At 36.4% G+C, this 144179-nt stretch overlaps 11 protein-coding genes and 1 long non-coding RNA gene across 16 annotated transcripts in view; 8 read left to right on the top strand and 4 right to left on the bottom strand.

Moving 5' to 3' along the window:
• LOC135078912 (polypeptide N-acetylgalactosaminyltransferase 5) overlaps positions 1-11329 on the bottom strand; it is a 22767-nt gene extending 11438 nt beyond the window's left edge. For 2 of the 4 annotated variants that reach the window (XM_063973487.1, XM_063973490.1), the window contains exons 1-7: positions 11182-11329; positions 10698-10917; positions 8974-9184; positions 7855-7984; positions 4079-4245; positions 2187-2351; positions 64-217 (exon numbers count right to left, since the gene is read on the bottom strand). In XM_063973487.1, coding sequence (XP_063829557.1) covers positions 64-217; positions 2187-2351; positions 4079-4245; positions 7855-7984; positions 8974-9184; positions 10698-10847 — 977 coding nt within the window. In that variant the 5' untranslated portion in view covers positions 10848-10917; positions 11182-11329. Of the gene's footprint in view, positions 1-63; positions 218-2186; positions 2352-4078; positions 4246-7854; positions 7985-8973; positions 9185-10697; positions 10918-11002; positions 11157-11181 lie in introns of those variants that run through there. The other 2 variants (XM_063973488.1, XM_063973489.1) reach the window with 2 other exon arrangements.
• A 1157-nt stretch (positions 11330-12486) lies between these two features.
• LOC135078924 (solute carrier family 41 member 1-like) lies at positions 12487-14359 on the top strand. Its single transcript, XM_063973522.1, has 2 exons — positions 12487-12604; positions 12696-14359. The coding sequence occupies exon 2, from the start codon at positions 12724-12726 to the stop codon at positions 14008-14010; it is 1287 nt and encodes a 428-aa protein (XP_063829592.1). The 5' UTR covers positions 12487-12604; positions 12696-12723; the 3' UTR covers positions 14011-14359.
• A 723-nt stretch (positions 14360-15082) lies between these two features.
• Positions 15083-16465, bottom strand: LOC135078930 (large ribosomal subunit protein eL43). The gene is made up of 3 exons (XM_063973530.1): positions 16354-16465; positions 16029-16157; positions 15083-15258 (listed from the first exon to the last, which is right to left on the bottom strand). Exons 1-3 carry the CDS (start codon positions 16354-16356, stop codon positions 15118-15120), a joined length of 273 nt encoding a protein of 90 aa, XP_063829600.1. The 5' UTR covers positions 16357-16465; the 3' UTR covers positions 15083-15117.
• Positions 16466-17039: 574 nt separating this feature from the next.
• On the top strand, positions 17040-26741 carry LOC135078910 (dihydrolipoyllysine-residue acetyltransferase component of pyruvate dehydrogenase complex). 2 transcript variants are annotated; one of them, XM_063973485.1, is made up of 10 exons: positions 17041-17287; positions 17614-17789; positions 18344-18526; positions 19056-19094; positions 20363-20536; positions 21864-22138; positions 22591-22685; positions 23074-23273; positions 24584-24686; positions 25260-26741. In XM_063973485.1, the coding sequence occupies exons 1-10, from the start codon at positions 17169-17171 to the stop codon at positions 25387-25389; spliced, it is 1494 nt and encodes a 497-aa protein (XP_063829555.1). In that variant the 5' UTR covers positions 17041-17168; the 3' UTR covers positions 25390-26741. The 2 variants fall into 2 exon arrangements, with proteins under 2 accessions (XP_063829554.1, XP_063829555.1); XM_063973484.1 differs by lacking the exons at positions 19056-19094; positions 24584-24686; positions 25260-26741 and having other exon boundaries at positions 17040-17287; positions 23074-23858.
• A 445-nt stretch (positions 26742-27186) lies between these two features.
• Positions 27187-29466, top strand: LOC135078499 (MORN repeat-containing protein 4-like). Its single transcript, XM_063973041.1, has 4 exons — positions 27187-27280; positions 27614-27796; positions 28658-28811; positions 29116-29466. Exons 2-4 carry the CDS (start codon positions 27631-27633, stop codon positions 29384-29386), a joined length of 591 nt encoding a protein of 196 aa, XP_063829111.1. The 5' UTR covers positions 27187-27280; positions 27614-27630; the 3' UTR covers positions 29387-29466.
• A 2652-nt stretch (positions 29467-32118) lies between these two features.
• On the top strand, positions 32119-53870 carry LOC135078909 (integrin beta-nu). The gene is made up of 13 exons (XM_063973483.1): positions 32119-32346; positions 35982-36120; positions 39353-39510; positions 40529-40694; positions 40929-41073; positions 42725-42914; positions 43398-43519; positions 43627-43956; positions 44298-44470; positions 45070-45261; positions 45661-45830; positions 52204-52404; positions 53185-53870. The coding sequence occupies exons 1-13, from the start codon at positions 32280-32282 to the stop codon at positions 53568-53570; spliced, it is 2439 nt and encodes an 812-aa protein (XP_063829553.1). The 5' UTR covers positions 32119-32279; the 3' UTR covers positions 53571-53870.
• Positions 53871-61430: 7560 nt separating this feature from the next.
• Positions 61431-110130, bottom strand: LOC135078908 (epidermal retinol dehydrogenase 2-like). Its single transcript, XM_063973482.1, has 7 exons — positions 109900-110130; positions 96320-96726; positions 67580-67704; positions 64696-64806; positions 64015-64262; positions 63600-63716; positions 61431-62676 (listed from the first exon to the last, which is right to left on the bottom strand). The coding sequence occupies exons 2-7, from the start codon at positions 96624-96626 to the stop codon at positions 62499-62501; spliced, it is 1086 nt and encodes a 361-aa protein (XP_063829552.1). The 5' UTR covers positions 96627-96726; positions 109900-110130; the 3' UTR covers positions 61431-62498.
• Positions 110131-111007: 877 nt separating this feature from the next.
• LOC135078498 (putative nuclease HARBI1) lies at positions 111008-112749 on the top strand. Its single transcript, XM_063973040.1, has 5 exons — positions 111008-111531; positions 111602-111883; positions 112038-112425; positions 112506-112639; positions 112729-112749. The coding sequence occupies exons 1-4, from the start codon at positions 111277-111279 to the stop codon at positions 112634-112636; spliced, it is 1056 nt and encodes a 351-aa protein (XP_063829110.1). The 5' UTR covers positions 111008-111276; the 3' UTR covers positions 112637-112639; positions 112729-112749.
• A 10305-nt stretch (positions 112750-123054) lies between these two features.
• LOC135078906 (short-chain dehydrogenase/reductase family 16C member 6) lies at positions 123055-130567 on the top strand. Its single transcript, XM_063973481.1, has 7 exons — positions 123055-123169; positions 125236-125522; positions 126146-126261; positions 126831-126950; positions 128209-128370; positions 128833-129032; positions 130138-130567. The coding sequence occupies exons 2-7, from the start codon at positions 125249-125251 to the stop codon at positions 130238-130240; spliced, it is 975 nt and encodes a 324-aa protein (XP_063829551.1). The 5' UTR covers positions 123055-123169; positions 125236-125248; the 3' UTR covers positions 130241-130567.
• Positions 130556-133542, bottom strand: LOC135078905 (chitinase domain-containing protein 1). Its single transcript, XM_063973480.1, has 6 exons — positions 133195-133542; positions 132698-132878; positions 132241-132447; positions 131848-132009; positions 131111-131348; positions 130556-130795 (listed from the first exon to the last, which is right to left on the bottom strand). The coding sequence occupies exons 1-6, from the start codon at positions 133447-133449 to the stop codon at positions 130654-130656; spliced, it is 1185 nt and encodes a 394-aa protein (XP_063829550.1). The 5' UTR covers positions 133450-133542; the 3' UTR covers positions 130556-130653.
• A 3812-nt stretch (positions 133543-137354) lies between these two features.
• LOC135078904 (uncharacterized) lies at positions 137355-138044 on the top strand. The gene is made up of 2 exons (XR_010258692.1): positions 137355-137525; positions 137734-138044. It is a non-coding gene; the product is annotated as an uncharacterized LOC135078904 (long non-coding RNA).
• A 529-nt stretch (positions 138045-138573) lies between these two features.
• On the top strand, positions 138574-141781 carry LOC135078496 (THAP domain-containing protein 5-like). Its single transcript, XM_063973039.1, has 6 exons — positions 138574-139327; positions 139562-139806; positions 140028-140081; positions 140491-140643; positions 141115-141201; positions 141320-141781. The coding sequence occupies exons 1-6, from the start codon at positions 139227-139229 to the stop codon at positions 141583-141585; spliced, it is 906 nt and encodes a 301-aa protein (XP_063829109.1). The 5' UTR covers positions 138574-139226; the 3' UTR covers positions 141586-141781.
• Positions 141782-144179: the final 2398 nt, after the last annotated feature.

The raw sequence follows: 144179 nt of genomic DNA, 5'->3' as shown, positions 1-144179 counted from the left end.
ACCTAAAGTATATAAATGTTGCAAAAATTCACGACAAAAAGGATAATAAACTTTTTATCTTACCATCTAAAGTTCAATTTCCAGTTGAACCCGCCCCATGTCATGTCCGAAGCCTGAATGTACTCGAAGGTGGTATCCGATATGACGTCGATGATCGGACACACGACCGTGCTTCTGTCCTCCACGATACGGGCAAGGAGCGGTTCGAGCCAGCCCTCTGAAAATTGTACACAAATACAAATAACACGTTTAATAATAAAAAGCATCAACTCAAAAAAAAATTTTCGATTTTGTATCTTAGGTCGTGTTATGAAAAGAAGTAAAAAAAATAGTTTTTTTGAGTTATAGTTCTTGCAACTCACGAAGGCAAGTGAGCTTTACTTGTGTGTGCACGTGTGTGTACATGCACATAACGATAGTGTACGTCTATAAAAACTTGAAAAACGAACAGTAGCGAACCACCACACATGTAAAGCTCACTCGCCTTCGTGAATTGCAACAACTATAATACGTTATTATAAGTGTGAAATCCTAAATTCAAAAACAGACATAAGACGTACATAGTTAGGGTCACTAACCACAAGAATAAACATTTAAGATATTCATAAAATCAATATATCAATAAAATTGACATTATCTTTACAATACAAAGTATTGACATTGATGAGCAATAAAAGACAGTTTAATTCATAAACAAATTAAATTCGAAATGTTTGTTGTACGAATCGCTGATAAATGTAAATCATTCGTATTTGAATAATATCTGTTCATTTATTGATTACCGAGTGCAAAAACAAATGAACTAAAAGAAACAAAATGTGTAATTACTATATTTATTCACATTAGTCATGCCATAAAAGTAAGTTTAAGGTATAGCATGCCTGTTTGTATGTAATTACATATTTACGACACGCTATGACGTTAACGGTAAGTCACGCAAAGTTATAAAGAATTTAAACTTTTTAGCAGTTCCTACGATGTAGTCGTCATAGTAGGCAATAACGTAAACACTGTTTGCTTGACGTACGAGTACTTGGACATGCAATATAGTACCAAACATCCAAATACAATAGGAAGGTTTTTTGCTGTCTAATTAATGTTTACAATGCACAAGTAACGTCAATCGTTGATTTTTATAGAAAGGGTTACCAACACTACGATGTTCTGCAATAATATTAGTGGACGGAGCCCTAATATATTAATAAGCAGTCTAACTCTAAACATTGTTAGGTGTTGTCATTCAGGAGAAAATATTGTATTAATTTGTCCATCCTTGACAAGTGGGAAATTATTTTCCCCGTATTTGATTCGTTCGTTCTCTGTTTTCCGTAATATATCTACATTTACGTCACTTTATTGCTTAGTGCTTTCAAAATGAACTAACCGATTCGTTATACATTTCAAATAAAATAAATAAACAAGGATTTCACACAAAACTTGTTACTGTTTTATTGAACTAGATTAAAGAGTTACTTGAAAAAGTAAGGCTATATTGGCTTTGTTTCGGTGGTTCATAGTCGTGCAATACATTATTTAACGTCAATCGTCAGTTTCCTTTCGTAATTCATTGACTAATTAATTGGTTTTAATGAGATTAAAAACTTGTTTTAAAGCGGATATCATTAATTTGTTCAATGTTTTTTAAATTAGCTAGCAACCCTTACATTATCAGGCAAGACCCCATATCATGTGACATATACAAAAAACAGCACATTCAATTATGTTTTAAAATTGGTATAAGTTTAGCAACTTAAATGCAAAATAAGTAAAGAATAGTTAAGAAGTATACTGAAACATTTAAAACTTGCGTGGATTTTTATCACACTATTTGTGCTATTTTTGACATTTGACAAATTCTATCAGCATTTCTATTTCGACTAACGCGACTAATCCCACCTCTCATTTCCAAAGCTGCAACTCCTGAATGGCCAAGATCTACAGCTTGACCGCCAATAAAGACACAACCAATGAAGGACAAGTTTGTCCCGAAGGAAAATTGAACTGTCAACGAAATCACTTAGAAGAACATAGGGTAGAGACCCCGGTTGTGGCCACCGCCGGCTCAAAAATACTGTAATACATATTTTTTTTAAATTAGTAAAAATTTTCAGTCACGAAAATCGGTGCAATGATGACCAAAACCGGTACTTCTACCCTAGGAAGAGTTCAAACTATTCCGACTATACCTGTACATTCACAATGCGCATCGAGGAACGTGATGACATCTCCTTTGACGTGTTTAGCGCCCAGTAGTCGCGCCCGGATAAGCCCGGACCGGTTCTCCGTACGGAATAACCGGGTCGGCACCGGCAGTGTCTTTATGTAGTCCTCCAACTTCTTGCCCAGGTGTTCTGCAAAAAAGACTAGGTTTAGGGAACAACAAAGCAATTGGTTCAATCAGATGCCGTTCACTGCTGGACAAAGGATTTCCACAAAGATCGCTCGAATCCAGGTGCTTCCTGCGACCTTTACTAGATCGTAGAGCAATGCAATATCTTCAAAATAAATAGGAATTTAATCTAATCTAATCATGCCATTTAGTATACGCTAATTTAACTTTGACTAGAGAGTCAAATCGAAAATAGCTTTGTGGCCAAGTGAAAGTAATGAACCGATATCAAATAGAAATAGTCGATGTCACATTTTGACCTTTTCAAGTGACATTGACGAGGTCATGAACCCAAACACATGGGTTTTTGGCGGTAAAAAAGAAAAAAGTATTAATAAAGTAATAAATCCATTTCAGCAATTCTCGAAGGGTTAAAAGTAGTTTAAAAGATAAGTTGTACAATTTACAATATTAATTAAAAACCAAACAAAATTATTATCGATCCCAGCCGGTAAAGTGATTCAATTTTAAACCATTTTCTTTACATATTTAATGAATAAACATGTCTATTTTTAGTCTTAATAATTGTGTTATTGTTATTGTAAAATGTTGCATTTATCATTTACACAGTAGGTGCAAAACAAATACTTATTTACACTGAATATTATTGATTATGGAAACTACTTTCCAAATATTTACGACTGGAAGTTTCAAATAGTACACAGGTTAATTCTTAGCAATTTTGTAATTTTCAATTGGTACAATTTGCATTCAGCTAGTCAAGACGGTAATCTACGCCTCGACCTTATGACATATGACTAATTCTGCTATCACAGTGAGTGCGTGCAGTTAAGGACATGAGATACGGCATGAGAATAACCCAGTGAGTTCAATACCGATTTCAAGTTATTGAAACGCGTAATGTTTAAACGAGCCGCACAAATCGGTTTACAGTTAGTTTTCCAGCTTCTAATAAAACAGCGCACGTGCGTAGTGTAAGTAGATTAACATTGTTAACACGTTTGTATATGTATTGGAACGTAACAACCATTTTGAATGTTTATTTTTAGAACTTGTAACTAGTAGCTCTCAATGATGGATGTGTTGACATCCGACATTCTAAATTTGTTCCAGTCTAATCGCAGTAGAGAACCATTGTGCATTTATACAAATGCTATACACTTTATATTAATTGTATTCATTAAAAAAATATAAAAAAGATCAACACGTTTTTAATAAACATTACATTAATTTTAAAAGCCTTGACACGAGCGACGCAAGCGTGAATAATTGATTTTTGTCTTGATACGCGAATGGTTGGTTAATAAATTATGAAGTTACATAAATCATTACCATAAACTAGTGTCGATAAATCGGACATAAGGATAGTATGTAGTTAAGGGAATTAACTTTTAAATTATCATAAAAAAGGGAGACTAAAGAAGTTGAGATGGGATTCTAAAGTACAAATAAAAATACAATAATATAGTCTAAACTCTAAGCAAACCGGGACACATTTTAGGACATTGGAAAGTTCCACTGCGGCATCTTATGTGTGTTTCTTATGTGCATGACTCCTGTGAGTCTAGACAAAGTGCACATTACAATCGCAACCTAGTCGGAAAATGGTCGAAAGGCCTACTTTTGTTTGGAGTTATGACGGATTCGTTTTTCGATTCGATCAAAACGTGCAACTTGTCTAGGGGGGCTGAACTGCTGAACTGAACAAATGCTTAAATATTAAGTTACCTTTTTCACTAGCGTCGTCCACAAGGATGATTTCCTTCAGCAAGGGTCGGGGCGACCGGTTAATTGTGCTCCAAATGGTTCGGATCAGCGTCGTCCACGCTTCGTTGTGGAACACGATCACAACACTCGTACTCGGCAGCAACTCTGGATAATGTTTGTCTTTACACCTGGGAAAAATTGTTTATGGTCAGTGCCGGATTAACTCGCACATTAAGCAATTGCTTAGGGTATCATGTCTTAGGGGGCACCAATAAGAGCACTAAAAAAATTGCTAGCACATAAAAACTATTTACGGCGAATTCAAAACCCGTAGTCGCAAGTCGCATTTGAAAGAAAGAAAAAGTTTTATTCGTAGGTTACGAGGCGGGGGCACACAGGCAATGATTGCTTATTAGTATCAAAGTCTTAATCCGGCACTGTTTGTTAAGCCCTTCTCGTGGGAAAATAGGAAGATGTCAGTCCCTATTTGCAGCCTAATCGCTCCCATAGATTAATTGAAGTCCGAGTAGTATTAAAAAAAACTTTTTGTAAGCAATTACGTACATGCTTGACCTCAAACCACGCTTGTTTACAATCAGGCAGGAGGTCACTTCTGAGGAATAGAGGGGGAATGCATTAGCTGAGAGATGAGTCAACTTTTTTTCCACTATTTATTACCTACGTATGTCATGCACGATGGGTATCTAAGCGGGAAATTTATATTAAAGAGGTGGTCAGTCCGCGTTTCGTTGTCCAATGGAGAAATGGGGTAGGTAGGTGAACTTCTAACTGGATCTATTCAGAAGTCAAAGTCAAAAATTCTTTATTCGTATTATACGGACTATTAATTAGTGCTTACAAATTGTCAAATATTAAAAAAAAGGAATAAATAAGAATCATCAGAATATTTATAATTAGGTCACACCACATGCAATAACACAATCTCTTATAAACAGTCACTATCGACTGTTTATTATTTAATCTTGTTCACAAATCGTGAAACATTTATCAGTAGGTATTGGTCATTTATAATTTTTCGGTTTTCATCGAGCGAAAAATTAATGATGTTAAAGACAATCATTATAATTCGTTCGTTCGTTTCAGCCGAAAGACGTCCACTGCTGGACAAAGGCCTCTCCCAAGGATTTCCACAAAGACCAATTGAGAATGTTACTAGGTATGCAAAATCACTTGAAACCTATGTTACAGTTAAGCTTTTACATTTACAAATACATTAGTTTTTATTTCATTCAAAAATACCCAGTAGTTATGATTTTATAGGCATTCAAAGTTCGCTTAAATATTTAATCCCGCCAACGGTCACGTGACCCCGTGTGACGTACATTCACAGCGTCCGCTCACTAGAAAACGGATATAAACATACTTAAATATATTTTTTTTTGTAAATACAAACTTATTATACATATTAACACCCAGACCCATCACAGAAATTAAAATTGAACCAAACCCAAACTTGATGCGATTGTGTCGTTTTATTGCGAATTACCTTCCAGCTCCATCATTAGACCCCGATTACTATATAGAATTAAAATACTCATCAATACAAAACGAACGAGCCCAAACTCGATGCATTTAAGTCGTTTTATTATAGAGTTCCTATGGCCACCTTCCAGCTCCATCATCAGATCAGCTCCATGTCATCATAATATTGCATGGTCATCCAAATCACATGTGTTTGCGAAATTTCAGCTTAATCGGTTGCCTGGAAGTGGGTCTTAATTCAGTTTGCAAGATTCCACCCATACAAATATGAGCCAGTCGTTGTAATATGACGTCACGCGCATAAAATGGCGGGCCGGCCGCCGCCCGCACTTTTAAAATTCAATATCTTGGAAACTAATTAACGTATCGAAATAATTATTTCACGTGTATTTTTTATTTTTAACAGAGAATACAGAAAGCTAAAAAACAAAATTAGTGAACATTCTTCATTATAATTCATACGAACATAAGTCTTCTTTTAGGAATTTTCAGTAGTTATTTGACGAGTAATAATGTAAGTGTGTCGCGTTTGCCGCTTGACTTCCTGGCGCGCAGTTACGAAAAACTATTTCGTTTTGCTCGACTAGCCACCACTAGCAAGGTTACATACATATTCATGTATTTTATTATCTTTATAATTTCATTGGGATGTGTGCATGGAAATCTCAAGTTTTTGTTGGTAGTGAGTATAAAAGTCTACTACAGTAATGTATGGAAATAGTGCACTGGTTTGGCCTTCTCATCTTTTTCACTTTGTCTCAGCTGGCTATAAAATGCTACTCCGACAAACGTTACTTCAACATTTCGTTACTCCGACACTTCTGAATATCGACATGACTTTACTTCGACACTACACTACTTACACAAAGGCGAATATCCTTTGTCGGAGTAGTGTAGTGTCGAAGTAACGTTTGTTGGAGTAGCATTTTATAGCCGTCTCAGCTACCTTGTGATGCTAAAAGCACATAATCATCTTTCAGAAAATGTTACTCTTGAGTCTGATACACTGGGTTCTATTCTCAGAAGGGACATAGAGTGAAACGTATGTTTTGAATGTGATTGTTCGAAAGGAAAGATGAAAAATACGCATAATAGAAGAAATATTACTGTTTTGGTAATATATTACGGTAATGGTAACAATAACGAAGGTAATAAAACATAATCAAATTACGATTTATATGAACAAACGGTTGGCAGCGGTGAATAATGAAGGTTCATAAAGAGTATAAAAGACTGAATCAATTTATTTAGGAAATAAATTTCATCGATTGGCTCGTTTCTCGCAGCAATCGCTCGGATAGTCGTTATGTTTTACAAACACTCGAATTGACCATGAAACTGCATATAATGGCGAGCCTATAATAGTTCGTACTGTATAACTAACCACGGCAGAACTAACGTTCATAACCGGTTTTATGGCACTTTCTAAATGATTTATGTACGCTATTAATGCTAACTTTATTGGAAATAACTCTAATAATGCGTAATGTACGAGATGTTGTAGTTGTAGACAAATTAAGATAAATGTAAATAGTAAATCTATTCATGTATTATGAATAAAAATACTTATATACTTGCATTGTATACGTTTAGTTACTAATATGTGTGTCTCTAATTTTTATCTGTAATATACTCGTAGTTAGTTTTAGTATCTGGATAATGTTAGTGATTGAGCTTAGAATTTTCTTTCAATATAAATTAAACCCAATATTCGTACTGCAACTCAGGATAAAGTTTGGTGTTTGTAAAAATATCGAATCACAAAGTTACCGGCCGCAAACAAAAGATGCACGCTTTTATAATCTAAAAACTGGGCTGAAACAAGATAAATATCCTTTCTAATGAAATTTTCTACGAGTTGACCTCGGTATTCTAATAAAGAGCAGCGGTTTATGCCTTAATAGCTCAGGCGTGGGATGACGGAATCGATCCGCATACATATTAAACGTTTCCGAATTCATAAACCGCACCAAAACCATTACCATCGTACAAAGCAAATGAACAGTTTAATAGTCTATCTGACTCTACACGTATGCATAATTTATCTCATACAACTTCATTACCAGTGTGATTATTTATAAGGCAGATGTTGCCCCATTTGGTGCAGGCAATTTTGACTCTTAGTGGCATGAAATTAGGGATAAAACACAAATAGCTTTATGACTGGACCTGAAATTAATATAGATTGTTGCCCATGTTTGAGACTGGTTTATTAATAATGTAGTGATTTGTTGTCCAGTAAGGTGGATTAAATAAATAAATTAGATTGAATAAAATCATAATTTTTCACTTACTTTTCAAATCTTACATCAGTCAGGGATCGGTTGAGCGAGATCATGTCACTCGCCAACAAATTGAACTGGTTTTCTTGGAACTTATCTAACATAAGTTTTTCTTGCTCTATTGGAATGTTTACAGCTTTGCCTGGAATACAAGAGTGCTGTTAAAATCTAGAATTAAAACAATAAACAAATTATAATGGTGTGCAAGAATAGAATTAAGTTTCATTATTCTAAAGCTTATTTAAAAAGAAAGTATAGTTGTGCAAATGGCAGAACTCAAGTAAATAAATGCAAATGAAAGTGTCCTACATTCATAGCTGCAGCTATGTAAAATATTTTACTATTAAAATGATGAATGAGCATTGTTTTTCTATGAACTCATTGAACGAACATAGTTTTATAGACCATATAGACCATCCTTAGTAAGGTAATAAATAGTTTACGATGGCGTTAACGTAAAATTGTTTAGTTTAGCATACGATACTACACAATGGCGATTACACTGCCTGCACTCATTGTTATTGTTGGCACCTACACAAATACAACAATGAATTCTCATTAGACACAGTCATGACACTTAGCTAATACGAAAAGCAGGTGAACTAATAAACTAGTAACTGGATTTAAATAGCTAATTTGATTTTTGATTTGATTTGAATCCCATAAGAAGGTGCAATAGTATGGAAGATTTTAACTGTTTGAGAGGTATTCAGGCGAGATATGGAGGGACACGTTGAGGAATATGACGCTAAAAAAATACGTAAAAGTTTGAAATAAATAATAAATAAACAATATCGCAAGTTCGTTGCTCTGGGAGTCCCCTGTTCCGTTATCAAGATCTATAAAGTATATTGTGTCGTAAAATATAACAAGCATTTTGCGAAACAACCACACTAAGTAATACACTTCAATTTTAGGCATAGATTTAAGCCTTTAATTTTAATATTTCGACTACATAAAGGGCATAATCTATGCTCGATTTAAAAGCAATTTTAGCTAATTTCAATTTGAACTATTTAGCCGTTTTGTAAAGCGGCCTTAGACGTTGCAGCGTCACGTAGATTAAGCGCTGCGCGTCACTTTTGTGGTCATATTAGTGCTGTATAAAAGAGTTATAAGATTATCTCATACCCATCTCTCCAGGGGACGATCCTTGCGGTTGAATTGGCGGCACAGGCTGCCACCTATTGAGCCGGGACTTGGGATAAGGTGGCAACAACAGCCCGTCTTCCCCGACATCTTGCTCGAGTTCGTTTTCCTCTAAATTCGTGTCGTCGTCATCTATTTCACGCTGCAGTGCAGCTGCTATTGCCGCTTTTTTACCTCTGTACTCTTCATGTGTCTGATAAGAGAATTTACTTGTTTTGAAAGTGCTTTTTGAAAGTATAATTGCAATATTTGCAATAAATAAATTACTTATGAATCTTATTTATTAATTTATAGCTTTTTAAGTAAAGGTAATTCTATACAGGCTTAGATTATTAATCTATGTATATGTTACAGTCAAAACTCATAATCGGTCAAAAACACTTTTGACTGCAAAAATCAGTCAAAAGTGGTTTTGACTAATGCCCTTGGTCAATATCACTTTTGACTGATTTTTCCAGTCAAAAGTGGTTTTTTATTATTTTTGACTGTAACATATACAGGTGTTTACTTCACAGTCAATTTATTAATGTTTCAAGTGTATGAACTCTTTGCAGTAAACAACTTAAGAATTTAGCATTACATGTAGTTACATAAAATTTAAATAATTTACTGTTAATTAATTAGAGTTACCAAAGTTAATAATGTATGCTATTGTGAATATAATTGATTTATTAAGAAAGTATTTTTCATTATAATAATATTATTGATAGGGAAATTAGTGACCAATATCTATTATTATTCATTTTGTCATACAGACACATGCTAGAATATCTAATTTGGTTTCAAAACAATGTGCATAATGATTGGGTTATTCAACTCTTACAAAATTAATTTAATTCCTCAGCATTTTTTGCATACAATATGACTAAGCAAAGCTGTCAATTTGAATCACAAACTTGTTAGAAATACCAAACTTTCACTTTTCATGCTTTGGTAACACTAAATAGATTTCAAAGAGGACTCTATGACTAAATTAGATGTTATTTGATAATAAAAATGTGTATACCATCATTTACAGATAATAATGTGGCTTTATCACAGAAACATTAATCTAATAATGATAAAATACATTATTATAAAATGTTTCATAGGAATATCAACCTTGATCAGAAATCACTAAAATTATCTAGCTTGGTCATTAGCAGATATTAATAAAATATATTGTACATTTCTCTGTTATTATTTATTTTATGTGATCACTGTTTTCTACTAAATATGTATTGTGCTGCATGGATAAAATACTTATTAAAATACCTATTTTTCATAATGTAATATAATGTTGGGCCCACAAAAAACTTAGGTACTATTAGAAAAAGTTTCTAAGTAATTAACTACATAATTTTGTAAGTTTTCAGGAAAAAATACTCCAAAATTAAATGATATTAGGATCCAATGTTTGGTTTCTACTTCCTGTTATATAAATCAGCAATACAAACACCAGCCTTACCAATTAGGTAAGAAGCATACACAAATTAAACCAAAACAGAATCAAAAATATACTATCAATATTTTAAAAATATACAAGTAAAACTTAGGATAGTAGGACAAAGTTACAGATTATAATATTGAGTTTATTGTTTTTTTTAGCTTTATGATTATAGAATTGTAGGAATAGAGATAGTGGTAAGTTCTAAGATTTTGTATGATAAACATTTTCATCACATTAAGAATTTAGTAATTCTGATATATTAATGATTTCTGGGTACCTTGACGATGATTTCGCTGGATTTTTTGTTGCACCCGTCGCCGAAGCAGTCGGAGTACATCGCCAAGAGCGCGACATCCACCAACAGCCACACCAGTGACGTGAGTAAGATTATGCGGCATGTGTGTATCCTTATCTTACTTCTGAACATTTTAACAGCCTCCGTCAGGCTTCACTGCCACATGACAACCTAAGAAACAAATTACAACCACCCCGATCACCTGCAAATAGGTGAATGGTTAGCATCTACAGATGTAGGTAGACAACAAGTTTGAAGTAAGTCCACGCTAAGTAAACTGAACTAACAACAACAGTTGGCACTCGACAAACACGACGATATATTATTCCAAGCACACTCCAACAAGACACTTTTAAGTAGGTTTCCGGATCTTGTGGATATTATAGAACGTTTAAAATAGCACTAAGAAGCTAATAGCTTGTCAAACATCTCGTAAAAAATACATTACAATCGGTATGGAACTTACGCACAACTTAAAGTATTTTCTACAGTGGCTTTTAGTTTCTTTAAATAATTACAAATGTGTTCTGGGCTTATACTTTATAATAAATTAATAACTTCGGTCGACGACATCGACATTGTACGACACTCGCCAAATGTCGAAAAACGTATACGTCAAATGTCAAACGCCAACTTTCAATAAGTACGGTCCAACAAAAGATTTAGCTTATTAACACAATCATAATGATCATTATAATATTTTTTTCTATAGTCCGATTTTTAATTCGACGGAATTCTGACAGCTGTCATTTTTTGACAATTCAGATGTAATAAGCCTTTTTTGCTTTGAATTATTAATAAATAATATGAAATGAAATTTCATCAAGTACAACTTACAAGAATGAACTATTGTTTGTTTTGTCAATTCAATGTACACTAATTATTATGTACATTTTAGAGTTTAAATAGAAAAAAACGTGTTTTTAACACAGTAAAACAACATATTTTCTTAAACGAAAATATGTATTGATCATCAATCATCATTATCGTCGTCATAATCAACTTGGATTATAAAATTGGCATCTTGTTAAATTGGTTATTTTATGAACCTAAGATTTTATTAACAAAAGGATTTTCATAAAAAAGGTTTGTAACCCATGGATTATTGGCCAGGGAGTCCAGTAATAGAAAAATAATTTCCCAATTTTTTTTGTAACTTCAAAAATATGATAATAAAAATTCAAATAACCATTTTGAAATGATCAGTACATTTTTAAGCCTTAGTTTTTCAAGTGAAACCTTGAATTCAAGAAAGGATTATTTTTAAATTTGTGAAAATGCTCTCCATTCATAATGGGAATGTTTCAATGTTGACAACACTTCTGAAATGTCAAAATTCCGTCGAATTAAAAATCAGAGTTTAGTTTGTTTTTACATATTAAAAAAAATGTGCATGTAGAAAATCAATTTCACATGATGCTGTTAATGCACACAAAAATATATTCGTTGATATTCACACCGTTTAGTAATTTACAAATGTCTTCCAATGTTCCAGTGAAACGTGTCTGACATTTTTTTACCTTTCATAATTATGAAAGGGCAATGAACTCTCTTTTCTTAGGAAAACATGAGGAAAACACTTTAAGGTGGTGGAGAGAGACACATTAAATGGTTACTCGTCTCAACTTTCGTTGAGCGCTATAAGCTCACAGAATCGGACTCCAATAATTTGTCTAGTCTATGGCCTATGCCGGTGTCAATGTCATTTGATTGTCAACACTGTCAATCTCACAGACAGATTGATGTGTCGTCAATCTAATCTGTGCGTCAATCAGCTGTTTGTTGCTGAGCTGTCTGCTCGCTGCTATTTATTGTTTCTTTCGTATTGTTATCTTTATTTTCACTGCATTACATGTTAACGCCAGTGCCAAGCAAACGGATTTTTCATAGTATGTGATCCATTTTGATAAGCTTTTTACTACGTTCTTATTTATTGTGTATTAAACAAAATAATTTAAATGAATTTGTGATCATGAACAGAATCAAGAGCAATACTAATTCTAGAACAATGAAGGGTTCGAAGGGCTCCAGCGATATCAAGTCGGATGATTATCGTCTCGTCGCCAACGGCACGAAGCCTCCAGACATTAAGTATGAAAAAGAAAATTCATGGGTGGCTGGTGTGCAAATGTTTTTGTCGTTTTTACTCGCCGGTTTCGGGATGGTGGCAGCAAGTCTGCTACTCGACTATGTGCAACACTGGACCGTGTTCAAGAAAGTATCGGAAGTGTATATTTTAGTGCCTGCACTCCTCGGGTTGAAGGGTAACTTAGAAATGACACTAGCATCGAGACTCTCCACGCACGCACATCTCGGACACTTAGAAACCAGTTTGGGCTCATTGGTGATGGGAAATTTGTGTTTAATACAGTGTCAAGCAGTTCTTGTTGGATTCTTAGCAGCCTCTGCGGCTGTTGCTATGGGCTGGATACCCAAAGGCCAGTTTGATATCCACCATGCACTGTTATTGTGTGCATCAAGTGTTCTCACGGCATCATTCGCTAGTTTCGTACTTGGATTAATCATGATAGGTGTTGTTGTTGTGTCTAGGAAGATAAATATAAATCCAGACAACATTGCCACACCTATAGCCGCTAGCCTGGGTGATTTAACAACCTTGGCACTGTTGTCTTGGATAGCTTCTCATTTGTATTTGTCTATTGGCACAAGCGTAATACTGCCATCTATTATTATCATCGCTGGTGCAGTTGTCGTGCCTCTTTGTGGTTATATTGCTTGGAAAAACAACTTCACTAGGCAGGCTCTAGATGAAGGATGGGTTCCTGTTGTGTCTGCCATGGTCATAAGCAGTGCAGGTGGACTAATATTGGACTACACAGTGTCCAAATATGACGGGATAGCAGTGTATCAACTAGTCATAAATGGTATAGGAGGCAACATGGTAGCAGTGCATGCGTCAAGGATGTCAACATCACTGCATACTGGGGAGAAGGAAGGGTCAGCTATCAGTAATACTACTAAATTGCTCCTTTTAATGGTAATACCAGGACAGTTAATATTCATTTATACCATAGGCTACCTGAGGGCTGGCCACACTTCCATGACCCCTACATTTATATTCTTCTACATGTCTGCTGCTATGTTGCAAGTGTTCTTGTTGTTACTTATTAGTCATTACATGGTGTTGTTTATGTGGAAGCTAGGTATGGACCCTGATAACTCAGCCATACCTTATCTGACTGCATTGGGAGATTTACTAGGTACTGCATTATTAGGTGTAGCTTTCAGGGTCTTGGATATGATTGATGATGATGATGCAGACTTAGGAGAATGATCTATTCATTCTCCTAACTCTGCATTATCATCACTAATCATTATCTATACTTATTTGCAGAAAAAGTTATATTTTTGCTGTATTGTTAATAAATAGTAAGAATTTTGTATCATATCAACTACTATGTATTCTAATGTGATTGTTAGTATTTGGAATTTTGTTATCTTTAGTAACTTAGGTTTCAGTTCAAAATTATGTGGCATTATCCATGCTCAATTGGTTAGTCACATTTTATTGCAACAACCTTGTGATAGGCATGTGCACACAATTATATTACTTTAAGGTAATTTAAATGCTTAAATAAAATGATAATAAAACATTTTCCTCAAGTTTGGGATTATATTTTAAAGTGTCTTCATTAAAATTCAAGTAGGACAACTAAATAAATGTAATTTAAAATGTAACTGAACAGTTTCAAAATTCTAGGTTCTTATGAATTTTGATATCTAGATAACCCCTTTTATTTTATGTAATTATTTGTTATTCCAATATGTATAGAAGACATGGTTTATGTAATACAATGTAAATCTAACTTCTTCATAACATACTAGTTTGTAAGTCTCACAAAAGTCTATAATTTGTGCCATGGAACTTTGTGTACCTACTTCAGAGCTTAGATTAATTAATCTAAGCTTCAGAGATTTTTACACTCTAGGACCAAAAATTCGGAATTGACTTTATTTATAAAAGACATGCTGTAAAAATAGCACCTTCAGTATTCTAATTTTGCTTGTAAAGTTAAATTATTACTTTTTGTAATATAATAATTTATTTTTAAAGATGACTAATAAATAATAGTAAATATTGGTGCTATTCTCTGTAAGTACTTATTTTTTTAAGTAAAATAAGATGCAATATTAAGACAGTCTAAAATATGTACTTTTTAAACAGAGGCTTTTATGATAAACGCTTTGAAGTGTTTTTGTGGAACGTGCATAGATAAGCACTAAAATAAATTTTTATCTTATGTATTTGTGTATTTAATGTTTACCTGCTTATGTAAGTTGAAAATCTTAAAATCTACGAATCTTTATCTGTTAACGAATAGGTGATAAAAATGAAACAAATAACATTTTGATTTTGTGTTTATTGTCTTATACTAGTCATTTACTTGACTTCACGTAACCTCCTCACAGCGGACCTGCATGATGACGCAGCTGTGGTTGAGAACACCCAGGCGCCACCGGCTACTGTCCTTTTGCAGCGCTTGCATGACCAGATGCCAACGCAAGAACGCTTCATGGCATCCTGAAATGAAATTTACAGTTAGTAATCTTATATTGACAATAACAAACACATTTTTAAACACAGGAATTTAATTGTTTTTTTTTTTTATGTGACAGGAGGCAAACGATTTAATTGGTTTATCAATATCTTAACCACCCTGTTCATAAACAGGAAAATGCACTGAATGCATTATAAATTACCTAATTATTGAAAACAAAATAATTATAAAATTAGTGATGTTGTCTCTGTGTACCAAATGTTAATTTGATCATAAAGAAGAGAAAAAACATTTGAGGTTATAACCAGTGTTATAATAGCCATAATCCAGTTAGTTTTCTTGAGTAGATGAAGGTATTTACCAAAAACATGTTAATTGTAATGACTTATTACATTAGAAAGATGATATGATTTGTATTTATTGGAACCAGATTAATAAATTAATTACAGTAAACATTATTGTGCAATAATTAGAAAGACTAGTAAAGTTAAATACTATTTTAGAGTACATTAGGCTACATAATGGTGTTTATTTATGAAGATTGGTAAGTGGGTAAAATATTTGGGGAAGAAAACTTAGCCATCGTGTAGCAAGCGTAAAAGGTGCAGGTAGTAATTTATAAAATAAAAAAATATCACTTTTGTTTAAACTAACCTCAAAATGTAAACAAAGACAATTCCACGAAATTGTACACAAAAATTACGGTTCTAAGAGGGGAATTGGGAAAGCTAACACAAAATGTAATGTTTAATAGAGTTGTAAACGGAATAAGACGATAATTATGTACACTAACCTTTCCACAGAAGGAGCAAGTGTATTTGGCGTGTTGGGTCACTTCCATCTTCTTGACCATTTTACGCAGGGAAGCACCGTAACGGGTTCCATATTTGCCAGTGATTCCGACCTTCTTTGTACGCTTGGCCTGTAATAATTCACAACATTGAGTGTAAAACACTTGCACTTCATTTCGAAAACTTGTCACCAAATTGCAAAATTTCGTGACTTATTACGAAAATATTAACCACGTAGAAATATTTTAACTATGCACATTTAAATAAACACTATTATTTTTATAATTTACAAGTGATTGGTGCAATTTTTATGAATTTAATTCTCACCATTTTTGCTAAACCTGCCTAACACTTGACAGACAACAGAAAGAAAGAGCGGCTTTGACGTTGTCAAAAACGTCAATAGTGAAACTGACAGCTACAGCTAAACTGAGACCTTGTGGCCCACGGATTTTTAAGAAAATTAAAAAGAAATTATAATCCGTAAATGACTGTTACACGTAATATGACATAAAACTCACACAAGTGTTTTACATTATGTTCAGCCCCCCTAGACAAAACGCACTTTTTGATCGAATCGAATCCGTCAAAACTCCGTACAAAAAAGGGGCTTTTCGACCACTTTTCGACTGGTTTGCGAATATAATTTGCACTTTGTCTAGACCCACTGTTAGGTTCTGATAGTTTTCATGTGACGTTAAAATAACGTTAAACAAACATCAACGAAATATTTTTTCAAAAATCCGCAGGCCTCAAAACTTGGGCCAACAATTTTTTTCTTTCGATTATGTGTAGAGATTTTTTAACGAAAAATTTTTGGATTAGATTGAATTTCCATTATATTTGTATGTTTAATGTGAAATTAATTATGTATTTCATCCATCAGTGAAGAATCATTGATGAACTTACAGTAAAAAAATGTTCTATGAATTAGTCACAAAACCGATTTTTATTTTTGTTACGACCCTACCGTAAAATCCGTAAAAAAAATCAATGATTGACATTTGATGTCATTTTCGACGTTTCGTTGACGATTTTGATTTTATTCAACGACCTACAAGTTGGAGAAGGTCGATCTCACGGATAATAAACCGTCCTGATCACCTGGACGGCTTAGATTTAGTGCAATTCTAAACAGAAAAATGTTGCGAACGATTGTTTTACGAAACCAGGCGCTGAGCAGTGGCTTAAAAAAGGCTGTACGATCCAATGTGACGAGATGTATGAGTACAGAGTTAGCCAGAAGGAAACATTCTAACAAGTAAGTGCCCTTTAGATACTGGTTACAGTCATCCAAAACACTATTTATAAATATTTACTACGTGGGTAAGTCATCATTATTGAAACACAGGTTAAACTAGATATTTTTCCCGTACCAAGTTTGCGGTGTCAGTTGCATAACCAAAACGTCAATGTTCTTCACCTTGTAATTGACATTTAGCGGAAGCAAGAATGCCGGCAATTCCACGTGAACATATCATCAAATGAGATTACTATACCTAAACAAACAACTAGAACAGAAATAGATTCTTATAACGTACTAACAATATAAATGCTTGTAGTCTTATACTTGTCTGTTACATTCAGGTTATTGACTCCATCACAGTCAAACAAAGTCATAGACCAGCAATGGACGCTGCAGCTAAGACAGTACTCGAGCTTGCCGTCACACACAAAAGTCAACCTGCCTGCCCTTTCACCCACCATGGAGAATGGTTCCATTGTCAGCTGGGAAAAGAAGGAGGGTGACAAACTCAGTGAAGGTATGCACAGATTATGATTTAATTTGCCCTACCACAAGGCAAAAGCAAGCACACATAGTGCCTTGTAACAGGATTATTGTTATGTTATTTATCTAATCAAAAGTATTGTGCTGTCTGTCTCAAAAAGATAAATGTGTGATAAACTTGCTATTTATAAGTGCAAATATTAGATGAGAAACAATTAGCATTTATTCTAATTCACATGTTTTACTTCTGCCCAAAGATTTGCTTTTGTGAAAAATATATATCCTTATGTGTAAATGAAGGTCATCTGATAAAGTCACATTCAGCACTGATGTATCAATCATGATAGTGATAGTGATATTTATGATGATTATGTAAATGTTATTGGATACTAAATGCAGGGCTAGACTGCTTGATATCCTTCAAAGAACCAGTGATGTAGAAAATGTTTTTTTTTTATTTAGAAGTTTCTTAATAATTAGGAGCAAACTTTCCTAGTCTCCTTCTTTTGGTAAATAAATACTCTTATCATGTTCTAAATGAATTTAAATTCTACCTACATCTACAGGATCTACATGCTTATGTTTTAGGTGATCTACTTTGTGAGATTGAAACCGACAAGGCCACCATGGGCTTTGAAACTCCTGAAGAAGGTTTTCTGGCCAAGATTCTGATCCCTGCTGGCACCAAGGGAGTCCCAGTGGGCCAGTTGCTCTGCATCATTGTGGAGAACCAGGCTGATGTCGCTGCTTTCGCTGACTTCAAGGATGATGGTATGATGATGATGGTACTTGATTTGTACCTATTTTGAACACATCATTTTGTGGTTGTGTGACTTGGGTTTATTAACTGAGAATGTTGAATGAAATGAAATCCCTGGGTCCATTCATTTGTACCTATTTTGAGCACATTTTGTAGTTGTGTGACTTGGGTTTATTAACTGAGAATGTTGAATAAAATGAAATCCCTGGGTCCATTTCAATTCCATCAGATATTAATTTATAACAAATAATGGTTACATAAAGTTTACATTGCACATTGTTACATTACAGGGATATTTACATTACAGATTTCATTTTTGCCTTTATATAAATTTTCTAATTCATATTAATGATGTGTGATCCAAGTGATGTTTTTGTATCCCAGTTTTTTTTTTTTTCATTTTAATTAATACATTAAAGTTTTATACAAAAAAAAGGCATGAATTCCATTAGGTAATTAAGAAAACCCAATTGAATTTGGTAACTATTAATATCATTTACATAATAATCATCTGCATGAATAACCTTCCCTTTTATTCAGGTTCAGGAGCTCCATCAAAGCCTACTCCAGCCAAAAAAGGTTTATATTAAACTTTTTTATTTTGTATTTACTGTTAACTGTGTAAAAGCATGGTATTTAAAAAAAAGTACAACAGGCAAGTGTAAATTAGCAGTAAATTGACATAAAATGTGAATGCATTCAGCTTGCTACAATACTTAGATGCACTTTCATATTAGACTAGCAGTGCGATACTCTCAGTTCTTGTCGCTTTTTTGATGCAGACACAATGATAACACAACACTTGCCACAATCTATCAATCAATCAATACCGGCCGATATTTCTGTCGCTGTCTCATATTATTTGTGTGTTCTACACATGCTTTTTTATTAGATACAGTAGCTCCATACCGGACGTTTCACTGCCCTCCGATCGTGCGAGGATTATGGGTGCACGATCCAATATGGACGTGCGTGACCATGCGCGTATACAGGGTGTTAGGTAAATGGGTATATGAGCCGACACTAGCCCATGTTGACATGGCCATATAAATGGTATGGTGAAGTCAGAAAATTGATATCTTCATTTTAATTATTTTAATTTTCATACAAATCGGATTTTATAAAATTTATTTTATATGAAAATTAAAATGATGATATCAAATTTCTGACTTCACCATACCATTTATATGCCCATGTTAACATGGGCTAGTGTCAGCTCATATACCCATTTACCTAACACCCTGTATAGCGGGGAGGCTGCGTGCCCTACACACCAGAAAATCATAGAATTACTAATTTATTATCATTTACATACCAATCCCAACCCACGCGCTCCTTCATGTGAGTTTTCAGCCTCCCTGGAAAATAACCCTAGATACGCTAATGGACGTGAGACGCACGCAATCAGATGATCTGATTCAGATCGCGGTAGATCGTCCGGTATGTGACCCGGCTTATTGAATTGCTGAAAATCGTTACTTCAATAATAATTATGTATAAGCTGTCTGCTATAATAGTCTGTGATGTGTAAAGTGACATAGGTAATATGTTTTAATTATACTACCCGTTCGCGCTAAGTTTGCCGGTCCGTGGAATGTGCGTCCCCTTCCCCAACCGCGATTAAACGCAATTAGTTACTGATAAAACGCAATTAACTTATTTTACGCAAATACACATTTTTTATCAATAATAATAAATAAAAAATATTTTAAATATAGTTTGATAAAGTTATAGACGCTTTCCTTCGAGTGACGTCATAATAATATCGCCAGCGGTAAACTTAAAGCGAACGGATAGTAGCTGCCTGCCTAAACAAACTGAGGTTATAAAACTTTGTGTACCTTCAGCCGTAGCCGCTCCCGCGCCGGCTGCAGCGGCCCCGGCTGCCCCTGCCGCGCCCGTTGCCCCCGCGCCCGCGGCCCCCGCCGCCCCCGCTGCGCCAGCTCACGACCCGTCCAGCAGGATCTACGCCAGCCCCATGGCTAGACGGCTGGCTGAGATCAAGAACATCCGACTTGGTGGTGAGTGGAACAATTTATCTTAAAGCCCGGTCTGTAAGCACGTAGAATTTTGTCCAATGACCCCAAGCTACCCATCCTTATCGCTCGCCCGTAATTATGTTGCTGTCGCGCTCGCACCCTCACTGCGGGCGCCCGTCGCACAGTCGCGACAGCAATATAATTACGCGCGAGGGATAAGGATGGGTAGCTTGGGGTCATTGGACAAAATTCTACGTGCTCACAGACCAGACTATAGTAACTGTGGTCCCATCCCAGACACCATACGTCGGCTTAAGAAGTGGCGGTATATTTTATTTCGACAATTAGTCTGAAAACAAACCCGAAATTATGAAAAAGAAAGGCCTGTCTCCGCTGGAAGAATTGCACTAAATGATGAAAAGAATTCACCTCATCTGCTTATAGTTGTTAATGACTGATCGCATGATACAACCACAAAACAAAAAAAACTGCCTGACTATTGACGACATTTTTTTCTTAAAAACTAGAAACTACAGTTTGTAGGTTGAGATTGGCCATTATTGGTTGAGAACTGAACTTCGCTGAACTACGAGTAATTCACATATCTCTTGTCTACTGCAGTGGAGCGAAGATTCTAAGTAATCCTAATAGTTGATATTGGCGCAGTTTCGCCCTGCTTCTCTCTTCTAATCGACATTCACCTAAGCATTTTGTCTCTATTTATCTAAGTGATTGTTTGTTTCGTCTCTAGTAAAATTGATTTCCAATGGGATACATGTTTGACCTTTTGCAAGTACGAATTAAATGATGTCGCTTAATGTTTAGAAATATCTTATCATTCGAATTCTTATGAATTACATTAAGTTTACATTTAGATCTTATCATTCAAGACATTCATGAATCACATGTCTAGCACTAGCCGAAAATGTTATCTTGTATTGTTTTATCATGAATGTGATCACGCAAAATAAAGAAGCTAAAAGAGAGCTAAGAATGTGATACCAGTTTTGTAACTAAAATAAATAAAAAAATGATCAAACCAGAACAGAATGATATGATGAGTTTACAAATTCAAATACATTTTTTTATTTAAATGATATTTCTCTAGCTAAGTAAGCTTATATGATTGTGTTATGAGTGGGTTCATCACAAAACAATCTTCCACTATCAATAACGAAAAATATATAGTATGAGCAGCGTATGCGTGTGACGCTTTTCCACCCGCCCGGCTTTATGCACCCGCGTAAATTTTAGCTTAGACCTTAAATATACCTTTCAAGACTAAGCAGACTCGTAACAATGCAATCAATCAACCCCCACACATATTAGACTCAAAATTGTAGCCTACAAAATTCCATGACATCGACAGGGCAAGGCTCAGGCTTGTACGGCTCTCTGAAGAGTGGCGACCTCGCAGGAGCGGCTGCGGCGCCGTCGCTCCCACCGCCACCGGCGCCCGCTCCCGGCGCCACATTCGTGGACCTACCCCTGTCTGGCATGAGGGAGACCATCGCTAAACGCCTGTCTGCCGCCAAGCAGACCATCCCGCATTACCAGCTGTGCGCCACGGTTAATGTGGAGAAGACGCTAGCTATGAGGAAGGCGGTCAACGAACGGCTGGCCGCTGAGAAGGTCGATGTCAAGGTAAGTTGGTGATGATAAATGATTATTTATTTGCATTTGAAAAAGGGCACACTTACATTTGGAATGTAGCAGAAATAACAGGGTTTTAGAATAGAATAGAATTACTTTATTCAGCATGTAATATTCACATGTATTTTCTTCACTTATGTGTAATATTATTGACCCAAGGGAAGTTAGGCTGAGTTGCACCATCTTACTTTTACTTTAATAAACGTCAAAAAACTGTCAAACTCCATATAAAAAACACCGGTTATGGTTATGTAGTTACGGTTACAGTAAGTTGATGAAACTCAGCTTTAATGTCAAAACATTTGTGACGAAAAATGGCGTCAGCAGTAATAGCAGTTGGAATTTGATTATGGTCACTTGTAGAGATTGGACATAAGCAAGTCTTGGAAACATTGTTAATTAATTTTTCCAACGATATAATGTATGATCTAATTATTTTTCAGGTGTCCGTCAACGACTTCATTGTGAAGGCCGTAGCAGCGGCTTGCAAGCGGATACCCACTGTCAACTCTCACTGGATGGAATCTTACATTAGACAGTCAGTATTTTATATTCTTTTTGTGCCATTTGAATGTGACTCTCGTGTCTTTATGATGTTTAAAATAGGGTTTTTGTTTAGTTTTTTTATCGACTTCGTCATCACTTACCATTAGGTGACATTGAGAACAAAATAAAGGAATTTATATGTTACAGAGCATAATGGCTCTCTCTTTGTTCAGACGACAGTATTTCAGAACCCATTTTTGTTGCAAATTATCTTCTATTACAACTACAAAAGTATCTGAAGTATTTAGTATGAAGCACTATTTTCTGTATATAAACTTGCCTGCCTTTGTGCCTTTGATCAAAGAGTTTGTTTCCCATATTAATATTGTGACTTTAACCCACACACTGTCTGTGTACCAATAAATAAAATATATTTCCAGATTCTCAAACGTAGACGTGAGCGTAGCAGTAGCCACGCCTACCGGCTTGATCACGCCCATCGTATTCAACGCGGATTCGCGCGGAATCATCGACATCTCCAAGGCCGTCAAGGAGCTGGCCCAGAAGGCTAAGGAGGGCAGACTAGCGCCGCAGGAGTACCAGGGCGGCACCGTCACTGTCTCCAACCTGGGGATGTATGGTGAGTGTTGGGATGTTACATTAGTGTTCAACGCGGAGTCGCGGGATCATCGACATCTCCAAGGCCGTCAAGGAGCTGGCCCAGAAGGCTAAGGAGGGCAGACTAGCGCCGCAGGAGTACCAGGGCGGCACCGTCACTGTCTCCAACCTGGGGATGTATGGTGAGTGTTGGGATGTTACATTAGTGTTCAACGCGGAGTCGCGGGATCATCGACATCTCCAAGGCCGTCAAGGAGCTGGCCCAGAAGGCTAAGGAGGGCAGACTAGCGCCGCAGGAGTACCAGGGCGGCACCGTCACTGTCTCCAACCTGGGGATGTATGGTGAGTGTTGGGATGTTACATTAGTGTTCAACGCGGAGTCGCGGGATCATCGACATCTCCAAGGCCGTCAAGGAGCTGGCCCAGAAGGCTAAGGAGGGCAGACTAGCGCCGCAGGAGTACCAGGGCGGCACCGTCACTGTCTCCAACCTGGGGATGTATGGTGAGTGTTGGGATGTTACATTAGTGTTCAACGCGGAGTCGCGGGATCATCGACATCTCCAAGGCCGTCAAGGAGCTGGCCCAGAAGGCTAAGGAGGGCAGACTAGCGCCGCAAGAGTACCAGGGCGGCACCGTCACTGTCTCCAACCTGGGGATGTATGGTGAGTGTTGGGATGTTACATTAGTGTTCAACGCGGAGTCGCGGGATCATCGACATCTCCAAGGCCGTCAAGGAGCTGGCCCAGAAGGCTAAGGAGGGCAGACTAGCGCCGCAGGAGTACCAGGGCGGCACCGTCACTGTCTCCAACCTGGGGATGTATGGTGAGTGTTGGGATGTTACATTAGTGTTCAACGCAGAGTCGCGCGATCATCATCTCCAAGGCCGTCAAGGAGCTGGCCCAGAAGGCTAAGGAGGGCAGACTAGCGCCGCAGGAGTACCAGGGCGGCACCGTCACTGTCTCCAACCTGGGGATGTATGGTGAGTGTTGGGATGTTACATTAGTGTTCAACGTTGAGTCGCGCGATCATCGACATCTCCAAGGCTGTCACGGAGAAAAGGTTACTCCGTTACCAACTCTAATAATTGATCTTGATATATCATATGTTTTGGTGCCTCTTTGCGCTATTTCGGAGCCCCTTGGCCTCAAGAACGAATTACCTTTTCTCCTCACCTACAAATTAGTGCCTTTCTTCAGTTCACAAAATAAATATCCATTTTATTTTTGATACCAAATAAATAAACCGTTTAAGTCTTTCAAATGCCGTTTTCGCTAAGTAAAACAAATGTCAGTTACTCGACCAACTGGAAACTTACGGATCATTTTATTCCAGGAATCACCATGTTCAACGCGATCATCAACCCGCCCCAGTCGTTAATATTGGCCTGCGGCGGCCTACAGGAGCTCGTCATTCCTGACAAAAACGAACCCCAAGGGTAAGTCAAACTAAAATTAGGCAAAACTGTTTGCCATATCCGGTTACTATCCCCTGCGAAGTTTCATAAGTATAAGTATTCCTTTTTAAAAAACAGACATTCAATTCTATCCGAAATTATTACTTGAAATATGTGAAGATTCAGGCCTGCCTACGCTCACCGTGTAGGCTAAATCTTTCACTTGCCTCTGATAAAATCGTGCTCTTGTAATAGTGATCTACAATGACCTTATGATGAAGAATACGACGACGATGATGATTGTAATGATGATGATGATGTTTCTTGTTAGTCGGCCGTTTGGTGTAGTCAGTGTAGTGGTTCGAAACGGACTACTATTCCGGAGGTAGCGGGTTCGATCCCCGCACAGTACAAACATTTGTGTGCATGAACATATTTGTTTGTATTGGACTGGGTATTTTCTATGTATAATAAGTATGTATTTACAAAAAAAAGCATTTAAGTATGTTTATATCCGTTGTCTAGTACCCATAGTACAAGCTTTGCTTAGTTTGGGACTAGAAGCGCAGTGTAAAATGCCCAAGGATATTTATGTATTCATTTATTATTCTCCAGATTCCGGACCGCAAAGTTCGTGACGTTCACCGCGTCGGCCGACCACCGGGTGATCGACGGCGCGGTGGGAGCGCAATGGATGAAGGTCTTCAAGGACTGCCTCGAGGACCCCGCTAACATCATCCTGTAGGTCCGCACCAGGGTTCCAAAGCATAGTATAGTTTCATAATTATCAAGATAATCTTAAAAACTGATATTTGTACAGGCGACAGCACATCAAACTGTACGGTTTTGTTGCAAAGTCAGCTTATTACAACTACTTAAAATGACGCAGAGTTTAGCGTGCTGTCGTTTGTACCCTTTGTACGTTGCGACACATTTTTACATTTCTGACATGTCAACTTGGCGACAATGATGCAAAAAAGACATCACAAAAAAAACTCGGCAAAAAAACCTGTATTTGATCATTATCTTGGTAATTAATCCTGAAGAACCCTGCCACCAGCCGGTTACTGAGTGGAGTAGCTCACATCTCTGGTAAAAAAGCACGAATATTTTTATGTCACATCAATTTTGTAACATTTTTTAAACGTAATGTGTAAAAGTAACATTTTTATATCGATAACAATCAGTGAATAAGAATATTAACTTTTTTTTATGTATTTTTAAGGCGATCATGTAATATTTTATTTCGTTTTACTTTTTAAATATTTTTTCAATTATTTTTATTGTAAATAACTACAAATAAGCTATCTGTGTAATTATAAGTGTTAATTTTTTCTATTTTTTATCTCCCAGAGATGTCTGCTAATCCGATTAGGTAATTTTAATCAGAGTGTAATATTTTGTTACATTGTAATTTAATGTTACATTACACTGTGTTGTCCTTCGATTGATGTAAATATTATTCGTTCCACTTTATTATTTTGTTAATAATTGAGAATTAAATGAATGAAAGTTCCTTATTTTAAGGAGTGATGTATTTTGTTAGGTATAGCGAATCTTAGTGTAACTTTTGCATCACTTGAAGGGCAGGCGGCTGTTAAGACGATTAAGTGATTATTTATTTAGTGAAATAAGGAATGACCGTACAATGAATATTATGTATTCGGTACCCAGATGTTCCAAGTCGAAGGTAATCAGATGAATTTATACAAAATACCTGTCCTGGGATTGAAATCCACTTGTGTCGCGGTGTGCTTTGCTTATTCTTCTAAGGGACGCACAGCTGCATAGTTTTTGGTAAAGATAAACTAGTTCAACATGGGAACTCGAGCATTTTTACGCAAATTTTAATTATGTAGTTATTTTGGAGAATAGATCTACTTTTATTAGTAAACCTATTTATTTTATTATACAGTAATTCATAGGTATATATCGAGAGACACAACTAACTGGGTAGTTGAAATAGACGTGTAAATACGAAATTATAAACGAGTCATAATTCCATAAGGTCTTTTGTTAACACCATAATTTATAATGTTTTGATGCTGCCAGATGATTTTATGAACGTTAGTGGAATATATTTTATTTATAAATAAATACGTTGTTTTATTTCAAATTGATGTCACCGCCGAAAGAACAATACAGAAGTCTACATGCATTTAATTAACAAGTTCATCGACTTTAACGGCAGGTGGATAGCTCGCATTTATTACACGTTGTATTCATTTCCTGCAATAAAAATGTTAAATGTTACCGTTGTTCCGAAGTAGTGATAAGGCAAGTTATTTTTGGGACTATTTGTACAACCAATGCCCTGAAACCAATTGAATGACACTTTTCTCACCTGCTTAGTGTATGCCTGCTTGTTAAAATGACTATACTCGTAATATAAAACAAGTATATAATTAATTAACGACCCAACCTTATTATTAGGTCATGGCCATGCGTGTGGAAGCAAAGATAAATGTATGCGGATGGTATGCGGATTGTATGGAGAAATTAAATTAGCGCAATGGCGCTAGCTGTCTTGTCAGGGGCAAACTGTCACGCGGGACACGTCGCTGACATCAAATTAATACCTGACAACAGACATTAAATTACATTTTGCATACTTTTAACACCGAGCATAAAAGTTGGTAAGCTACTTACTCGTATGTAGTGTAGAGAGTAGTCATCTTCCAATATTTACTTACCCAAAATCGAGTCGATTTTCAGTATGTACCTAGGAGTCGTAGGAGTTCATTACTTATTTTGGTTAAGAGACTACTTTGGACTACTTGGTGCGTCTCTACTACTCACTTTAACATACACAGGGCTGATAAATCATTAAAATTCGCGATCTCATTATAAAGCATGATAGATAACAATTCTCTTCCTCTTTTATATTGTACCAAAAGTACTTACCAGTCCATCATCTGAAAGCTTAGTCTGAAAGATGCTATTTAAGCCATTTGTGTTGTTACAATCAGCTAATACTGGCTTGAACATGACTGACACCACGACAGAAGTAGACTCAGAGAACACTGAGGCCAAGAAGCCCGTGAAAGAGATCCCCGTGGTGCAAGACCAAGGATTCTTCCAGCACGACACCGGCGACACTTATGACGGCTTCTTCGAGGCTAAGAAGAAAGATAGAGTCGCCAAAATGCATGGTATCGTGCCCTATCTATATACCAGTCTATTTCTCAGTCAGTACTTAATTAAGGTCTATAGTGTCCATAGCAAAATTAGGATAAGCTTTACGATTAACCATTTGAACACAAAGAAAAGAACATGTTTGTTATCTAAAACTTCCCACAAGCTACCAAAATGCTAGTGATCCATCCAGTAGCGTGTGACTACGGCTGTAAAAGCCCTCCAAATCTTTATTGAATGTTTTGGTCTTTATCTATAGTTACTGGAGCGTAACGTAGTTCAATCCATCCCGTACGGAGACGTCACGGTCTATATGTTCAAATGGTTATTGCTTGCTTGCATTCGGTAATAACATTGTAAGTTTGTAATAGCGCTATCGCTTTTTGTTTTACTAGCTTGTAGTAGCGTAGCAGTTGCTGATAAATATTTTTTACGCTATTTGGGTAAGCCTATCTTTCAACGAAGTGTAGGCAGGCTCTAGGATGGACTGACGATCTGGTGAAGTTCGCGGAAAGCATCTGCGGGCAGCGCAAGACCGGTCGTTGTGGAAATCCTTATCCTTATCCTACCTCTCGTCATCCATTTTATATAAATTATATGTGTGTATTTATGTGTATATTTTGTATAAATATATATTATAATATTTTATGTATTATATTGTGTTTTTTGTAGCTTTTTAGCACCGCCTACTCAATATCTCTGTTTTGCTCAAGGTCAGCTGGTAGAGAATGACTTATGGCTTTAAGCTCGCCTTTTTGTACGTTACATTCTTATGTGTGTGCAAAAAGTCTTTAAATAAATAAATAAATCCTTGGGGGAGGCCTTTGTCCAATGGTGGACCTTATTTGGCTGAAACGAACGAACCTGTCTCTCTATAGGTCCAGGGCTGTATACCACGGTGGAAGGAGACACTTACATGGGCACGTGGGACGCGGACAAGCTAGGCGGGAACGACGAGGTGACTGTGGCCTTCACAGACGGCTCCCGTTACGAGGGGTTCTTCAAGGACTGGAGCTACTCTGGACGCGGAAGGCAGGTTTTATTGGTTCAAACTTACTAGTAGGTACTTATCCCCAGATACTTTTTAGATTGTATAGCTGTTTAGCATGAGATACTTACTTACGTAGAGGAAGTTTATAGAATTTGTGAATTTTTAACCCATCTGACTTTATGAGTGTAGCCAATACTTATGGCTTGGAGCAAGCTGCCCAATTAAACATAGAGTTTATTTTTCGAACTATTAATCAATGAAATGATCGTGCATGGTTCATCAGGACTTTCAGATTACTTCAGCTATTTGATTGCTTTCTTCATAACAATAATGTTTTCTCCTAAGGTACTACTACCCCGATGGCAGCATCCTAAGATGTGACTTCAGCGAAAATTCGCCTGTTGGTTTCTTAACTCTCTCAGACCCGAACGATCACATTTGGTTGGGCAAAGCCGAGCAAGGCTACGGCTGGTTCGAACCAGTGAACCACTTCTACGATATGCTGGAGAAGACCAAAGATTCCGGGAAGTCCAGACGTCGGCTGAAGAGCAGTGCACCAGACTCCAAGTCGTCTCCGTCGAAGTCTATTAAATCTATATCCAAAGTTAAATCTTAGGTCTAACTCAAACGTTAAAGACGAGAAAGAAGTGTTGTATTATTATTTATACTTACTTACTTACTTCTGAAAGTCATTAGGTATGCTTATCTTTATTTCTTTATAAATTAGTTACATAAATAAATTAGTTCTTACAAAACATACGTTTACGTCATTCGTAGTTATTCATCCCACCACACCTAAAACAGTACATAATGTCTTAACGATATCGCGTTAAGACCAGCAGTTGGTGTGCTTTTTGTTTCACACTTCGGTATAAACGTTAATTTCGTCACAGGCCCTTTACTTATTTAGCGGAAAGTGCGAGCAAGCTACAATCATTAAAGTAAACAGGACGGAGTGTGAACAGGGAAATGTTACCGGATTCAGTAATGGGTTACACTCTAAGTACTGTTACTTGCTCCTCCAGTTAAAATACACACTCCATGCGACACTTCACCATTTGAACCCACTTATCTTACGGTGTAGCAAGCGCATACAATCGGAAACAATTTATAAACTTATTAGTAGGATATTTTTATTGCGCTTTATCTGGTAAAACTTTCCACGAGTAATTCGGCGGAGTGAGGAATAATTAATTAACAGTATGCTCATTCTGATCACACACTATCATTGTTAATTTTATTGACCCAAAGATTAAGTAGGTAGTCGTTTCATTAACATACTGTGCCAAGAATACGCCATATAACCGCTTGATATGGTCACCACAATTTTCGCACGGCAACATAAGGAATGATGGCAATTTGCACGGTCAAAAACAGAAGTCAGACGGCCTGCCGCCTACATGTGACTGTGACACGAAACATTAGAAATAAAATGTTTGCTTTGTGTTTTGGCCTCGAATGTACGCCCACAAGTTGCACTTGAGCGTCCAGCGTATCGAGACCTATAAGTTTAGGAGGAGTACTTTAAGCTTAGTCACTTTCGAATTCACGCGAGGAGAGGGGTAGGTCTTATTAAGGTGGTAGAAGCTAGTTGTAGGAGCGGCTGACTGCGTGACTCGGTGCCGTGTATCTTGTGAAGCAACGCCGCTTGCCGTAATTAGTAATTAGGCAGAATATCGCCTTGACGAACATTGATTTAGGCTGGAGTCATTAATATTGTGGTGCGCTATTACGCGTGTGCTGCGGTAGGTCTTTGCGGCAATGGTTTTATAAAGGCCAACAATCCAGTTCACTGTCTTTATAGTCCTATTAAAATTATTGTTTAGTAATAATATGATGGACTTTGTTTCAAGTCATGCGCAACAAACATCAAACAGAGAAATTGATTTCATTCAATCTCGTTATGAATAGGTAGAGTCACCCTTACCTATTTCTCTATTTACAGCAAGCAATTGATTCAAAAAGAAGAAAACTGCGTTTTCTTTTAATTTTATTAATTTCCACTAAGCTGTTTTTATTTACGGGAATGAGCAGCAGTTCTTAGACGAATCATCAATAAATGGAAAAAATACTTTTAGAAGGCTATAACCACCCCATGTTCATCCCCTGATGCAACGGAAACTACATACAGCGTCTTTCTGGGCACAAAATTGCACCTTATGGATTTGTAGTAGAAGCGAATTTACAACAAAAATGGTTAGTCTGACATATTGGAATGGAATGGAAAATAATGTAAGCAGAATAAAGTTTATGCAGCCTACTTCTCTACGCATGCAATATGAGATGCCTGAAATAACCGACCGCACAGAAATGGAAAATGGCACAAGATGTGGACGTAGAAGGCTCTATTTTGTAGTCACATACCTACACATAGGCTTATACATATACAGTATATTTAATTAATCACCGTAATTAGTAAATGGAAAACTCTAGTATGGAGAAAGGACTACGTATAGATAAACCTACATAGGAAATTTTCCAACGATACTTATGTCCCTACTAGCTTTTGCCCGCGGCTTCACCCGCGTGAAATTTAGTTTGTCACAGATCGTAATAAATTATAGCCTATATGTTATTCTGGATTATAAACGATAATACTGCAAAGTTTCATCAAAATCCGTTCAGTAGGTTTTGCGTGAAAGAGTAACAAACATGTTAACATCCAGACATCCAGACATCCATACAAACTTTCGCATTTATAATATTAGTAGGATTAGTAGGATTGTAAGATGGCAGGAGTCAGGACAGTAGGCCAATAAAGCAAAAAGTCGTGGGTTCAAAAAGTCTTCCAAGAAATTATTTGGTATGTTTCCGTCCGCAGTAATAATTATAATAGAGACAGACAACCAAATAAACCCCTTATCATCATGACTGTGTTACGTGATGTGTATAACCTAAAGTTAGTATTAATTCATCTCTAAACAAACACAATCCGATAATGTAATTGCTCATATCCTGATAACGTTTCAGTTTTTTGTAAACGCCCATTAAATTTGTATAGAGTCACACTTTTCTTCCATGTTCATCAGTCTACTTGTAAATGTATAAATGAGAAAAATATAGAGATACTTATGAGAATTAACTAGTTTTTTTAACAACTTTGGCTGAACAGGTTAACTTTCAAGAATACATAATTACAATACATAGAGCACTTCCACTTACGTACTTAGGTAGTACAATTACTTAGTGAGAGACAATAACATAACATTCCGACATGTAGTTATAAAATATGGTTTGTATTGTCTCTACAAACGTTTATTTAGTTACACATCACTTTCAGTTTTTCATCTAAACCTAGAGCTATCGCTCGCGCCTTCGGCAATCGCAAACGCAGAGGTGTTTCCGATGCGGCCGCGGCGAGACGTCGGCGCGCGGGCCGCGTCGCGAGCCCTTACTCCTTATCACTGTTATCAGCCCTTATCAGCGCATCGCGAAACCGATCGCGCAAACACTCGATACACCGTGCAAATACTCGTATACTCGTAACTCGCCAACGGACGCCGTTGATCATGTTCCCGAATTATGTGTTGTGTTTTGTGTCGTTTGTTCTTGTGTTTGAATACGCGAACGGTCAAGGTGAGATGTTGATTTGTTTATCTGATAGCGACCTGATAATGATAGATGCCCTGAAAACCTAGTTGTATTGTGTGTAACGTGATTGTTATTTCATATTTATTCAGCCTGAAGACTTGACCAACGTGTAGCTGTTTGTTGTTACATATTTATTTGTAATAGCTCTACATAATTTATAGGACGTATTTATAAATGTAAATAAGTAAATTATTAGTTTATTTATGTTATTCACAAAACCTTTGCGTGAATTCACAATTTTAGAATGTTTCGTCACCGAGATTAACTGGTAAAGATTACTTTAAGTAGGTACTTACTCATATAATTTATTTATGTGAAACCTTGTACTCAAAGTCAAATGCTATGCGTCATCAAAGTACCCACCTATTTCTTCTTACAATAACTAACGTAAGGCGAGATAATGTGGAAAACGTGGTGACTAAAACCAAAATAAAACACCTTCCATACTCTACCAAATTTGAAAACCCGACGAAAGTAAAATAAACAGATGTTTTAAATGGGGTGTTCGCCGTCAGTTAGTTGTAATTAAAAGTAAGGTAACTATCTTATCTAAAACATAAATGCCAACGGTCTACTTCAAAAGGAAATTTATTTTATGTCCGTGCATTACTAAAATAGCTGAGCGAGCGCGTGCCGGAACCCACCTGCTTCCAATTCCTGCTACGAGCATTAGTGGATAGAAAATATCCCGCCAAGAATTGACAGTTTTATTTTTAAATGGGAGAAATAGTGACCGAATCGAGGTGTTTTCAGTTCGTAGCGTCACGCCGCGCGATAAGTTGCAGCTGAAAAAACACTACATAATAATATGAGATCGCGGTATAAAGAATTACTTTATAAATGTACCTAGTAACTATGTACTATACCTAAGATTTCGTAGCAGGTATAAATTTTAAGTTAAACTGAACTTCTAATAGATTTTAGAAGTAATGAAACTTAGAAAAAGCTTGTAAGTTTATAATCATCTTAATTTCTACGATTCCTCCTTTTGGAAAGTATACTTATTAAAATATCTAAGGATTATGTGATGGTAGAGCACGTATTCGTAGTTTAAAAAGCAATAAATTTATATCCGAAGATTCTCTTGGGAAAAGTTCTCAACAATGAAGACAGGGCTTTGTCTTGCGATGCAGTCGCATTGACTTGCACTAAGTAGGTTGAATAGAAGGGCAGGGCATCAATCCTCAAAAACAATGCAACGGGTTTTATCGCATGGATTGAATATAAAACGATAATTTAATGAATAGGCAACAATTTATCCGCTTTGACCGGCGGTGCCGAAGTTGAGGTTGATTAATATTCATTTGTTTTAGTGACATACTTGCAGTTGCCATAATAAAGTACACAGTTTACTTGTAGCTTTTTTAAATACGTACTACTTATAGCGTAAGAAGTTTCGTAACATAACTGGACTTCATTCAGCCTAAAACAAATACCTTTCATTACTTTTCTTTTTGACTTGGCGTAATTTTGCAAACTTGATAGGTAAGCTAAGAAAGAAAGAAAAAAAAATGTTTATTCAGTATCATCGACAATACACTAAAGAAGTAAATTTAATTTTCATGAAAGTTTATTATCTATTCAGAAAATAATAATAATGTTTAATTTATAAAAACATTGATCAAGTCATGTCGCTCGCTTAATTTCATAACGATAATAACACGAATTACGTAAGTAATTTCGGTAAGCTGTAATTTAGTTTTATATAGGGAGTTATTCTATGTTACCAGTCGCTAATATTAAAGACGACTCAAATCTGACGAAATAAAGTAAGACGTCTTTACAAAAAGGCATAATTCACATGCCAGTCCGGCCCTTTGACACATAATTACCGCCTTCGCTGGTTAACGTTAAATGCACGTTAATTGCGGTAATCGGCGGGTGGCCACGACTATCTCCGATCAGTTGGGTAACACTCGATTAGCCCTCATAATCACAATATTGACGCGAGCGTGTGTTCGGCTTATATTTATAATCCAATCTTGAAAATAATATTCATCTCTGGTATGTTTTGTTATTCATTTCCTCGCCAACGCATTTTGAAAAGTGTATTTTTCTATATTTTATAAGTTTAGCCTTCAAATGCCTTTAATGATTTTTCATTCTGAAACAACAACGGATTTTCACTCTGGAATTTTTTCGAAAATATATTTGTAATAAGTACAACTTTACCATTATTCACTCAAAGAAGTGTTCAGATAAGTTAATTGTTATACAAGTAACAGGTTTAAGAGATTAACAATTGTTATTGCAGTAACCGCAATGGTAAAGTTGATAAAGTTGCTGCAACTTTCAGTAGAACTAAACTAAGTAATAAGAAAATAGAGTCGTCATTTTATTACATAATCTCAGAATAAATTGTCAGTTGTTCGACATTTTGACATATTATTTCCCCATACTGAAACTGTAATGTATAGGTAGGTACCAGGAGTTATTCTCAGATAAAAGTTTGGTCGAATCGGGCCTTAATATTACAACTAAGTTTGATTAGGACTTGATTACAGATACGTCCCATAATACGCGTCCTCACAATCTCGCGTAACGCCCACTCGAAGTGTGTCAACACCGACGTCACACTGAGGACTATTTGGTGGCCCATTTATGGCATTTGTTGTGGGGCAGTAATTGGATAAAGGTTACCCAAAATTAACGCAAGAATAGACTTGCTATACTTAGTCGTATACTGCTTTTGGGTACTTCATGATCATTTCAGCTAATGGTAATTCAAAGCCACCAAGCACGATTGCCTGCTTTTTTCAACTAGCCATTGCCAGCTATCCTGTTATGGTCGGTCTTTAGTAGATAGGTACGTTTGCCGATCCTGAAAACCCTTACTTCACTTTTCATGGTACTCTGATAGATATGGCCAGCCCACTACCACTTCAGCTTGCTAACATTTTTGGTCTTCTGTTGGAAGATCTTGTTCTGTTTTTTTTTTCTATAACGAGATCCGAGGCGTCGAACTTTTCTTCCTTCCGGCCTTTGAGTCGTCATTAAATCATACTTTGTGATCGTGATTAATAAAGGTGCGAATAGTTCACTAACATTAAACATTTTGCATATTATAAATACATTCATGTCTTATTATAACGCTCGCTTCGATGCATATTGCAGAGGCGGTACTTTGCAAAATGCGTTTTGATATAATCGACTCCATCGGCTTATCGTTCAAATTTGATCTCGTAATTGCAATCTTAGCGCAGCTAGATTAAAACGTTCCTAAATGAAGAGCTTACTTACTGTAACTAGTGAAGTAGGTAATACATCGAACAGATGTTGCCAAGTAATTGTTTATGTCATAACAACGCAACAGATGCACTGCTGTTTATCGACATAATGCTATAGTACCTATTGCACGTTATATTACAGTGATTTAAGCTTTTTATAGTTGCAGTTTTCTTTCTAGTATAATGAGGGTGTGACGGTCTAGAGAAGTCACTTTTCATCCGCTACTTGGCGGTCCTTACCAATGGTTTCGGACTTCGGATCTATAGATCATTAAATATTTTATGAACCGGACGTTCGGAACTCAACTCTAGCATAGCTTCAAAGCTATGAAGCTTTCGAAGAGATTGATCTCTTGAGTGAAGATTTTTTTAATGAAATTAATGTTTTTCCAGCCGAACAACAGCTGCTCAAAAAGCTAGCGTGCATCGAGCACGAGGAATGCGGCGCGTGCCTCTCCGCCGCGCCGCACTGCCGCTGGTGCGCGGACCCCTACTACAGCTCCGCGGTGCCGAGGTGCAATGATGATGAGAGGTTAGTGAAGATCTTTAAGCGACAATAGCCCAATGATGTCGGTGTCGGACTGGCCCAATCGAGGAACGAAGAACGCGTGTTCGAAACCCCGCCGCCGTTGGACTATTGTGGTTAACCTAATCTTAATAAAAAGTTAGCATGCATCAAGCAAAAGAATTCGCTGGTGCCCGGACCCCTACTACAGCTCCGCGGTGCCGAGGTGCAACGATGATGAGAGGTTAGTGAAGGACTTTATGCGACAATAGCCATAGACTATACATAGACAGAGATGACCATGATTTAATTTATTTTTGTTACCAGCTAATTTATTTTTGTTACCAGCTTTTTCTTGCGGCACTGCCCGCGTATTATTAGTATTATATATTTAATAATTAGTATTAGAGCATATTACATTAAGCTGTTCTGTTATCTTTATAATAATACTGTCAAGTAACAACAAATTCGTCCTATGGCTTTTCGAATAGATGTGTAAAGTAACAGGCAAACATCAATTTGTTTTCGCAAACTATCGCACTTAAGGGTCTTACCGCTATACTACCATATAATATTCCACGGGTGGGGGCCTGGTGACCTGTAGAACAGGTTTTAAACAAAACCTATTTCAGGCACCAGTCCCACACAAACTTAGTATTAAGTACCTATAGCGTAATGTATATTTTTTTTACCAAATGTAATTTAACCTAAGTTTGTGAGGGGAAATAAATGATTTATTTATTTATTTATTATTTATTTATTTAGAGAAGAGGTGTCGGTGTCAGACTAAACAAATCTACTCATATAAAGCTAGCGTCCATCGAGCACAAGGACCGTGGTGGTGCGTGGACTTGGACCCTTACTCCGCGGTTGCCCTCCGTGGTCACAGGAATATCCTCTAGTTCCCTTTGGAACTCCTGTGTAGCCTGGATCTACAGCTTTACCTTCAATAAAACCCAAACAATGAAGATCAAGTTTGTCCTGAGGAAAAATTAAACTCTCTATGGTCAGTACTAAGGTCAACTCCCTCACCTCCGAGGTACCGGGTTCGATTCCCAGTCTCACTTGTGTGTTGAATCTACAATTCATTATCAAATCGTGGGTGTATGTGTTATGAGTAGTAACAATAACGTAGGTCAACAAAAGTATAAAAACAATTAATTTGTATTGAAGCTTTCTAATTTCTTTATTTACGATTATTTCTTCTAAGAGAAAGTCAGGTACCTACTCTGAAAACAGGTCATCTAAGCAATATAATAGATGTTTTATACCGCGATATTTTACGACGCGCCTAAGTGTTATTAGTAGGAAATGCATTGGCACGAAAATAGATCTATCTAATCCTAAAATTAAAACATCGCCCGAAGAAGGCGCCAAGTTAATTTAGTTCCGTATTACAAACATGTGATACATTTTTCTTTTCACACTCTCGTTCTGTTTATGAACTAAAATAAACTTGTCTATGAGCGTGGCCGTTCTATGGTGTGTTTTCTTTTTCTATTCCTATATTGGTTTGATTGAAACATGTTCGGAGAGAGTTCAGAGAGCGCCGAAATGCGCAGTGCGCACGGGCCGATCTTTTAAAGCACCGACGCGGATTGGCCGTTCCCACGTCCGCTCGCCGCTCGATCCCGGCTAATCAAGAGATCGTCGTGTGATTGATTATTGACTGTAACTCCATCGTAGCATCGACTAGAACCACCAGTTCATATTTTAGTTCTTACTTTTATATAAATTCTTGCACCCAAAGAGGCTCTATCGTCGCATTGGTTAGTAAAGCGTTCAAATCTCATAGAGGCACATAAAGTGAACTCTTTTGCTGTAAACAACAGTTGTTAAGAATATCAGACGATACCATGCTTGCATTTTGTGCTTGTATATAGAGATCTCAAGCAGGTAAGGGGCCATCCATAAAGTACGTCACACGAATTTCATGATTTTTTGACCCCCCCTCCGTCCTTGTCACAGGTGGTCACATTTCTGAGACCCCCCCTCCCTAGTGTGACGTCACATGTTTTGCAATTTCACATCGAAAAATTATTAAATTAACGGCAGTTCCGAAATTAGTTTTGTTTCCATTTAAATTAAGTACTTTTTTTATGAAATCAACATTATATCAAATATTTGAAACAATTGAAATGTGATGTCACGAAACTTAGGATCCCTCCCACCCCCTTGTCACACCATGTCACACTTTGTCAACCCCCTCCCCCCCTCTTTACGTGTGACGTACTTTATGGATGACCCCTAAGCAGACTGCAAACCCCTCAACTGCAATAAATTAAATTAAATTTGGTTTTTGGTTTGCATCCGGCTTTCATCATCATCATCATTTCAGCCATAGGACGGTCCACTACTGAACATAGATGATGATCCCCCAATGATTTCCACAATGGAAGGTTGGCTTGCGGCTTTAGTCGCGACGAAAAAAGACATGCATGAACTCTTATCAATTGTCACCATTTAGGAAAATTTTTTTCTGGCTGATTTCCCTGGTATGTGCGCCTATGGCCACACCAAGCCCGCTGGGATGAATGCTTTTCAATGGCCGATTCAACGCACGCTGCGCAGCTAATTCCGAGCTAGGCAACGCTCGTATCTTACAAAAGTATTCGATGGAATTGTGTTCCGATGACTAGATTATACGGTTGACCACACAGGTTAATATTTCGTCATATTCGTTTGTGTAGAAATAATATTTCGGTTCATATTTGTCTTAGATGCTGGTACCTAGAGCTGAATTTGAACTTTTTATGGTAGGAACGATTCAAATGATTTCAGAATATGTAAATAATGCCTGTGACCCCCTAACAAACTCGTTGATATTATCAATTTAACGAATTAATCTGTATAGAAGGTATGCAATTTATAAGTACCATAACTGTTATCTTAATAGGCGCAACTTTCGGTAAGTAACCAAAAATAAATACATAGGTTTATGGTGAGTCAGGTTACAAAGTTACGTGCGAGATGTATTGTTTTCATATCGACTTATCTAAACGAACTTTAACTATCTACACTGAAACTAATTAAGTACTCACTCTACACTATTATGTTGTGGGAAAACACATTAGTCATCTCGAGTAACAATATAATCCGTATCAAGATATAAAGAACCAACTATGTAGTTGGCACGGAACAATTTTGGCGCGGGAGATACCGTTCATTAAAAAGAGAAAGATTTAATCCAGAGTAATTAGAAAGTAGGATTAAAGCAAGTGGCACGCGTGGATTGTAATTGGTATTATGTTTTCTCCAGCTTAGTGCAAAGTGGCTGCAGCCAAGGTCTGATCCAAAGGCCTGCACCGCCGGTGTGGGAGGTGGTGTCAAACAGCTCGCTACAAGACGTGCTCCCGGACTCTCTTGAGAATGTGGTGCAGATTCAGCCCCAGAAGATGAGGATCTCTTTAAAACCACGTAAGTTAGATCTCAGTTTGGGAAAGGCCTATGTTCAAAGTGAAGGTCCTGTAGCTGAAATTATCATGATGATGAGGTAGTTACTACAATAAGAATACAGGGCAGGACGAATTTATATTCCATATGCAATCCACATGAAGATTCGATTTTTTTTACTCGGTAGTTGAAAATATACATTTTTCAGCGGTCCTCGTTGGCATATTAGTTAAACTCAGTTTTGGAATTTTTGTGGATTGGATCCTTTGACCTTTCTGGGTAAGTGCGTCCTTTATCACTCTCCAAATCTATCTTGCAATCGTTACGAATCTCTATCACCGAGAAGCTATCAAAGGTAGATTAACAGAATTAAATTGATTGTTTTATAGTTTGTAATTCACTAGTGAATTTCCCATAAAGCACGTAGGGGTCAAGCGTGTGTTTAGGGTTAAGCAAAGGTGCAGTGTTTAACTTGAGGTTTGGCTCGTCTGTCTGGCAGCACACGTGACAGCCGCCGGGGGCAGGGGTCATAATTACACGCAGGAATCCCTTTAAATTCTTTACCGTAACGTTACTTTTAACTTCCTACTAGAATAACGGGACTAAGCTGTTTACGTAAGGCGTCATGTACATCTTGACTTTTGGTTGGGTTAAGTGGGAAGTAAGAATTACGCATGCGTCTGAGACAAAGAACTTTTTGGGTCATAGGTCATACCACTACTAAGTTTACTACTTAGCTCTTTACAAATTGACAAGGAAATTTAAATTAATTCATTACATGTTTTGTAACATGTTTGGCTAATGAGGAAGAATGTATTTTTAATATTTATTTGTTAAGTAAGTACTAAGTACTTACGTTGAGGAAAAAAGAGCGTGTATAGGTTTTACCTTCAAAATTGCTTGGAAAATACGAAAATTTTTCTGATAGAGCTTATCAAATTAGTAAAATAATAATCATAAATTGTGTAATTAATTTTGTAAGAAACTCACATTAAGTGTCAGTATTTAACGTAACAAGCTAAGATCTAGTTTTGTATTGCAGGTGAGACGACAAAGTTGTCGTTTTCGTTTCGTCCAGCAAAGAACTACCCCCTGGACTTGTACTACCTGATGGACCTGACGTGGTCCATGAAGGACGACAAAGAGACTCTGTTGACCCTAGGCGATGCCCTCTCTGTTACGCTGAAAAATCTGACTGATAACTTTAGGTATGAAAACAATAATTTTCTTAAAGATTTCGTTGTTAGTATGAAACTTTCCGATAATAATTATATTCGTTGTGTCACGATGAGTAACTTATAAATATGAAAGGTAAGGACTGTTATTATAATTTGCTCATTATAAAACCTTGTCATTAGTATTAACTATCTATAATGAGTTAGTTTTGGCAAATTTATATTGCGTTCTTAGGTATTTTTCCTCAACGATTAATTGCTTTAAAGGTTAGGCTTCGGCAGCTTCGCGGACAAGCCCCTGATGCCATTCATCAGCATGGATGCCAAGAGGCGCGCCAACCCGTGCGCCATGGAAGAGCACCAGTGCGAGGCCACCTACAACTACAGGCACCATCTGTCGCTCACAGACCAGGTATTTGTCTCTATTAAGTAACCTTGGGGACTTGAATCTTGTGATAACTGGACTGGCTCAATGACTGCCGATCATCACCATTGATGCCAAGAGGCGCGCCAACCCGTGCGCCATGGAAGAGCACCAGTGCGAGGCTACCTACAATTACAGGCACCATCTGTCGCTCACAGACCAGGTATTTGTAATCTTGGGGACTTGAATCTTGTGATGACTGGTCTGGCTCAATGACTGCCGATCATCACCATTGATGCCAAGAGGCGCGCCAACCCGTGAGCCATGGAAGAGCACCAGTGCGAGGCTACCTACAACTACAGGCACCATCTGTCGCTCACAGACCAGGTATTTGTAATCTTGGGGACTTGAATCTTGTGACAATTGGACTGGCTCAATGACTGCCGATCATCACCATTGATGCCAAGAGGCGCGCCAACCCGTGCGCCATGGAGGAACACTAGTGCGAGGCCACCTACAACTACAGGCACCATCTGTCGCTCACTGACCAGGTAAGTTAGGCTCTATTTTAGTACCTTTGGGACGTTCGTGGAAAAGTCTCTTTTAGGTCATGTTATTATTATTATTTTAAACTTATATACACATAGAACAGTGTACATAAGGCGGACTTAATGCCTTTCATGTCTGGTTCACAGAAAAACGCCTTCTTCTCAGACTAAATAAAAATCATATTACGCTGTAAAAAATAGATTTAAGTATTATGCACTTAATAATTTATTACTTAGTAAGTATTGATATTTATTCATTAGTCACTTCTTTTTCCTTTAAGTTGCAATCATGACGTAAAATTGGGGCAGCTATTAATTGGATATCACATCTAAATGATCTTTTTCCGACCACATTTTTCCGTAGCTACGTTTCCTGCGAGATTTTATAGAAAATACGTTTTTATAATTGGACTGTGTAACCTGTATGATTCATAGATTTTGTCTTTCAGATTATCTCTTTTTAAAGTTAACTTATTTGCTATAGCTAACCAACTGCATTAATTCGCGGCAAGCTCTAAGCCACCCACACTTTAATATTTACTAGGTTCTATGATCTCAACTGTAATATATCATGTAAGTAGATAATCTTATTTGGCTTATCCGTATCCATAAAGATAGCCGAGCTAAAGGAAACGCTTAAATAATCGTGCCTACTTCATGATGGTGCTGTTCAAAATAACTTATAGGTAGGTTAGGTTACGGGACTATTCCCACCTCTCGTTCCCACCACTGCAACTCCTGTGTAGCTAGGATCTACAGCTCGACCGCCATAAAAACCCAACCAATGAAGGTCAAGTTTGGCCCGTCATTGGACCCGCAACGAAATTAATCAGAAGAACATACCTAGGAGGAGTTCGAAATTAAGGTTCGACTTCCCCCCATTGCAAAGCGGATGACAGGTGACAAACAAAGGTTTAGGTTAGGTTAGGTTACCTTAATATTTGTGAAGGTACAACAGATACAGGATATGTGGTCTTTCCTTGTAAACAAAATGGAGTCATCTTTTGAAATCCTGAAATCTACAACCGAACAAAGACTCATTCCTGCAATCAATGGCTCTATCAATTTCTCGCAATAATTCGAATTTGTGGCTTAAATCTCGAAAGAGACCGATATCAGAATATCTTGTTTATAAAGATCTTTTCCCACAGGTCCAAGAATTCATCAAGAAAGTGAACACCAGTGCAGTGACGGCCAACCTGGACAACGCTGAAGGTCAGCTAGATGCGTTGGTGCAGGCCATCGCTTGCGGAGACAGGATTGGCTGGTCCACACGCAGTAGGAAGATCGTGATACTGCTGACCGATGGCTCGATACACACAGCTGGCGATGGGAAACTTGGTACGGATGATGTTTTTCATCTAATAGTACAGTCATTTGTTATATCTATTGTTGAACTTTAAAACGACACCTACATAATGCCTCCAATTTTAGCGGATGCGGTCACCTAGTCAAAAATATTTTTTAACATCTATTCCTGACATAAATTGAATGAATACCTAGATAACATGTTACATCAGATGATAGAGATCCATGTATTAATTTTGTAGTACCAGAGGAATCCCTATCTCTTTGCTAACGGTATACCTAGCATTAATTTCGTATTGAATATTTGTACACAAAACATTCCACCTACATCGAGAATCGAGATGTACAATAGTCTCATTATACTTTATCATTCTTATAACAATAGATAAACATTTGCACAACTCAATTACAATACCGTAGCCTTAACCGCTTATTAACAACAATAGAATAGAAATTCAGAAAAAAAACAGTTTTCAATATGATTTCTAGCCACTTTATTTTTTTTTATTGTTTTAGCTGGTGCAGCGAGGAAAAACGATGGAGAATGTCATTTAGATGACGATGGTTACTACGCAGACTCTGTTATATACGACTATCCTTCTATAGAACAAGTCTACAGACTTTTAGATAAGCACAAGGTAAGGCGTGTTTGCAGAGATTTAAACAGCAAATGCTGCGGTTAATATAAACACATTCTTGCTATATTTGCTCGCGAATTTGCGACTAATCGTCTAAATATTTTTAGGTCAACGTTATTTTTGCGGTAACCGACAGCGTTAAGTCATACTACGATAATCTACATCAACTTTTGGAGGACTTCACTTACGTCGCCAAATTGGAAAGCGACAGTTCGAATATACTGAAGCTGGTGAAAATGGGTTACGAAGATATCGTCAGTGTGGTAGACTTTGAAGATGACTCTAGTTCAGGACCTGTGAAGGTACATTACTTCACGGATTGTGGAGTGATTGGCGGCTCAATGATGGAAACCACTCGGTGTACTGGAGTCGAGTATGGAATGACGTTAAATTATGAAGCTCACTTAAGCTTGGATTCCTGTCCGGAATATAAGAAGGTAAAAATATGACTGCGAAGCTTTAAATGACGGTATTTATAAATTAAAACCTGTATGATTACCACATGCCCTTGATGAGTCAGTTAATTAACTCTAATCACGAATATTTCTACCTTTTTGCATTATTTCATTAGTGCGGTGAAACGTTTCCCAAATCTGAAAGTGGAAAAAGTTTTTCAGATAATGAATTTTTATTCATTAAATAACATCAATAACTTCGCATAAAGTGGATATCTGAATTCTTAACATAATCTTGCCACTTTCCACTTATCTTGGCCTTTTCAGTTACTGAAATGAAGCAAATGTAGAGTCACCTCAAAAAAAGTAGTACAATGTTTCAGATGACCCAAACAATCCGCATAGCAGAAAGCCAGCTAGGCCAGGACGCCCTCACGATAGAGGTGGAACTGCAGTGCGGCTGTGACTGCGAGGGTGACCTCGTCAAAGACATGGGCCTGAACTGTCCCATCAACTCGCATCTGGTTTGCGGGGTGTGCCAGTGCAATAAGGGATGGTGGGTAGAAGAATCAAAGCATTTTTAATTTATACATAGTGGGGAGCCAGCTAGGCTAAAACCCCTTCACGCTAGAGGTAGTGTTTGGCTATGACTCCGACGGTGACCTCGTCAAGGACATGTCCCTGAACTGTCTTGCCAACTCGTACCTGCTGTGCTGAATGTGCCAGTGAAATAAGGGATCACAGTTGTCATCTCGGGGACAGCCATGAATGGAACTGCTGGGAATAATCGATAAAGGTTATTCCAAAGTACGTTAAAGTAGTAGGCAATCAACCTAATCGGCGTTTTTGCTAAGAGTAAATTGTTCGATGTTCTTGATTTATGTATGAGTTAACTTAATGCTAAAATGATTGGATCATTATTGCAATATGTCATTTATGATCTAAGTAATTGTAATAAATTATGCCTATTACCTAGGTATAATCAAAACAACTAACTATCCAGACATTTGGTACAACATTTGTCATGTATCTACTTAATAATTTAAATCAAGCTCTTTAATCAGAACTATAGCTAATATTAGATAATCTCTTGCTTCATTAAAATAAATCTAAGTATTGGTTATTATTATGAATCTCTTAATTTATTTATTTCAGGTCAGGTCCACAATGTGACTGTTCCATCGAAGACGAAGAGGCATCGGCAGCGTTAGTGGCGCAGTGCCGCGAGCCGAACGCAACTCGCTCGCTCGTGTGCTCAGGCGCAGGAGAATGCTTGTGCGGCAAGTGCGACTGCGATCCTGGGTTCAACGGCCGCTTCTGTCACTGTAAGGCGTGCGAGAGGAGCAAGTAAGTGTTGCTACAGAACGTAGGCTGCTCTACTCCTTCTTTGAGTCAGGTTTAGTAGATCATGGCGTGAGCGTCCTAAAGGCAACTTGCGCGGGCAAATACTAACGTGTGAACTTCAACAAAATTAGGTCTTCCCAATCCATTTGGCAATAATGGGAAGTGTAGACCTAATTCTCCATTTGCCTCTGGTAAACTAGAAATAGTCGTGTTCCTGCAGTAAAGGGGATTATTCCCACTCTTCGTTCCCACCTCTGAAACTCTAATAAAAACCCAGCCAATGAAGGTCAAGTTTGTCCCAGAGGAAAGTGAAATTATCGTTGGATCCGCAACGAAATTAATCAGAAGAATATACGGTCATGCAGAGAGGCTATAAAGACTAAATGACCTGATGACTTCCAGAGAGAATGGCGTCGAGTGCGGAGGCGTAGGGCGCGGCACGTGCATCTGCGGGCAATGCGCTTGCGCCGAGGGCTGGGGCGGCGCCGCGTGCGACTGCCCCGACCGCACTGACTCCTGTGTCTCGCCTGCTAGCGACCTCATCTGCTCGGGGCACGGGGAGTGCGTCTGTGGTGAGTAAAATATTCTTTTTACGTTTAGATGGCATTTTGTTATCCTTTTTAAATAACCAAAAACATTGTTAGATTGTAGATTTAACTGTAAAGTACTCTCCCTCTTTTACATGGAGCCATATTTAACTATCATCTTGATTTCGTCGGTCTATGTACGACTAGGTATCAGGTAGGTAGGTACATTTTCCGACGTGGTCTCCAATTGAGAACGTTTTCTCCATCCTGAATAGGTTCTGGGACAGACATAGCAAGGCCACTACAATTTTGCCCCTATGAGATCTTAGGCATTAATTTATTTTATAGTAGAACGACGTCGAATCAGTGTTCCAATCTTTATTGTTGTATTCCTTATTTCAAACAAAGCTCCCATATATATAGCACTTTCCTTATTTCCCTGATCCCCAAGAAAAGTGTCGAAAATTACAAACGTTTAGTCGTGGTTTCACAATATTCATTTATTGGAACATAAGCTTACGACTAAACAAACTTTTCATGGCAAACAATTATTAGGAATTTACATATTTCCACATATAAAATAGGCTAGCTCAAAATCGACCGTTCACGTTGGCGTCGCGCACCGGGAAGAAGGAAACTTCTAGAACTTCCGCGTGAGTCGCGAGACGCGCGGGGGGACTGCCTCGCGCCGATTGGCCGAGGGAAGGGCGCGGCACCATACTTCCGCGTGATTCGCTATTAGACGAGATGGCGTGATAACACTAACGTTGCGTTGTTCGCGCGCGATAACGTTATAAACGTTATGAAATAGCGTTGCCGCGTTACAACCTCCCCCTCTAGTTCAGACGACGCAACGCGGTCTGGACTAGCTTAAGACTTACGCGGCCTACCTCGCCTACGCTTTTCCCTAACAGGCGGCTGGATGTGACCAACAAACGGAGTAAGTTGTGAGGCATGGTATTTCCCTAACTTCGCTCCAGACTCTCCCTCCAGGAGGTAAGTAGTGTCACTCAAGACCCTCGATATCTTATACGGGCCGTCACGCCTAGGGTTAAACTTAGGGGTTTGACCTCGATCAGTGTCGTTCAAACCCTGGGTCTTCAGCAAGACCAAATCGCCTACCTTATAGTCGGGCGGCGGCCGACGACCTTCGTCGGCGTATTTCTTCCGGATCGCCTGGGCTTTCTCATGAGCATCTCTAGCGTCGAGGAGTGCGGAGGACAGCTTCCTAAGGTAAGTGGTAATATTAGCAACGAACTTATCATTCTCCACAATCTCCCTCATGTCAGTGAGTGCGTCGGCAGGCGCGCGCAGCTCCCGCCCGAAGGTAAGGAACGCAGGTGAGTACCCAGTACTAGTGCACAATGCCGAGTTCATCGCAAACCTCACGGAAGCTATGTGCTCGTCCCACGACGAATGATCTCTGCCCACCAGGATTGCCAGCTGAGGTTTCAGGTCTCTGTTCTTTCTCTCCACAGGATTGGCCTCAGGATGGTAGAATGGCGTCAGGCACTGATCGATCCCGAACGTGTTACAGACCTGCTGCATGATCTCGCTAACAAACTGCACGCCATTATCGCTTACCATCCTCCTCGGCACACCGAACCTCAGGAAAACCTCCTCAATAAGGGTCTTGGCACATTCTACGCTGGTGGCATTCTTCAATGCGAAGAGTTGGATCCATCTACTGCAAACATCCTCGACAATCAAAATCCATCGGTTCCCCGCGGGTGTCTCCGGCAAGGGACCGAAAAGGTCGACAGACATTACTTCAAAACGGCGGGCTCCGGCAGGGGACTGAAGAAGGCCGGCTGGCTTGCGGTTATCAGCTTTATACCGCTGACAAGGCACACAATTCTTCACATACTCAGCCACAGTCGCTCTCATACCAGGCCAATAAAATCGTGAACTGATCCGGTGCAGCGTGCGCTCGACTCCCATGTGACCAGCCGTCGGTGCGTCATGGTAATCAGCGAGGACCTTTGCTCTCTCGCTCGTCGGTACAACTAAGCACGCGTCGTCATTCTCGTCGGATTCAGGACCACATCTGTATAAAATTCCATCTGACATCACGTAGCCGCGGTTTGACCACTGTCTCCCCCTAAAGGGTTCGTCTTCCGTCTCCAAGTCGTCTATAATCCTCTTGATCTCAGGGTCCTGAAGCTGCTTCTCGCGCAGGTCGGATGCGCTCTGAGTTGGGAGATCGACCACGGTAAGACACAGGTCACAGCTGGTCTCTTCACTGCACGCGGGTCGCGATAGGGTGTCCGCTACAACGTTGGACTTACCTGGCACATAATCGATGCGCATGTTGTACTCTTGCAGTGTCAGCGCCCACCTTGCGAGTCTTCCGCTGGGCGACTTGACACTCATCAGCCATCTCAAGGGCTGGTGGTCTGAAACGACAACTACTTCGGAACCCTCGATGTATCCCCGAAACTTCGTGACAGCCCACACAACTGCTAAGGCTTCACGCTCTGTTGTCGTGTAGTTCCTCTCGGCGGCAGTCAGGAGGCGGCTAGCGTACTCAATGGGGCGCTCGTCGGGCCCCTCCCCCTGCATCAAAACTGCCCCGAGGCAATAGCCGCTGCTGTCGGTTCGTAGCTTGTACGGCTGGGTCTCATCGGCTTGCCGCAATATCGGCGCCGTCACGAGTAGCTGTCTCAGCTGTTCAAAGGCAGACTGCTGCTCCGGCGCCCACTTCCAGCTGGCGTCCTTCTTTAGCAGCGTCGTCAAAGGCCGGGCAATCTCTGCATAGTTGGGGATGAACCGCCGGAACCAGCTCGTCGTCTGAATAAAACATTTCAGGTGCTTCAGGTTGCTCGGCGGCGGCAGGGACGTAATGGCCTCGGTCTTGGCTGGGTCCACCTGTATTCCTCCTGGAACTATCAGGTGACCTAAAAACTTCACCGAATCTCTGGCGAAAAAACTCTTCTCGCGGTTGATGCGCAAACCAAATAATGCGAGTCTATCAAACACCGCTTCCAGGTCCTCCAGGTGTCGAGAGTACGTGTCAGACAAGACAATCAGGTCGTCGAGGTAGCATAGCATGGAGACGTCGCCCCGGATGTTTGACTTGAACCTGTCCATAAGCCTTTGGAAAGTAGCGCCAGAGTTGCGCAAACGCATGGGCATCCGCTTAAATCGGTACGTACCGACGGGTGTGATAAAGGCGGTCTTGTCGCGGTCCTCTTCTGCGACACTCACTTGGAAGTAGCCAGATCTTAAATCTAGCGTGCTCATGAAGTTGCTGGTCTTCGCGGCGTGCAGGACATCATCCATCCTCGGCAGAGGGTACCGGTCCGGCTCCGTCACGGCATTGAGTTTGCGATAGTCCACGCAGAGGCGTACGCCGCCATCCTTCTTCGTGACAAGTACGACGTTTGCTGCCCAAGGTGACTCGCACTCCTCAATGATGTCGTCTCTCAGCAACTTATCCAGCTCCTGCTCCAGAAGCTGCCTCTTACCCTGTGACAGTCGGTAAGGTGGAGAAGCGATAGGCTCCTGCTTCTCGTCAGTCTTAATGTGGTGCGTCGCGAAATCCGTAGGCTTGCCATCGGGAGCGAAGCGATCAGCGTGCTCCACCAACAGCTCATTAAGCCTGTCGCGCTGCTCATCACTCAGGTGAACACCTTCATCATCCCTCAGCTTCAGCTTGGTGGCCTCGACACGCATCAGCTCTGCATCGGCGGAAGGGGTAGGTACATGGTCCTTTACAAAGGCATACCGCCGGCCTGGTGTGTCGGCAAAACTCCACGTTGCCTGCTGGATATTGATGAGAATACCTGCATCTCGGATGAAATCGCGTCCTAGAAGCGTCCTCGTATCAGCTCCAGGGATCACCATGAATGTGGTAAATATTTTTCGACCCTGCAGGACGACAGTCACGTCACCTATAAGGACATCGTGTACCTGTCGTGTTCCGTCTGCTAACCCGATCGATCGCTGCGTCTCCATGAAGCGTACGCCGCCGTCCACCAACGTCCGGTACAGCATCGGACTGGCAAGGCAGTTCGTAGCCCCTGTGTCCATGACAGCAACACCGCTATGACCCAAGATCTTGATACGGATCGTCGGTTTGAACTGGTCGAAGTCAACTCCCGCTGTATAAAAAGTAAGATTAGGGAGGAAACAAAAATCGTGAGGCTCACCCTTCACCTGGGCGGAATTAAGCTCACTACCACCTGAAAAACTGGCTTTCGCCTCAAAATCGGCAATTTCTCGAAAATTGCGTAAAACATCGGGTGAGATAGGCATTTCACATCTATCTTGCACACAATTACCACTGTGACACATTTCGGATGCGTTACCCTGCATCCCAGAAAAGTCGCATTTGCCACTCTGTAATATGCCCGAAAAGTTCCGGTTGCCACCCTGTGTGTCCGAAAAATTCCGGTTGCCACCCTGTGTTACAGGTGAACTACGGTTACCACCCTGTGTTACAGGTGAACTACGGTTACCACCCCGTGCTGAATTAATATTCCCGGGTTTACAATTTTTAGTGAACAAATTCCCGGTTTCACCCTGTATTGTCAAAACATTCCCGTTTTCACCCTGTATGACGGGATTTTTACGTGATGAGTTACGACGAGTTTTCGTCTTGTTACGTGATGATAATAATGTTACGGGGGGTTTACGATTATTGTAAAAAGTACGACGGGACCCTAAAGTGTGAAGTTCCGATTGAGACTTCGGACTACACGTCTCACACTTCGATTTGATTACGCCTTGCTGGCCACATCCATAACACCGTATTGTACTACTATTACGCGAACTATTATTATTAAAATTACGTTCGGAGTTGTCTTTGCTCGTGGAAGTTTTGTTATTTCGCTCACGGTTACGACAATTATCTATTTGATGACCAAATACTTTACAAAAAGAACAACGTAAACGATTACGTCCCTGTGTTTTTGCGTCATTTGAACTAGAGGGCGAGTGTGTAGGTGTGTTATCAGTTAGCGGAGAACTACTTACGGTTTTCTGGATGGAATAGGTACTAGTGGTGCCGCGCGGACCTTTACCTGAGTCCCCTTGCGTTACCTCGGCGATAGACTCTTCGATATCGCGGGCCCTATCCACCAACACGTCTAACGACACAACACTTTCGCGGGTTACGCGTTTACGCACTCGTCGGTCAAGTAGACCGTAAACAATGTCAATCTGCAGACACTCGTTCAGTTCATATGGAAGTTTAGCTATCAGCGCTCTCGTCTTCGAGATAAACACGTCGCATCGTTGCTGTCCTTGCTCTTGCGCGAATATTTCGCGAAGGATTTTGTAGGCCGGTCGTGCGGCGCCGTACATGCCTCGTAGGCGCGCGACCGCGTCGTCCCAGGTGTAGACGGAGTTCTTGACCCCTCGCCACCACACAGCTGCATCATCCACCAGCAGGATGGGGAGGCCGCGCAGCGCGTGCTCGTCGCTCACGCTCAGGCACTCCTTGTATGTAGTGACGGCGTCCAGAAATGCTTCCAAGTTGTCGGCGTCGTCCGCTCGCCCATCGAAGCGTGCCGTGCATTTTGCGAACGACCCGCCTCGGAACTGCGACTCGGATGTCGACATCGGTGGCGACTGGGGCGGTACTGCCGGCCCCGTGCTCGTCGTGCTCGTGGTGCTCAGCGTCGTCAGTAGGTTCTCGAAGAGGATGCGGTTGGCCTCCTGTTGGGACCGCGCGAAGGCCGACAGGAGGGAGGACACCTGCGACTCGGTCATGAACGGGCCCGCGGCGCTGCCGCCGGGCGCGGTCGGAGCCGCTGTCGCTTGCCGGTCGGCGCCGTGCTGAGCGACCCCCTGGTCGCCCGCGGCTGCCGATGCCGTTGCCGCTGAGTGGTCGTCGTGGTCGTCGCGGTTGCCTGCGACCCCACACTTGGATCGCGTCGCGGAAGCCATCGTCACTCGTAAAGTTCGAGATTGCACTGTTTTTCACGCCGGTAAAAACAGGTTTCGACACGCTGCACTCACGGTAGGTACTTTGCCGGTACTGTTCGTAGGTTAAGGCCTCGAGTTGGGCGTCATTTTAGTCGTGGTTTCACAATATTCATTTATTGGAACATAAGCTTACGACTAAACAAACTTTTCATGGCAAACAATTATTAGGAATTTACATATTTCCACATATAAAATAGGCTAGCTCAAAATCGACCGTTCACGTTGGCGTCGCGCACCGGGAAGAAGGAAACTTCTAGAACTTCCGCGTGAGTCGCGAGACGCGCGGGGGGACTGCCTCGCGCCGATTGGCCGAGGGAAGGGCGCGGCACCATACTTCCGCGTGATTCGCTATTAGACGAGATGGCGTGATAACACTAACGTTGCGTTGTTCGCGCGCGATAACGTTATAAACGTTATGAAATAGCGTTGCCGCGTTACAAACGTTATTTTATTTAATCTTTTCTCGTTATTTAATGTTATTTTACAGGCAAATGTCAGTGCTCAGCTCGCAAGGACGAAGACGGCATCAAATACACAGGAGCGTTCTGCGAGACTTGCGCCACGTGCGAGAACCCTCTCTGCGTGACCGCCGAGCCGTGTGTGGCCTGCCACCTCAATAGTAGCTGCTTGGACGTCTGCTCCATCGGCTCTGTCAACTACACAGTTACTGAGAGGCTCAATGAGCAAGGTAAGTCGCACTTAAGGTTTAAGTAAGCTCACTACTTGAAGAAGGTCTTTAGGAACTGCGTTTTTTTTGCAAGCCTCTTTTTAAATTAGTTTTGAGACAGAGAAGACTATAATATAGAGCTATTTAGATTCGTAATGCCACTACTTCAAGTAGGGTCACTACTTGAAGAAGATCTTTAGTAACTGCATATTTTTTTAAGCGTCTTTTTCATTCCTTTCAAGACAAAGAATGATAGAGCCGTTTAGGTGCGTAATGCGAAACGCCTGAAATTCACATGTCCAAATATAGACCATGACGGATCTTCTGTTTTATGATTTTTGGATTACATTTTACCACAAAGTTATTAAAAAAGAAAATCACGAGCTTTATAATACAGTTTACTTCTTCTAAAGAAAGCGAGGTGTGAGTAATGTACGCTTACAATAATTTAGTTGGCGGTTGTCATTACGGCTTGAGAGTGCGGTCGGCTAACGATATCATTATCTACCTTCTGCGCCTCATCGCCACTGCTCTTTGCGGTTTCGAATAGGCTAAAATACACTTTAATCTATTTTTGTTTTTGTTGTGGACAGACAGTTAGGTTACTGTTGGAAATGAAATGCATATCATTCTGTGGTTCAATATACATATATGTTATGCCGTCAACTTATTGAGCAATGCGCAACTAGACGCATGTTTTAAGGGTTGTCATACTGTCACGTTGCTGTGCACTGGATTCGGATCTTAATTGTTACAATGTACAGAATATCGTGCTGATAAGTCATTATATCCTCCTTTCAGAGTTACTAACATCCGGCGAGATCTCATGCATCCTCCGCCGGGACAAAGACAGTCAAGAGTGCGAGTACAAGTACACCTACACCGCCGCGACCAGTTCCATGGTTGCCATGGAGATCGTCATCAGATCCGTGGAGTGCTACCAGCCCACCAGTGCCCGGCTCATGACGAGTGCTTTAGTCATCATGGCCTGCGTCGTAGCTGCAGGATTAGTCGTCATTTTAGTAATAAAAAGTGGACAGATTGTATCGGATAGGAGAGCGTACGCGAAATTTGTGAAAGAAGCCCAGGAGAGCAGGAAGAATATGCAAGAACTGAACCCGTTGTACATTTCGCCGATCTCAGAGTTCAAGATGCCCGAAGCATATAATAGGGAGAAGAATGATTGAGTTCAACTTATTTTGACTATATGTAGTTACACTGTTGAACTGTTTTGTTCAATTGTTTGAAAGTTTCATGATGCCCTTTTAATAATAGCAACTAAGAAAGATTCGTAATTGACGAGACTTGCTTGTATGATGTTCAATTGTGCCATTAATTTAGAAACGAGCTGTCCATAGCAACACGTTATTAAAGTGCCCACTCATGCGCTGATCTATGCAGCTTGATAATTCTGCATAATTAAATCTTACACATTTACAACTCTCTTCTAATATTGTTGTTAAATAAACATTCTGATTGTCCCTGCATCTTAAGGCCGGGTAGCAGAGAAAATGGCGAAAATGAGGTTTTCATTTTTCATTTTTGAGGTACTAAACAGTAAAATTAAAGGCTAAGATTTTTATTGGGCATAGTTGAGGATATTTTCTAGGGCTATTAACGGATGGAAACACGATTTGATGAAGTTGACTCGATAGAATAAATTCCCAAAGTTACCTCTATTCGTTTTCTATTTATGGTTTTATTTTTAAAATAAGCGATTTGAGATTCTAAATCTTTTACTAAACTAAAGTTCAGAAATAACTTGAGGGCTTTTAACGGATGAAATTTTTATATTGCGTCTTATTTAGTTACTATGTTAAAAAATGTGGAAAAAATCGTCCATGACGGCTTGGACAATCTCAATCAGTAGAGATGGGTTATACTAGGTAAATTTGATACTAGGTGCACCTATTCCAAGTATTTATTAATACGTGATCCAAATACCTGTTCCACTTAGTACGTAGTAATTTACCATACTTGACGCGACTAGTGCGGACTAATCCACGTATTATGACTTTAAAATACAATTTTCTTTGAAAAGATCCACTCGTAGTATTAATAATGCAATTTGAAATTGAATAATAATGTTTTTGCTGGTTGTTGATTGATTGATAATAATATCCTCCCTTCATAATTCAACAGGCTTAGGACTGTCAACTTAAAAGTTGGCGTATTTAAAAGATATCAATTTCATAAAAATATTTACATAATTTTTTCTATTTTTTATTTATGCAATTATCACGGACGCGTGACAACAAACCAAAACAAACCTGTCGGAAGAATAAAAACTGGTTTTTTACCGGCTAGTCAACAAGGAGTGAGCTGGATGAGAGAGAACAAAAATTAAAATATTCAAAACCTTACCTGTGTACAAATAGAGTTTAAATTACGTAATACATCAAACACCTATTCCTATCTCACACCTGCCTGCGCTCAAATTTGTTTGTCAGACAGAGACGGAGTGAATCTCTACGTTCGCACATAACACTGGGGAACAGTCATTTTGCGGCATGGTAGTTTAGAGTCAATTCTGTATGCGACTGCTGTGCTGAATACTAGAAAAATATTAGATTTGTCAAATTGACTCTAGATCTTGAGATAAATACTATTAACTATTTATATGAAAAAAACCAAAATAAAAACACCAATCTGTATAAAAAAAATATTTACACTAAGATCCTATTTAAGAACGATATAAAAATTAAAAATTATTTGCTTTTCATCAAATAATAGAAAAAAAAACTACAAAAAGCTTTTTCTGTAAGCTTTTATGTTATGGTTTTGGTCAGGAAAATTCCATAATTATGGCAACAGTAATCAGCCATCATCTGGCGGTCCCATTGACCGTAGATATCATTCTTCCACTATCCTGATGTTCTGGTAGAACCGTTCTGCTTATTCCTCACTGTAATCACCCAGATTATGGGAGAACCTGTCCAAATGACTTTTGTAAAAAAAATAATTAATACTCTAATTAGATACTAATGTGTTAAATTTTTAAAACAATTTAGCAACCAATTCTGAAAAGTCTGGTGCTCTATGACTCCCCAAATATTGTTTGACTACTAAAACAAAGCTTAGCCATGCTTCAGATTCAATTTGTGTTATGTGGTTTACAAATACAGTGTCTTAATAAGAGTACGGATTTGCGGTCAATCGAATTTATTTTTTCCATATTCAAACGGACGTTTCAGGACGTAAAGGACTTTAATTTGGCTTCATTTTAGTGATTAGAAAGCTCAGTTCATATCTTTGGCCTTCCAAATTGAAGTCCTTTACGTCCAGCTTGACTCCAGTATGGCAAAGAGTCTTCACGAGTCTTGCAGACGATATTGGACCTCCAATATTTATTATTTTATGGAAGTTTTATAAGAAAGTATGCTTGGTAGGTATTTATCACTACCTCCGTGATCTTATTTCTTTGCTTTTGTAAGTTTAGAAGCCAAATATTAACAAAAACTGTTGGGATTGTAAAAGCAAGGTTTTCATAATGAACTCATTTTTTTGAGACAAAAAAGCTCTTTAAAAATTAATTTAAAAGACACAAACTGTTAATTTCAAGGTCTAGTAGCTGATTACTAAATTGTTGTAACTACAACTACACTAATACATGAGTAGAAAATAAAACTTAATGGGTATAATCAAATTAATATAAGTTTAGGGAGGGTCGTTTAATTTTTTTCATTGATTTCTTGTGTCTCGTTTATCTCAAGAACCAGAGTCAATCCAAAGAAAGTAAATGCACACCATTTATGTCTAATACAAGTATTTACTAAATCCATTAACAAAATAGATGCCGCAGATTTTTTTATTTTTTTTGTTCCGCAGTGTAAGCTTAGCGAGAAATACGCGGTGCGCGTAATACACGACTACGGATTATGCAATAATAACCTCTATTACTTTGATGGTAGGGTCGGAAATCGTGTAATTTAAAAAATACTTAGCGAGAAATACGCGGTGCGCGTAATACACGACTACGGATTATGCAATAATAACCTCTATTACTTTGAGGGTAGGGTCGGAAATCGTGTAATTTAAAAAATACTAGGTGGATCAAGTATTTTAAAAATTGGAATAGGTGCCACTTAGTACTGTAAAATACCTAGTGTGTGGATCTGTTCTAGTAAATACGTCTCATCTCTATCAATCAGTCGCGCGGTGGCGCTTACGGAGGACGGACGCGTGTCAGTTTTTTGGCCGTGACAGTTCGCGATTTGTCAATATTTTTGACAATGATGACTTTGATGAGTCACAGTATAATAATATCAGTGTTACTGGAGAAAGCTTAAATTTTTGATAATTAAAAATTATCAATTTTGTCTACCTATTGAAATTTAAATCGTTCGCATCCTTTTAAACGAAGACTCTACTCATGATACATAGTACATTCCTCAAATATGAGACAAAACCAATGAGTTAACATTACATTTTAATAGTACCTACATACAATCGTCTTACACTCTTTAGAAGAGCACACTGACACAAATAAATAATAAAAAATACTGTCTAAGGTCTGTAGCTAAAGGTCTAAGCTGCAAGATAGAAGAATCTTCTAGCCAAAAAGATGGCAGATGCAGCAGATGTCAACGGATTTAAAACTGGAGTTCATGTGACTCCTTGTAGACTTGAGTCTCTAGAGCGTCCCTTCCTCCACCATGCGTAAGAATGTTTCAAAAATACTGTCTAAGGTCTGTAGCTAAAGGTCTAAGCTGCAAGATAGAAGAATCTTCTAGCCAAAAAGATGGCAGATGCAGCAGATGTCAACGGATTTAAAACTTGGAGTTCATGTGACTCCTTCTAGACTTGAGTCTCTAGAGCGTCCCTTCCTCCACCATGCGTAAAAGTTTTCCAAAAATACTGTCTAAGGTCTGTAATAAAAGTCTAAGCTGCAAGATAGAAGAATCTTTTAGCCAAAAACATGGCAGATGCAGCATATTATATCAACGGATTTAAGACTGGACTGGCACCACCTTGCAATGTCATCCTCTCATTGTTATCTGTAATGTAAATTATTTTTAAAATGTATTTAAAACATAAAATCGTCGGCTGATTGCAAGAAGTCATTAACTACAAAAAGTCATTAAGTGTCCACACTAGCATGGCGATATTGGCCGCGACTTATACTATATTATGCAAAGATCAGTAAATGGATATCTGCCGTACTTTGGAAGATTTATTTTTGTAAAACTTGATAAATCCAGTTTCGTCAATTTTTATAGCATTAAAGTAATTATTGTCCATTAATGATTTTGTGTCATAACATAGTCGATACACACTCTGTTTTGACTAACTGCCAGAACTTAATAAAGATTTATAATGACTTTTTGCGTAAAAAACTTTGGAACCAAATTAGTGATAAAATCATTATATTGGCTAGTAGAATTAAACACAAAAATGAATTAAATCGGAAATAATTCCTACTAAAGATTTTAGTGCTTTAATGGCTTCATTAGTTGCCCATAAAGACTCTCCTAGGTTTTCGACTTCGACGTTGTTGTGCTTAAGTGGTGGGGGCCCCCGAAAGGGGCGTTTTTCGGTTTTCCGGTTATACCGCGTAAAGGACTTACCCTATCGAAAAGTGGTCTTCCTGACGGTCGAAGGGCATTTAATCCTGCATTAAATAAGACCAAATTCATATGTTTTGAACAAACCGTTCTCGTGCAAATGTTCGGCAAAGTAGAAAATATGTTTATAATTAATGACCCTCTCCACTCTCCACGTCCAATGGCTCGTTACCCGCAGGCTTCCAAGTCTTGAAAAGGAGCGCCTTAACCAGTGTAACCCTATCAAGGCTTACGAACTGGATGCGCCTATCCTTGTTCATCCCAGCCGTTCCTTAACTGCGGTTGCTGCACCTCTTCCTGGCACTCACCTGAACGACTCTGTGTTACCTACTGTGGCTACCCCTCTTCCTTGTATCCTCCTGGACGACTACGTTGCCTAGCCGTATGCCTGGTCTAAGGTTCGATGCCAAAAATCAACAACAACAAGCATCATTAAAGCAATAAAATCTTTTGTAGGAATTATTTCCGATTTAAAATCTAATTCTACTGGCCTAATAAGCAAGATTAGGATATGAATATTTGTGTATAGGTATTAGGTATGGTTTCAAATAACTATCGTGATATCGTCCTTTCAATCTAATCTTGCCAACAGAGACAGTGCAGTGTGGATGACATAGAAAAGACAACACATGAGATGTTTTCTTCATGAACATTTTCTACACGGTAGTGTCTGAGGGAGGATTATTTTGTGCTCGTGTATACCGTATTTTTATCTAGCAATTAGCATCGGTTATGTAAGAATTCGTAGCTACTGATTTACAAAATTATATCATCTGTAGTTGCGAAAATTTTGCGACAACACACGAGATGTTTTCTTCATGAAAATTTTCTACACGGTATCGGTAGTGTCTGAGGGAGGATTATTTTGTGCTCGTGTATACCCTATTTTTATCTAGCAATTAGCATCGGTTAGGTAAGAATTCGTAGCTACTGATTTACAAAATTATATCATCTGTAGTTGCGAAAATTTTGCGACAACACACGAGATGTTTTCTTCATGAAAATTTTCTACACGGTATCGGTAGTGTCTGAGGGAGGATTATTTTGTGCTCGTGTATACCCTATTTTTATCTAGCAATTAGCATCGGTTAGGTAAGAATTCGTAGCTACTGATTTACAAAATTATTTATCATCTGTAGTTGCGAAAATTTTCATGAAGAAACATCTCGTGTGTTGTCTTTTCTATGTCATCCACACTGCACTGTTTCTGAATTTTTTGTTTAGAATGTGACCCAGAAGATGACAGGTCATAATACATATTTCGTTATTATGATTGTTTATTATACATATTATTATAAACGTAATTTAACTTGATATAACATGTATCACGGTAATCCGATAAAGTAAAAAGTAATTACTTCTTGGTTTGTTATAGTTGGCCGTCAGTCAAAAGACATTAACTTCATATTTTGATTTTTTTTAAATACTGTGTACGTTATTTTGAAATGCCAGTAACTAAAATTTTTACTAAGACTTATTTTTATGTATCGGCATTTTCATTGCGGCGCTACCTATTATATTTATTTTTTAAATGGCTTTTTTCTCTCCAAACTTCATTAAGCTATTTCTCGAAATCATGTTTCTGCTAGTTAATGACTTCTTGCAATCAGCCGACGAAATGTTCGTTTTATTATTTAAAAAATCTGATCTCTCAACTCAACTACACTACACAAACACTTTTGTTCGCAACTGTACTGACGAAACCTCGATATTATACCGTTCATTTAAGATGTATGGAACGGTCGCTTTTTTGTAACCTTTATAATTTGGTCGGCTTATAGAAGAATTTCTGATATTTTTTTGCAGTTAAAGGTGTACCAGGGGTACATGCTACACCTTTTTATTTGATTGTAAGAGTACAGACTGGTTTACTCACAAATCCGTTTTATCTGATTTTCGAAATCTTTTAATTACACTGGTGTTTATCATTCAAATCAATAACTAATGTTTGAACTAATTTGGACATATCAAGGTCTATCATTGGTATTTTTTTCAAACTTCTGCGTTGAGCCATTTACGAGATCTGGGACATCACAAAACATTACCCCAGCAAAATTCTAAATAACTTGAGAACCGGAACACGAACAAATTTTGCTATTCGTGGACAACTACGCAACAAGAGCTATCTATCCATGTATTTGGTTCCGGGATAGAACGACTTTCAAAAAAAATAATTTGCCAGGGTAATGTTTGAAACGTTACCCCAGCAAAATCTGTTTTTTCCTAATAACTTTAAAACTATAATTTGAACGAATTTTGCTATTAGTGGATAAATTTCTGCTCACGATGGACTAATTATCTGCTATACTCTCGACTCTCTAAAGCACAACATTTATAAAAATTTTGCAACATTTAAAAACCGTGTGTGATGCTCATTGCTCATAGTGATTTTCGATACAGAGCCCCGTACATACGTTATACATAAATTATGGAAAGAAAACACCCAGACCAATACAAACAAATATGTATGCAATTTTGGTATGATATTTTTATTTATTAATAAACAAAAAGACTGAACAAAATTGATGCGTGTACTGATTAATGTAATTAACCATCTCGCAAAGTTTCGTGAATTGCAACAACTATAATGTATTATCCAAGCTCTAAATAATCGCTACTACGTCGTAGTAACTACGAGTAACTGATCATAAAATGTTTTTCCAATCGCTCAAGCTCTCGGGGATCTACCGATAGGTCGGGTGACGTAATCTTGAAATTCTTTTAGCCGGCGCGGAACTTCCGGAAGGTCGGGTGACGCCACGCCTCTTTGAACCGTGTTTACTTTGGCAGTTATATTCTATATTTATTCGATTCTAAAATATTCCCAAAAATTTTGAAAGTTGTTTTAATTTGTATCACTTGGATATGATTTGTATTAGAAAGTGCTGTGAGTGTGACGCTTGAACGGAAGGAAGTCAACCTAACCTAACCAACTGCGTATTTCTATACTGTGTAGCCGCGAGAGCTCTTTGGCGCGCTGTCTTCGGCGAAGTATTGCGCGCGCAGATTTTGACAGCGCGAAATACCTACTTTAGCAGAAATACCAAGCCTTAATATTGTACTGCACACGCTTTCTTTGCTGGCGCTCATTTGGTACTATTTTACCCATTACTGGCTTCACAATTTTTATTATTTTTTCATATCTTGTACTTATTTTACTTGTAGTATTAGTATAGTGCTTGTTATATTAACAGGCAGTATTCAGTTAGTTGTTGCATACCAATATTATTAAGTTTTATGTTTTCTTTTGCTTTGTTTTGCTTTTATTTGTACTTAATTTATTCAATAGTTTACAAAACCACGAGTAATGTGATAATTCAACTAATGTCTTCGATAATAGTACAAACACTAGTCGTCTACATTAATATCCTCTTGTAAAATACTTAATAGTTTTAATAATAATATTTAGTTCCTCTATAATAATACTTAATACTTTTTATAATGTTCATCATAATTTATCTGGAGTTAAAATAAAAATATATATATTTAACGATTTCTTTTTATTTTCTAATATTCATAGTTTATACCATCATGGAAGTCTATAAAATATTTTAAAGGCACTTGTCTTGGTATGTACCTTTGTTAAACAAATCAAAAAAATTGATAAAATAACAATTGTAGGCATAATTTTTAAAGACTTAAAACTTATTTAATGGATTTCCTCATACAAATGGGAAAGTTTTATAACTTTTCGAGTCGCATTATGGTAAAGTTTTATAACTTTTCGAGTCGCATTATTTTTGTTCGACTTCTTAGAGGTAACATCTTAAATAATTAAGTTAAGTATTATTTTGAAACCGATTTTATATTGTGATATGATTTAATAAAGTGTATTTACCTTTACAATAAACACTGTCGTAATCTAAATGACTTTAAGGTTTCAAAATAATACCTACCTACTCAAAAGTTAGTATAAAATATTTATAAAATTCATATCACATTAACACTTATTCAAATATATTAAAACAACCGCTAAAAAACTCCAAAGGCGATATGACAGATCTAGAAACATTATTTTGTACTACCTCCCAAGACTTAATTTGTTACAAACATTTATACAAACACTAACATGTTTGGTTTATAGGTATAATCTACTTATTTTAGTTCGACTAAGCACTTTAACATTGCTTTGGAATGCATGTAACATAAACACATTTTTTCTCTACGTTGACTAATATCTTGAGCTATGTCTTAGAACTTATTCCCTTCAAAACAAATTCAAAACTATACACAATATTATTAGTTACAAATTGGAACAAAGAGTCATCGAAGTATACGAGTAACAGAGAAGACTAATCGATTATAATAACATTAAGGCCCCATGCTTTATTTTTAATAGTACCTACTTACTAGCTACGGTAAATCCCCATATTGTACAAATATATCTACTGACACCCATTACAAATGCGGATCCCATAATGTTAATTCGGGTTATTTTATAAGTACCCAATTTGGAAATTCAGTCGATTTTAATTTCCTAGTGGAATGTTTGGGTGGTGGTTCCTGGTTCCACCGTGGTTTGTACAGCTAGCACCCGTTGGTGGATGGTTATCAGACTTGGCGGTCATGTCTCGCTGGTGGGACTAGGGTCATGGGGCGGGAGTCGAGTTTGACGGGCTCGGGCACCGGCGACAGCTCGGGCGTCGGTGGCTCGGGCGAGGCATGCGCGGGCGACGCGTCCGGCACCAGAATTCGGATCAGGTCGGCTATCACTTGCCATGGCACCAGCCTGGAAGGAGGACAATCGTGAAACAATTTTAGACTCATTTAAATCATACAATTGTACTTTTCGTTATCCAACATCATACAATTGTACTTTTCCTTATATGGATTTAAAGTGGAGGAAGTTCATGGGGAAAATGTATAGGTAAGGCGGAGCAACCTTCGCCTTTTATTATGTCACCAGGTTTCAAATCTAGTCATATTTGATAATCTTAATCAGCCAGTCACTATCATTAAAATTTCCTTAAGGAAACTTTTATTAGCTGCTAAAACATGCGTCATATTCGCTTGAACATAGAAGAAATAAGTAATTAGATACTTGAAAATTCTTCGCTCCTGATGGCTGTATTAATATTTAAATCATAATATTACAACAAAAAGCAGATGCTGAATGTCCAGGTGCGTTATAAAAAGCCATTAATAATAATATTATCCCACGTGCAAGACATGTGTGTTTTGTATCAAGCATAACAAATTGTTAAGTATTATCATCAGCGCCATTATAATTGTCATGTTACATAATAATGGTTCAAGAGCTTCCTCATTGTGTTTAAAAAAATTATGATCTTACGTAACATGCTCATTAGAATTAAGATAGTTAAACTTCATTGAAAGCCTTTAAAAGCTCTTGTATGATGTATGCGACCCAAACATAACTCTATCAATGCTTCAGGACATAATTATAGGCTGCCGAGAAGAAGTAGCGCATAGAAAAACACGGCTTTAGCATCGTATCGTATTACTTACATAAAACATAGCAGTTGGTATTTCCGAAAGTTATTAATGTTTGCAGAGATGATGTTAATAATAGCTGTTAGATTATGATTTATGACTTATATCGTGTCGAGGTCGTTTGTGCTTATACCTAACTTATATACGCAACTGTACAACAAGTAAGTAGCTACTGTATGTAATGATGAATTTACTTACCATTTAAAGGGCAGTAGCACCCTTAGGAAACCAGGTATGACTGCGAAGGGCTCGTTGGTGCGGATTGCAAGTATCACCCGGTCGGCCACGTCGTTTGAGCTCAGCTGAGGTAGAAACCTGGAAGAAGGATAAACATGGGTCTTTACAAAATTTAAAATAAGTAAATATATCTCACACATAAATGGGTGTGATGGGAACAATAACAATATCACGTGAAAGCAAGTATTCACACGTTTGAATATTCTACCACACCACTTTTGGCAAAATTACATTCAAAATGTGGTCTGCTAGGCTTGGTTTTAAACTCCCTCAACACAACAAGTTCGTGCTGTAGATTTGTTATAGGTATTGTAAGCGCACTAACTTCAAGAAGTCATATGATCTTAACGACTGTTATAGCATATATCTAGCTTACCTTGAGTTAACATCGTCGAACATCCCCGTAGACCTGATGAAGAATGGGCAGATGAGCGATGTTCTGACTCCCTTGATGCCTTTGGATTCGAGCTCTAGCTTGAGTGACTCGTCGAAGCCACAGGCGGCGGCCTTGGAGGAACAGTAGTCCACCAGCTTGGCCACTCCTACGTAGCCAGCCATGGACGCGATGGTGACGATGTGCCCGTCGTTGTTCAGGATCATTGATGGCAGGAACGCCTTTACGGTCTGGAATGGTTGATTTGATGGATTAAGATGTGCAGATTTTGTAACTTTCAAAATAGTTTAAAAGTTTATAAGTTTGGCACAAGTCGTAGCTTAACCTTAGTTCAGCCCAAAAGTGCTAGTTAGGTAAAGAGCTTTTTATATGGATCGTCATAGAGCTTTATTTGGTTGGATTATTGAAATACATATTGTGAACGCAGCCATTTTTAAGTATTTCAGATTTTTCCCTAATTTCGTTCACTGAACTAAACCAAGGATTTCCTAGATCGCTGTTTGTTTTGGTTGGATCATTGAGATATTTTTAGAAGCAGGTTAATACGGACTCTTTCTCCATTTTTATTGCTGAACTTTGAACCAATGTTTTCCTTATCACTCTCGACACCCAGGAGAGTCTCATAAAGTTGTTTTAGTGTAATTTATCAGTATTTTAACTCACCCAAAAATGAGCCAAAACGTTGACATCGAAGGTCCTCTGAATGAGGTGGTCCGGCGTGTCCAGCAAGTAGCGGCCGGAGACAACGCCCGCGTTGTTCACCAGCAGCGTCACCTGGAATCAATTAGTGTGGTGTTATTAAAAGACTAGATCATAATTAAAATTTCTTAGCGATTAGAGTCGCTTTTCAAACTAAATTTTAAATAAACAACTTGAAAAAATGAAGAAGAAAATGGAAGAGCAGTCGCCCTGCAAGCGAAAGGTCGTGGGTTCAATTCCCGCCTTAGGGAGTTCGATTTTTTCAAGTTGTTTATTTAAGACTAGATCATAGTGACATGCTATGGGAAGAATAGATTTTGGATGGTATTTGTTATCATACATAAGGTTGAATATTAAGTAGATAGGCCATCGTGGTCGATTGATGAAAAAGCTCAATAAGTTATTAATAACTAAGATTTCGCCCGTATGAATAGCCTATCTATAGAATATGTCATTAACCTAACATCTGATATGTTAGGTTAGGTTAGGTTATTAGGTAGGATAATACGTATTCTAAGAAAGATTTTTAAATCGCGTCTTGTAGTTTTTGAGTAAGTATATTCGTGACAAACATACAATACAAAAAGAAATACCTAGGTACAATCTTTTCTCTTTATAATATTAGTATGACAGAGTATGATCTATCATTACGATTTAAAAATCTTTCTTAGAATACGTATTATCCTACCTAATAACCTAACCTAACCTAACGTCTATAGACGCAAATCGGAGGACTGATTAATCATTTAGGTAGGTAGGTACAAATCGCATTGCAAATTGCAACAGATTTAGGCATGCGTTGAGTCTAGGTACAGACGACAGACAGCACATCAAACTATACATGTTTATTGCAATATAGCACCTATTGCAATGTCATAAGAGACCCCAGTGTTTAGCTTGCGGTGCTGTTGTCTCTACCTGTGTTTAACGCCCGTATTCACAAACGATGCTCACTTAAATGAAGCAGCAAATCGAACGTACAGCGTTGAATAGAGCTCTTTGATTGGTTCGTGTGTCACCCTATGCGTCCACTCGCACTGTGAGACCTCACAGTAATGTTTGTGAATACAGGCGTACCTAGGTATGACTTCGTGGACGCGCATAATTTGTTTTGACTCATAGCGGGAACAATAACCATTGTCATGGTTATCATTTCGAGCTTGACACATTGTTTGGGACTACCTCACGCATATCCAAGGAGGATAAAAGATTCAAGAATGTTTATTACCTTTACAACAATGTTTTTAAACATATTTAACACTAATTAACAGCGCAAGTAATACTTATGTCACTAAAAACACATATCTGCTAACTAATATAATAACACTTAGTTGCAATTTATGTTATGAATCTTGATACGTACCTAATGTAACTAAGTACAATAACAAAACCTACTTGTTGGTAGGTATGTTGTTTTACATCAAGGTATCTAACGGAAATTAAGGCGCAGCCAAAGCAACGAAGTCTAGAAAGCTGAAAATTAGTAGGAAATATTTAATTAATTAAGAGTTTTAATTAAGATAAGATATTTTAACTTTTTTAAGGTGAGGAACATTTTAAAATTGGTTTTTCGACGTTATAATCAATAATGAGTATTGAGTAGGTAAGCAAAATGGAGTTTATTAGCAACAGATTAAACCAGTAACCATCATTGGTAATTCTCGCTTTTACCATCATCATTTCAGTCATAGGACGGATTAGGACGTCACTGATGAATATTATAGGCCTCCCCAATGATTGCCACAATGGCTGGTTGGTGACGGATCTCAATAATATTGCCAATTATTTTTTAGCCTTATTTGCTTATGTAAAACTTAAAACTGTTAATTTTTATTACATTTCGCATAGCAGTTCTTTTTTTACAGTAGTGGTGAAACGCAATGGACGCGCCATTCTATGTTGTGCAACGTTTTCCCGCATTGACTGACCTTCATGAGTTGGTAAATCAAATGTCACAATGACCCTGAATTTCAGCTTGATAACAAACTTTTACTAAAAAATCCTGGAGATACTCATCTCTTGAATAGTAACCTAAGCACTTAGGTAGATTGAGTGCTTACTTATGTACCTACATCCGTCTAAATATTGTAGTGTATTGTGAAGTTGTTATAGTGCTTAAATATAACTAAGCACAGTCAGCGTCAAATAGTTCGTGACACCCAAAGTAGCCAAAAAGTTCGCAATACGTCTTTGTTACAATTGGAATATGTTGTATGTAGTTATGTAATCTTTTTGTCAACTTTGGGAGCACGAAAATTTGACGGCGACTGTACCTAACTAACTTATGGTAATTTATAAAAACGTATGATTTCATCGGCATCTGCATACATCCGCAATATCAAATGCTAATTTAAATATTTTCCAACAAACTGATACTTTATGTGTCTGCAGTATAAGTATTGAATCACAAGTTATATTTATCGTTATATTGTCTTTAAAAGGCATAGTGAAAGGTGGAAGAGAAATTTTGGACTCCTTTCTCTCATTTTACAAAATTCGCAAGGGACATACTGGCACGGTAATTTATTACAGTTAAAAGTTCCGGATCAATGACCAAAATGACGCGGCAACATGTAAACAAACAATTAAAAGTAAAGGTTAGTCGTAACCGTAAAAACTTTTGAAGTTCGTAAAATAGAGCAGCACAAATGTCAAGTAATATAAAATTACAACTTGTGATATTCTTCGTATCGTTTGTTATAATATGTAAGGTGCTTAAACAGTTGATAGAACAATAAATTGAATAGTCGAATGACTATCCCATAAGCCTTCAAGCAATAAGCAAGTCTATTGATGAATGATGATCCCATGAGCCTTTTTAACTTCACGTAAAATGTGTAGTACTAACCCTGCCGACTTCTTGTTCCACCTGCTTGGCAACTCTGTAGATGTCCTCCTTCTTGGCCAAGTCGACCACGTACCCGTAACACTTGCCGCCGATGCCGTTCACCAGCTTTACTGTGTCTTCCAACCCTGAAACAATTGACGCTCTAGTAAAATATCATCATCAGGTCATTCAGTCTCCATTGCAGGAAGACGATACTCTGTAATTTAACCAGAACCTTTGACCTACGCAGCTCCCCAAGCATATATGGCCATATGGCATAGCGACACTATGGACGAGTTTGAGAGCCTTGATATTCGTTTTCTCCCTCAGTCACCTCGTACTACATCCAGAGGTAGAGTGGGGTATTAGGGTGGTGTTATTTTAATGTATTAGTAGTATTCAATAGTTCTACTAAATAATACCACGATGAGGTACGATAATTTAGGTAAGTTCAAAGACCGATAAGCATATCCAAATGACACTCGTATAGCAATGACATCAACTGTCGTAAACACGTTTTCACATATGCAAAGATATGTTATTCATTACGGTAGAAAACGATTTCGAAGTCTGTGACTTTTTCATTATAGCCAGTGCAGAGAACGACACCAACGTAGAGGTATACCTAACTGAATTTTGACAAACAGACAAAATCACATTATCAATAGATCATCTCTAGTAAAGAGTTACAAATCTCGAGCAATGTATGTCAACCCCACCCTTTGAAACTAACTATCTATATCCTACACTTCAAAATTAAAAATCCGATATCTCATCCTACCTAACTCGAGAATCGCTTGTTGTGTTGTGAATGACAGACAACGGCCCAAAATAAATTCGTTCTTATTAATTTTTTTGAATTAACTTAAATATAATTATGCTTCGGTCCTTTTTTCGTTGTTTTTTTAATGACATTTTTTCAAACGGTCGCGCAAGATTCAAACCCGCAACCTTTCACCTTGCGATCAATCTTAGCTTTCGCTGTGAATTAACGCGTTGACAGTAAATGACAATAATGATTGTGCAATTTAATTTATCAACATAAATTTTATGTAGGTAAGTTTTAAATTGATGATTGAAAAGTCCCCATTATACATATTTACTTTGAGCTTTTTCTCAAATATCATTGTTGACTAGTTTTAATTTAACAACCTGCATCCTGCATGTCAAATCTTAAAAACTTCAAAAACATCCGGATCTGAGTGGTGTGAAATGTGAGACAAGTCTTTTGTTTGGAATTTCGAATCAGTCTGTTAGGTTTATATCACTACGAGTAGTTACTAGGTATTATAGTAGCCAATGATACCTACATAATACTTTATAATTAACTTTATTTATCTACTAAATAATTTAAATTTAAACTCTCTCTTTTTTATCACTTCAAAAGTTAAAGTTCATTGACATGTTTATTAATAAAAAAATATGACGTCTGATATGTTCCTTTTTATTTTATATCTAAATATTCATTTTTTGTATGACGTTTAATAATTAAATTAAGTGGAAAACCCTAGGAAAACTTTGGATAAACTAGCAGTCATAAAAGCAATGTTGTTGTTTATGTTGTTCCTGTCTTTAAAATATAAAAATAAAATTCTTGTTTGGTTAATCATTGGTATAGATTATTCTGGGCTCGAAGTGTGGCAAAACAAAAACTGGTTTGACAGAAAAAACTTACTACCTAAGTAGGTACGTACGTAACTTATTTGCTATTATTAGATAGAGCGGATAATATTAGCTAGTTCTTTATTCTTACTAGTTCTATATACTTTTTTGTCTAATTATGCAGAACCTACTCATTCGATGATTTAATAACATGGCTTATTAATGAAAAAAGAAAATAATTGTTATTGTTTACAAGGTTCAATGCCTCATATTTGACGACAGTGTCTTACCTAAAATAAATATTAGTGCAAAAGTAATTATAATATCAGTAGCAATTTAAAGGTTATCAACCTCACCGACCATAAGATACGAATAACAACACAAACAATATGGCATTTATGCAGTTGCAATACGTGCTATTTTACGAAGATGTTAAGTAGTCTGAGTTACCTACAGTCGCCGTAACAATTAATCATTTTGGTACTTTATTATTATTATTATTTACTGGCCAGTTTACCTATTAAACTATGTTATACACTGCAACTTGATTTTCATGTCTCATCCCTCTCATCTTGGAATGAATGATAGAGACCGACATAGCCAAAAATACGAACGTCAACATACAGACACAAGCCGCGGGCACCCGAGATGCTTTCTATAGAACCTGATACCACTGCCCATTACGACTCGGCCCGTTATAAGCATTTTTTGTATGATTTTGACCGCGACATAGCCTGAGGGCTACACACCAAGGAAGTTATTAATTTAAAATAATGATATGAATTTTAAAACCTTTTCGCGACACGCTAATTGTAAAAGTTAGAACAGCGACGTTTTTTTTTTTTAATTCGAAAGCAATATACGAATGCCAAGGCAATTTTATTTGCATCAATCAACGGCAATAAAGAGTTACAAAAAATACCGGTAAGATATTTTTTTAGAGATCCGGGACCATTATTGTAGAAAGTTCTAGTTAGTACCTTGGTAGAGTCCACTGACATAATAATATTCCTTTTCAAACAGTATCTGATATAATACACATTTAATTACTATAAATATGTAGAGTTGCTGAACGTTTTATTAGTGTTTTTTGGGTGTTACAAATGAGCGTAGCCCCTCGAGTACAATTTGTAGAAAGTAACGGTGCCAGCCGAAAGTTCCGATTGCATCGCCGCCTCCGAAGCTGGTTGGCAGAATATACAGGGTGTCCCAAAAACAATGGATAACCCTGTAACCATCGATAGGCCTCGCCATGATCTCCCTAACGTCCATTTTTGACCCCAGTAAAAATATCACCGATTTCAAGATTTTTAAGTTTTTGTGCATTTTTAGAAAATTGCCACCTGTGATTACTTTTTCTCATGCCATTTCTACAAATGAGGATACTTTTCAATCTAGTTTTTTTCCTTATCACAAGGGATAGTTGGGCTATCAAAAGAAAATATCAAAGTTCAACAAACTAGTTTGAAAGTATGAAAATTTTAAGAAATTGCAAAAGAGAAGGAAAAATTAATTCATTGTCTTGCACTTTTGATCAGCCATCGTGTAAAAAAAATGTAGGAAGACCATCGTGCCCATTACCTTAAAAACTTCCTTGTTTAATTGAGATTCTAAAAAGGTATCACAAGCCTATGTATCCTGTATTATTTTTATCTTATGGCTACTTGAATAGCAACTAGTATGAAAACTGCAAAAATGAGTTTTTCTCGTAATAGTTAAACTAGGACTGCATAGTGGCATTAAATACAAATGGATAATTTTTAGCGTAGGAATTTAAATAAAGCAACATTTTATCATCATCATCATCATCATTTCAGCTGTAGGACGTCCACTGCTGAACATAGGCCTGTACCCTAATGATTTTCACAATGACCGCTTGGTAGCGGCCTGCATACAGCACCTTCCTGCTTATCTTTATGAGGTCGTCGGTCCACTTTGTAGGTGGACGTCCTACGATACGCTCTCCGGTACGTAGCCTCCACTTCAACCCTGCTGCCTCAGTTCTGCGAACCACTGTGCCTTGCCCTTTGCCACTTCAGCTTGCTGATCCGTCGGGCTATGTCAGCGACTTTAGTTCGTTTACAGGTCTCCTAATTTCTGATACGGTTTCGTAAAGAAACCCGAGCATAGCCCCTTCCATAGCACGCTGTGCAAAAAATCCACGTTTCCGAGCCGTGTATCATCACGGGCATCTGTCTATAGGCACATTTATAAGGTGTAAAACAAAAAATAAGTAATCACAAAAACGCAGAACGGACGGCCAATGGGGCAACAGGGTTCAAGTGGAGGCTACGTACCGGAAAGCGCATCGTAGGACGTCCACCTACAAAGTGGACCGACGACCTCATAAAGGTAAGCAGGAAGATGCTGGATGCAGGCCATTACCAAGCGGTCATTATGAAAATCATTGGGGTACAGGCCTATGTTCAGCAGTGGACGTCCTATGGCTGAAATGATGATGATGATGATGATAAAATGTTGCTTTATTAAAATTCCTACGCTAAAAATTATCCGTTTGTATTTGATGCCACTATGCAGTCCTAGTTTAACTATTACGAGAAAAACTCATTTTTGCAGTTTTCATACTAGTTGCTATTCAAGTAGCCATAGGATAAAAATAATACAGGATACATAGGCTTGTGATACCTTTTTAGAATCTCAATTAACCAAGGAAGTTTTTAAGGTAATGGGCACGATGGTCTTCCTACTTTTTTTTTACACGATGGCTGATCAAAAGTGCAAGACAGTGAATTAATTTTTCCTTCTTCTCTGCAGTTTCTTAAAATTTTCATACTTTTAAACTAGTTTGTCGAACTTTAATATTTTCTTTTGATAGCCCAACTATCCCTTGTGATAAGGAAAAAAACTAGATTGAAAAGTATCCTCATTTGTAGAAATGGCATGAGAAAAAGTAACCGCAGGTGGCAATTTTCTAAAAATGCACAAAAACTTAAAAATCTTCAAAACGGTGATATTTTTACTGAGGTCAAAATTGGACGTTAGGGAGACCATGGCGAGGCCTATCGATGGTTACAGGGTTATCCATTGTTTTTGGGACACCCTGTATTTTGGCCATAACCTTATTTTTTTTTTTAAATAGTAAAGGTTAAATTGATTAGTTAAATCAAGCTATATTCAGGAATTAAACATGTATTTTGTGATACAAAATTACAAATCCATTATATTAAATGTTAATTGATGCATATCGATTTGATCGACTGTAGATCTCAGGTATACTAATACAATATTTAAATGAGCAGAATCTATATCTATATCTATATCTATATCTATATCTATATCTATATCTATATCTATATCTATATCTATATCTATATCTATATCTATATCTATATCTATATCTATATCTATATCTATATCTATATCTATATCTATATCTATATCTATATCTATATCTATATCTATATCTATATCTATATCTATATCTATATCTATATCTATATCTATATCTATATCTATATCTATATCTATATCTATATCTATATCTATATCTATATCTATATCTATATCTATATCTATATCTATATCTATATCTATATCTATATCTATATCTATATCTATATCTATATCTATATCTATATCTATATCTATATCTATATCTATATCTATATCTATATCTATATCTATATCTATATCTATATCTATATCTATATCTATATCTATATCTATATCTATATCTATATCTATATCTATATCTATATCTATATCTATATCTATATCTATATCTATATCTTATATATATAAAAGAAAGTCGTGTTAGTTACTCCACTTATAACTCAAGAACGGCTGAACCGATTTAGCTGAAAATTGTCAGGGAGGTAGTTTAGAGCCAGGAGGAGGACACAGGATACTTTTTATCCCGTTCGAAATAAAAAAAAGTCTGCTTATTTATTGCCATTAAGGCGGAACAAAGTTCGCCGGGTCAGCTAGTTTTAGATAAAAAGCCTTTCAGCGTGGCATTATTGCTTATTTCTTGCCCGGGAACATACTTCTAACTATACTTAACTAATAGTTATCCAAAGATGTGCCAGTGTGAACAAATAAAACGTGCGATGCCGCGGGCGAAGCCAGTATAATGATATTCTCGCCAAGTGAATGTCAGGTGTCTGTCGGCGTTTGAACAACTGATCATCGTATTTCTAGTTAACGTACAGTCCACATCAATATTGAAATGACCATCTTACTTTGTCAGTACAAAAAAGGCCGGCTGACATTGTCTCTATCATCTAAGTTATGTCCTTTTAAAGCCATTAATGACCAAATCTTTGATTGCGAAATTAAATAACGGTGAGATATCTAACATTTAATGCCTATTTCAGTAGATTTTTATCGCCTTTTGTTAATAAGATTGCCAAATCCTATCGGCGCCGACTGTACACGCATGTGTGTCAATGCCGCGATGCGCGCGCGCCGGTCCATGGCGGGAAATGCTTCCGTGTGTGGATAATTCTTTCGCAGCTGATTATTCTTGATGAGAGAAAGACGGGTAATTTTCTTATTAACATTGTAATGAAATTATGTGGGTTATTGTTATTATTGCTTTTTTGGGTTTATTTGGTTGTGGGGAGAAATGAGCCTTGCTGTGGGAGAAATAAACAAGTACGAGTATAGATTTTGTAATAAAGAAAAGGTGATGACACAATGGCGTAATGACACTGTTGATCTTTCTCTAAGCTGGTAGAGCAAGAAGATTAAAATGAGACAAATTAAGTATAAATGCCGCTTAATATTTCTTTAATCTTTGACTTCTAACGTGCTAATATAGTTATGTAGTAATTTATACATTTTTTACTCTGATACAATCATCAAAAAATATCACTCTTGATCTCATGATCTTTGTAAACCAAACTAAATACCAAATTATGGTCCAAACGTAGAAAATGTTATACAAACATACATGCGATGATTTATGTTGCTCTACGAAGTCTAATATCCTATGGTAATTATTAACGCCATCATAGACGACAAAACAATAGACTAACAATAATACGAGACAAAGGATTAATTGAGCACACTAACACTCCAATTAAGATCCATAATCACTACAGTTGCCGCGAATACTCGCTATTATTCGGTATTCGGCATTACTCGACATTTTTTTAATATTCGTCGAATACCGAATAATAGCTAGTATTATTCGGTATTCGGCGAATAGTCGTCTAAAATAAACTTTTAGTGAATAAAAAAAGTAATGAGTTAAAAATTATCATATTTTTATTATTTTCCCTAATAAAACAATACACAATATCAATATTATTTGTAATATGTACCTGTGCCTATCATATTCATGAAATTAAATTAGTTAGGCTTTTTAATTAATCAAAAAGCCTAACTAATGAAAATAGTCTTTCTGAATAAACAGAGCTTGCTGGTGTGATTAAGTATCGCTAAGCAAGCTTACTTAATATAGGAAATCTATTCTTATTGGTACTCAAAGTCCACCATTCATATGGGTTTATTTTTCTGTCAGCCTTTGCTAATGCGATGTAGTGGGCGATTTCTTCAGCAGTGGCATTCTTGGGGTGCTCTTCAGTAGGTTGCTCTATACACATCGGATTTTATAAAATTTATTTTATATGAAAATTAAAAAAAAAAAAATGATGATATCAATTTTCTGACTTCACCATACCATTTATATGACCATGTTAACATGGGCTAGTGTCGGCTCATATACCCATTTACCTAACACCCTGTAGATGATTCTTCAAAACATGCCCAAAATTTACTACATATAATATTTAGGTATGTATAACATGAAACAGAATTCTTTAACGTTTTCTTTTCTCACAACCTTAGAAGAAATTAGAAATAATAAATTTTAATGTTTTTATGTCGAATAGTAATGTCGAGTTATTCGACTATTCGCCAAAGTGAATGGCGATTAATCGGTATTCGACTATTCGCTATAACCACTATTCGCGGCAACTCTAATAATCACGTGTTACAAAGATAAATGTGCATAATGCATCTGACTCGAGTCCCTAAACACCTTCTAAAGGCCGCTAATGTTTATTTGATTAAAGAAAATTAAAGCAATCAAATAGTGATTAATGAACACTTAGCGGTCAGTTATATTATTATTGTATAATTTTATCTCTCAAATAAATCTGTATTCAAGAGAAATCTAATTACACATAACTCGTTAATCTGATGTTAATGCTAGATGTATTAAAAATAAACAACCTGGAAACATTATCTTCACTTATACAATCGATTAGATGACAAATAGCTGGCATAGTTGGTACAAAATATTTTAAGCCATAAGATTTATATGAGAAATACTCGTAGTTCTCTTCTGATTAATTTCGTTGCGGGTCCAGTGACAGTTTAACTTTCCCCTTGGACAAACATGGCATTCACTGGTTGGGTTTTTATTGGCGATCAAGCTGTTGATTTCGACTACTTACGAGTTTCAGCAATTTGAAAGAGAGGTGGGAATAAGTAGCCACTTTTTGCCAAGTTCGTTATAGTGAAAAAAGAAAATGCTGTAATAAAAAAACTGTTTCCGATCCCATTTCCTAAAACTGAGATTCAAATTATAACGCGGTGTCAAGGTGAGCCGGATTCCGTGGTTTGAGCAACGACGTCGTTATCGACTGATTGGTTCAGGTGCAAGTTTCAAGACTACTCGGTCAAGAGCACTACGAACAAACACTACACACGTTAGCGTTATAGCACGTCAATCTAAACATTGTAGCATCTTATACAGTTGTAAATAAGCGCTATTTTGAAACAAAAATGTAGAGTCCGATGTTCTGTTAACTGTACATCATTATGCGCACGCGATTCGTTGATGAAAACTCACTTCATTCGTGCTTCAGCGCCGATTCAGCTCAATTGAGTCATTATTGAACTTGAAAATTTTCCAGAGTTCTTTAACTCAAACAATAAGTAAAACTGTACGGTTTAAGAAGATCAGAAACCATACAAAAACTATAATTTTCGTTGGTGGTTTCGTATGAAGATAGTATGAAATGGCATAAAGAGTACGAAACTCCTATTAGACATGATTTTATACTAGATCCCTGTAAAAAAATTAAATTATATAGAGCTTTGTAGTGTTATACCTGAGATATGTCGTAATGAAACCTTGTAGTGATAGGTACATTCACTATATAATTGGAGCAAGCTAAAATAAAAATTGAAAGAAAACCGAAAAGGCCGTAAACTATTGAGCTTTTTGAAATCTTATTTAACTAAGTACTATCGCTAAACGCATAATATGTCGACGTGTATCTTCATTCTGAATGCATTAACATAAAGTTAAATAACTATGTTTTATGTAGAAAGAAGGTATAATAAGGTTTTATCACCATTTTAATTTTCGAATACAAAATACATTTATAGAATGAGCTAGTAGACACCTGACTTACGTTATTGTATAAAAGCTGAAAGTTTTTCAGCGCATGCTCCCAACATAGGTAAGAATGTTGGTGCATCATGAAGTTTCGGCCATCGTGACTTTGGCAGAGCTACCCTAAAAGTAGATCGATTTTACACTACTTATGGCAAATGTGGCCAACTCTGTGACCTAAGGAGGAATTAACTAACATGCCTTTTTGTGACGCTTGACTTGTTTGTTACTTCTATGTTACGGCAAAAAAATCTAGGCAAATATACAAAGGTTAGAGCCTCTAACCTATGTATATTGCGAACTTTTTACGAATATTTAATTTAATTCCATCTTACCTAAGTATGACGTTGTTATATAACAAAAAAACTTCTAGGAAAATTATGATAATTGTTTCGTTTAGTTACTTAACATGTAAGAAACCCATATTTCGTAGCATGTAATGGAACATGTAGAAAATTGAAATCCATTTTACATTATTTTTATCAAAGAATACTTCCATATTTTGTCCACTACTTTAACTAAGAATTAATTGTATGAATTTATGTGTGTTTATATTTAACTGAATCGCTATGATTAACTCTACAAATTAATTGCAATTTAAAGTGTTTTTGAGTATTTTCATTTTACTTCCGCTCAGTTATCGTGACGAAGCCGTTCCTTTGTAATTCCTAACGTCCTCGGCGCCGTAGCAAATTACTTACTACAAAAGGTGTATAATACAATTAACCTTCACCGCAGTGATTTTAGATAAACATGTATTGTGTGTCATTCGTCATAGTCGGTCATTGCCAACCACATAAGGTCTAGTCAATTAGACTCAAAGATTTAATATGAATGAATATTAGCTAAACATAATAAATCTAAGTGGGTGTCTTATTTTTTGCGTATTGTGTGCCCGCGACGCGTGAAAATCATTTGAATATTTTTTCCCGTTTTTGCAAAATTTTTCATTGATGCTGTCCTCGTAAATCGGCTATCCAATTCATTCACCCATAAAATTATTCAAATTGGACCTGAGATTAGCGCGTTCAACCAAACAAACAAGCTCTTCAGTTCATACGTGTAGATATTATGCGCCCTATGTATAGTACCCTAGACTCTAAGTAGATATTACATTGATAGGCCGGTATGTAGATTGTAGATACTCATCGTTATTTCATATCATGAGAGTCGAACTCATTGCGGTTTCATTTCAATTATGCTACTTTCTTAGTACTTCTCTACAGGTGGCTATCCTATGTAGTATGAGGTGTATGGCCTATTATGTTAGTATAGTGCTCACGTGGAGATACGCAAAGCAATCTCTAGCCTTTATTTCACCATAATGACGAGCGTGGCTAATGGTAGCCATCATGAGAGTGCGATCGGCTGCGCTAGCGCAAAAGTTCCTTTACACGGTGCTACCACATGAGTAAATTCTTTACTGCTTCTTTTACTGTACTAATAAACACCTAAGGTATGGCCAACGAGATACCAAATGTAAACAAACCCAATGTCATGGTCATTTGCAATAGCAGGGGTGCATAACTTTTTAATACTTAGTTAGAATACATATTTTTGTAGGCAATATAGTTTTAAAAAATATCAGGCAAACCATAAAAATAGGTGTTTTATTGAATTTCGTTTTTGTTATAATTTGAATTATTGTAAAATGTAGATTTAAATTAAATAACGAGAATAATAATAACATTTCTGCCTCACAATGTGCCCGGTGTATGGCAATTACAGGCCTACCCCTTTTTCTTAGATACTTAAATATATCGGAATAATAAAATAAGAACCGACAAGTAACAGATTTGCCCTCGTGAATTGCAACAACTATGTATTCTAAAATTTATGTCCGAATGTTGACGAACCCGTCTGACTTTGACATATTTTGGCGGGAGAACGAGACATTATGACAAATACACAAGATGGAAAGAGACAGAATAGATTGTCAACTCGACAGTCGAATCGACCTTTCGTATCGCTGCTAGTTGGCCGTACTTTACGTGGTTAAATATCATGTCAACCCTATCTAAATATTTTTATGTGACATGTAATCAATAGTAATTTTAATTTGAATAACTTCAAATCCTCAATTCTTCATCTTACCACATATTATGACTTTTTTAAAATAAGTACCTGCCGCATGAAATAAGTCAATTATTTTTCACATTAATTAGTTTTCAGAAAACGTGGAACATATTATCTGTGGTGGAACGTGTTCACTTTTCACAAAAATCTTTAGGCTAAAAAGTTCAGTAAAGTAAATGCAAGATTGTAAAATACGCGTTAAAAAGTGTGAGTTAAAAGGGTTAAGATTACATTTTGTTAGTTACGATTTGCGAAAAAGAGTTAAGTACGATTTCAGCGACGGTCGTCGCGTGTAAAGTCCCTTCTGTGATAAGTTGAGAGTAATCCAATTTTAGATCGTGATTGCAAATACGGACTGCTACAATACAATTGTTAATTAATTCAATTCCTGGAAATTCATTAAAAGTAACAGAACTAATGGTAGTTAACGGAACGATAAAGATTGATGTGAATTAGAAATTGCTAAATGCCATAATGTTCGCCTTGTTTAAAAATACTCATAGGCTATAAACTGTTACTAATAATGTATAATATGAAACTCAGAAAAAGCAACATCAGCAATAACTTCGTAATGTTTTACGATATGCAGCCATATCCGACTGAGCAAAAATATTTTAATGGCGGTAGTTAAAACGCATTAAAATTGTTACGGACCTATCTTAACCGTCAATTACCTGTCATAAGTGTGTGAAATGCGTACAATGGCGGCTCAAGTTACCACAACGAGCGCCGCACGCGGCGCCCGCGCATCCTCCGCCATTCTTTGCGGAGACTTTGACAGCTATTGACAGCAATGACAGCTGTTGCTAAACTTGCTCTGGTTTTCGCGCATCACTTTCTCTAGCAATTATTATGTTCGGGTATGAGTTTACGAGTAACATTAGGCAATGCTGTAGAAAACTTAAATTCCCATTAGCTAATTGCAGTTAAACTTTATTAGCATTTCGCACGCAAATCGCAAACGGACACATCCTGTATTCATGCAGGATATAGAAGGATGTTGACTCCGGTGTCATTAATTTGTTTTTACCTAATTTGTAAGTATTACATTGCTAAAATAATAACACATGTTTCGCGAATTTACGTCATCTGCGTAACTGAAAAACGTATGATAACGGATATTAAGTATAGGCATAGGTATTTAATACTTTTTTCAAATAGGTTGGTACTTGCAAACACATGTTACTCATGTGCGGGGATTCAACCTGCGCTCTTTGGTCTTTTATAGTAAAAAGTACCTACAGCAAATTAATATTTAACTATGGGATGAGTACCTAACCCTAATGTGATACTGTTCAGAGAATTCACATAATATTTATATTTTAGCGCGGTCAACCAGAATGCTACGGTTTAAAAGAGAACGTGGAAAGTGTTATCATAGAAAGCTCATTTTCTTCAAAATCACTATGTCACCATACAAACGAAAATACTATTATCATAGCGGATATTGTTTACCACATTATAACGCGTAAGCATTACATGTCGCTATAATAGAGGTATAGTAATTTAGTAGAACCACATAGAACTTTAACACATAACTTACTCATACAGCAATGTTACCTTTACGATATTATATTGACTATCACTATTAAAAATATATAAAAAAGCTTCGGATTTTTCAGAGCAGTAATCCAGTGTCTAATTACAACTCCCAGCCAAAGCCTTATGAAGTTGGGACTGCCGAGCATTCGGTTTGTGATGTATGTGATTTTTTTCTCATCGCGGCACGAAACCAGTTTGAGCGTCGACAAAAATGCCAGACCGACTACTTCTTTCAAATCCACTTAGAAAAAGTTACACTAATCCTTTAAAGATGCAAAACTTTATGTGTGCAAAATTGAATTCTGTTTGGAGAATAATTTTATTTGCTTCAAACATGGTATACATGGTTTATGTGTACATCTTCAGAATATCTTATTAGCCATCTCATTTAGACAAATGACAAAGAATAGTCGTAAGTCATAGCCATTTACATGTCCCTAGTTTGTGAACTTTTCTCTGGGAAAATTACTTTTGGCGCGACAATAACATATGGCTTAAGTACCCATACTTTCTAACACTTCAAAGATATGCGATGTTTAGCAAACGAGTAGTAAGATCTTACTTAGCTAAGTATGCTTATAGTAATTTGAATGTTATTTGCAGTTTAAATTTTACAACATAATTTTAAAGGACTAGTGAATTCAAGTGAAAATGAGAGAAGTCATCATGTAGAGTCAATAAACATTAAACTTAACTCTGAAAAGATCAATTTACATTGAAAAGTTCTCGTTGAATTATTCGCAAAAAGCAATTTAAGGTCAACTTGAAGAAATGTAACTTTATAGAAAGGCAGTCATTTTTATGGTGGAACGTTTAATAGGTACCTACAAATTTCTATGCACTGATTTTCACATGTATACCGCCATTTCGCCGGCGATAGGCACTGCTTTGAAAGAATAGAAAACGAGGAAGAAACATAAAAATAGGTAACTAGGTATAATGATTGTATCATCATCATCGTTGGGTTAATTTAAATAAAGAAAGTAAAAGTGCGTGATGAAATTAAATTCATAATAATTTAATTAACAGAAAGAGTTAAGTGACCGCAATTTACTGTCAGAAACCCGCAAAAAATTAATAACATACGTACAAAACGTAAAATTAAGTTAATTGATGATGATGCGGGCAGAGTCAGGGTCAGCTCCGGCAATCAGGGCAGATGAGCAGTTAAAGCCTTAACACAATACCGGTTATTCAACAAGTAATAACTGTTGGGAACCATCTAAACCGCTGAACCAATTTTAACACAGATATAGGGGAGAGTTCGGTATATTGTACCGCCGGGTAAATTGTACCACCCTCATATTTCGTAAAGTATTTATTGAATGTCTGTAATTGCAACACTCAGCGATACACAACTAAAATCAATTAATATCGGCCATGTGGTTTTTGCCGTGACAACAAACACGTGTGTTTTATTTTGAAAAGTATTTTTTCATTGTTTTCAAGTAACTTTTGACAATACATGTTTAGTTTGTAATTTTGTTAAATTTAATCACAGGGTGTTTCTAATATATTATTTAGAAGCGTAAATTAGTGTGGATTACAATTATTTGAAACATTTTTCGGTATTTATAAGCTATATTTTTTACCGATTTTTTAAAAGCACTATCACCTAGTCGGCTAAATTGTACCACATCAAGTTGTATGGAACTTTACCAAAGGATTTTGAAATTTTTTTTAGTAAATAATATTTTGAAGTTATAATAGCGTAGTTATGTTTGACTTACAATAAATGAAAGCAAAAGACTGGCAAAGTAGATAAGGTACAAGTGTGTGTTACGATAATTGGAATTACAAAACTTGTACTCAAAATCGTGATAACGTGTAAAACAATATCGATTGTCTATGTTATTAACTACTGTTCCTTTTCGTTTCCTAATTTGTTAAGAATGTATCGTATAATATTTTGCCATAGTTTTTTTATAGGCTTGAAATTTATTGAAATCCAATTTAGTAACCCTGTGGTACAAATTATCGAACCGGTTGGCTAAATTGGACCGAAGCTCTGAGCTCGTACTTTGTTGATTTGTGCTAAATTTACAACAATCATGTTAATTAATACTTATGAAATAGTAAGTTGAATAATGTATCTTTTATTATATACCATGGACATTAGCAAAAACAAAAGAAAACTATGTGTAAAATGGGATTGAAAAAAACTGGTCCAAATTAGCGGACTCTCCCTTAGATAGGGCTTAGGAGAAGGAATATTTTTATTTATTTTATTTATCTGAAAAACAAAATGCTTTTGGTAAGAAATCAAGTTAACTAATTACAGAAAGCACGCTAGAGACGTTTACTGAAGCAACCTTCGTTATAGCTAGTGAAAATGGGGTTGAAAAATTATGGTTGACATATCTACATTATTTCAAATTATAAAAATGCAAAAATACCATAAATCAAGACAAAAAAGTACCATTTATGTTAACAATGGATACTTTTCGAAAACGCTTTTTACAAAATATGCAACTCACAAGAGGGCCTTCCCCATGATAGTGCCAAAAGGAAACTGAGGTCTCCAAGCAATCTCCATATTTACAGAGAAACCTCGACATCTGTTTGTCCAAACCAAACAAATACATTTCCGTTTACAGAAAGAAAATACATATTAAACAAGACGGATTTGCAACGTCAAGGTTACTGGTTTAAAGATATTACCATATTCTAGGTTGCGGGTTGATATTTGAATAAATATTTTCCATTGATATCAAAAATAATTCAAATAATCCTTATTAGTAAATATTCTGATGTTTGTTACGCGTGACTCAGCTAAGAATTAAGATCTTAGGCTGAGTTGCACCACCTAACTTTGACCGTAACTATAACGATAAGCGATATTTTTTGTATGGAATTTGACAGATTTTTGACGTTTGTTAAAGTCAAAGTAAGTTGGTGCAACCCAGCCTTATATTCGCGTCGTCAGAAACTACAGAAAGTAACTGGCGACTATTATAAGTAGCACCTGTGTAGCACCACTATATTGTTTTCTAGTCTAACGCCCGTATTCACAAACATTACTATGAGGTCTCACAGTGCGCGTGGACGCACAGGGTGATATACGAACCAATCACGGAGCTCTATGCAACGCTGTGCGTTCGATTTGCTGCTTCACTTAAGCACGCATCGTTTGTGAATACGGACGTAAGAAAGCAATGAAGTCAAGTTAATAAAGCTGTGTGTGCTTATGTATCACACGACGGCGATCGAATAATTTATTGTTCGAATAAGTAGTCGGAGTGAACTTAATTAACTAAGAGAAAGTCACTTAATGATGCTATGATGATGTATCGAATATGAAGTTGTTCGAAATCAAAGTCTTCACACCTTCAACTTGTGAAGGGTACCTAACCTACGTCGGTCGGTATAAATGATTACTTACTAAGGCTGGATTGCACTATCTTACTTTAACAAAGATCAAAAATCTGTTCAACTCTATACAAATACAAAAAGCTTATCATTATAGTTACCGTTAAAGTTAGGTGGTGTAACTCAGCCTAAACATCCTGCAGTAAAACAAAGCTTTTCGACATGATTAGCTATTTTATTCCTATTTTTTTTTTAAATGTCTTTGTTATCCCGTCCGGAAAAGCTTTAGTTGCTTTTTCAAATATCCTTTCATAGCGAAAAATCTGTGAAAATATTACAATTATAGAAATACCAACCGTTAATTAAGTACTTATTGCGCCATTTCCACCTCTTGTTTGAAAGTGGCAATAAATTTAACACTACAAAGTGAGTTACAAAATAAGCTGAGCGCAATTGCACGAAAGGAAATAGAATATTAGCGCAAGCACACGTGACTTTGCCCATAATGAAAAGGTTAAGGGCAGTTGCAAAATATTTGTATAACTATAGTTTGTCATGTACAAAGTTGATTTGGCTTCACTAATTGATAGAAAGTAGTAAAATTTTATTTTATTTGTTCTTGAGATGATTCATCGTATTTTGTAAAAAAAAAATTGAATTTCAGGTCGAACTTAATTCTATGAATACTAGGTATGCTTGCGCCTTTAAAATAATCTAAGTTTAATCTAAATTTTAACAACTTCGAAGCTTATTTTAGACTTACCCATAATAAAGTAAGACTTTTTATAAAAAAACATCAAATTAACACCTTTATTTATAATCCATCAAAGTTTATGCACCACACAAGTCACTTAGAACATCATGTGCTAATGTGTCTAGAGTCTAGACATTTGAGTTTTTTAATCGCTATTAGTTCATAAATATCTAATTCAATACGCGTTTTGTAAATAATACAACCATTAATGTTTTGTTTTTTGTTAATTTGATTTTCTTACTACAATGAGCCTGGTTGAATCTAGAGCTTTGAAAGCCTTTCTGAAAATGATAATGAAATGTTTATTAACTTTTATTCAGCGACACAACTGTCAAGAAAATAATAACAAAACTAAACTAGATAAAGTAGGAAATGTGCGTGTCGCCGAAACGGTATCCACTCAGCATCATATCGAGGTGTCTTAAGGAACACCACGACCCTGGTCTTCAGATGGCGATCTGTATGCGTTTGTGTGGTTGAAGCATTAATGTATTAGAAAAGAAACACGAGCAACCAAGCCACAAGACCAGAAGGCGACGGCTACATGATATTCGCTTTTGATTTACAGCCGCCCAAGGCCTCGTACTCAATCGAAGCCGAGAGTAGACTTATATTGCTGAATGCTTCTGAACGTTTGACAATGTAACAAAAGCTGACACAATACCGCATCCAAGATACCGCATGTCGAGGCTCTATGAAAGATGGCCGTTGCCCAACATTGTCACATTAGAGGCTGCACCAAGAGAAGCTGCAAATTATTCTAACAAATAAAGTCCGAACAACATTGACACCTAGTTATCGATGTATTTAATTATTTTAGGCTGAGTTGCACCACCTAACTTTAACGATAACCGGTGTTATTGTATAGAGTTTGACAGATTTTCGACGTTTGTTAAAGTTAAATTAAGATGGTGCAAAGCAAACTTACAAAAGCTACTTTGACTAAAAAGTTAAGTAATGTTGAAGATATTGAATAGAATAGAATAAAATATATTTATTTAGCACACAATAGAACAAAAATAGGTACCTACATAAATGAACAAAAAAAGAAACCATAACATAGTTAAAATTAAAAATAATTATGAATGTTCTGTGCCAAAAAGGTCCTATTCATTGTATATTGAGACTGTTAATCATATCTCAGATTAAGACATTTTTTTCTCATACTTAAATTAACTAAATTGTCAGTTTCTATTGGCGCGTACGGCAGATGTTATTATCCCATACAGACACTGAAGACGATTCTAATTTGAACATAGCCTTACCACTTAGCAATCGAGAACGCAAGTGTTACAAAATTGGTAGGTATTGTGTGTAAGTCGTGAGCTAGTGAGCTCTACCACATATGTATAATTTGAGACTTAGAACGTGTATCTTCGTTGAGATGGCAGGACCTGCAATTAAAATCGCGTATTCAGTGTTAAAAGTGGTTGCTAATAATTAATAACGCGTATTCAGTAGTTTCTAGTAATTTTTATTGTAGTTACAGCTGCACATAAGAACTCGCAGTCAAATCTAAAGGTCATTTTGCATATGATGTTTTTATTATCATATCACCTTGAGCGTTATGTTTTAGGATTATTTGTAAACTGTTACAGCTTCTCTGAAACAATATTTGTCTAGTACTGGGCACTGGGTGTTGATGGTAAAAAAGAAGTAACTAATTAAGAATTAAAATATGAAACTACATAGATGCGTATGTCTGTCTGAAAAGTTTACAGGAAAATCCAGCGAGTCACGTTTTTCGGTATCGACTCGACTTATTAAAAACTGATTAAGATAATTTATGTTATATGTACTCGTATTAGTAGTCTAGTCCACCAAATGTGTACCTACGGAACTCACAGCACACGAATATGCCTCGAAATTGACCGATTTTTTATACGGCAAAGTCACTAACCTTGTCATAGATTGTGAAATAAATTCGCTGCATCGGCGACCTACTATTATCATTGCTACGGAAGGTTATCTCCAACCTATTGAGCTCTAGAATATTCCTAGACTTATTTACCTTAAATTATCTTAATGTGTTGACCTAGGTCATTATCTAAGACTACACTAGAATAATATTCACATGTTATAAGTCGAGTAATTTAGCAAGACACACGCATACTACGCACAGTGAAGTCCATAAAGTAGGTCACAGGTTACCCGATTGACAAACAAGTGCATTAATTATATCAGTCAGTTCAGTCTGCACATATTTGATGTACTTGAATTTGGTTATTGTTACCGTTAGATAATTCCTGGCAATTAGTGGTGACTGAGTTTGTTCCGGCGTTTCTTCTCAGCACTTGCCATATGTTTGTCTCGAAGCGCTGGTAGAGCCCAAAAGATAAGGAAGGAGACATGTAAAGTGCCCCATAAGGGCTACCTTTTTCTTTTTTTTATTATTATTTACTATATTTTGACGTTCATAATTGCTACTTGTGGTCTAAACTGAATAAATATTTTTGAGTTTTGTTTTTTTTTTTATTATTAATATTTTTCTAACAATGTTTACAATCACTTTAAACTAATCAGAACTTAACATTGCGATAACTACATGACTCTCTGGACATGAATGCGCTTATTACGCAAACATTTGCCTGGGATATGAACCTGCAACCAACAGGCGGTATTTCGTTACGGGACTGATTCAGGCTAATTCTAGGGTATTTTGCAAAACTTAGCTTAGATAATTGCTATGTTCAGTATGAATTAAATAATGATGCCACACTAGTTTGTATAACAATCTACATTGTAATACAAATGACGTGTTACTAATTTTAGATACACTGATACTAAGTTTATCTGCGAGTTAGCAAAACAAAAATGCCATGACTCGGCTGCACTTCTTTCTAGGTCATTGCAAAAGTAATTAGGTTTGCAATAAATTAGATAAATGTCTTAATTTATTACATAATAGGGCTACATTTAACTAGGTTATTATTTTATGATTTGGTTATTTAGCTGGTAAAATAAAAATAAAAAATAACTTTTTTACAGCAGAATTAGAGTTAGACAATAAAAAAGTGCGAACTATGTAGTAAAATGTTCCTAAAAAGTATAATACTTTTTCGATTTCATTTATGGACGTAAAAAAATATGATCTCACTGTGCAGAGTGTATTAAATAACATACCTAAATAACTAAGTCAGTAACCTCAAATGCTCGGTCGTCAGGCAGTTGAGGCAGTGCAGCGGCTGTGGTCGTGTAAAAAGTCATATCCAAGGTTGTGTACAACTCAAACATTCGATTTAGCTCGGCGGCACTCAAAAAGCCAAAGTTTTTGCGCTATCTGTGGTTTGATTGCAACAAATCGTTTGACTCTACTACGTATACTGCGCCAAAGAGCTTTTTGTCTTGTAATTACTAAGGCCGACTTATAATGACTCAGATTTGTATGGACTAAGTATAATAAATGTATTACCACAGGAATGGTCCTGTGGTAATACATTTATTATAGGTACTTAGTAGTTAGTTCTACATCAAATGTAAAAATAACAGCTTATTTAAGATTATAATTTTTCATAAAAACCGTCTGTCTCAAGGTCGAGGTGAATCTCAGGCGCGGCGTTTTACATTTTTACGCAAATCGCTTAGGTGTACAAAATCTTAGCTAGATAGTAATTTGGAGATTTCTTTCTCTCCGCCTAATCGCACAGACCTTAATCTCGAAAATGTTGTCACGAGCTCGTCGCAGGTTACTTTTGACTCATAAGAACTTTCATTTAACTTTTATGAACAGACGGATAAATCTATGATATATGAGGATGTATATTTACTGTTTCGTTTAACATGTCGTTGCTGGTCGGTATCACTTTCACGAGGGACAAAACGACGATATGTTTTATTGTCTTCGGCGTCTCGTTCGTTTATCAGATTTATTGGTTGAAAGTAAACTTTTACTTCCATGGCGTCAGCAAACTTAAATAATGTTTAAAACTCCGGGTAAACTAAACACAAATACGTAATCTGCTACGAAATATTAAAACAAAAACCTTAGTAAGTATGAAAATCGACGTATGTCTAGCAAACGTATGTTCATATCACTCTTTATCCATCTGAAAAATTATATGATTTAGGTATTTTAAACTACCTACTTACTATAAATTATTTATTTATTTACTTGGAAAGGTACACCAACAGTACATATTGTATACTTACACTGTTAAAAATACAATTTGCTCACATCTATATAAGCGATTAAGTGATTGACTGACTCATCACGAAATCTCAGAAACTACAAGTGCTAGGAGTCTAAAATTTTGCATGGGGGTTAGTTACCTTCAGAACGTAGGTGCTAAGACGGGATTTTGCAAAATTCAACCCCTAAGGGGGTAAAATGGGATCCACGCGTACGAAGTCGCGGGCGGCTGCTAGTTTCTTAAACACATAGGTACCTATAAATTATCAAGCACATTACCAAGTAAGAAATTATACTTATTATTTTGTACTTTAAAGTTGTACAACTTTAAACTATTAGGTTTACTGTGTCACTCCAAACTCATGGCTCAGCCACTTACTATCCTGACGCATAATCATTTATTATCTCTTTCAAAACTCGTACAAGGGAGCGCGTACCAAGGTGTGTGCTGGTTGCGAAGAAATGTCAATTTAAATAAATTGTTTGATTCATCGTTCTGTTCCTAACGAAGCATTCAATAAAATGTTATTGTACCTAAATTGTCTTCAGATAAGATCAAAAGATTTAGTTTTATTCTCGAACGAAATTTTCTATAAGTGTTAATTTGTTTGTCGTTGAAGATGCTTCTTCGAAGTTTTGTTGGAATGCAATTAGCACGTTTTATGAATGCCTAAGTTGAGTATCATTATTGTTTTTTATCACAGCCATGTGATAAACATACAGTTTAGACTGAAGCTGATGAGTTTCCTCAAATTGTCATCTGCCAGAGACCGACACTTAATTACTGTTTTACACATAGGTCTATGTGTAAAACTATTATTTGCTCATTTTATAGATTCTGTAGTAAGCCCAGAACTTAGATTCTTATGAGCCTGAGAATTCCTGTACCTCTAGGTAGATTACTCCTTCAGTTAATTGTTTTTATACATCGTGCAGGCATCATTTTAATAATTAACAAGAAGCTGATGGCCCAAGATTAATAGATTTTGTTATTATGTCAGCGCACGCAATTTTGAAGTAGAGGTCACTCAAAATGTTCGACAACGTTTTTCACAATAAGTGCGGCAGTCTGTCTGCTTCATCATTCGCACATTTTCTGAAATAAGTAGGTACAGTCTCAACTCATTTTCAAGGCGATTTCTTTTTCATTTTAAAAGTAGAAAAAAGCTCCATAACATTTTTGGGCTTAACTTTGACACTTTTTCAGATCAGACATCTCTGTCGAGTGCAATGTTTAGGTGATTTCACAATAAATATAGAAGTGCTATGCATCTGGCTCGACTGGCTAACCATTATACTGCGCTACTGCTGTCCAAAACACCTTGTTTCGCATCGTAGCTTCAATGAGCATGTTAACATTCACTACTCGACCAACAATTAATGTTAATCAGCAATTAATCTCGCTCTAATTAACGTAACCATGGACCAAACAAATTATGTGATGCGTAAAACTAAAAAATAAATTAATAATTAAAATTATTATGTAAGTTTCTAATAATTTCGAATGTGTAATTCTCACTAGGAGTAAGACTAGACGCAAGTTAAAAGAAAAAAAGAGAAATCAAGTTAAACCTAATTTATTGTAGGCCCAATTTTCAGGTTAAGTATAGCGGACCCATTTAATAATTAATAATTACCTATCTAAAGATCTATATTACCTATGACTGACACAATAAATGCCTTATTGATTGATTGAATGTTCTGCTAATCTGGACTCTATTAGCAGTACTCAGTACTCACGCCTCTTCACCGACGCGAACTTTTACAATTGTAGGTACGTGTGCTGAAAAACACGTTAGCTACAGTTGTAATTAATTAGAGCGGACAGAAGCGTCGATTCCAATCATCAATAGTAATGTAACGAGTATTAAACTCGTTTCTTCGTTAAGCAATTTCGATATCTGAAACGTGTTAACATTTTCAGAGTCGGCTAACATTTTTTTTAATGCAGAAAAAGGCAGGTATTTGACTGCAATCGTACCTGATGTTAATGGTACATTCCTACCCTGTAAGTGCCTATTCACTCTCGCCTTGAAAAGGCACGGATTATGGTGTCTTGCATATTTAATAAAATTTGCAGAATAGGGCCCTGTACAAGTGGACAAGCGGTCAGCTGTCGCAACTGCGACTTTGGCCTTAGGACCGCGCGGGCAAACACTGGGCCTGGTTTCGACAGGCTCTAGTCGCGAAGGGCAAATATTTGATCGTATACCAAATATCTAATATCTAAATATTGGATTTCGGATTTCGATGACCATTCAATTTGTACGCTATAGGCCTTTGGATGTAGCTACGATTGTATTGCACATAACTAAAGCTCTTTGGCATTAATTTAAATTTTATGAAAAATAAACTTCTAATTTAATAAAGTATAGGTACTTATTTAACATAATAAAACACAAATAGCTTCCCATTAACACGTTTGATTTTCCTTAACCATTTTTTCGAACAAGAGCTAATACTTCTTTAAAATATCATAAAACTTTGTGCCTAATTAATCTACCCAAGATAATCTCAGTTCATGAAAGACATAACACGAAGTTGACGCGGTAATTTAGCAGTTTCGCAACAATACACGCGGTCGTTGCCTACGATTTGCGTAGATAACACCGATGCGTGAGGTTGTGAGTTGTAAACGTTGGGAAACCAGCTCGAGTGTCTTCGCAGAAAAGGGTAGTATTTGTGTATTCATATTAGCTGCACTTTCGACAGCTTAAGTTAATAAGCATGACCCTAAGGGCCTAATTACCACGCCGAAACCACGCGGTCACAGTTCTGTGATAGTGATTGATTGATATGCAGCGTCGGACTGGCCATACAGTCGAGGTGGCATTTGCCAGCCGGGCCCCAGCCTGCGCGGGCCCCCCACGGGCCTGGGTTGCGGGGCATGCGGCAAGCGTGGCCCCTGTGCTACGGTTGCCCGCGTGCATGTCTCGGAAACTATGCGTCGTACAAAAAAATTGTACAGTCATAATTTGTAGAAAATTGCTTTGCCTACAAATACATAATTAAAGATTAAAGAAGTTATAAGCAAAAAAAAAATCCTTTTTGCTTATGTATAACTTCTCTAATTTAATTTAGAACAAAAAGTTATGTAAACACAGGGCCGTCTTTAACCTACTAGGGGCCCTGGGCACTTACGGATCAAGGGGGCCCTTGTCATCTAGAAAAAGGTATTTTGAGACGGACAGACGGGGGCCCCCTCCGTCGCGGGGCCTTGAGCACGTGGCTTAAGTGCCCAGTGGGAAAGAGGGCTTTGAGCATTTATGTTTCTTTCATGATGCCCTGGCCTTCATTGGTTGGATTTTTGGCAGTCAAGCAGTAGATACTCATATAGAATCCTGAACTATAGAACAAAGCTACAATACCGAACGGTGAAGATGTCAGACTGGCCGACTCGGGATCCAAGGAACACTGGTTTGAACCCCGCCGCCGCTGGACTATTGTGGGGAAACCACTCGTCACACAAACATAATTTAGCTAGGCGCAACGCTCTCCACGGCATTGATGTTGAGATCAGGTCAACCTGATCTTCTGGCTGTTCCGCAACCACAATTACTTGGCCGACAAGCTGCACGAGCTCAACCCTTGCTGGGGCGACGACAAGCTTTACCAGGTCGCCAGGGACGTGAACATTGCTATGTAGGTACCAGCACATCGCGTATCACGAGCTGATGCCCGCTGTGATCGATGAGTGGTTGTTGTTTATGGAATATGTTTCTTCCATCAGTAATAATCCCGTCCAGTAATAATAATTATGTTAGTGACCTTGAAAGAGTAACTTACTAGGGGCCCTGGGCACATAAGGATCAAGGGGGGTCTTATAATCTGGAAAAAGGTCTTTTGAGCAGACGGGGGCCCCTTCCGTCGTGGGGCCCTGGGCACGTGCCCAAAGTGCCCAGTGGGAAAGAGGGGCCTGTGTAAACATATTTGTAGGCAAAACAATTTGCTACAAATTATGACATAGCGAATTTTTTGTAAGACGCTTAAAAAGTGTTTTCACCCCTTTTTTCAAGATGGCGGTTGGGGGACAAGGGTGGCGACCCCAAAAACTTGAGGTTAAGCTTCTATTGACCACATTGACCCACACATGTCCCAAAAATAAAATTGCGTTCTCTAATAAATGCAATACTCGGAAAATTGCCGGAAAATGATGGGAGTTTTATTTTGATTTTTTATGTAAATTATTACAGTGTTTAAATTCTCACAATTTCATTCACGCAAGTGACTTGTGAGAGACGATTTTCAGCATTAAAGCGCATAAAACGAGACTTCGTTCTCTACTGGGGCAAGAACTGTTAGATTCGTTAATTATACAGTGTGAGTCACGATAAAGTGTACATATGAAATTAGGTGAAACTAGACCTATTTTTATCGACAAAAAAGAGGTCAATTTTTTTTTGAGATTTTTATTTAATTTTTTAGATATTTTTTTTTCTTAAAATTACTTATTGTAAAGAAAACGTAATAACTTTTAAACTAAGAGCTATATCCTGATAAAATAAAAACAGTAATAATGCTTAATAACAGACGATAGATACTAAAAAAATACTAAGAAAATGCCAACAAATAATAAAAAATGATACTTTTTGAAAAAAATCTGCTTATAAATTCGTGTTTTTTTGGTTTTCTCCAAAAAATGCCCCTATAACAGGTGGTTTTTATTGCTTTGTATTATTCTCTATCGTATTACCTTTGTAAAACAAAAAATCGCATGTCTCTATCCCTATCACAACATTTTCTATTATAGTTTGAACAAAGGCCTACCACAACATTATTCTCCGCTACAGGTAGGGACAATTTTAATTTTAACTAAAATGCTTATTTTACTTCGAAATCTTTTGTTTTTATTTGAAATCTAACTTGTCTTTATCAAAATTACAAATCTAGAGCCATTTTCAGTTTCGTAGTTAACGAAGCGTTGAATGGCGCGCCCGGAGAGGCTTAGTTCAAACGATCATAGCAAATGTTGTGATAGGGATAGAGACATGCGATTTTTGGTTTTACAAAGGTAATACGATAGAGAATAATACAAAGTAATAAAAACCACCTGTTATAGGGGCATTTTTTGGATAAATTTATCAAATAACCAAAAAAACACGAATTTAAAAGCAGATTTTTTCAAAAAGTATCATTTTTTATTATTTGTTGGCATTTTCTGAGTATTTTATGTATTTTTTTAGTATCGTCTATTATTTAGCATTATTACTGTTTTTACAGGATATACCTCTTAGTTTAAAAGTGATTACGTTTTGTTTACAATAAGTAATTGGAAGAAAAAAAATCTACATATAAAAAATTAAAAAAAAATCTCAAAAAATTTTTGACCTGCTTTTTGTCGATAAAAATAGATCTAGTTTCACCTAATTTCATATGTGCACTTTATCGTAAGTCACACTGTATTAAATACAGAATCGGATCTAAACAAGGATTACGAAAACAGCAGCTTTTACGATCGAGTCATTAACTGCTTAGCTGAAAGTTCTCCTGTTTTCAAAAAAATGTTGATTGGCTAGCTTTATATTATTATTTGTTATTAGTAAATACCTACTTATTATTTTACTTTATTTTAGTATTGTAATACATTTTTTACAGTTTGTTTATCTCAATTTGTGTATCTCAGTATTTTTCGATAGTATCCCATCACCATGATCTAGTCTCGGGCCTTGGGATTGCGATCAGCCACCCGGGCCCTTCCGGCCCAGTCCGACCCTGTTGATATGAGATGATCTCATGTTCATGAATGCGTTAATTATAGGTACATCTATCGGCAGCAGCATGTCTGTCGTCATCTAGGCCTAGAGATGTTCAATATCGATTCGATTAATATAATTCATTTAAACAAAATTGCATTAACTAAGTTATTTCGTCATTGAAAAGTCAAAGCTAACTCGATAAGTAGGTAGGTAGGTACCTACAACATTTTTATGATTTCTCGTCCTTATTTAACTCGTATTTTTAAACGACGCTCAAAATTAATTTAAAACTCAAGTAAGCAAACATTCAAGCAAATTACTTTTCAATATTTAAGGTATAGCATCACAGCCTTAAAATGTGTCAAGCAAGTTTTGAATGTCATTTATAGTGCCGAACATCTTTTGAACGTTTTGTGACGCAGAACTGTCAAAATTAGGCTTCAGACATTTCACCTCATAGTAGGTACCTACAAAGTTCATTGGCTTATAATATAATAATATTATTGTTTTGTTAACTTTTGACCTGTGGCCTATTGTCGATAACAATTTTTATTTTTTGTTGTCTTTAAACTGTTGGATTTTTTGTTTTTATCATTTACCTACATTGACTACGTATGTAGACGTCGTACTCGTACTATGTTTTTTTTTTATATCCATGAAATAAACGTATTTATAAGTACATATTTTGAAAATCTGTCAAAAGCTCTATATTATGTATGTTCTAGCTGTTTTGAAATCTGTATTATTTATTTATTTATTTACCTTGGGTTCGTGGATCTATCCTAAAAATTATTTCAATATTTTGGCCGTATCTGCATCTCGAAAAATGAGAAGAGAGTACGAGAGACCAACTGAATTCAATAGATGCATATTTACATCTATTGATTTGATGTCAAGAACTTGACGATATCGTTTTGCAGAATAATCTAAGAAGACTTCATAATAGAATCTATACTGAGGTCTTCTATGTACGTTATCTCGTGCTAATGAAAACAAGTGATTATTTACATGACCTGTGTATTTTTTATGTACACAAAAAGTACATTAACCTACTCGATTCGATCAAAACATACTAAAACGTGCTAACTGATAAACGCTACTGGCACTTTAAGTAGGTACCTACATGAGAATGATAAATTATTTATAATTATCTTAATAATTGAATTTATTTATTTATTTACTTTTATTTATTTGGTTTTAATTGATTGAATTTAATTTAATTTTTAATTTAATTATATTTATTGATTTTTAATTGATTTAATTTAATTTGATATTTAATTTATTGACTTTTTGATTTTTATTTAATTTGATTTAATTATAATATTTTATACACTGGAAAATAATAATCACTTGATAATGATTACTAACATTAGCATTTAAGGTGTGTGTTTACTAACCTCATTATGAACTATGAGTTGTTCGAAATAAAAACTTTTTATTTATTTATTTTGATAACAAAAATAAAAAGCTCCTTTACATTTGCGAAAAATACTTTTGTTTTTATATCAATATTTTATATAATACCTAATATAATGTATTATACTGTGTAAAGGCTGCTAATTGAGCAATAAACTCAAAAAATATAAATGCACGTGATTCAATGTATTTAATTTTTTCAAAAATTGAGATTTAAGTTTTATCGATTGACTCTCCTTTGTCAAGGTCAATCCGTTATTAACCAATATATCTGAAGGCATATAAAACATGCTCACGTTAATTATACGATACATCAATTTTACGATATTGTTGCGAAAGGCAATTTCAATATTATACGCGCATTTTGGGATTAGCATACGCGGTGTTGTATCATCATGAAATAAAATAAATTCATCTGGTGCTACAGTCAGCATCACATAGTTCATGACACTCAAAGTGGCCAAAAAATTAATGACACAACCTTATTCTAATCCCAACTATCCCAACTAATATTATAAATGCGAAAGTAACTCTGTCTGTCTGTCTGTCTGTCTGTCTGTCTGTCTGTCTGTCTGTCTGTCTGTTACGCTTTCCCGCTTAAACCTCGCAACCGATTTTGATGAAATTTGGCATAGAGATAGTTTGAGTCCCGGGAAAGAACATAGGATAGTTTTTATCCCGGTTTTTGAAACAGGGACGCGCGCGATAAAGTTTTTCTGTGACAGACAAAATTCCACGCGGGCGATGCCGCGGGCGGAAAGCTAGTTACCTATAACAAAGACGTGTTGCGAACTTATTGGCTACTTTGGGTGTCACGAACTATTTGACGCTGACTGTACTAGTGTTGATGATGATACTGACTGACCTTGTTTATTGATGTCCCACAGCACGATGGTGCATCCCAGCCTGGAGAGTCTCAACGCAATGAGGCTGCCCAGGCCTCCGCCGCCGCCGGTCACTAGGGCAATTTTCCCTTTTAAGTCCTTCTTAGGCACTCCCACTATTGTCCTATAAATGGCCTGTATCACGGTTCCTATTGCGAATATTACGAACACTACTAAGTCCATGATTGACTGGAGCACTGTGTATTTGTCCCTCATGCACTCGGGAATCTCCCTGGTGAGAGGGCCCGGCCTCATGCCGTTGATGTACTCCTGCGTTTCTGTGGCCATCCTGATGCTGATCACTGGTGCTGGGCCGCAACGCTTGGCATCACTCGGGGTAGTCCGAGCTACAGGGTAGCTTTGTAGCCCCCCTTTTTGTATTAGGTACCTGAAAATAATGAAATAAACCTTATTAAGTCTTAATTTTTATTATGTCTATACATTATTTGTCAAACTTGTTTTTACAAAACAACTCAAACATTCGTTTTTTAAATTTGAGTCTTTTGATATCTAACCTAACACTTACAACACTGCTATTTCTTTACCTAAGTCGGTTTTGGTTGCTTATACAGTCAGTCAAAGTTTGTATTGTAACCTGGTACAAGTAAAGTCACCAGCAAATTAAACATTTATTGCAAAATAACTCTATTTAACCGCTCCACGACCGCTCATAAGATTAATTCATGGTTGTCTGTCCGTGCTTATACAGAACAGTGCTTTTGTACCACTACATTAATGTTTTTTCGGTTAGTCACGCGGAAGACACTTGATAAACATAGCAAACCTGTTAGATAAGGTAAAAAACCTGCAAAAACGTTTGCAGACTTTGACCTTGTCAATAATTGCTATTTATATTTTATGGGTAATCACCACCGAGACAGAGAAAACAAAATTAGTGCACTAAACACACAGAGAAGGAAGTCCCCGGTTTAAATGTAAACACGAATTAGGAAGATAAAAGAGCTTTTAGTAAAACAAATACCTACGAGCTGCTATTAGGATAATTGAAGGCATTCAGGTTGTCTGTAAATTACCTCGTCTAAAAAATACCTATGTATTATAGAACACGTTGAAAGATAAACATCTATTAATACAAACTACAGGTCTCTGGCGTTCGCATACAATAGCTAGGTACACTTATGCAGTATGAACATTTAGGAACCAAAACCATTCGATGGTTTAACATTTTGAGACTGCACATAAAAATGTCTCAAAAATGATATTTTAACAAAATGAGAGATGTTAAAAAAGTGCTTGAAGAAGTGAACTTAATGAAAACCAAATCTTAAATCTTACATAAAAGCTTTTACCATAGATAATATTATTTCGTCCAGGCTTTATCCAAATACATAATAACTTTACTTAAAAGCCTTTCTCTTAAAATGTCTACCAGATTTCTCTACATATTGTTTAAGATATTGGACATTGTTTAAGAAGTTTGAATTATCTCGGTTGAAAATATCATTGTTTTGAGTCACAGAATGACCATTTCGTTCTGAAATAACTGCAGCAATCGTATCAGAATTTTTTCGTCGATTGCTATTACTTTCAAGATCAACGTGTGCAAACTGGATCAAAAGCGCTCGTTATAGCTGTTTTTGGGTCCGGTACCTGTTTGATTTGGTATTTAACGATCGGCCTTCGTGTTTATGTAATGCTTTCACTGGTGTTTAACGTCATTTGGGAAAATAAGTTACGTTCGTATTTGTTTTGGTTTTTGCTTAAGTTCATTTCACGAATCAGAATTCGGTCTGATACTTCGGGTGTTTTATGAATTCGATGTGTATGAACTCTATCAACCGATTCAGTAAGAACTTAGCTCCTACGTCAATCAACAAGATCTAGGTATCCAATAATTGACAAATCGCTCCATGCGGCCCCGATCTTTACTTCCATTCACTTTCCGTTGCAAGGGTAAGTCTCTCACCAAACTTAAAGACGTAGTAAATGCATGCGGTTTTCTTTTACTTAACGTTTTATGGAGGTATTCTAGGTATTCACCTACAATTTGGGTCAGTATAGCGTAAAGTAATTTAGAATTCTTTTCATTTTTGTTTAGTACAGTTCAATATTGTGCTTTTCAGGCAAACACCAAAAGGCAGTCCCCTTATTTTTCTCTATATTTCGGACCGCACCAGCAAAATTAGCTCACACGGTGCTTCTTTCACCAAATCATATGTTAAACATCTCATATTATAGCTCATACAGATAGTTCCTGGGTAAAATCTGTGCTGATAGAGACAGTGGCGAAACGTGGATGATATTTTATAACGTAGAGATATCGTTTGACGGAAACGCCGTCGTTAGGCAAGCAGCGCATTGTACCGTGACGTCTGCCGTATGGCAACCTTTTGAGGCGAGCTCGTGGCTCAAGGTTGATCAGAATTGCTGTCATTGGTTGAAGACTGGTAAACTAACAAATATCACTAGACTTCGTAATATACTTGTCAAACAGATTTTGCTTCAAGTGTCCTGTCATGTTTAAAATGGTAGAGTCGTGTGGTCAAGTTAAAGGTGAGTACAGACTAGATTATTTCTAGGTAATGTAACGTTCTTACGAATGAAAATACAGCTACAAATAATGTACAACTTTTGTTTCGTGAAAGAGTGACATTGACACTAGACCGTTTTATAGAGCGGTTCGTTGTTCTGTTACAAGTAAATGCTCTATTTTATAAGTACTCACCTTTCAACTTACTAGGTAATTATTTTCTTGAGAGTAGTTATGATTTAGCACACTCAAAAGTCACAAGCAACGTCAAATACAATCAGGTAACATTGTTTTTGAGTTTACTTAATATCATGTGCTTTGTAAATACATAGTAAGTCGGCTAAACTGTCACAAGTTCGGTAGTAAGGACCCAAAGCCTAGATGGCTCCGTGCAGCTCGTTCACACATCCAGCGGTGTCGCAAGCAGCGGTGAATGCAACCATTGCACAAACAGCTGCATGCCTCTACGCCCAGACTACTATGGAACTCCTAATATTAGGTAGTACCAAATAGTATTATGTTCAGATCCTGTAACTTTAAGTAGGTTTGTACCTATTGATAAGACTAAACGTGAACTAAATGTTTTAATGTTGAGTGGGGTTTGACTAGTTTCTTATTTGATATGTCGAGATAATAGAGAGAGAATGACGTATGGCATTAAGCTCGCCTTTTTGTACGGAACATTGTTGTGTGTGCAATAAAGTCTTTAAATAAATAAATAAATAATATTATAGCCCGTCTATCTAACCTAATGGAAAGTTCCGAGCAAGTCGACGCTTATTCATAAATTCTGGAAATCTTGCAAAATATTACGATTTTTAATTCCATAGAAAGAAAATTATTCATTTACGAGAAGAATGTTTAATGGACGGATTAAGAAAAAACTTTACAACACAGCTTAAAAATTATTAAATTCGTTTTAAAAATGGATTTGCCTTGTGATGATGATTGATGTCAATTAACATACAACGTAAAATAATGTCCAAATCATTGTTTCTATGTATTTGCCTAAAACAATATTGCAAAATTCTATTAACACCGACTATATTGACAATTGAGACTGGTGTTAGACCTTAAGTTTAAATAACATTGCTTTGTAGTATGCCCTGGTCCACCCAAAAAATACTATTTGAAGATTTAACTTATGACGACTAAGTACGAGTAGGTAATTGGTGAATTCGATTGTTTGTATTAGCTCTGTGGTATTAGTCACGAAAAAAACATGCCCGTACCTAAAATTTAATGCAAATCTATTATTCATTGCATTGAATAGGTAGGTACACAAGCACACAAACAAATGTTAAGTGTTGGGTTTTTTTATTTTTAACATAGATAGGTATTTAACATTTGAACATACGAAAGTTGTTTTTGAAAGTTCATAAGTAAAAGTTTATGCATCTTAGTAGAGCTTTTTTGTCTCCCTCCACTCTATACTGCTAGCTAGGACTGCTTAAATTAAAAATCTTCTACATAATCGGTTGATTTGATAGTCGTTACATTTCATGTATGTTATTAAGACCCAAGGCACAGGGCAATAGGCAATCTTACATAATGCCTTAGTAACATTGTATTACTAGGCTATCATTAGGTGTTGAATTAGTTCAGTCCTAATTAGTTGACCTTTATAATGACACCAATTAGGTATTATTTGCATTGAGATAGCGCTTTGTGTGCAGCGCTCTCAATAGCTGATGACATATGATTACACTCTTATCTCGTGTAATTATAACTGATTGTGCAGATTGTAATTACTTTAAAGACTTTATAACGCTATTTTTAACCTGCGTCAATGTTATTGTTTTATCTATTTGAAATTCAGTCTTGATTGTAAAACCTGTAGATAATCTAAATCCATCAGTATGAGGTAGGTTAGGTACAAGCCTTAATCTTAAAAGAATAGGTACAATATTAATTACACCAGTACATTGTACCGAGATGTACTGAGTACAAAAGTACAAATCCTTGTCAATATTTAGGTAGGTACTTTCAGAACTTTATGAATGTAAATAATATTTTGTCGCCTGCGTTGTCGACAAAGAATTGCAATTTACATTTTAATCTAACATAAAAAACAGTTAGGTTTTATGAAAGGTAGCGTTTTAACTTACCCTAGTGTCGGTAAATAAGTTAAGTTACCAAAACAAGACTTTTTTCAGACTTTAGCTTACTTCACAGAATTTATTTAAAAAGTTAAACGGAACATAATACGGGTGTGTAATGTATGATATAACTACATATCATATAATACTTAGAAGATATAACATCAAATTATATAAAATCATTTAATATAATAATTATTTACTATAATAAACGAATAATATAATTTTGAAACGAATAATTTTAAGACAAATAACTATTAACTGATATAAAATGGTTTGATATAATGAATATTTTCTATAAAACTTACAATGTATAAAATTTAAAACAACATTCAAATCATATAAAAATAAAGTGTCGAACAATCAAATGAGATAAAATTCTTTTCCTATAAAACTTAAATCATTTAACAATAATAATTTTATATAAAGTTCAATTGTTATAATAAGCATTGCATGCAGCAAGCAAACAAGCAAGCTAGCAAACGAGCAAGCAAGCAAGCGAGCAAGCAAGCTAGCATGCAGGCAAGCAAGCAGGCAAGCAAGCTAGCAAGCAAGCAAGCTAGCAAGCAGGCAAGCAAGCAGGCAAGCAAGCAAGCAAGCAAGCAGGCAAGCAAGCAAGCAAGCAGGCAAGCAGGCATGCAGCATGCAAATTTGACTAAAAACTTGAGACTTCTGTCACGGCTCCGGCACTGCGGGGCTCTGGCGGTCCCTCGCGTGCTAATCGTCGCAGATGGCTTTCGCTCGACACCGCGTCTTCGTCCGGCCAGCCTCAGCCGCGGCGCCTCGCTTCCAGCCACCTGCTCCTCAGCCCGCGGGCCGCCTCGCCCCTCCGTGCCTACGCGCTTCTAAATTACACTCTAGGGGTAGGGCAGACAAGACTACGTGGAGTCGGTTTTACGGCGATTCGTTTTTGTCACTAAAGTCATTTATAAGTCAAGCTAAAGAAGAACATACTAAAAGTTATATCTATCAGAAATTATGTCAATTAAAGAGTATACCAAATAGTCGTTATAACAAATAATATTTATTTTATGTAATGGTTATATGAAATATTATTTATATTAAACAAAATTACATCAAATCAGTCTTAGGTTAAGTAAGGTTTATATCAAATGTCTTTATGCGTTTTGATTGGTATCTGAAATGACATTATTAGAAATGATTTATTATATGAAGTAAACATTATATGTTAAAAAATTATATCAAGTGTTATTATAATATACGTTTATTATACAATATGAACGTTATTGAAATGAATTTATATCATATAAACTTATATAAACTGTCACGCACCCACATAATACACAGTCATGTTGGAAAATAATATCAAACAATGTTTCAAAATTGCAACTCATGTAATGCGAACAGGAAAATTATACAGCCCAATTGATGGCAAACGAAGTGGAACTCCTACCATCGTCATATGTAATAATCTATGGTTATCTTTGAACTACGAGTAAGTACTTACCAACCCGTATACATATGTATATTTAGTTCAGAGTGTAGTTTGTTACCAATTAAATGTACGGCTACATTGAATATTTTGATTGCCATGTCGCGGTAGTTTTTAAGTCGGGTTTGTGGTTTCTCAAAATGTCTTGCATTATGTAACGGTACATGCTCAACGGTGTTTTGCTTTTACTAATTGAAGCCGTAAGTAAATTTTGAGATTTTCCTGCATTGAAAACATACAGGAAGTCATAATGTAAAATGCATATAACTACGTTATAAAAGTTCCTCAAAAACATTGTTGGATTTTGAACCGGTGGACTACGTGATTGAATTTGTGATTTCCGATGTTGCTCAATGTCAGGCAGATGCAGTTAGTGACAGACTAGACCGAATGTGAGTACCTACCTACAGAAAATTAACAGCTATGTATTTATTTATATAAATGGTGTCGGCCATTTTCGAGACTTATTGCATATTTTGTGTTTCAGTTATTCACTAAGCTTTCCAATCAAATTACTATTTTATATAAGGTCCCTTGTGTCACTCCATGTTATCGGTAAGAGTCAAAACAACGATTGTTTATAATCGATGCTCGTAACAAAACAAAAAACATCGATTGTATGCATGTTTCGAATCGTATGTTTGTGGTGGTCATATTATAGCCGGCGATCGTGACCGGCATCGGCATTCGATAATCGTTTGACACCGAGTCGTTAGTCGCGGTGCATATCGATTGTTCCATCGGACAAACATTCGCATAAATGGAAACAATACTGTCGGTAAAACATCAAAGAGTGCGTGCGTCGAGATTTCATTCTTATCGACTGACTAGCTGTGTCCGCGACTTCGTACGCGTGAAAACCCGTTTTCGCAACATTTTTCATTGTTGCTCAGCTCCTATTGATGTTGATGTTGTATAGCCTATATATAGCCTTCCTCGATAAATAGGCTATCTAACACTGAAAGAATTTTTTAAATCTGACCAGTAGTTTTGGAGATTAGTGCGTTCAAGTAAACAAACAAACTCTTCAGCTTTAGTATAGATTAAAAAATGACGGCGATGATCGCATTCCTACTACACATAAATAAACACAGTGAATTAAAAATTACATTTATTGTTATTTTCTGAAGTTTAATAATTATACTTGTTATAATTACAGATAATGTTAGTGAAGTGTTGTTGTTGTTGTAAATAAATAAATAAATAAATAATTTAAGAAACTTGACTTTTGACTCTGTTTACAATTTGAACTCTACATGTGTATTTACATTAAGTAAATAGGTATTTCAGTTTCAAATAAGATCATACCATGACTTTTAACCCACACCAAGATAAATGATGTACCTACTTACTTATGTACTTAAACACAACAGGTAATACCGTCGTGGAAAACAATAATATTTTTCTATGTTGTTGTTGCTCAAAATGCTTGAAATAAATTATTTATAAGGAAGTAGAGTTCATGAGGTCAAAAAACTATTTTTCCATTCATTAAGAGAGATCGTGAGCTGAAAATTTGTTTATTCAAGAAATGGTATTTCATGTTTTAAAAAAACCTAACATGATACATATTTCTAATAATTCATCTTTTATTTCTTTTTTTTAGTTCCTGAGTTTGTAAATATAATTTAAAAGCGCGGTTCACTTCACTGATATTGTCTCGAAAAGGCACTGATGCTTTTTACCCGATTTTCAATAGAGGTTTATGACTATTCATCTGCCATCATAAATTATCACGACCTTCAAGTTCTTTTTAGTGTTTACTATTTTTTACCTTGACCTATCGAAAAATCTTGAACTGTTTGCAGATCTATAACAAAGCAGAGAGTATAATAGCATACATTTTTCAATAAATCTTTTTAGCTATAAATATGTAAAAGGGAAAAGTCTCGTGGTTAGTACCTTTAAATCTTCTGTTCAACCATTCAAACGACTTGTGTATTAAATCTAAAATTGCGGCTATAAAAACAAGCGAACGCACTTTGCAGTCGGAAGCAATTATTTTTAATTGATTGATTCTCATCGAATCCAAGGGAATTTCAATGAAAGGTTGCAGCAAATAATTTGAAACAATTTCTAGGTCTGATTGAGCGGTTTTGGTGCTAAATTTAATATAAAAACCGAGTGGGCCATTAGTGAAAGCGAGAGAAAGCGCCGAAAGAGCGGTAAGTTCGCAAGATTACCGAAAACTGACCGGTGCGCGGGCGCAGCTCGCGTGCGCACACGTGGACGTGTCGGATGTAGCGGCACGTCTCGGGTATTAAGATCAAGTGTGGATAAAATCACACCTCTCATTATATTGAAAGAAAGAAAAATAGTTAATTTGGTTCAAACATAATAGGTTTTACACAATTTAAATAACATTATTACAATTTATTGAACCAAAATGGCTCATACTCAGCTTGTATCATGTTCCATTCAGAACATGAATATTGCATTTGTAGTTTATTATTCCTAATTATACTTAGGACCTACTTTAGATGATTTTTCCTTTCTTATTTCAGGAAGACACTGGCATCTGAAGTTTTGCTTGTCTTGTCTGATTAAGAACCGATTTTGTATTTCCCGTTCCCAATTTGATTGGTCTCAATGTTAGTATTTAATAGGATTACAAATACATAGTAGGTATGTACCGTACTTTAAACTAAGTAGCATAACATAAAAGCGTCAATTGAATTAGTGTCTGTAAATAAATGAGTCGTAATTTAATAATATGTACAATAAAAACTAAGTAGGTTTGACTACTCTACCTATCGTAATTAGGTATGTTATCGTAAGTTATGTTATATTATCGTAAGTATGTTAGCCGTTTTCCGTAGTTCACTAAGTGATATTACTCACCATGAAGGATGTTTGCGCAAAAACATAACTCAATTTTATTTAATTAAATATTTGTGCTTGGAATAAATGAACTCAATTGTAAGAAACGTAGTCATTTTATGAAGGTACTACATAGAGGTAAATTATATTATTCGTTAGTATTATTTAAAAAGTCAACAAATTTTCTAAAACTAGCGAGACTTCTTATTAAAATCTCATAGATCTTTGTTGATAAGAGTCGTCGGTAGGTACCTACTGGAATTTGGTTTTAAAGTTTTACGTATTGACAATCATTAACTAGATTATAAACGGAAAATTATGAAACTGAAACCTGACATAATTTTCTTTCCTAAAAAAATTTTCACCGGACATCGGTATGCCTTAAATACCGGAAAGAAACACAACCAAATTGATGTAATTTCTTCTACACCGCAAGAGCGTTTAGTCCAACTCCAGATTACTGTTCCTACTACAGTATAATAATATACATCTCGCCGTATCTATCGCAATTCCCGCGGATGATCACTGGCGGCGCAGGCGCAGCCGACCGGGCGGCCTCGCGGTTTCAAAACCGAGCAGCGCGTGGTCATTCGGAAGGACATACCTATATATGCATACTAGTTGCGCGATTAGGTGATCGAATGTACCAGTCGGATGCTAAACATAAACTTCGGTGATGCATAAGATACTAATAAGATACCTAGGTATATTTACTTTGAATAGTTAGCTACTAGAAAAAGCACTTCGATAGAGTCACAGACCATTTTATTGATTCGCTACTGCGTACTATCGCAGGAAAATGCAGGATCAAATCCCCACTCAGATAGAGGCTGTAACGTGGATACGTAAGGTTATAAAGTAAGGTAGTTCAAAAATCAATGTGAGAAAGTTGTTCAAAAGTAATTTAAATCAACACATCGCGGTTATCAAAAGTGAGCGTAAGTTTGTTCCGTTTTTTTGTCACTAATATAGTTTAAAGACAATGCAAGCAAAAGTCTCACTAACCATTGTTAGTTTGTTCTTTACATTCGGTATTTTTATTGCAATAAACCCAAGTAAAATGTAGCCAAATATTTGGAACTGCGCAATTTACTTCCTGTGTAAAAAGTGTCGTAATGTTTCTGAATACTAATTAGTAGAATAACTAATTTAAATAATTTCCGCTAAGAGATATTTTAATTTTTTGTATGTTTGAACTTACAATCTGTTTCAATAGCATGAGTCATTATAAGACGTCAGAATCCTTAATTTATGCAACCAACCATCAAGTTTTTGTCAACAAACTCCGTATAGTACAAAAAATTACAAAGTTCTTGTCACTTTTGTATAAAAAGCATTTGAAAAAGGTCGCTTAATTATGTTTTTTTTTTCCTTGTGTGAAGGAATTCTTAAGTTTATTTATAAATAAACCACACTCTTGAAGGGTTTGTAACAGTGCATCGAACTCAAGCAACCCGAAGGAACAAAAAGGCTAATTTCGGCTGCATACGAGTACCTAACTATACAAGCAGTGTAGCATATACTGCATATGCGATTTGCTGCATGCCTACAGGTATGAAGATAAGAGTTCGAGTATACGTGACAGGTATCTGAAAAATGTGGCAACATTATCACGTAAAGTGCTGGTTATTATAATCTAATTCTACTCGTATCTGGCATACGACAATACATACAAATAGGCGAGATTATATTTTTTTATAAATAACACTGAAACTCAATAAAATACAGTTTGTGCATTTTCAGTTAATGAAAAACCTATTAATCAATTAATTGATAATAATATTATTTGTTCAAATTAACAATTAATTGTACTCTTTTAATCAATAATACGAGTAGCCTCGATTGAAAGACTCGATCAAATCGAATTCATTAGAAGCTTCTAGAGTTCTACTTAAAAAATATACTAACAGTAATGGCGTAGCATTGAAAACATTTTCAAGGCAGTTCAGCCACTATCTAATGGTCGTTATTTTGCCCAATGGTCGTTTTTGATTAAATTACCTGCAACTCCAACAAAAACTTAGACTTACGACTATTTTCAACGTTTTCGGCGTCTCTAAATTGCTTTGCTGGGACATTGCATGACCACCAACCATTATGACCACTATAACACACAATCAAACATAAAAATCAAAGGTTCTCAGGCAATAAGCGGTTAGAGCTACTCGTTGAAGTGAAAACATTTCTTTTTGTACTATCAACCATTCTTCTAGGTCAGCTTAATGATTGTCATTTAGGACAGGGCATTAACCGGACACAATGTTTCAGATGCAACATCAGCTTTGAGACACAAAAGAATGTAAATTATACAGGTTGACCTAGACCCTCCAAATAAAATGACGCTGACAAGACCATGGTCTTAATAATAAATGTTAGATTATGAATATAAAAAATATTATAATATTCTCAGAATTTTGAATAAGTATGGTTCGCAAAACCACAAAAGCTTTTTGTTATGGTGTATTAATAAGACAACACGCTAGTGCAGTATACTCAAGTAGTTATTTAATGAAAATCTTATAGTTTTAACTTTGTAAGATTTCATTTATATACCTAGAAAAAATCCTATATTCACCCCTAAGATTTAATTATCTGCGAGTATAAAGAGCTCAACATTAGCCTGATTCATATTTTATGCTTTTAGATTTTGTAACTCTACTGCAGCACCATTATCAACATGTAGGCTCAGACAAAACCTTATGTGAACATGTACAAGTATTTGTAGAAATAATTATCAATTACACAAAATGTTAATAGATCGCAAATATACATATAATAACTCGTCACAATAGCTAGTAGCATTAATGCATGATTTCAATTGAAACTACGATTTTAAATTAATGATATTGACACGCCTTTCTTCGCTCGCATTGTTAGTGAACAGAACCTGCTGATCGAGTTTTGAAATGTTTGATTCAATAGGTACTACCGACACAACCAACTGTCATACTAATACAACATGCTAAAAATGTATTGTGCAGTTAGAATTTATTTATTGTAGCATTGCCCTTACAGGGCATGTAAAAATTAAGGGCATATTATACTCGTATGTACCTACATATAATATGGCCTTAATTTTTTCTTGTATTGTTGGATGTTTCTAATTTTACGTTCTGTAGCAGACTGTATCCTTTAACAGAGTGCAACCAAACGCCCTTAACCGGTCAGATCTTTTTCCACCTAAGTTCAACAAACTGCGAACACATTTAAGTACCTTCTTTAAACCCAAAATCTAAAAAGTATCAGACAAAAAAAGGATGTTCATTTTACTGCATAATGATATGACAAAGATATAAATGATGTGGTTCTTCCAAATTACTAAGCAACCAATTATAAATTGTAATAACCAAATTGATTAATTTTATCAGAAGTATTACTTTTTGGTGAGTCTGTTACAGATAAAATCTTCTCCTCATCTTCTTTAGTAAGCATTACAGTATGTCAAAGTTCGTGAACTTTCAATCATGTTGCAGACTACAGACTCTAAATTTGAAACCAGTTTCGAGAGCCGAATAATCTAAACGAAACCAAAACACATCCCGAAGACAGCTAGATGTTGAGCTAGATCGTTTGTAGCACAGGTCATAAAAATTTACAAGTAGGTTTTTATTAAAAACATAATCTTGTACAGGTCTGCATTTCTACTATACAAATACTACGTTTGTACTAATCCATACCCTTTACTCTCTACCACCTGCACAGACAACCTACATAAATATAGGGTGAGGGGAAGTCGCTATTTATTAAAAGGGCACCGGTTAATGTCAATGTAGGCACTATAGAAATACGATTCCATTGAAATACTCGTATCTACTTTAGTAAAAAGAAATATAGGACTCCGATTATCGCGTTATGTTCTGAGAAATCTTAATGTAGAGAAATTAGTTTCTCAGTTTAAGTTCCTAACGTAGCTCACATTTTAGACGTTTTTATGATTAGTGGACATTTCTTAATGTCTGAAACCGCTATTTTCAGACATTAAGAAATGTCCACTGCACTTTTTACCTAGAGATACAAATTATACATTTTTTTCTGCTTTATTGGCTAATCATGGTACTCAAAGGAGGTCAATGTTAATAACAGCATTTAGTTCAAAATAATAGGTGTAATTAACTGCGAAAATGTGGTGAATTGGAAGGTTCTTTGTTTATTTTACTGCTTAAGATTTAATTATGATGTTATTTTGTATATTAACATATACAAGTGTCTATTTGGATAAATAATGTATCTTACTTAATTTGGTGTGTGAAAACTGTCAATGTTATCTTACTTTTTCATCACCTGGTTAGTCATTTTCTTACGTTTTTGTGTATTTTGGAAACATCTATTCTAATGAACATAACCTACTAACTGTCTCATTAGTACAGGTTTTAATTAATATTGAACAGATTGAAAAAAATAGCATTAATTAAAATTTTGTAAATATTGTCTTCAGTAAATAGGTGTGTGTCTACTCATAACTAATTGCAAGTGGTACAATGAGCAAGGACGAATAAAATTACAGTTAGCCAACAAAAGCTAGTTAAACCACCGTGATGCTATGTGAGCGTTGATTATGCGATAATTATGATAAAAATCGCCAGTTTAATCCGACTCTAGAGCAATGAGAAGGAAGGTCTCCTTGAAATACTTTCAAACTAACATGGACTATGCGAAAACGTTGGCGAATCGGTGTTTAGTTTTATCGTTAGTACTCACCTATTCGCCGGTTGTCATTTGCCGAAAACAGTTCGGGCGATCAGCTGTTGATCACCGGTACCACTAGTATTGTCTCGTTTTCGTCTAGAAGTGTGTCTAGTGAAACGAACACGGTGTTTTGTTTTGAACGCGTGCGGTGTTTTGGGTGTCGCGGGAGGCTGGCTGCGGGCCGGCAGGTCGGCGGACGCCCATCGACTGAGAGCGACAGCGACAGAGTGGCGCGCGCACGCCGCGACCCCACGGACTGACGACCTTCGCGCCGCGGGGTGACTCCGTACCGCGCTGCACCCACAACAATGAAGTTGGGGACAAACACTGATAATGGGCCTAATCGCTGTTCACACGCTGCAGCATAATACATACTGCACTTCGATTTGTAAACAGCAACAACAATCACTTGTGGAAAACTACTAAGTGGTCATCAAGCGAAATCTGAACTCTTACTTATCGCAACAAATTATTAAGTGCTATGTAAATCAAAGGGCTTCGAAGCATGTTTGTTTAATACAACATGACTTGTAATAAATTCTAAAAGTTACATTCCAAAAACATTAAGATCTTTTAAAACAAACATGTTTTGGTCACTTGTTATTAGTTTACGATGGAAGGTTATTTTTTACTGCACTTATAAACAAAAACTAAAGTTTTATAAAAATAAAGTCAACCCGTCAAGTATCACCAATAAATTAATAAACCAGAAACACTAAAGTTATGTGACGTATTTAGTAAAATGTTACCTATTCCCTTTATAACTGACACTTACAGCGAACAAATAGGTCACCGTAGTAAATGGCGTAGAACGAAACGACTACGGGTCGTAGATCGTAGTCGTAGCTGCTACGAGAAATTGTCCTAGTTATTATTCGTACTTTTGAGTCGAAGGATATAATAATTGTATTGTAATAGTATAATAATTATAATTATCTTTTAGTAGTAAGTAATATGTAATTAAAATAATTTTAGGAACTTTATTCATTTTATTTTTATTTACATATTGTATTTCATTTAATTACGAATATGTGTAGCGTCCTATTAACGTTACACATACCTAAAAATCTGTTGAAACTAACAACAATAAACATGGCGAATATTTAGGTAACTACTTTAGACTTACGGTCTTATTCATAATCATTTTTCACATTTTATCAAATGCTTATTAGAGGTTTATAAAACGTTTGATAAAAATTGTTATTCATAATCGTCATTTAGCGCTAAAATCCTCTTATAACTGTGTGATAAGTTATCGAGAGCTCGGGCCTTGTTTAAAGCTCTAATAAACCTATTTTAACCTAACTTTTATAAATGTCATTTCATATGAATGTCACTTCGTTGGTTTATTTATTCAAAATATCCTTGCTGTGATCCTTGCTTGTGAAAATGAATGCTATAAATGCAATTGTGCATTTAGCCAATAATGCCGACCCAGCGCGACGTAGAAAGCTCTACCGCCAACGAAGCAACCCATTCGATTTGCGGGACCTAAATTTTAAAATAAAATATAGGTTCAATAAGGACACAGTGCGCACCATCATAGATTTGGTGGAAGATGATCTGGTTCAGAGCGCTAGAGGTGGTGGCACGTGTCCTGAACTGCAAGTTTTAGTGGCCATAAGATGTTGGGGACGTCGTGAGGTAAGCACAAAAAAGTGTTTTATTTTATCCCTTTGTCGTGGCTGCTATAATTATTTTCATACATTTTCAGGTACAAGATGATGCTGGTGACCTCCATGGCCTAAGTCAGCCGACAGTGAGCCGGATATGCGCCAGAGTCGCGCATGCAATCGCGAATAAGGCAAATTCCTTCATCAAAATGCCTATCACTATAGGAGAGCAGGAAAGAATTAGTGCCAAATTTAGAGCAATTAAAAATTTTCCTGGGGTGATAGGAGCCATAGATTGCACCCACATTAAAATTAAAAAAACCGGAGGTGACATGGCCCAGTACTATATTAATAGAAAAGGCTATTATTCCCTGAATGTTCAGGTAAAATATATTTTGATTTTATACAGTTTACAACAGAGAAAGATTTGTTTTAATAATGTCTATAATTTTTACTTTGTATGATCTAAATTTTAGCAACATTCAACACTATATTATTGGATGGATTACCTACAGGATACTGTTTTTTTTATTTTAGGTTGTCTGTGATGCTGACCTCAAAATAATGGATATAGTGGCTAGATGGCGAGGCAGTACACATGACAGTCGAATTTTTATGGAGAGCAATATAAAACAACGATTTGAGGATAGGCAGTTTAGAGGACGCCTTATTGGCGATTCGGGCTACCCTCTTCTGCCATATCTATTTACACCTATTTTAAGGCCTAGTCGTCCAGAAGAAGAAGCATACAATAATGCTCACATCTCAACTAGGAACACTGTTGAAAGGTGTTTTGGGGTGTGGAAGCAGCGGTTCCAATGCCTACTCCATGGCTTACCAGTAAGCCTCCAAAATGGAAAAGCTGTGATCATAGCATTGGCTGTATTACATAATATAGCCATTGATATGAATGACACATTGTTAGGTAAATGTTATCAATTTGACTGTACATAAGGAATACAAATCTTTATGACAAAATGTTGACAAATTCATAATATTTTTCAGAACAACATATGGAGCAGGTCCCTGTAACTCCGCAACTTTCGACGGAGAACAGTGTTCACGACAACCGACCTTCATTGTTGAGGCGTAGGTCGCAGTTGATACTACAAAATTTTATAAATCAACATTTTTGAATGGTACTAAAATACATTTTGATAAATTCCAACGATTTACTTTTATGTAATGTCATTTGAGTTCATGAAAATGTTGTATTTTAATTTTTCAGATACTGTTCCTGGCATCTTAATGAAAATAAAAAGAATATTTGATTGAAAAATACCTGTATTTCAATTTTCAGTCCAATTTGTTACTATCACAAAAACAAAACCTGTAGTTCTCTTTAAAAAAGCAATTATTCTGCAAAAATTCAAAACAAATTACTTTATATCACTAATTTAAGTACAATTAGTTTCAACAAACTTACTTATTAAAAATCACAGTTCAATTCTTTAAAACAAAGAAATTGCTTAAGTATAAACGTTTCTATTCGGAGGTTATCAACCTTCTACATTTAAAACAAAATAACCATAATTTACACTATTATTATAAAGGCGAATGTTTGTGACTAGGCATATGTGTATTTACTTTATATCACTAATTTAAGTACAATTATTAAACTTACTTACTAAAAATCACAGTTCAATTCTTATAAACAAATAAATTGCTAAAACAGATAGATTATATAGTCTCGAATAACATATAGGCTTCTTTTTATCCTGGAAAAATGCACAGATCCTGTAGGTTACAGAAATAGTAGTCTACGCAGGCGGAGTCGTGGGCAACAGCTAGTTAATAGTAATCTCAAACTCTTATTAAGTTATGACTAGTAAACATATTCATAGCCGTCTAAATATATTGCAGAAACACAATCAAAATGCGGATTGGAACTGCATAAAATACAAATTAAAAACAAACAGAAGTAAGGGAGGAACTAACTTATTATTTAGAATCTGTTAGTACTTGAAAAACTTTAACATCAAAAGACTTATTATTCTTTATTAATGTGAGTGTAATATTTAAGTTTTTCCTGTAATAATTGATGCTCAAGATCCAAGTTTCTCCCTTTCTTCCGTTCGTTTTCCATTTGAACTTCATGCAGTTCAATCCGGCATTTTGATTCTGTTTCTGCAATTTCGGAAATCCTAACTTTGCTTAAATCAATTAAGCCTTCTTTGTTTAACAGTTTCCTTTTTTTTTTGATTGCTGGTGCTTTAAAATTAGGTTTTGCTTTATTTTCTTTTGCCTCTACTTTTTTATTTTCTTTATCTTCCAATATGCCTCTAGTAGTACAAGCATGTGTATCTTCTATTTCTTCATCAAGTACCACCAATTCATATTGGATTTCTTCATTATTTATCAATTCCTGATCTTGCGTATTTTGAGTTGATTCCTCCTCTTGAATGTTAATTAATTCACTTTTATTTGAGTCCGAGTCAAATCTGTTAACATCGACTACAAATTCATTGGGCAACCAAGATGCTATATCATCAGCCCTATCGTCAGGCACTGATAATGGTGGACCACCGCCAGTTTTAATTTGAGCCTGCCTAGCAATGGTCTTGTCTTTCTTCGCACTGATTTTTATGAGGCTCCATTGCGATTTTAACTGGGTAATGGAGCGGTTCATACCAGCGCACATTGAATTAAACCTGAAAAAGAAATGACAGGATTTTGAATTACAGGTAAAGGCAAAATTTTATATTGAAGGCAGAAATCAAAAGATGTACCAACGTTGTTTGTAAATCAGCCCAAGCCGCAACCTTCCGTTTATTCGTGTTAGTGTCTGTATTTTTATTTTCGATTGCATTTACTCTTTCTTTCACCAACTCTTTCAGCAAATACTGAAAAGCAAACACTAGGCGTCAAACATAAATAAAACCATGCTACAAAAATTAGTAGGCACTTTATCAGGCTAAAAATAAGTACTACCTTATCTTCCTCCAACCAGTTTTCTGATCGTTGCCTTTTAGGCGGTCTGTTCTCCTTCGTCATGGACATAATTAGTATCCGATGTAACTAGCCGGGTCGTCGTAAGAGCTTATTGCAGAGTACAGGGTAAGAGGTACAGAATCCAGAACATACAATCCCAAGTTTTATAAAAGTTTGATAAAACTTGGGAGTTGATCGAAAAAACCGAAAACTTTATTAAATTTTCGTGCCAAATGTCAATGTCAGTAAGTAAAACGTCACAGCTGCCAATTTTTTGTTTTTTTTTTCTGCGATTTGTCTATGATTTTACATGGTCCATCAAGTTAAATCACCAAAAAAGCTGTTTTCGTTCATTCTTTTTGTATAGTCTGTGGAAAGAAAATATTAAACTCTGTTTTAGCTATCAAAGGTTTATAAACGATTATGAATAACGTTTTTTATCAGAGGTTTATAAGAGTGTTTTAAGCCTATCAAACGTTTTAGCTAATGTAGGTTTTAAACCTATATTAGCATTTTATTATGAATAAGACCGCTACACATTACCTACTTGATTCTACTTTTGGGGGTCAGTCTTTAAAAAACGAGAAATAGTAGGTACCTATTTTAAACATAATCAAAATCGCGCTACTCTAAAGTTATTTATTTTTTCTTTGTTATTTAGTAGGGTCAGGGAGGCAACAGTGACTCACTTTTTTTTCGAAGCTTAATAAAAATAGATATCGCTTTAATATTGGCCTAAAATTTGCTCACATTTTAGATACACTATTGAACTGTAACTGAGCACTCATGATTCTACATTATTTACTACTTATGTCAAAGTAGGAACCTAAAACAAAAAAATGATAATTGAGCCACTGTGGACTACTAGGTGTACACACTGACTCACTACCGTGGTACACAGTATTAACGTGGTACGGCAGTATTTATATGAAAAGAAAATGCCCATTCCGCGTAGTTTTTTATTAGAAATAATAACAAAACTGCACAAGCTATTCTTATTATAATCAACAATTCAACACGACTCTTAATACTTTTATTGCTACCTATAAGATCTTAAGTCATCTCAATCTCTTCGTTATTTATTTCTTCCCTATTTTTCTGTCGGTTTTTTTCCGTGGCATTCTGTAAATAAAAAACAAAATTCGATTTAAAGTTATAAAAATATTGAATTCGTATAAAGTATTAAAATTGAGTCACTGTGTACTTCTACGCCATTTTGTAAATATTTGATCAAAAAAACCAAGATGTAAAACAAACTAGTCAAAATTCGGATTAAAGACAATTGATACAAGACCTACTATCCGATAAATATAACGGCTATTACCTATAGCAACAAACAAAGATATGAAAACAATCGAAACTCACCTTAGAATGTAATTTAGTGGGCGCGAAAACAAAAAACATTCCCTCACCCTTCCGCACGGCACTTGACCGGCGAGCAAACTGGTTTAAACGTGTTCGGGTACCAAGACCTTTGAATCGGTAAAAGAGACAAATATATATTCCTATGCCTTCAGGTCGAAACATGACTGAGCCACTGTAGCCGACCGAGTCACTGTTGCCTCCTTGACCCTACATCTACTCGTACTATCTATAAAATGTTTCCATGTCGAGTAGAAGTGCACTTTAAAACTTTTATTGAAATATTTAATTAGTCCCCAAAATACTATTAAGATAAGAAATTAAATCTGAATTACACATAAAATATTTTGTAATGTTCAAATCAAAGGGTTATAATATTCATATTGTGGCGCCATCTAGACTATGTAGTCAACACTACGCACTAAGGTTTATCCGTGCTTGTTGTCTGTGTGAACTCTACCTATTTTACGAAGGCTTGAATAACTTAGCTACAGTGATGCGGGCTAGAGGGCAGTGTACACACATTATGACAGAGATTTATTTTCTCGATACACTGGCAGTGATCCAATGTAGAGCAGCCCCCCTAGACAAAACGCACTTTCTGATCGAATCGAAAATCGAATCCGTCAAAACTCCATACAAAAAAGGAGCTTTTCGACCACTTTTCGACTGGTTTGCGATTATAATTTGCACTTTGTCTAGACCCACTGTTTTAAACAAAGCCTGAATAATGGAAGATATTTTAGAATTTTTTTTTATTTATTCGCCTTTAAAAAAGTTTCCCTGTTAATAAGTAATAAATAAAAGGGTTTAAATGTTATAGTAATAGCATTTACATTTTCTTGGATGTAAAAAAAGGCCATTTTAAAAGCATAAAGCGGGTTTTCCACCACGAGTGAAGTGAGCCCAATAATAACCTTGTTTACCTCGCAATAAAAAAATGCATATGTATGCATTTTTGTATGGCGAGTATTTTTGTATTGTATTCTCGGTGGAAAAGCAAAATAAAATAAATAAATTCCTCTTTGGCCATGGAAAACGGGCAATAAAATAAATTGATTTGCTCATAATGCTGTTACTTGCTATAAATTCAATTCCTTTGAGATCTGCATGATGATTGACATGATTGCATTACCTAACTCGACTGTTATCTATTTTTATACTGCCTAAATTACATGCAATTGGTGTTTGACCTTGTTGTGTATGTATTTTTAGATGTACACCTTGAAAGTTTCAACTAATATGCACAATCTAATATGCATAAATAACATATAAAATTAATGTCTATGCATTTAGAGCATTTTAATATTGTAAGCATAATAACTATCGTTTTAAATTCATTCGCCAATTTTTTCACATCGTAAAAATTCGTAAAATTAAAAAACGAATATGACAGCTAGCAAAAAAGTGAAATACTCGTACCTAGAAATTGCATTTCAAAGTGTACGCTATAGGCCAGTAGAATTAAACACAAAAATGAATTAAATCGGAAATAATTCCTACTAAAGATTTTAGTGCTTTAATGGCTTCATTAGTTGCCCATAAAGACTCTCCTAGGTTTTCGACTTCGACGGAGTTGTGCTTAAGTGATGGGGGCCCCCGAAAGGGGCGCTTTTTCGGTTTTTCGGTTATACCGCGTAAAGGACTTACCCTATCGAAAAGTGGTCTTCCTGACAGTTGAAGAACATTTAATCCTGCATTAAATAAGACCAAATTTATATGTTTTGAACAAACCGTTCTCGTGCAAATGTTCGGCAAAGTAGAAAATATGTCTATAATTAATGACCCTCTCCACGTCCAATGGTTCGTTACCCGCAGGCTTCCAAGTCTTGAAAAGGAGCGCCTCAACCAGTGTAACCCTATCAAGGCTTACGAGCTGGATGCGCCTATCCTTGTTCGTCCCAGCCGTTCCTTAACTGCGGTTGCTGCACCTCTTCCTGGCACTCACCTGAACGACTTTGTGTTACCTACTGTGGCTGCCCCTCTTCCTTGTATCCTCCTGCACGACTACGTTGCCTAGCCGTATGCCTGGTCTAAGGTTCGACGCCAAAAAACAACAACAACAATTGTTCATATTAAAACGCTGAAGAGTTTTTTGTTTGTTTGTTTGAACGCGCTAATCTCAAGAATTATTAGTTTGATTGAAATAATTATCTTTGTGTTGAATAGCTCATAAATTGAGGAAGGCTATAGGATGTATACAATCACTCTACGACTAATAGAAGCGAAGCAGTAAAGAAAAATGTTGTAAGCACAGAAAATAGTATTTAAACTATTTTCACGCGTACGAAGTTGATTTTGTGGCGTTGAACCTTGGACCAGGCATATGGCTAAGCAATACAATCGTACAGGAGGGTACAAGGAAGAGGGACAGCCACATTAAGTAACACAGAGTCGTTCAGGAGAGTGCCAGAAAGAGGTGCAGCAACCGCAGTTAAGGAACGGCTGGGACGAACAAGGATAAGCGAATCCAACTCGTGAGCCTTGACAGGGATACGCTGGTTAAGGCGACCCTTTACAAGGCTTGGGAGCCTACGGGTGACGAGCTATTGGACGTGGAGAGGGTCATTAATTATAGACATATTTTCTACTTTGCCGAACATTTGCACGAGAACGGTTTGTCCAAAACATATGAATTTGGTCTTATTTAACGCAGGATCAAATGCCCTTCAACCGTCAGGAAGACCACTTTTCGATAGGGTAAGTCCTTTACGCGGTATAACCGGAAAACCTAAAAAGCGCCCCTTTCGGGGCCCCCCACCACTTAAGCACAACTCCGTTGAAGTCGAAAACCTAGGAGAGTCTTAATGGGAAACCAATGAAGCCATTAAAGCAATAAAATCTTTTGTAGGAATTATTTCCGATTTAAAAGCTAATTCTACTGGCCTACTAGTAGAGTGAAGATAAGATAACAACGATAAGTACCAACACCACCACTCAGGAATTCAGGATACGTCTTATTTATTTATTTTGAACTTATATGCACATAGAACAGTGTACATAAGGCTGAACACTTTCACTTTTAATATTTTAAAGGAATCCCAGTATAAAAGACATCAACGCTCACGTAATCATGAAAATTTAAATTTTAAAATAATAATACCTAGTTTCAATTTCAATAATTACTTCAAGTTCTTTAAATTATATGTAGGTAACTAGTTAAATTTTTCCGTGCCTTCCGTTTATATTTTTATGTAAATGACAAGTATTGAAAACAATGCGCGACGCAACACATCGATCGTCATTGGTATCTAACTACAAAAACAATAATGTCCTCACAGAAAATACCCCTTTTTAATTGACCCGACTGGGAATCAAACCCAGTGATCCATACGTAGTCTCAGGCCAATTTCAGCACCACCAGCCACTGGGCCAATCGAGGATCGTTATTATGCGTTAACTGGATTATTTTAATCGCTTCGATTATATCGATTCGTATCATGCTAGCTGGTATAGAATCAATAGAATGGTTTCCTCTGTATTGACCAATAGATCCTGCGACGCGACGTGCTACGGCCGGCGCGTGCGCGTGCGTCCTCAGCTAATGACAAATTTATGCGCGCTGAATAATAAACGCGCTCATAGTAAAAAGGTCTCCTTTGAGACGCGTGCGCATGTATGTAGGGTTACTAGCTTAATACTTATTAAATTAAAAAATAAAATGGCAAATAAATGCAGAAAGTCATAATTAATATAGGTAGCCTTCTAATGTGACAGCAATATTTGGTTTAAATGCATACCTACATAATATTTCAAAGAGACAATTCTAGACGCAGTCGTCATGTCATGTCAGTACAGCAAAGCAGTGTAACAACGCCTACAGCGTTGCGGGTTCGAATACCTCGAGGGGTAAGGTATTTGCCCCTCGAGGTATACGAATCGATTCTAGAGTGTTTGTTGCTTAGGAGCTCCTTTACTTCAATTATAACAAAGTATCATTCCGTTGTTTTAATTTAGTTGGTCCATCCTTTTTAAAAGAAAATTTTAATCATTTTACCTATTACCGCCTTTGCATTATATATTTTGTTACCCTTAATCCTTTATTGGCAGCCCTAAATACAGGTGGGCCACAACACAATAGTGTATTGTTTGCCTAACTATGTATACTCGTAATATGAATCGACACCAATATGAATCATATGGGTATATTATCAAATATAAACATGAAATCTTCTTCTTCTTGTCGTGTCGACAACAAATCTACACAGTACAATAAACTCCGCCACAAGCATGAATTCTGGATTGGCTGAGGGAAAAAAAATAGCACAATCACTTCCTTGAGCTATAAAGAAAATTAATTTATCAACTTATTTTCGGGTAAATCCATTTCATTACAAGTACTAGTTAGGTATTTATTAGTACATTTCACTATGACCGCTTAAATAAATAAAAAATATCCACTCTTTTGTGATTGGCGTATCACACGCAATAGTTAAAACTTCATTACTCTATAAATCACAACACTCTACGGTCGAATTAACTAAAGACTTAATATAAAATATAGTTAAATACCTACATTTATGTGGGATTGTGAGATTGTTCTATTGAAAATAATGGTTTTATTCGTTCTTCATTTTATTAAAATCGTCTTACAAAATCGTCCATCTTTTTACAGACAGCTAACGTCATCTCCCAAATCTGACATCTCACCATATACTTAATTAAAAATAAAAACTAAACCAAACTCCTTATTCCCACACGGCCTTCCTGATTATTCATCTGTCCCAGATGAAATACCTTCGACTTCGGTAGCGATCAACGTCTTCATAACATCAGGGTCTTCTGTATTTCCAATTCTTAAATCACCTTTCTCGTATGTTCTAGCTTTCTTTCTTTTCTTGTTATAAACTCTAACACTTCCATCTTGAATTGTCTTCACACATTCTCTTGCCTTTTCTCTTAACTCATGTCTTGCCTCATCCATCCTCTCTACGTTTTCCTCTTCTATCATCTTAACAAGTTCATCATCTCTTCTATTATTGATCCGGTTAAACAGTCCTTCTTTTCCTCCCTTATGATTCTCTCTTATAATTTCGTCATGCATCTTCTCCGGTACTACAAATAATCCATCTTCATCTCTTTCTTCGTACAACATCTCATTCCGGTAGGGTTCTTTCAGCATCCGAATATTATGTTCGTCTTCATCTTGTGTCTTCTTCAGCCGTGCAGTCGTCTCGGTAAGTACTAAACAGCTTAGGGTGCCGTCGTGTTTTATTCCAGGTCGGTGTTCAATCTGACAGTCGTTACTCTTCTTTATTTCGTCTGTAGGCTTGCAGTCTTCCAACATTTTCTGAATTTCAGTCGTATGTCTTGAGTCGTCTATGTCGTATACTACAATTTGATCATCCTTGTCCACTCCTTCAATCTTAATCTTCTCTAACGTTACATCATCTTTTCCTACTTTCACAATAGTCAACGTCTTCTTCTGTTCATTATTAGGACAATCATCACGCTTGTGTCCAAAGTCATTGCATCTAAAGCATTTAATTCCCTTTTCGCATGCAGAATATTGATGATCGAGAGCTCCGCAGTTATAACATCTTCTCTTAGGATTCTCATCATTTCCCGATCTTCGATTACCATGACTTCCTTGGTAACTTGACGTCGTAGGTGTCGGTTTCGCTAACTTCTTCATAAACTCGCTGTATATCTCTAGTTTCTTCCTGAACTCCTTAATATCCGCGGCGCCATAAAGTATAACTTTATTCGTCTCAACGTCTCTAATTCCGTCTATAACGTACTCCATCAAAGCAGCATCTTCAACTTTCCCATGTAATGCTATCTCTTTCATCGTCAAAAAGTACTGTTGGTAAGTTTCATCACTCTTCATCTTCCGTGCAACGAGCCTCTTGTGGATCGTCGCGCTATTTAGTTTGGGTGCGAATTCCTCTCTGAGCGCGTTCTTCAAATTAGTGTAGTCTTTAACTCTACCAATAGACCTCAAAAACAACTTAGCAGTTCCTCCTAGTAGTCTCTTCGCATAAACTAACTTCTCCACATTAGTCCACTTCATCAAATCAGCAACGTCTTCAAATTCTTCTATAAATTCTGTTACAGGATATGTATCATCGCCAGTAAAAACATTCATTGACTTCTCTAAGTCTCGGAACGATATCTGAACCCCAACATCTTCTTGACACTCTTGGTATTCTTCATCCTCGCTCGGTTCCTGACCTTTCTTCGTCAGCGGCATCTTCGGTAAAATATCTTCAGTCTTTTTCATCTTCGTCGTAAGTCGTCGTCGTAAGTAAGATACTTTACTCGAATACATCATAAGTAATCACCGTCGTAACAAGTCACCTTCAACATCTTTCGTCTTATTTTTACGTCTTGAATCTTCGTCTTTCGTCGTCTTGAACCACTAATTTTCAATGAAGAGCCTGACCCCCATGATCAATCCTCCCAATCCTTCCAATCCCTGCTTTATCCCGGACGAGCCCCCAAAAAAGTTGTGGGATTGTGAGATTGTTCTATTGAAAATAATGGTTTTATTCGTTCTTCATTTTATTAAAATCGTCTTACAAAATCGTCCATCTTTTTACAGACAGCTAACGTCATCTCCCAAATCTGACATCTCACCATATACTTAATTAAAAATAAAAACTAAACCAAACTCCTTATTCCCACATTTATACTTTCATTTACATTATTATTTAACAAAACAACTTACTATACTGTTAGTTTTGCAGTTACATTCTAATCGTAGAAACTGCAACACAGGCGTGTGGCCATGGTAACATCCCATAGTTAATTCACTTCCCGCGGGTTTCATTTAAATTAGTGTCTTTTAACGTTAACCTAATAACTATTTCAAAGAACCATCAAAAGTATGGAATACACACCGGAGATGGTAATACATACTAAATATAGTTTTAGTTCCAATATGAATATTCCAGTAAGGGTACTAAGTACATTTTTTTTATTAGGTAAGTATTTAATTAAATGATACGTGACAGCTCTCGATCTCGCTAAAAATCTTGCACTTTCTTTAGCAATCAATAAATTAAATAAAAATATAATAACATTTTAGTTAGTTACTTGATCCTGCTGTTAGGTTAATCTAAGCAAAGTTTTGCCCTTAGTGAAAACACGTTTGCAGTTCAATGTAGTAGTATAGTAGTAGTATTATTTGTAACGTTATTGGTTTTATCTTCATGTGAATGATCTAATGCACCTTACTTCGTATGCACTATTTCTATGGCCATAAGGGAACCGTGCAAGCAACATAAAACCGTTATAGTGAAAGCTACAAGAGTAGAGCAACTCCGACGCAGTCTGTAGGCCGGCGCAAGCGAGCACGCGCGGCTTCGTGAATCGAACAACTTATTTATTTTTTATCAAATCAGTGATTTATGTGAGGACAATTAACAATTTTGGTAAGTTAACAATTTATTTGACACTGATCTATTTGAACATTGACAACACGCAGACGAAACAATTCTTTTTCGCTTCAACAATAGTGCCTAATTGTGTAGTTATGAAAATTCCTAATTTTTTAATTGTAGCTAATTAAATTTAAAAGAAGACAATCAAATGAATTTATAATTAACTTTATACTTTTATAAAAATACAACATCATTGTCGTAATAATTGACTGTATTGAAATCACAATAAGTTCTTTTATTAACTATTTTTGTATCCATTTTAAAGAACAGACTTTGTTTGCCACTAAAGGTTTGTTCATTTTGGATTAAGATTAAACACACATAGTTATACATTTTCTCTTTTCAATAGTAAACACTAAATGACCCTAAACTCTACCGGCTAAGCGTGCAAACAACTTTCATCTGCCTACTTTCTATAAAAATTGACACATACATTCCAAAGAAGAGACCAACAAAAAAACAAGGCATTAATTAATTACTAACTTCATTTAATAATGTCAAAAAATAATAAAAATCTTTGTTATTAAAACCAGGTACGCTATTTCAGATTTAATATGAAGTTTAATTTATCGATCATTGTAAGAAATTAGTACAATTTTTTCTGCAGTCAATCTAAAAGATGAATTCTATTGTCTGTGTATTTTTAAACAGCGGTTAAGAAATTGTTTAAATTAACTACCAGCGAGCTATAACTAGGCTTAATTACTTTCTTTAATTACTTTCATAGAGGATAAGATAAGGATAAAATACACAATAATGCTGACTTATCTTTCAGAAAATTTACAACTTCCTAGTGCAATCGTTATTATAACCCAGGGTTAGACTTATCATAGAATGAAGAAATACTTAATTAGGCCATGATAAAAAAAATATTTGTGGGTTGAAAGATAGTCTTAATATCTGTTCTACATACTATCGTGTTAACTGACCGCTCTACATTTATATTTTAAATAATATTTTTAATGAAATGAGCTGCGATGTGTTGTTATACCGGGGATAGATTGTTTCCCCTAGCTTGAAATGAGTAGGTAAAATAGTATAGTCATTTTACCTCAGTAGAATAAAGTAGGTTAGGAAGGTAGGTCTGAGATTTCGCGGTTCGCACTCCGCGCATACCGCAGCAGTTAACTTTTATTTATGATCGGTTTCGATTGCCAGTTTTATCTAGTCAAATCAAGCTCGTAACAATGCAAATTGATTGCATTGTATCCTTCCCATATTACTTACTTTAGTATAAAGTTGTTTGGGTTTAATTTGAATATCACTTGTAGTTTCGTTAACATATAAACCTCGCAAATTAACAGTAACAGTTGTAGCCCGGTAAATACTGACCAAATATGTCGCCCTCTGCTTCTGAGAACTTGTTACATGGATTCCTTTGACTCATTTGCAGTTTGCTAAAATATTTACTAACTAAAGGCGAAAGTTTCGATAACGAGTAGGAGGTACCTACTTACCTACGTACTTTATTGAGTTTTATAGACACCCAAAACACGAGCTGATGTTATCATAGAATAAGTTATGGATAACTAAGTAATTTTTATGAGGTTTGCGGTTTTTATCTCTATTTTACGTACGCCTGAAATACATTACAGAACCGCATAGTAAGGTCGCTCTTTCATAGTAAATAAGTCCGTTACTTATTTAGCGCTCTAGTGGTAACACCTAGAAGTATTACTTTGTATTACCCAAACCTATAGTGTAACCTACTTACCTTATCTCTACATTTACTGCCCAGTCTTATTGTTTTCAAGTAGGTTTATTAGTGGGCTCGTATTCTACAATGGACACTGAAAACTCGGTTCAAACTCAAGCTTGTCAATGGCCTAAATATTCATACATATTAGGTGTTGTTTCACAATAAGGATTAATGGCTTTACATTTTTATGTAAAATTTTAGTGGCTGTACTATATTCGTAGTAAAATTTTTGTATAGTACTATTACAAGTACCTACCTCCTACATAATCATTTGATTTTATACGGTAGTGTCCACATTAGGTGCATCTCTAACCGGTCCACGTACATTTACTCAATGATAAAAATGTCTTTTTTACAGACCTGAATACACAATGATGTTAGAAGGAACAAAGATCAAAACCCACTCCCAAATGGCCAGCGTATTCGACATTGCCAAAGACACGGTTCTTTTCCTGGTGTTGTCCTGCTACTACATCTTGGAATCGCTGTTTTGGACCTTAGTGCCTAATGCAATAAGGCCCATGAAGAGTCTGAAGGGGGATGTGGTGGTGGTCACAGGCGGAGGAGGGGGGGTGGGGCGGCAACTGGCGGTCAAGCTGGCGAGACTTGGAGCGAAGGTCGTCGTGTGGGATATAAACTTAGAAGGTGCGTTCAGCTGCCTTAGGTTAGGTTTTAATGCAGAATAAATTAACCTTTGGAACGTAATTGATAGTTGAATGTAGTCTCGTAACAAGAGCAATGGAAAAATACAGAACATTTAGGATAAGAATTAGATTTTAAGCAAACTTACGTTTCATGAGTTGGATAGTCGTAAAATATTGATCCTCGATGGATAGAGCGATCGGATGAAAAACAATTTGCATCGTATTAGGAGGTAATTAGTCATGTTTTAATCATGAATAGATTTTATAAACACGCAATGTCAAATCTTCAATTAGTACCTACCTAAGTAGGAACCTTCATTCATATTAGCTCTGTGTTTTTTAATACTTGCAAATATAAAATTAATATTTTAAAATAAATAGAGTTCATGGATACAGTTATACGAAAATCAATTCATGAAACAAATCAGTTAATTAATTAACTAAAGGATAAATTAAAGTAGTACATTATGTACAGTCGATCATAATACATGATACATTACACGCTACTAATATCTTTTAATAGGTAGTAAAGTAAGTAATAATAAAACAAACTGGATTAGTGAGCAGTAATAATTAATTAACCAAAAGGTAGAACTACATTAATCACATTGTTGTTTTCAACAGGTTTGCAAAAAACATGCCAGGCTGTGATGGATGAGGGCTATGAAATTGTGAGTCACGTAGTGGACCTGGCAGACAGAGCTGCGGTCTACGCTACAGCTGAAAAAGTCAAGAAAGAGGTATTTGTTCACCTTATTCCATAATCTCAAAACGCAGCGTAAAAGACGTCCAACAAGGTGGACCGACGACATCATAAAGTTAGCAGGAAGGCGCTGGACGCAGACCGCTACCAACCGGGCAACATGGAAAGCATTGGGGGAGGCCTATGTTCAGCAGTGGACGTCCTATGGCTGAGATGATGATGATTCCATTATCTACTTAATTCCGAATTATGATTGCAGTTCCCTCCTTAAAAAGTGGTAGGTACACTAGGCTGATAAAGTCGGAATAATTCACTGTTTGACACTACCTTCCTACTAAGTATTTCGTAATGCCTTAGGTATATCTTATCTAGGTATATTTTATGCTTACTGGGCACAGTAACTAGAACGAGCTCTCTGAAGCTTGACGTCATCTTTCATATCAGAAAAACCGCTTGTTTTAAGCGTACAATGTCGTATATAACCTTTAATATAGCCCTTCCTTCTACGACCCTTTTCGTGTTAGTTACATACAAGCAACACAGGTCCCCCCAAAAACAATATGGATGCGCCTTACAAAACTTAACCTACTTATGAAAATGTTTCAGGTAGGCAAAGTGGACTTGTTGATCAACAACGCGGGCACAGTGTTCGGGGACACGATCCTGGAGCTGACAGACTCTGCGATAGAGACCACCTACAAAGTTAACATCCTCTCGCACTATTGGGTAAGTAGCCGTGCCATTACTGCCATTGCAACGTACACACGACAGCACATCAGGCTACCCATTTTTGTTGCAAACTCGCCCCTATTACAACCACACAAGATCCCAGTGGTTACGTTGACGTGCTGTCGTCGTACAGTGTATAATTAGCTATAATCATCATTCATCGTGCAGATACTCACATTTCCCAACGGTACTCGACCACAATACAGCGAATGGCTGTGATATTAGCGTAAAATGTTGTTACAATGGTTTTATTTCATCGTAATCCCCGTCGTGCGTTGGTACCCACTGAAAACCAGCTTCGTGACTTGAAGACTTGTGTCATGTCACGATTTTTGCTGAATACCTTTTCAGCTTGCCTTAATAAAATTAAGAATGTGTATAAAATATTAAATGCTGAATAAAGTACCTACCTACTTCTATTGTTATTTTATTTTATTAGCCACTAGCTTTCCGCCCGCGGCTTCGCCCGCGTGGAATTTTGTCTGTCACAGAAAAACTTTATCGCGCGCGTCCCTGTTTCAAAAACCGGGATAAAAACTATCCTATGTTCTTTCCCGGGACTCAAACTATCTCTATGCCAAATTTCATCAAAATCGGTTGCGAGGTTTAAGCGGGAAAGCGTAACAGACAGACAGACAGACAGAGTTACTTTCGCATTTATAATATTAGTTGGGATTTTGGTAAATTCAAAGAAACAAACAATAGACTCAAGTTCAGTGTCGGATTTTCCTAGGATATTATTTATTCTGAGGTCGGGGTTAGGTGCGTAACACGTGTGAAGAATAATATTTTTCTCATTTGTTTAGGAGCCACATACCTACCTACCTAACTTTTTGCATTTTTAAATAACATCAATATTCATAACAAAAGACAAAGGCTGCTACACCGAAAATTAAGCCTTCGCCTCCAACTCGATCTGCGGTTCCAGTCGCAGGATTGACTGTTTAATTTTTTTCTCCATCGGGATTAGACCCACCCATCAATGTGCACAAAAGAAATTATAACACATTTTACCAGGGCTATTTCTTCCCGTTCGGAAACACCGTTCCCGTAATTTCGAATCTAATATAAAGGCGCGTGCACACGGGTGAATGCGCGCGCGCTGCGATAGTAGGTATATCTGTTTCTTTATAGAGAAGAAAACATACACTTGAAATGCGAACCTCCTCTTTTTTTGAAGTCGGTTAAAAAGAGAGGCATACTTTATGGTGGGAAAAGTCACCAGTGAATCTAATCATCATTTTCTCTTACCTAGACAGTGAAGGCGTTCCTCCCAGACATGATCAAGAGCGGCAAGGGGCACATCGTGACGGTGGGCTCGGTGGCCGGCCTGCTGGGCACGTATCGCTGCACCGACTACAGCGGGACCAAGTTCGCCACCGTCGGCTTCCACGAAAGCCTGTTCACAGAATTGAGGGTAAGAAAAGCAGATGAACAAATGTTACTTACATTTGTTACAAATTCAATTTAGAAATTGATAGGTACTTACTTGGAGCCTGCCTACATAACTAAGTATGCGTAAAAAAAATATCTTTGCCTCGTGTTCGTGTTACGAGTGGGCTCACAACAATAATCTAGCGGATCAAACCCGCGTTCCTCGGATGACGAGTCGGCCATTCAGACACCTTCACCACCGAGTCTTGGCACCACACTCGGTGTCTTCTCTTCGTCTTTTACGCATCTTTTTTGCTAATTCCAACAATAACTTTAGAAAAAACTTTTCTACATCTAGAGATCCTAGAAAAAACTTTTGCATGTACACAAGGTCTTCAACTGGATCAAACCGTGGCATGTACGCACAGGGGGCTTCAATATATAGCACCGCACGCTTACGGTAAATTATTTTCGAGTCTCACACAAATATCTCTTGGATTTCCAGGCCCACGGTCACAACACCATCCACGCGACACTGGTGTGCCCTTACTACATCAACACGGGGATGTTCGACGGAGTCACCCCGCGGCTTATGCCCATGCTGGAGCCCGACTACGTCGCGGAGACCATGATCGACTCCATCCGCAAGAACGAAGTCAACTGCATCATGCCTGGTTCTGTGCGATACCTCCTGCCGCTTAAGTGGTCAGTATCCGTGCCCCTCCTTTCATTATGCATCATCATTTCAGCCATAGGACGTCCACTGCTGAACATAGGCCTCCCCCAATGATTTCCATGTTGATCGATTGGTAGCGGCCTACGTCCAGCGCCTTTCAGCTACCTTTATGATGTCGTCGGTCCACCTTGTGGGTGGACGTCCCATGCTGCGTTTTCTGGTACGCGGGCTCCACTGCCCCATTGGCCGTCAGTTCTTCGTACTATGTGCCCTGCCCCTACTTAGGTGCCTAAGCACATAGGTTCACGACCGGAGCCACAACTTGTATGTCCAAGTTCGAATCTGCTTCCTTTCAGCTACCAAGGTAGGTAGCTTATTTCAGAAAGATGTTGGGAGGTTACGTTACTTATACGAATTTGTTGGGACAAAAATCTTTTCGTTGAAAGTCACATCATTATTTTAATTATCAAACCACTAAGTTTATAGTTATTGATTATATTTATTTATTACTGAGGTGAACTTACTAATTATTTAGAAATGCAAATACTGTTTAGCATTTATTATTTGCGTACTGACACATACAAGATACAACATAATTATGTAGTAAGGTACCTAAGTAGCGCATGTTTCGAATATCAATCAAAATAGACAATAATATGCGCATACAAAATTAGTTTCCTACATTCTAGCGTAGTAGTAAGCTTAAGCTTCTTTTATTTAATTTACATATTAGTCAAGGAAATACTAAGAATAACATTACTTCCTTTCATGAAGAGGCATAGATCATCATCATCATTTCAGCCATAGGACGTCCAGTGGTCGTCCACTGCTGAACATAGGCCTCTCCCATTGATTTCTACAATGGGCGGTTGGTGGCGGCATGCATCCAGCGCCTTCCCGCTGCCTTTATGAGGTCGTCGGTCCACCTTGAGGGTAGACGTCCTTCGCTGCGCTTTTCGGTACGTGGCCTCCACTCCAGAACCTTGCTGCCCCATCGGCCGTCAGTTCTGCATACTATATGCCCTGCCCATTGTCACTTCAGCTTGCTAATCCGTTGGGCACGTTGGACACGAGGCAAAGATAGAGAAAACAAAATGCTATGTCATTTCCTCACCAAGTTTCTTGTTATTCCAGCCTTCTCCCCGCCAAGATGTGTTGGGACCTGATGCACCGAGTGATGAAGGGGCCACAAGCCATGATGGAATTGAGGAAGAAGCCCACAGTAGCAGCCGGATAAACTTAGCTTTATGACGAAATATCTTTCAATACTGTATCCCATACATTTAGCATAAAAGGGATAAACTAAAATAATGATAAAATGAATAATTAACCAAGCCCAGTCGAGTAGATACGATTTTTAGAACAATTTTTCCTCAAACGCGAAAAAATAGTAATTTAACAAAATTTTAAGATTATGACTATGTTTGCGTATAGATTACTTTGATATATGTCACAGAGTGATGAATGCATGCATGAATTTGTGGGTAATAAAAAAGACTGAATGAAATACATATTTTGAAATGGGATCACTTAGGTTAAGTATTAAAATTAATTATTGCAGAAATTAAGTCTTTTTATTCTCAATAAAATAAATATGACTAGGTGTTACACTTCATCATATTTTTGCCTTAAAAATAATATCACAAGTAATTAAAATAGATCATAAAAATAGTCCAGGCCCTGGCCCAGTTCCCATATTGCAATCCCAGTGCCGAACTCCCGGGCTAGATCCAGTCTCTTCTGTATGGAGAACAAAGTTGGATAAAATATCTTCTTTGAACCCTGTGATGTCCTGTAAAGAAAAGTTTCACTATTGTAAGCTCATAGGGTTGTTACCATCATTTATTAAGTTTTGGTATATTGAGGTTGAGGTACCAAAAATTATTACATAAATAGCTAATACATAATAGAACAAAAGTACAGATCATAGTGTTTATGTATTTAGGTAGAAAATAGAAGACTGGTCCCTTCATCTCAACAGTCACTTCTATGATCATGCCTTGCATTGTTCAAATTACAGAACTCTTTTTGAAGCAGATATGCTTTAGATGCTAAATGCTTAATTTGGAGATATATGTATTATAATTATGATGATTAGATTACCTACCGAATTTCTATATAATTTTCAGCTGTATTATTGTTGTAGGACACTGTCCCGGTGGGCTTAGCATTCTTAAGCAGCTCCACATACTCTGTGCCCACAATGGGACCACCCCCATTAGAAGTGTATGAATTTCCATAGAAATTTAAGCCAAGTAGAATCTTGGAGCGTTTGGATGGATTATCTTCTTCACCAACTAATTTTTCAACACACAGTCTCATCCAGTACAGCGGTGCATTTGGGCCTGTAAATATAGAATAGAATACTTTATTGAACACAGTAAGCACAATAGGGATGTTTCCTGGGTAAAAAAGCAAGAGTTTTAATTAGTCCGTCAGTTAGCTTATCAATAACTACTAGACACGTATTTTTCACTTGTGAAAACTAATGAAAATGTAAAGAGATAAAGCGTGCCAAAGTTCTAAAGAAAAGGCCCGTGACGTCAATGAGTGCGTAAAAGTGCAGCACTTTGTGACGTCGCACGGAACTTCAACGCACTATAACTTTGTAATAATTTGTTTGATTGACAATTAAAAATATATGTGTCCAATATTTTTTTATATTAAAATTGACGGACTTAAAAAATTTTTTTAGGAAATTAGCCTATTTATAAACAAAAACAATACAACAAGAAAAAAAATAGTGGGCCACTGCACCAATAGGCTACTGCTCAGTATTTATCTTTACAAGCTTGAAGGGCATGTCTATTAAATATAGAAATATAATTACAAATAATGTAATACCTGGTTTTTGGGGGTTTGAGAAGTCATAAGTCATCACTGACACCGCTTGTACATACGGATGGATATCATTAAAAGCTTGTATGAAAAACTCATCGGTGGGGTAGCCCCGGAATGGTGGGTAGACTAGGATCAACTTCAGTTCATCTTCAGCCATTTCTAAACCTGAAACAATATTATTTATGATATCAGTGTCTCTAAGAGATTTTCAATTAAAACTGGGCAAGTCAATAGATCAATTAATTATTCTCCCTGTCAATGATAAAAATAATGAAATAAAATTAAATAAATTTTAAAATATCTGTGAATATCCTAGATATAAAAAAATGGAAGTAGTTACTCTCCACTATCACTTAACACTTTACAGAACTTTTAAAAAGATAAAATTCTACTTACCAAAATGCTGAATGAACTTCACAGATTTATCAAGGTACTTTCCAATCTGTGACAGAATTTCTAGGACAACTCCATCAAACTTCCACTGCTTACAGGCTTTTTTGATCTCATCAACCAACGCCTGCTGCTCTGAACGGGCACTGGGCTCCATGAAGAAGGCTTTCAAATCTGAAGACTGCCAATTTTCAAATAAGATTCTAGGGAGAACTGCAAATAAACAAGTAAGTTTTTAATTTGAAAATTATAAATAACTTGAAAAAATCAAACTGCCTAAGGCAGGAATTGAACCCACAACCTTTCACTTGCCGGACTGGCTCTTTCAACTGAGCTACTTAGACACTGGAGTTTTTAATTGTTTTGGTATTCAAATAACCTAATCTCATTTTAATGATACTTTTAATTACATTTAATAAATTACAAACTATAAATAAGAGGTCCATTTTTAATTTTAACTCACTTTTGATATTACTTTGGGAGCCTTTCTGTCGGACTGACTTCATCCACGCATGATCAACGTCATGCAATCCTGATATGATGTAGATGTTGGGTGACTGTCTTTTCACCTGCAGCCACACTGGAGAGATGTAATTAAATTTAGGCGCCCATGTCTTGGCCACGTCATAGCCTTTACTGTTCCACTAAAAGCAAGTAATGATTTTTAAAAGATGTACATAGAACACAAACATACCTCATGATAATAGCATTTTACGCAAACTCTTTCAAATTTGCCACCAATTAAGCGCCGGTATTCTTAAAATTCCTGAATGCCGGTAAGTATTGTGTTCAAGCCGAAACGCCTATTTTAGTTAGGTGTAATACCAATTGAAATGATGTTCAAATGACATGAGTTTCCGTAGTAACTTGAAGAATTCACAATCACAAGGAAGCAAAATAGAAAGGAAGCACCTTAGTTAAATAAAGGGAGCACAAGATTACATGTTTGTTTTTACATACCGGAGTAACATAACCTAAAACCGAATTTTTAAAATTCCTTAATGAAATATCTTGATGATACGTAGCATGGTATTTAATAATATCCCTCACAATGGGCGTTTCAACCACTAATTTTCGATCTAAAACGTTATTTTTACGTGGACCATCTTGAGTTTTGACTCCTTTCTGTCCTTTTTTATCTGAGGGTGGTGATAAAGTTGCCAAACACACATTCAGTAAAAATATTATTTGCAGAATAGTATTGAGAAATTGCATTTTATATCTTGTAGAACTTTCAGACTTTTCAGTTTTCAGGTAGGATATCCAAAATTATCTGCATGCATCAACACAACGGGCACCTGACTGACACTGACGCAGGGTACGGAAACTTCCATACTACGATCAAACTTGCTTCCAAACAGCGACTTCAGTCGATAAATTCCAATACTTTTTTTTTTTTTTTCTTCTTTATGGCTCTCGCGGATTGCGTTTAGCCACGACGGGGTTCTTGATTTTTGCGTTCAGTTTTGCCATAAGTTTTGCGGACATTGCGTTTAGACAGGGTGGGATTGGGTTAAAGTTAAAAGGTAGGGAAACGAATCAATTACGGAAGGAAACGGAACAAAGGATGGTTTTCATAGGATCAATTTAGGTGTGATATAAGTACAAAATAATAAAAATAAAATAATATTTACATAAGTACAATATACATTACTATTTACAATTTTATATTATTATGGGTAATAAATTCGGCTAGGATATTATAAACATCAATGTTATTGGTATATAATAGGCAAGTGATGGATGTAGGAAAAGGAATTTTAATGGCTAAAAGAGAACTAATAAAAGAGGAACGATCATATAGGCAACAGTAAAAAAATATGTGATTTAAGTCTCCGACGCCAGAACCACAAGTGCACGAATCATAATCAAGTACATGAATTTTAGCCAAGTGTGCTGGAGTGCACACGTGACCAAGTCGCATTCTAGTTAAAATGGTAGTAACTGTTTTGGAAAGATTAATTTTAACAAACCATGGTTTACAAAGGATGGATGGTTGAATGAGCTTGTAATGTTTCCCCTTAGATTGGCTAGTGAACTCCCAATTCTCATCCCAGGCAGATTTGAGATAAGCTTTGGGAAGGGCTGCCGTTAAGTCATGGCAATAATTTGTGTACGGATGTATATCTCCACACTCAACCGCTTCATTGGCCAGCTTATCAGCTTTATCATTTCCTGGAATATTGGTATGACTAGGAATCCACGCAAAATTAATTAAATGACTGTTAAGACTACATTTGTGAAGTAATTTCCTGCATTCTGTAATAATAGGATAATTAGTATTGTTCTTAAATGGAAATTTATGTAATGCCTGCAAAGCACTTTTAGAGTCACAAAATATTACAGTTGTGTTTAATTTCATAAGGAGAGCATACTCTAAAGCCTTAAACAGTCCAAAACATTCTCCTGTAAAGACTGATGATTCTGGACGGAGTTTTATTTTCTGGACAATATGATATTGTTTATGGTATGCGCCAACGCCAACATGACCCGTTGGAGAGTGCTTAGATGCATCGCAATAGATATGATGCCAATCGCCCCAGTGTTCGTCTACGATCTGATTGAACTTAATGTTAGCATTGTAGTCATCCTTATGTATGTCTAGGTTGAAATGAATTGTCGGAGTAAGAATAAGGGATTCAAAATTTACAGAAAATATCGGAAGAAAGGAGGTTCTGTGGACTGGGGCTTGGATTGATATAAATTTACGAAAACTAATAATCACACAAGGAGGAGATTTACGTGACCAATAAGAGGAAGTATCAATTAAATCATTAAGTCTGTTGAGTTTGCTATATATAGGATGGTCAGCAAATTGAAGTACACGGAAAAGATACTTGTCACATAAATATTGGCGGCGTAATTTCAATGGGGGCTCAACACATTCAGCTTGCAAGGCATTGATTGGACTCGATTTCATAGCACCAGCTATAATCCTTAGCGCTTTAGATTGAATCGCATCCAATTTACTTAAACCAACTAAATTACAAGGCTCTAGATAGAAACTGCCATAGTCAAGTACACTTCTTATAATAGCATTGTATAAAAGTCTTAATGACGCTGGGTGAGCACCCCACCAGACTCCAGAAACACATCTTAAAATATTTAAAAGCTTTTCAGATTTTGCAGCAATGCTATAACAATGAGGAAGCAATACTTTTTAACTACCCTAAAACGCTTTAGATGTCGCTGCTCCTGTTTCCTTCATATTTTCATTTTTTTCTTAATTAAAATATATTTCAGAATATTGTTAATTACAATGTGAAAACTTTTTTTAAAATGAAATTAATTTGTTTTAATTTAAAACTGAACGGTGACATTTTTTGTTATAATTTACATAATAGAGTAGTAGAAATTACTATTTAACATATGGCAACTTTGTTTTTCCTCCAAAATGGCCGGTGTTGTTTTTGTTAGGTTGAATGCATTCTTGTTTTCTTAGCCATCGTTTATGAGTTCTGTGGCCCTATTAAAGTATTGAAGAGTCGAGTCAAATTCAAGTTCATTCCTTCGTACCTGCTGCTGTTCTGGTTCATCGGAGTTTTGTTCGTTCCTTCGTGAATCGCGAAGAAACTTTCTGTTATGTTCACAAGTGATCTGAGTTTTCTCAAAGTGCAAATGCTTTTTTAGTGTTGTTGAAAACTTTGCGAAAAGACGCTTTTGGTGTATAATATTATGTGTGTTCATAAATAAAGTAAAATTATTAAATTGAAAAGTTTTTGTTTATTTGCATTTCCATGTGCAATGTAGAATTTTTCCAAATCCATTGTTTTGAAAATAATACAATACGTACACCATAAAGATAAATACTTTCAAAATAATGGATTTGAAAAAATTCTACATTGTACATCAAAAAAACAATAATTCTTTGAAGGTTATGAGGGCCTATGTGTGCGTGAACTGTGTGTATGTGTGCGTGGACTTTATGTATGTATGTGTGCGTGGACTATGTATGTATGTGAGCGTTACGTACGTAGGTTAAGTACAGGGAATTTAACACCAGGCTGTCAATTAGTAGGTTCAAAAATTTGACAGAGAGGGTTCTCTATTTCCTATGTATTACTTTTCTCTATGCACTGACGGACTGAAACACGGGGTGGAAACGCCATAGAGTTTGACAGCTCCATAGAGAGTGAATTTTTTTGACAGTTCCGAGAGGAAGTGACTTTTTTTATAGTTGTCCTTTATGCGACAATGGCAATGGTCTTTTGCGTGTCTGGAATCAAGTTAGTAAACATTTTCGAATTACAACTTCAACTTTTATTTATAAATTATTTTATTGAATCTATTTGCATTCTATAAATGAAATGTTTATTTAAAAGTATATTAATTCAAAGTCGTAATTTTCACTTTAATCAATTTAGTTCCGTCTCAAGTCTGCAACTGTGACATTATTAAAAAAAAAAACGTCAAAAATTTTCATCGAAAAAACGTGTTTTTCTTTAAACAAATTTTATCTAAAATCAATAATTTCTCAATCAATATTAATAAGAACTACATGTGCATGGATTGCCAGTTGGATTGATGTTTGTTTTAAGAAGAAATATCTCTCAAGTAAGATATCCACTCGAGAAAGGTTATTGCAGCTTGCAGCAACATCATGTTTTATCAAGTATTGAACCACACAAAGGATTAAATCTTCATTACAATATCATTCATAACTCCATTTAAATCAATGGAAACTAAATATGGATCGTTTCATGGAGTAACAACATACTTTGGAGTTTGGACCCAAAATACAATACACGTAGGTACATTGCAGGCATAGATTGCAGGACACAGTGAATGATGATACGTGTTTTATACAGTGAATCTAAGTACCTATTTGTTTCAGGTTAATATCAAACTTATAAGGTGTTAAGCTGCAATTACAATAAAAGTGCTTGCTATGGAATCACCGGTGCTGATCATTATTGTCAACTGTTACTTAAAATCCAGATGAACCAACCTTTACTTCCTATTCAAATAAGTTTAGAAGAAACCTATATAAGTAATAAAACCAGACCAAGAATGCTTGATTACAAACGATGAACTCATTTCATTTGCAAGTTATGCCATGACATAAATGCATTAAATTAGGAAGATTTGTATTAGATGAATATTAACTTCTGTTAATAAGAACATTTGGTAAGTACCTTTAAAATTTAAAACACCCTCAAAATGATTCTAACACTATCCTCTGACGCTTTTCGACTAGGATCAAATAAAAGTTAATTATTTAATTACAGATTGGTGGAATCCAGATTCTGTGAATGTACATGTAATTGATTGACAAGTACACATTTGACAAGGTAAATTAATTTTATTTAACAAAGTAGTGCAAATCTAGAAACAAAACAGACAGTAAGATAGGTATGGTAGATAAGACAGATCACTTGTTCATCTGCTGTACTCTTTATAATATTAGTGTAGAATGTAGATGATGTAGGAGATTACAGTCTTACGGTGACATGCGCATCTTTTTGCTCTTAATTTACAAATATTTCATATATTTTACAGGTGGTGAGAAACGTGTAGATCTGGCCTGCTTACAGTGGCTATTGGATTGGACAGAACCAAAGTGAGAGTGAACGTGTGAATTTATGGAGAACATTAAAAACTATTTTACTATAAGTCATAACGCAACTTATTTTGTATGAGTTACATACAAATGTCAAGCCGTGAGTACATTATGTAAAAACTAAAACAATGTACCTACTGTAATCACAACAGTAACTGTAATCTTTTAAAATCCAATAGTTTTAATGCTTATTGATTTTCGTAAACAAAATATTTCATGTTATATTTCATCAATAAAGTTTCATTTGATACTTCAGTAGTTTTATTTTTAACCGCAATACATGAAAAGGAACGGATCATAAAAAAGTATGACAGGTATATTTAATCTGTGGGCGGCAGGCGCCATATTGTATTCAGCGCCACCTACTGGACAATCTAGCTCGGTACCAGTTTGTTTATCGTTTAACCAATACTAGGGCCGTTTCCTATCTGTCTTTAGACATACTCTCTAATCTGTGGACTGAAACTGACTTTTTTTTTCTTTACACATTGACAAAAAATATAGGGCTCTGGATCTAGCCTTTTTAGGTCATTCTATTTCTTTACTTTTCACCACAGCCAGGTCAAATTAACTACGCACCTCGCTAGAATGTGACTCTCCCTCGCACTCGCCCGCATATCACCCCGTGGTTTACGCCCCGTTCAAAGTGCCGTGGGTACTAGGCAAGGCAAGGGCATCACAAAAATGAGTTGGGCATTACTCAAAGAGCTAGAACCCAGAGTCGTACAATTTTAAAATATTAAAAAATCTTCCCCCTCAGTCTGTGGTGGTGTATTGACAGTTATGACCAGTGGGTAGACACTTCTCATACAAAAACTAGTCTCTATATGTAGCAATTGATATACAACCTTACCCCTTAAGTAATAAAGTGCATTTTGGATTGATTTTACTATAGCAGGGGAACCCGCGGATCAATACCACCATACTAAAAATAATTGTTAGTGTCCTTATGTTGATAGTATTGTTAGTTTGACAAATGAAAAAAAATGTCTGTCAATTGAGTTTGAGTTTTAAACCGGCGAATTGATTCGTGTGAAGTTATTTTCTCAGATTTGGTGCAATATTACTGTAAATAAACTTTTCTGTCGTTTACGTTGAGTTGATTAAGTTCCTCCGTATCGGGCGTGATAAAGTTTGCTGTTCAGTGTTATGTTTTTTGTGAGATAGAGACTCTTTTAAATAAGCTGTGTTTCAACTTCTACAGAAGTTTAAACTCTTATTTACTTTTCTGTTTAATGGGTATGTTATCTACTTACTTGAAATATTAGATCTATTACAAATCTATTTTTCATTATAAACAACCCTATGTGATGAAAATGTAAATGTACTTTCAAAACTGGTAAATGCATGAACCAGGGCATTGACACTGGTTGGAGAGAAATTATAGGCTTTGTTTAATTAATACCTATTTCATTTTAGGCTTCTACTGATAATGGAGAGTAGAAACAACAAGAAGTGCGTTATTTGTAATAAGAGGCGAAGTCGTGGTGGATCACCCTTACTTTTGAGTAGGTTTCCTCTGGATTCTGACCGGTAAGTTTCTAATAACACTCATTTATTACAAGATAATTTTACTGATTGTGTAAACTTAAAGGCTGGGATTAATATTTTTAATCATACAGTAAATAACCATAACCAATTTTTAATTTCAGTATTTTGTTTCGTACTCTGTAAATGAATTGCATAACAATACTAAAAGAAATTAGTTGATGAATAAATTTCAGTTTGTTATTCTTGTTCTTTTCTAATAGGTATTTCTTATTTCAGTTGTCGAATGTGGGTTAAAAATGCTGGCATAGAAGACTTAGCATATGTACCTATTGAAAAGTTACACCAACTGAAGTTTGTTTGTGGTGGGCACTTCACTCCTGAATCCTTCAATGCCAAAGGAACTCGGCTGAAGAACTCAGCTATTCCAACACTGGAATTGAGCAATCCCATCTTGCCAGATGAAGTTTTGACAGAGTTTCCTCTTCATGTAAAAGACTCCAATAAAGAAAACCTCAAGACAGGTATGATGATGACTTCAATTATTTTTTTTAAATTTAATTTACTATCTATCAATTTTTCTGAATTATTTAGATGTCTTAATTAATTTTCTTTGGTTTCCAAAACAAACCAACCGAATGCAATTTAACAAGGTTCTTTCTTTGTAACCACAAACATGTGTTGTATGCTTATCAATAAATAATATATAATTTCAATTATTAATTATATCTATACTTTGTTACAGTTCTTTATGATCATTCATATTGCATTCCAAAGAAGTCAAATCCAGTTGAACGAGGTATGTTTATCTAAAATTATACTAATAATATAAAAAGGAAATATTTAATTGTTTGTTTGTATTTGATCGGCTCCGTAACTCGAAGCCAAGATAGCCTAAAGTGCGGGTTAGAACCCCACAGCTTGAATATTGTAGTAAACCTACTCGTAACACAATTTAGCTTAGAATGTGTGTTGAGTTAGAGGGACTTTAGTAATTTGTGTAATACAAATTCTTCAAAAAAAGTACCGGACCAATTTGAAAAATTTTAGGCAATCTACATTAATTAGCCAGGTCAGCTAGTTTAATAATATTTATAAGCTAGTAATTTTTAATGTGAGCAAGACATGTACTAGACTGATTGTACCCTAAAGTTGGTTAAGAACATGACATTTTATTACCCAATTCACATTTCATTATCTGCTTTCAGTTCCCCTTACAACTACAACCAAACAACTAAATTCAACATGTTTGGGAGCTGTGGATATACCAGATTCTGGTATTTCTGCGAAAACAACTTTTGAACCTCTTCCTTCTACTTCCAATGCACCAGAACATATGACCTATAAACCCATTACTCATGGTAAGTGTACAAACTAATTATTTACCTTCTAAAATATGCCTTCCCTCAAACTAAAGAATGCCACCCTGGATGCGTTCTGCAGTCTGCAGTCAGGTCAAAATGAACTTATATGTACAACATTCTAGGTTTCTGTACATTTTATATTAATGCGATTTGACCGTGCGGATACGAACAAAGAACGCAAAGCACACGTGACTGATTGCCTTATCACGACCACTTACAGATTGTCTTGACATACCCGCAGACCGCATCCAGAATGCAGAACATTAAAACCTCTAAATGCCTTTAATTTAATATTATGTCATTGTTATTGAAGGTGGGCCCACGCTTCATATTTTATGAGAAGAGCTATCATTATCCTGTCTTTGCATTTTTTTAAAACTTGATAATGATTGATTGATTTGGAAATAATATGTTTCATAAAACAACAAAATAAATTTTAAACTTATTTGCATATTTATAATATTTCAGATGATAAAAACATTTGCCATCAAGATGCACAGGCAGAAATATTAGTCCACAGTTATAAAAGACCTAAGAAAAACATTGAAATGAAAGGTAAGATAAAACATACCTAATTTAAAAAACTAAGTAAAATTGCTGATTAATTAACCAATATTCAATTCAATTTGCTTTAATGTTGTTTTTTTTACTAATGGAAATGTTTTTATTACAGACACTTCATCAACATTTACAATTAAAGAGAAGAGGCTTTGGCGACAGTTACAAAATGCAAAAAAAACAATAAGGAATATAGCGAAGTCAAGAGTGAATTTAGACAAGTTAGATTCGGAAGTGCTGACATCGTTAGTAAAGGATGTAGTGCAGAATAACAAAAAAAAGTCACAAGGAAAAAGGTGGACTTTAGCCAACAAAATATACAGGGTGTTAGGTAAATGGGTATATGAGCCGACACTAGTCCATGTTAACATGGTCATATAAATGGTATGGTGAAGTCAGGAAATTGATATCTTCATTTTAATTATTTTAATTTTCATACAAATCGGATTTTATAAAATTTATTTTGTATGAAAATTAAAAAAAATAAAATGATGATATCTAATTTCTGACTTCACCATACCATTTATATGACCATGTTAACATGGGCTACTGCCGGCTCATATACCCATTTACCTAACACCCTGTATGCTTTGGCTATTTAAACGGTCCCCTAAAGCATACCGCTATATGCAAAAGCTGTTTACGCTACCAAGCACTAAAACGCTCCAAAGGATTTTAAAAAATATACCAATGGAGCCTGGTATAAATAAAAATATAATTGATATGTTAGAGGCAAAAGCATCAAGTATGCCAAAGGAAAATAAATATTGCTCGTTAATATTTGACGAGATGGCGTTAAAGAAACGGATAATTTATAACGAAATTGCTGATAAAGTGGATGGCTACGTGGATTATGGAGAGGGCGAGAACATGGGACGAGAAAAGAAAATTGCAGACCATGCGTTAGTGTTTATGATACAGGGTGCTAAACATAAATACAAACAATATATTGCGCACTATTTTGTGGAAGGCACAATATCAACAGCAAAACTGGCAAAAATTATATCGGACATCATCAAAAAATTAAAAGAAATCGGATTTATGGTTCTAACAACAGTTTGTGATCAGGGATCTACAAATATAGGAGCTCTTAACATGTTAAAAAGAAACTGTGGACAAGGCATAGATAGCAACTTTTTCTCTGTAAATAATGACAAAATTTTTATAATCTATGACATCCCTCACTTGTTCAAATCATTACGAAACAATTTCTTTAAAAGTGGAAATATGTCTTTCGATGGAAAAATTGCACAATGGAGGCATTTGGTAGTTGCAGAAGAACACAACAGAAATTTTTTAAATTTTAAAAAACTGAATAGTACCATTGTAAATCCAACATTCAAAACTAAGATGAGGGTGAAGTATGCTGCGCATGCTCTGAGTAATACCGTGGCAGCTATTTTAAAAATGATGGCATGGAAAGAAGTTTCTGATTGCAATGATACAGCATTTGTGATTGAACAGTTAGATAAACTATTTGATTGTACAAATTGTCCATCATCTTTAAATGACGTAAAGAAAGGGATCCGGGAAAATGTTTCCACATCAAGTAATCACATTGAGTCTTGGACCTTTTATACTGATAAGTTAAAAACCATAAAATTTATAACAGCAGAAAACACGATACTAAAAAATGTTAAATGCGTAAAGGGATATCAAATATCTATCAAATCCTTAAACGATATTTGGGAAAAGTTAAAGAATGAAGGGTTTAAATATATGAACCTTAGACAGTTTAACCAAGACTCTCTGGAAAACTTATTTGGAATCATTAGGCAACACAGTGTAACCAATAGAAATCCCACTATCACGCACTTTACTGCAGCGCTTAAAACAAGCATGGTTACTGGGCTGAAAGTGCCTCATAGCAGAAGTGCTAATTGTGAAGCAGACAACAATAAACATATGCTGGAATATAAAGACATTTTAAAAACTAATTTAAAAACAACAGAAATAAAAATTAATGTTCAAGATTCCACAGACACTGAATTTTATCCTGTGTTGTCTATCCCGGACCCTGAAAACTTAGAACAGCCCATTGAAAATTTGTGTAGCCTTGAAAACCAACCAGTAGTATATGTAAGCGGGTATTTAGCTGCCAAACTATTACAGAACAGTTCTTGTTTAATTTGTGAAGAGTGTTTGAGCGTGAAAACTCCTGTTGACAATGATTTGTATGCATATATATCTCTTCGCGAATGGTGGCATGATAAAAAAAGTCTCGTTTATCCAACAATTCAATTATGTACCACCGTAAATGAAGCTAAACAATTTTATCATGACCATATTGCCGACCAGATATATATGGAAAATGTTGGAAAATTCATTTTCTTAATGTTGAGTACAAATTGTAATTTTAGTTGGTTTAAATGTCAACAACATAATAAAGAAATTTATGATAAGATGTTTAAAATATTAAGTTACCTTTTTCTAAGAAAAAGTTGTAAAATCATTAATGACAGCTTCATAAAAAGTGAAAACAATTTTGCTGACAAAAGTAAAAAAGCACAGCAACAAAGCATTGAAAAGTAATCTTGAGGCTGAGGTTCGATCAGCAGATAAGAAAATTAAAGATGTTTATAAATAAAAATCCTATTTTTTCTTAGAAAAAGTTGTGAAAATAAAAGTTTACAAAATTATCATTTCTGTACTTTGTTATAATTTTCAATAATTCCTCATGCCTACAACTGCTATGTCATGTTCAATACTTATTGTAATATACCTATTTTATTTCGAAATAAATAATTTACGTTACAAAACTTCGTTTTACTTACACATAGTATAAAATAAAAATAGTAATCATTAAAATATTGAAGGTTCCTATACTAGATATCGATATGCAATTACAACCCTAGCAAAGTATCGATATCATCATGATCATCATCATGTCAGCCATAGGACGTCCACTGCTGAACATAGGCCTCCCCTAATGCTTTCCACATTGATCGATTGGTAGCGGCCTGCATCCAGCGCTT

The sequence above is a fragment of the Ostrinia nubilalis genome, chromosome 15 (genome assembly GCF_963855985.1).
Source record: "Ostrinia nubilalis chromosome 15, ilOstNubi1.1, whole genome shotgun sequence".
Taxonomy (NCBI): Eukaryota; Metazoa; Arthropoda; class Insecta; order Lepidoptera; family Crambidae; genus Ostrinia; species Ostrinia nubilalis.
Note: the sequence above shows the minus strand (reverse complement) of the source record. Positions and strands in the feature narration are given on the sequence as shown.

Bases quoted from the DNA above. Each gene is read 5' to 3' on its own strand.
- LOC135078906 (XM_063973481.1), top strand. From the start codon at position 125,249: ATGATGTTAGAAGGAACAAAGATCAAAACCCACTCCCAAATGGCCAGC. The intron at 125,523-126,145 runs GTGCGTTCAGCT...TGTTTTCAACAG, and splicing joins GTGGGATATAAACTTAGAAG to GTTTGCAAAAAACATGCCAG. The intron at 128,371-128,832 runs GTAAGAAAAGCA...TTGGATTTCCAG, and splicing joins GCCTGTTCACAGAATTGAGG to GCCCACGGTCACAACACCAT.
- LOC135078496 (XM_063973039.1), top strand. From the start codon at position 139,227: ATGGAGAGTAGAAACAACAAGAAGTGCGTTATTTGTAATAAGAGGCGA. The intron at 140,644-141,114 runs GTAAGTGTACAA...ATAATATTTCAG, and splicing joins CTATAAACCCATTACTCATG to ATGATAAAAACATTTGCCAT. The intron at 141,202-141,319 runs GTAAGATAAAAC...TTTTTATTACAG, and splicing joins GAAAAACATTGAAATGAAAG to ACACTTCATCAACATTTACA.
- LOC135078905 (XM_063973480.1), bottom strand. From the start codon at position 133,449: ATGCAATTTCTCAATACTATTCTGCAAATAATATTTTTACTGAATGTG. The intron at 132,448-132,697 runs GTGAGTTAAAAT...GTTTATTTGCAG, and splicing joins CTCCCAAAGTAATATCAAAA to TTCTCCCTAGAATCTTATTT. The intron at 132,010-132,240 runs GTAAGTAGAATT...ATATTGTTTCAG, and splicing joins GAAGTTCATTCAGCATTTTG to GTTTAGAAATGGCTGAAGAT.
- LOC135078499 (XM_063973041.1), top strand. From the start codon at position 27,631: ATGACTGACACCACGACAGAAGTAGACTCAGAGAACACTGAGGCCAAG. The intron at 27,797-28,657 runs GTATCGTGCCCT...GTCTCTCTATAG, and splicing joins TAGAGTCGCCAAAATGCATG to GTCCAGGGCTGTATACCACG. The intron at 28,812-29,115 runs GCAGGTTTTATT...TTTTCTCCTAAG, and splicing joins AGCTACTCTGGACGCGGAAG to GTACTACTACCCCGATGGCA.
- LOC135078930 (XM_063973530.1), bottom strand. The intron at 15,259-16,028 runs GTTAGTGTACAT...ATTTCATTTCAG, and splicing joins CTTGCTCCTTCTGTGGAAAG to GATGCCATGAAGCGTTCTTG.
- LOC135078924 (XM_063973522.1), top strand. From the start codon at position 12,724: ATGAAGGGTTCGAAGGGCTCCAGCGATATCAAGTCGGATGATTATCGT.
- LOC135078910 (XM_063973485.1), top strand. From the start codon at position 17,169: ATGTTGCGAACGATTGTTTTACGAAACCAGGCGCTGAGCAGTGGCTTA. The intron at 19,095-20,362 runs GTTTATATTAAA...GTGTACCTTCAG, and splicing joins GCCTACTCCAGCCAAAAAAG to CCGTAGCCGCTCCCGCGCCG. The intron at 22,139-22,590 runs GTAAGTTGGTGA...ATTATTTTTCAG, and splicing joins CTGAGAAGGTCGATGTCAAG to GTGTCCGTCAACGACTTCAT.
- LOC135078909 (XM_063973483.1), top strand. From the start codon at position 32,280: ATGTTCCCGAATTATGTGTTGTGTTTTGTGTCGTTTGTTCTTGTGTTT. The intron at 41,074-42,724 runs GTATTTGTCTCT...CTTTTCCCACAG, and splicing joins ATCTGTCGCTCACAGACCAG to GTCCAAGAATTCATCAAGAA. The intron at 42,915-43,397 runs GTACGGATGATG...TTATTGTTTTAG, and splicing joins AGCTGGCGATGGGAAACTTG to CTGGTGCAGCGAGGAAAAAC.
- LOC135078908 (XM_063973482.1), bottom strand. From the start codon at position 96,626: ATGGCCACAGAAACGCAGGAGTACATCAACGGCATGAGGCCGGGCCCT. The intron at 67,705-96,319 runs GTCAGTCAGTAT...CAATTGTTTCAG, and splicing joins GTGGGACATCAATAAACAAG to GGTTGGAAGACACAGTAAAG. The intron at 64,263-64,695 runs GTGAGTTAAAAT...CAACCATTCCAG, and splicing joins ACGTTTTGGCTCATTTTTGG to ACCGTAAAGGCGTTCCTGCC.
- LOC135078498 (XM_063973040.1), top strand. From the start codon at position 111,277: ATGAATGCTATAAATGCAATTGTGCATTTAGCCAATAATGCCGACCCA. The intron at 111,532-111,601 runs GTAAGCACAAAA...ATACATTTTCAG, and splicing joins GATGTTGGGGACGTCGTGAG to GTACAAGATGATGCTGGTGA. The intron at 111,884-112,037 runs GTAAAATATATT...TTTTTATTTTAG, and splicing joins ATTATTCCCTGAATGTTCAG to GTTGTCTGTGATGCTGACCT.